The sequence below is a fragment of the Pinus tabuliformis genome, chromosome X (genome assembly GCF_031772625.1).
Source record: "Pinus tabuliformis cultivar Carrire ecotype Pingquan chromosome X, CPIR1, whole genome shotgun sequence".
NCBI lineage: Eukaryota > Viridiplantae > Streptophyta > Pinopsida > Pinales > Pinaceae > Pinus > Pinus tabuliformis.
The window spans coordinates 1,531,896,283-1,532,040,461 of record NC_142308.1 but is presented as its reverse complement, the minus strand read 5'-3'; the positions used below and the strand labels follow the sequence as shown (position 1 = coordinate 1,532,040,461).

Genomic DNA, 144,179 nt, shown 5'->3' with positions numbered 1-144,179 from the left:
TTCTTCCAATAGAATATAGTCATTTTTGTACCTCATAAATTCGACCTTGTGTAACCATAACCATAACCAGTAACCATACAAACTTCTTTGCAATGAAACTTCTTAAACTCTACCACATCACTGATCTTTGTGTATTCTTTTTCAAATGATTGAGTGTGTTTTTGAGTGATGGATGAGCCCTTATATTTATAGTATGTAAGTGGTCCTAGGTTTTGGTTTAAGCCGACCACAGGCCATGAAATTTTTGGCTTACACGTTGGAATTTTACCCATTGCAAATCGAATAGTGTCGACCATGTGACCCTTCTTAATGTTCCATAGGACCAAGAATTGGACTTACATTAGCAACTTTTTATTTTGGCCCTATATGACCATGTGACCACCCCATGTAACTTGGGGGTCACTGTTCATCCACATGATGATGTCAGCATGTTGTCTTCATGCCACATGGTAGTCCGTGAGGGGTCCCCGTGTCACCTTTGTTCGAACTTTCTTCGCAAAATCTCCCTACCACATGGTAGCTTCTATTGGTGCCACGTCATTGCAATGACATCATCTACTGATGTGTCATGTTGATGACTATGCAAGAGTGTCATTTGTCATTCATCTAACAAGTCCACGTCACCATCATGTGAACTGCTGCCATGTGTCGCCATTTGGTTGGGTCGATAAATTTGGTTGGACATCGCATACTTTAACATCATTTGTCCATTGAAATGTTGTGGGTTTCATTGATTAGCCTAAGAGTTGCATACCACTTAATGACACTAAACAGTGCACAAGTTTGTGCACCAAGGCCGTAGATTTCTCTGTTAATGGTGGATCTTCCCTCAACATTCACACTTGTTAATACATTTGATATTTTGGGTTTTCCCTAAAGTTTTGGTCCCTCAGTTAATATTGACACTTCAATTGGCCATAACTTCTCATGTGGGAGGAGTTTTTATGGGCAGGAAGTATTGTTGGAAAGGTATTGACGAGTTATACGCAACCATGTAGTTTATATGATCATTATGATATCATAACTACATCAAAAATTCAATTAGCTTCAATCTCTTTTAACTTTTCTTGATGAGAACCTGTAAGAGGTCCAACTATCATATTGCTTCATAAAGAGTCTTGTTGCTTCCTTGGTCATCATGGGTGGTACTCCTGTTGTCTCATACATCCCCTTTGACATCAATGACAACACAATATGCAATAATGCATCTATATTATCTTGTAAATGTTGTGAAACAAAACCCTGTTATCATACCCACAAAAGATGCATCTAAGTTTTCAATACATATTATGGGAGCAGGGTTGTTGTATGCACATGTTTATAATTTTCTATTGAATAATGTAATTTTTAAGCCCACCAAAACATTATATGCTAGTATTTAAGCTTGTCAAAAAAGTAGTGTTGGACAAGGGGATGATAAAGAATATAAGGAGACCATTGGATGTGATGTTGAAGGAGATGTTTTGATAAGATAAAAAGAGATTTAAGAACCGGTAATTTAAAGGAAAATTTAAGAATTTTACAAAACTATTTTGGGTAAATATAATATAATATTTTAAACCAAAGAGTGTAGTGACATGTGGCGAATTATGCTAGTTTTGAAATAATAAAGCAATAAATGTGTTTTGGCAATGTAGTTGGATTTGCTAAAATAATAAATGGATTTGCTTCTTTTTTAATGTTATGAGTGGCATAGAGAATAAAAAGTAGAAGGGATAATTGACGAAAAAATCCCAAAGAAAGTATGTCTTATGTGACACAACATTCTTGCATGTTGTCTTCTGTTGGTTTTCTGGAATAGTGCCAATGTCCTATATGGTTGATGACACCATCATGAAGGGCTACAAGGGACAAAAATCTATGAGAAAAACTATACACAAAGGTAAATTATTTGAAGTAGCAAACAACTTTATTGGCATTATTGAAAAAAAGAAACAAATAGAAAATAACAAAGTTAACAAAAACACTAAAAATATATTAAGTGATTTATGGAATTATGTAAAATGATTGATGTTTTTATTTATGGATTTTTAAGAAAAGAAAACACATTGAAAAAACAAGTGGTTGGAATGGAAGGCTTGTGAATACTTTAATAAATAGTATTGTGTGGGACAATGCTTTTGAGGATTTGTCCTTGGAAGCTTTTAAATTGGAAGGGATGCAAATAAAACACAGTCAACAATGAATAGAAGTGGAATAAGGAAGCCTAGTTTTACTTGAAAGGGTTCATGCTTTTGAAGCATAAGAGCTCATTCGCAACTAAATTAGTATCAAAATGTAGAAATATTGGAGTCATGTTTTCGAGTAAATTTGTGATGTAAGACTAAGCTATTGACATAATGGTTTTCAAGTGTCTCTAAGTCAACATAGAGCTTGTTGAGTTGAGACATCGCTAATTGCCACAAGGGATGGGTAGTGTGATCCAACATATTTGAAAATGAAAGTGTTTGAATCGTGTGTCCACTTTCTACCTACAAACTAATCTAATTAGTTGGTTCACGAGAGTATGCTTAGATGCTTAAATATAACTAATAGTTTGGACTGGAATTTGAAACTAATTTCTATTTGGCACTTTATTAATATAGATGAAGTAACTTTGAAATTCTAAATTCGAGAAATAGCTACGAGTGTTAGTACTATACAACTGTCAGACAAAAAATAGTGGAAAAGATCAATGGTAGTTTTGTGAAATAGAAATAATCAAGAATCTCTAGATGTGATCATCCATGTGAAGCAAAGGTGACTGGTTAGTCAACTACTAATCACATAGTATTCTATGTAATTATTGCAATGGCTACGAACATTTGAATTTCAAATTCATTAGTTGTTGGGATCTCGGTGAGATATGGATGTGCAAATTATAATGTAAATGCAAAGAGTCTCGAGTCAAAACAAAGGCAAGATGACAACAATGACAACAATTATTTTTTAATCAACTAGTGGTTCTAAATATAATATGAAATTTAGTACAAAATGAGAAATGTAGAAACTCACTCAAATAATGAACATTTTATAGCAACTATCATTGCATTACATGTGAATAGGATGGTTTGTAAATCATGGTTGGGAAATAACCTCTAAGCTAAAGAGTGGTTCTTTAAAATGTTAAAAGACTTGCAAGCCAAAACAAACGCAACAAAGAAACAACTAGTTTTACAAACCCATGTATTTATTTAACATTTGAATCTAAAAACCAAGAAAATATATATTTTTTAACAAAATTGAGTACTTTTTGTATTAAATCTGCACCTAATCATGGCAAATACCTACGAGAATTACATGGCTATTTTGCTTAGCAACATTTGGTATAATAAAATATGTCGAATTCCCCTTTCCCAGATTGAATAAAAAACCCAAACCCAAACAATACTCTTATTTGTCAGTAACAGTAGAGACGACAAAATTGAAACAAAAGACACATAAATGTAAAACCAAGCATTAAAACATCAATTTATCTACAGAGTTAGCAGACCTATTGAGGTTAATACCATGGGAAGGCCCTATGGGTTGGTTGTCCGAGTGAGTGCCCTGGAACTTGAGGGCCATGATTAAGCTGCGTAGTGCATCCACTTCATCCTCCAAGCTGGAAATTCCTTGCTTGAGAGCCACTATCAACTTGGAAGAATTGCATGCAGAGACATGTTATTGACACACCTTAACTTTCAAATTGTAAATGTTAGAATTGATAATATCATGTGCTTTTTTTGCAGTGGTCGTACTGAGTGGAGGCTGAGGAGTCCGATTTCGATGTGCTTGTGTTATCACCCAAAAAATTATCACCTAGCCATTTCCTACTAGGTTGATCGAAATACACCATGTAGGATGGGGTTTTCCATATTAAAACCCACTTTCACACCAGGAAATAATTTAGTGAACCATTTTCCTAAATTATTTCTCATTAAAATCTAAAAAAACCATGAGAATAATTAAATAAATCATTATTTATTTATTATTCTTGTATTTCTCTCTTAATAATTATTTAATAATTGTTTCTAATTCAAATTTGACTTAATCACCATAAAGTAATTAGTAAATCATTTTTTATTTGTTGATTACTTTAACCATTTTTTAAACAAAGGAATTTGACCATTTTGAATATCTTTTCCCTCTCAAAAAATATGATAAAATATTCAGAATAGTTAGATTTTGATTTAACCTAAATATTTTATTATTTTCTAAATCTCAATCTATCTCAATATTTGTTATAAATAGGAGGGTTTTCTTCTCATTCTTCACCATGACCATTATCATCATCCTCATTATCGTCCTATGACATTTGAGCTCTCACTTTGAGTTCAAGCCTCTAGTACCATTTTTTGCCCACTGCATACTTTGAGAGAAAGAGCTGAAGCACATGGCATTCAAAGGATCCATCCCATGGAGGGGGATTTGCAAACTCAAGTCTACAAATGCTCCTCATTAGGTGTAAAATTTCCATTTGCTTAATAAAATAATTTTTTCTTTCATATTTCCATTGGTTTGTTACACTCTTATTCTGTTATTATGTCCGTCTTTTGATTTGCATATTATTTTATTGCGGGTCTTAACATTTATTTTATAGTTCTGGAGAATACATTAAGAACCATTTTTGTTTTTAGGGTTGTTTGTCACCAACAACTTAAGTGAAGCATTTTTGGTACACTTGCTAAGAATTTTCACACTAACAGCTTGGGTCCTTTGGGAATTCAACGTTCTAAGAGTACAAAAGGAGGAAGGAAGACACAATGGAAATTAGGTGAAAGAGGGCAGAGATCTAGAGAAAATCGAGTGAGTGCTCAGAATTCAAAAGGTTCCAACACAACATCCAGATGGCACGAAATATATTGATAGGGCAATGCAGAGGTTCAACACCATATGGGAGGGAGCATGCATATGCATGGGAGACAAATATATTAAAGGAACCAAAACATGGAACAAAGTAAATTCCAATGTAAATCTTAGATCTAACAATGTAGAGAATATTATCAATTGCATCTATCACCTCAAACCCTGAAGGAGCAATGCGCAAAATCACCCAACTACAATGATGTTGCACCCACAAGTGGTCCTCTCGGTAGAAGGATGCCCACATTGTTATCTGAAGCTCCTCACAAAGCTTCCTGTTACACCAACACCTGGATGCCACAATTAGAACAAAGACAACCCACTTCAAAATCCCTTGTAAATTTTGATTGTTAATCCTACACCGCTCACCATGCATGAATGTCGTAGTGCACTCACATCCATATTTATTATTTTCACGCCATGAAAGCCACACACAAGCTTTCATATCAAAATTAACTTTTTCGATACCTTGAAGTGAAAGAAACATCATTTATTGAATAGGGGGCAGAATAAGAGCAAGCCATGAGATCGAGACTGATCCACACAAGAGCAATTAAATCGGGCACACTTGCATGAGGCAAGTTTTCATCCCATACCACGTCTAACTGACAATAGATGTGCCCATCAATCATGAGAGGGCTAATGAGGAGATTAGAGTGATCAATCAAAAATACAATGTCGACATTTATAGTCAAGGGTAGATTCAGGGTGAGGAGGGGGCACAAGTGCATTATGAGGGGGGAGAAAGTGGGGGGAGCACTAGGAAGGGAAACATTTAATCTTTATGGGATCGAAACATACCTTCGAATTCCATTTATATTTGACTAAACTTCATCTAGAAGGCAAGACTTGTTGGTCTACTTCTGAGTTTAGGTTTCTGAGGATGTGATAAAAGGTAGAGTTGAAGAAGAATTGAAAAATGCTTTTAATATGGTGATACAAAAGGCTTAATATATTATCTTTTGGTGGAGTACATGTTCTTAGATATCGAATTACAATAAAGGAGTCGCCAAGAATGACAATGTATTTTATGGCATACTTACGAGCTAGAGTTACTCTTAGGAAGAGCCCATACATTTCGGCCTGGTTGTTGGATTTTCGCTCAAGACCCCATGAAAATTTATCCTCTATGATTCCTTCAGGATTTAGTAATATCCCTCCCTCTCCTACCACCCCTAAAACCAATAAAATATTCAATAATAATAAATTCTTCTTTTTTTAAGAAGGAGAAGAAGAAAAGAAATGATAAAAATGGATAGTTGGATAGGTCATAGAAAAATATGAGTAATCAGAGGAAGGGGCTATAGTGGACAAGAATCTGTGAGATATAGATATTATAGTTGTGAAGGATGAATGGATCAAATAACATTAATTTCCAAGAGTTGTAAATGATAGTGTATGTATGATTAACATGTGCTAAATGCAAACTAGAAATTAGCATAGAATCCTATTGATATTATTGAATACAAAGAGAAAAGGTTGTTTTGTTTTCAAATCTAATCGTTTCACCGATGCTTATTTTGTTATCAAATGTTTTTAATGTATATGTTATTGATTGCACAAGTGTTGACATTTTTTTATTATAATCATCAACAACTTTCTTCCTATGGAAAAAGGTATGGAGATTTTGGATCATTTGGTGGGTCCTTGTCGCAATTATTTTCTTTTGTAAATCAAACAAAGATTATATTACTTGAGCAAAATAGAGCACACATCATATTTTATGCATGTTGGTCTACCATTAGGAAAACCAAACTAGTAACATAATAATATAGATTTTTTCCATTTATAATGTTTGAGGTGGATAACAAAACTAGGGACATAATATAGCCTAAAACAGTTTAACAATTTGTAAGGCCAATTTGGACTAACAAGATCTACAATTGTAGTTAAGCTGGTATTGTCATATTTAAGAAAAAAACAAATAGGAGACATCTAGTTTGATATAGAATCTACCTAAATGGTGTTAGGTATATCACCCTCCTCCTTGAAGGTGGAGAACGCAAGGTCTACCAACTTCCTAGCAATGATCGAGACTTTGTCCATCGAATTCCTAGTATGTCATTGAATTTCATCAATGCATAGGATAATTTATTGTTGTGTTTCTAGCCATTTTACTAACACTTTCTCCATGATTGTTTTTATTTGCTAATAGATATCCATTTTCTACATATACCTTGTTTATATGTTTTTGGTATTTCCAATATCTTATACCCAACTCCCTACCTCTTCTTCGACTTCATTGTCAATCATAAACCATTGTTTAATTATGGGCTCTCACTTATTTCCTTCTATTTCCTTGCATATGACAGGAGCGGTGTATTGAACATAAATAATAATGCATCTTTATGTTGCATGTTAGGCTCTAAAACATGAGGGGGGTATTGAATTCACCTTCTTTTTCAATTACTAGTACAACTAGGATGAACCATTGTAACTAACAAACCAACAAGAGGTAAGTGAAATGAAAATGGAGAGAGTCTAAAGCTTGGAACATTTAGGTAATGGTAAAATATGTGTCCCTAAGAGGAGATAGGGTGACAAGAATATAACGAAAAGGATAAGGGCATAATTCTCATTCAAAGAAAATCTAAGAAGGGACTCCAAGTATAAAATATTGGCAAGTAAAAGAGAGAGGCGTTGACCAAGATGAAAACAAAGGAAACAATAAACCAAACATAGAAACAATATAGAGAGAATTGAATGCAGTCATGGAGAATAACTTTTAGCTTATAGAAAGCCTAGAATGAAGACCAAAGCAAAATATAAACAAATGAAGGAATCTTGAAAGGTTGAGAGCAAACAGAGGGAACTGCCTGATTTTACATAGTAGAGTTAAACTACTTATGAAACTGAAACCATGACCTTTGATCTTGCCTCTTTGACCCCGAACCTAAATTGACCACTTGGAGGACTAAATTTGATGCCATGACGAAGGCCATAGAGCCCATGTCATGAATTTTAGCTCAACTTCTTTGTTTCCTAGAATATCAATATAGAGAGACCCTTCCTAGATATGCCTCTCACCCAAGAAGTTAAGATACAAAAGAATAAAATGACACTCTAGATTACTGAGAAACTACCAGTCTTCAATAAGCATCTTGTTAATAGACACGTGACATCAATCATCCAAAAGTGTGAGGTGTGTCTTACCAAATTATTCTGGACAATTTTGTGTCATTGCTCCGGAGTTTCCAATTTATGCCATGAAAATAATTTGAACAAAGCACCTTCTCAACAAAATGATGTTTTCTAATGGAGGTGATTGCCATATCAAACCATATAATTTCGAACATTATGATGTGATGAATTTCTCAATGCATATTAAAGGGAATTGAATACATCTTACAAGTGGTTAATTGCTAACCTCCATCACATTTACCCATCACATCCTGTTAAATATCAATTATTTCTCATGATTATCACCCAATGCAGGGGGTTGATCCTCTATTGCAATACATTGACATAGCAATTTGAGTCGCCCATTCATATTTTCAAGGGGTGATTGGTATATTTGTTGCTTTCATTTGCTAGTTTGTGGAAAGTTTGTTTCCAATCCTTCTCACATGTTCAGTTGTTGAAGTAGGAAGGTCTTTCATAAGTGTCTAAATTCAATCTAGGCCCTTTTCCAACCTTCAACATATCATAAATTTTGATGGAGATGAGCCACTTTGCAATTTTTTTTATCATCCCTATTTTTAATTAAGAAACTTCTTCAATAATAAGATTGTTGAAGTGAATTTTATGGCCATTTATAGGCAAAATTCTAAAGCAAATAGTTGTGCATCATTATTGTCATCAATTCCTAAGAAGCTTGCACAAATTACGAGCATTGATCCATTGCAATCCTAAAACACCCCACCAAAACTAGTTGGACTAGGGTGTTCTTTAGATGCCCCATCAAAATCAAGTTTAATGAATTACCTAGGAGGACGTTTCCAATGGTTTGGGATTGGAGCATTAGGGGAGGTAGAGAGTGGAAATCTGAGTAGAAGCTACAAGAGAAATACCAAGGGCTTGAAGAAGTGAGGCCTCTTGAGCATTGCAAGTCTAGTCCTCGATAGACCTGTTCTACACGAGCATTGATTCTTTTATACTTTTCTAAATTATTTTTCAAACATAATATTCTGAGGTTGAAAGGTGTTACCTATAAAAAAATCTTACGAGGTTCAAAGGTGTTGCCTATAGCAATTTTTAGACAATTTATATCATCTTTTGTTTGAGAGCAAGTTCTAATTCTATTGAGAATAGATATGAAAACTTTGTTCAAATGTATTGTGGCTTATTTTAGCTCAAACCATTTTATATTGTTTTTTACAGAAGTTGTATGGCATATTTTAATGGTGGAAAGATGGTTGTTAAAAGATCCATTAGTCTTGCATAGGTTGTGCTCGAAAAAAATTCCCCCACATAAAATGACGGGCAATGTTTCCAAAACGAAATCTTAGGTTGTGCAAGATTTCTCTAAGACTTTTGTCCATGGGATATAACATTTTAGAACATATCAATGATGTCTCATCAATAAAAAAGAAACAAAGTTTTTCATATTCTTTGGTCAAGAAATCTAATGTGCTCAAGCTCAATGGTAGCATGTTTGTTACTTTCGAGAGTAGAGGGTTGTTGTCAAGTTGTTTGTTATAAGAGAGTAGTAATCTTGATAAACTGATTTTGTTGTAAATGTTTTGCTTGTTCCTACACCTCCATCAAGGAACAAATGAATTCATGAGTCTTGGTTATATATTTTTTTTCTCATTATTACTTCTTTTATTATTGATTGTTGCTCATTGTTGAGCTTTTTTACAATGTTGTAATAGTCTTATAAATTCAATATGAATGGTTGTTTAATTACATTAGGATACCAATACACTGAGTCGAACTTGGTTTGGGCATCATTTTGTGTATTAGGTCATTAAGTATGTCATATTTTTCATAGTTTGAGATGTCTAGACCTTGATACAAAGAGGTTTCATTATCAAAAAGTTGTTATGATCCATATGCAATGAGCGTAGATGATATGTCAATGTTGCCCAATTTACTTTTTTCATTCAATGAGATGTATTGGCACTTTTTATGGCCAGTATGCTTCTAACTAACTTTGAAAATTTTACTTTAGAACTTTTCCAGTTTCTTTACATGGGATATATGACAACGTTTTTTTCTTTAGAGATTTCTTTTAGTGCTTTGTGCTCATTGTATTGAATGGAACATATAATGCATGGCTGCTTTATTTTCTCTAGATTTGGTTTTGAGCACGAGTACCACAGCATGAGTACTAGGCAACAAACTCTACCAAGTATGCATCTTCAAATTCAAGTTGCCTTGCAATGTGCTTGTCAACATTGGACTTGTAGATGATGTATTCAAAATTTCTTGCCTCGTGTCTTAGCAATGTGGGTTTCTTTAGAACAAATGTTTTTTATTAAATGGGGTTGTGTAAATGAAGATCATCTGTCTAGAGCTAGAATGCAATAGTAGTGAGAGGAACATATGGATAGCTTATTGGCTAAAAATTTGTTGCATGTTGACAAGTACATCGTCAAGCTTGTGATTGGTTTCCATTTTGCTTTCACTGATACAAATATATGCATTTATGATTTTCCTAAATGCATTGGTCATGCTATAATCCATCTTTATGATGTATGAGATATGATACGGTGTAGCAAAATAAGCATTTAAGATGAACTGCACATATGTATTAACATGCCACAATAGTGGAATATTTTTTAGAAAATACATTTATCCTTATGTCTAATATGTGTCCCTTTGATAATATAATAGAGCATAAAAGACTAGAATGCAATGTTAATATGCATTCCTCTTTGGTTAATCTAAGGCCAAATAAGAATGTCTTCAATACATGTTTTCGACATAGCTCTTTTGATGTGGAACACAAAAAAATCTTTTGCTTTTTGTTTGTCTTTTGTCATCATGTTCCAATGGATGCAATATTATAACTTTATCAATTAGAGGAAATGGGAAATCCAAAAGGAGAATTGCTCCCTTGAAATTCCCTCCATAAAATTACTTTGAACTCAAACTACTATGATTTTTTCCAATATTATTATACACAATTACATAATAATATCAGTGTGAACTTATCAAAGATAATCCTTCTTAGGATTGTTACCTATCCACATACATGGGTAACCCTACGAGAATTATTTTCTTCTATGATGTAGCTTTCCAGTTAAAAACCCTGCCATGGTCCACAAATAGGACACCTCAAATGCTTCTCACACTTTCTTTGGTTAGTACATTCATTTATCTAACATATTCATCTAATAAAGGTAGGTTCATTTATTACAAGGCACATTAACCATTTTTGCATACAAGTGCTTTCATTTGATGTTTTTGGCATTCTAGTATGGATCATAGGTTGAAATTTGATTATGGACCATGATGTTTGGGTGATATACTTGTTCCCTTACTTCACCTTGGTGGTTATCATTTGTTCCTACTCCAACATAACCTTCCTTAGGGTCATTCTTTCACCAATTATGAGGGGCACAAATAGTAGGTTATAATTGTGGTAACATTCTATGTTGCTCATACTCAACAATTATAACTATTTCCTTATTTCGTTATCACATCTTTTGATTGGTTATTGCCAGTCACTCGTACTAGTTCCTTGTATACCTTCTCTTATGCGAAGAAGGGGTTGAGAATACCTAAGGTTGATGTAGTTGTAAAAAAATAAAAAGCATAAGCCAAATGTCAAAATGCAAAAGAAGGGAAAGGAATGTAAAGCAATAAAAAAACAAATAAAGCTTGAACTCTCCCCCGTCTATTGGCATTGTTGTCGTTGATGGCAAAGAAACAACAAAAGCAGCAAGGTATATTGCAGGAGCAGCAAAGGAGCAACAACAAGAGATATGGCATTGCAGGTGTTGTTTGATGGCTTAGCAAAGGAGTAGCAACATTGGGCAAAAGAGTAGCAAAGGCAAAGGAGCAACAAAGAAGCAGTATGTTTGATACTTGTGGTGCTAGACGCTCTTGGTTCGTGTGAGATGCATTATGCAGCAGAGATCAATGTTGAAGAGGTTGATAATGTGAGGAAAGTTGAATCGGTATTGTTGATGACATGTTTGTGTTGATGGAGTTATTGTTATGCCTTGGAGAACAAATTGTTAAAGCTTGCTTTCATATGTTTGTTATGTTGCAAAGGGTGTTTATATATGTTGAGTGGTGTTAATTAGTGAGGCAGATTGTGCGCATATGGAATATTGGCTAATGGTAAGCATGTATTCATATGATGATTGAAATGTTGTGATGAAAGAAAATCGTTGTGATGTAAGGCAAAGGAAAGACTCCATGACAACAAAGGAAAGACTCCATGATAAACAATGCAAGACTCAATAATACTGAGGCAATGACATGAAGAAGTGGTGATACAACATGTTGCAGAATAGATATATGGCTTTGGAGAGTGATGCATTGCTTTCATATGTTGCATGCATATAGGTTGCATTGGAGAGTGAATGTTTTACATGTGTTATGATGTTATAATGTGTTGCTTGCATATGTTGGCATTATGTTGATGTTGATGTATTTAATAATTATAGATGGATAAAAATAATATTTGAGCACTTATTTGTGTTCTTATATTCAAAATATGAAGAGTTTGGAAACAAATGAGTGGAAGGAAAAGAGTCAAGCATGTTCACTTCATATTCTTGTGTGGAATACAAACTATCTTTATAAAAGATGTGATTTTGAAAGGCATAAAGGTGTTAGAGTGTTAGAGAATGTGAGAGATGATTGAGATGTTATGCATTAGTTACCTAGTACATATAGAGCAGATGTGATGCAAATTTAAGGAGAAGAAGAATCAGAATCAGAGATGGAGATATGTTGAATTGTAGACCAGGTAAACCAACATATTGTTTTCATTTTGTATGAAGGGATTGTGGTCTCTTTTCAAGTTGTGGCTTGATAACTGTGAGGTTGGAGCTTGTTGAGGTAGGAACCTCATGTGGGTTATAGCCTATATAAAACGTATGGGAGTTGGAGCTTCCTTGCATGTTGTAGCTTGTAGAAAATTGAGGTAGTAGCCTATTGTAGGTTGGAGCCTACAGAAAATCAGATGTAATAAGGGAGTAGGATCTTTCCTTTGCATCACAACAATAAAAAAAATCGTGGTTTTCTCCCTTGATGGGTTTCCACTTATATTTGGTGTCCATATGTGCTTGCTTTTATGTGTTGATGTTATGTTATGTTTTACTTTTTACCTGATGTTCATTATGTGTTAAGTTGCTCATCTAGAAGTTCAGTTGATAAGTTTAAAGAAAAACATATTAATTTCCATGAATGTAACTGAACTTATTCACCCCCCCCCCTTTTAGTTTAGTTAATTTTTCATCAACTCGTATTAGAGAAGGTTCCTTCTGTGTAAGCTTAATTTCTTGAAGGTAGATCTGGTTGAATATGGATCATCAAAATGTACTTTTGCTTAGTACTAAAAATTTTAATGAATGGAGAGATAAGGTAAAATCATAATTGATAGCTTATGGACCTGGTGTATGGAATATTGTATGTGATGGATACGGTAAAGATGATTCCCCTTCTATTAAAGAACAATAGTGGAATGCTAAGGCAAAATGTGCAATGTATAGCAATCTTCATAATAAGGATCTTGAGACAGTTATAGACCTTAAATATGCAAAGTAAATTTGGGATAGGTTGCAGCTCATGCATGGAGGAAATACTAGTGGGAGTAGTACAAAAAAAGTGAAGAGAAAGAGGAAGAAGAAAAATCCCTTTCAAAATGAAAGTGTTAAGTTGAATGATACTTTTGCATGTGTGAATGAACCTGAAAAATTAGTCAAGCTTGACTTAGACTTGGATGAAATAGAAAGACCGGGGAATGAAAATAAAGATCTGAAGAAACTTGTGCAGATATGTGATGAGAGAGAGCATGAGTACAAGGAATAAATTGTTAATGTGAAGACACAAATTGAAGAGGCAAGGAGAATAGAAAGGATGATGACTAGAAAGCTAAAGGAGAAAGAGGTACAATGTGAAAGATTAGAGTCTGAGATCTGTTCAACTAGAAAAGATTTAGATGAAAATGAAAGGTTGTGTAAGCAGTTAGAAGAGGAGGTTGTCTCCACATAGAACTAAAAAAATGCAACTATAAAGGAAGACCTACAAAAGAAGAATCCAACTACAACATGATGTGTAAAGAAGCAAACAAAAGCAAGAAACAACATCAAGAGTGAAAGAATGATATGAAGAAATGGTTATTTGGAAAAATTTCACTTGCTACTTGAGATAAATTGAGAAAAATTGGAAGATCTCAAAAGGATATTATTTTCTCCTTTGACAGATATCAACTGTTTTTCTTGCTATGAACCTGGACATGTTGAAGGAGAATGTAAGACAAAGAAAATAAAATTTAATCAGCCAAAGTTGCAACAAATAAGAAGGCTCCCTCAAGCTAGTGAACAAAGAATGCATTCATTCACCGGGGACGCAAATCATTTTTATGGTTATTGTTATCTATGCAATGAATTTGGACATAGAGCTATCGAATGCAAAATGTATGTAAAAAAAAGTAGAAATGACTCAAGGAAGCACACGTCATTTGTTTCATTTATTGGCCATATAAAATGCTATATTTGTAGCAATCTTGGCCATATGGCCAAAGACTGCAAGCTGTTATATACCCTAAAGATTTCTAGACAGAAAATGAAAGTAACTCCAAGCAGACCAGATAATGAGACAAAAGGAAATGCAAACAACAACAAAACGCAGCTAACTAAGGTATGGAAGAGGAAGAAAAAGGAGTAGTCTGAGATTTCAATAGCAAAATGAAGTCATCATAACCTCAGGGGGAGTTGCTTAAGAAAGCAAAAGAAGAATTCAATCAATGTTAGAGGAGAAAAACATATGAGGGGAAGAGCAACCCCAAAATATCTTGAAAATGATCAAATTTTGAGGAAGCAAACTCTTGAAATGAAAAATACAATATATGTCAGGAATGACATTGTTAATGAAGAAAACAAGGATGTATATGAAAATTAAAATGCCTTAATTGAGACTGTCAAAATATCCACTAACAATTGTGATGGAATGAATATTCCATCCAATTTATTTTCTTCTAAAGAACGTATATCAAAGATGTTAGAAAGTAGATTACATGAGCATGGGAGTGCAATGGAAAATGAGTAGATGAGGTGCTTTGTGACACAAAGAAAGCTGGAAATAAGAAGGCTAAGCAAAAAGAAAAGCAAAAGAGGAAGTTTACAAAAAAAAGGGAAAAATAAGCTTGTGTTAAAAGGTTGAAGTTGGCACCAGTCACCAATTCTAAGCATGTGGTTTTATGCAAGTTTTACATGAAATGATACACAATGTTCTTTCTCACCTAATGCAAATATTGCAATTAAATCTGAGATATGCAGACATTATGTCAACTGATGTTTTTTTTGTAAGTTTAGTAGGACCTTTCATTCATTCATAAAAAACAAGTTACAACCATAATAGACATTTCGTGGCCTCAACCTTCCCATCGGGAAACCAGGTCTGTTGGCCATCGGAACGCATTATACGCCATCCAAAATATGAAGTTCTTAAGTTTGTCAAACTTAGCCTTATAGGCCTGAATGTCTAAAACCCAGTTCACTCTTAACCTATTAACATCAATACTACTTAACGACATATACAACATCAAAATTTAACAACAACAACAAAAGAAAGCATCTAAAACTAGTCCTCCGAGGACTCCACTGGAGCCAGGTCCTTTGCACTGGATCCCAGAATCTTTGACTGAGGTGGGCACCTGATGTGCCATTCAATACGACCCAACTGAACATTTTGCTGCTGAATTTAAAATTGGACAAGTTGGAATTCCTTATGGATTTCCTGAAGTCTTGGATCTATTTTAATAAACCTTGTTGATTTCATACTTTCCATGGCCACTTTGTTCTTCATCATCCAGTAAAGATGGACTATTTTTCAATACTGTGTAAGCCTGTCGCGAGTGTTGTCAGGGTTCGAAACCAACAGCCTCCATTCCTCCTCCTGTATTTCCTTATTATTGCACTAGTTGAGGTCTGCCTCCCAACCAACAATCATCTGTCTCACCTTGGCATGGGTGCTAGTAACATAAGCATGGGCCGCAACATTGATATGCTAAGCCTACGATTTTCGACTAGTCCATATAGGCGAATGCAAGGAGGAGGCTCCTCTTCCCTCCAGAGGTGCCACTTTATGTCAACGTCTGCTCCTCCCTGTCTCCTTTTCTTTTTTCACTGAAGTTGGCTGAGCCATATTCACCAAACCCCACTAAACAATAGACCAATCGTTGAGCCACACCGCCAGACCATAAGCTCGCGACTTACAGACTGGGCAGCTTCTCAATCTACTAACACATGGTTCTTTAACACATAACAAAAATATGGAGCATATCAAATTAGATTCATATCGGATAAAAACACAGCATAATCAGGCGTCCCCCTACCATTGGTCTTCTTCTCCCACTGCTAGCATTTCTTGCTCTAGCACCACGTTAAAACGAGACCACCCATGATGGGTCGGTTTCCTTCTAAGGAAGGAAATACCAGCCTGCTCCTCAGGCCAAAACCCATATCAAAATTCAGAGTGACAGTGAACCAAAAACGACATCCTACAGGTCATAAATGTAAACCAATTCAACCAAATATAGAACCAGACATGCCAACCATGATGGATACCCTTCCCGTAAAAATAGGAAGTCCCTCCTACGCCATACATTCCCATGAGAAGCAGTAAAATGCCATACAGAACTGAAACCGGTTTAGAAACAACATAATCAACCATATTTCCTTCTAACAAACGAACCACATCAAGTCTCACAGTCATCCATTCATAAGAGATAACACAAATCCTACGAGCAACAGTCATATTTTTAGTGTATCTCTGGCAATGGTTAAAGGGAAGAGACCTAACATACCCTAGCATCGTCGCCATGAAGCCTGCACCAAGACCCTTCCGCAACCAGAGCCTTTCATCCACACTTGCCACAGGAGAGGAGCTCGACCACTGAACCACAACTTCTGGAACCTCAACACTCCACAACCAAATTGCATGTAACAAACTAACGATAACCTTCACCGCCTAGCAGATTAATGCTCGGCATGCCTTGTCGCCCAGCTTGCTCGTCCCGCGCCTCCTCGCTTCATCTCATCTCTGTCACACATGCTGTGCACTTGCCACGACCACCCTCACAAATTAATGTCCATCATATCACTCATGCCGTGAGCCCCAAGTGGGAGAATCTTCTTGCACGCACCCTGATCATAGGATTATGTCAACCAATGTTGTTTGAAAATGTATATGAAATAAAAACATAAAATGAAATCTATGCAGTGAAATGCTCAAATGTGACCAACATAGGCCACTAAGAGAGTAAAGAATCATCCTACACATAATCAAACGAAAGATTGTACACCACATTAATTACATTGAAGGCATGTTGGCCACATGAAAAGAGCCATAGTGAAATGAAGAAAACAATGCAACATCAAAGCAATATCTCTATTACAGAGACATTTCATTTGTAGAAGAAGAGAGTATTATGTACCCAAAGGAGATTATCTATATCTTTGACAGAGGACACTACATGTAATAGAAAATGAAAAAAAAATATGAGAGACAAGGAAAAAGGGTATCACCGATGCAAACTTTTGAGAAATGAAAATAAGACCAAAACCTAAAATCAATAACATTGTGTGAATCAATTGCAAGAGAAAAGTTCTTGAAAATATTACAAAAGAAAATTCAGAGATAAAGCACAACTCTCCAATAACAAATTTGAATCTACACAAACAGAGATCAATAGACTTTAAATGGCCTTGATAGAGGTCTATTGGTGCAAGCTGATAACACTAAGACAAAATCCTCATAACAAAACATCGACATGCATCTGATCACAATAGAGAAATTAAAAAATTATATGGGCTGAAGAGAAGGAAAGGACCAAGAGAATATGCATATATCTACAAGAAGAATTCCCTATAATGGAACGCAGAGAACGGGTATCAGGTATGAGGTGACAGTGACAGACAAGACAGAGGCATAGGTAGAAAGTAACACAAAGAATGGAGCTATAATTATTTACTATGCAAAATTGATAGGAGTAGAGATGGTAGGATACGGAAAGGCAAATAACAGTGGCACATATAATGAAGTGTCAATACATTCATTAATGAGTGTTATATCTTAGTTATGCGTTGTAAATTGTTGGCATTATATTATTGAAACATTATTCGACACTAATATCGTTGGCCTTTCTCTGAAGCAACAAGACAAATTTTATTGACATATGACAACCATACTTTTTTGAATGAGAATGATATTTGCAATATATTGAAAACTACATACTCCAACATTGGATGTGTTTCAGAGGAAATGATTACTTTAAAAATTGAGAACACTGACATTCTTACTAAATCTGCCCATTACAAATATTAAATTAAATTGTACAAGTGATGGCTTTGTCCAACATTACTTGCCAAACATTATAATATGAAGCCAACATTGTAACATTTACCAAGTGTTATAGTATGAAGCATTGCAATATTTTCCATGCGATTATATGAAGCCATAAACATTATTTTTGATTCATTAAACATATATGAAGCCAACGTATATATCAAGCCATTAGTTATGGAGACAATGATATTCATAAATTAATGCTAAGGCATTACATTACAAAGTCAATGCCAACAACTTTACATTACAAAACAAATATAATAGTTTTTAGGGTTTTATGCCCTAATTTGGAGGCCACGTTAATAGTTTTTAGGGTTTTATGCCCAAAACTCAACGTTAATATCTTTGCAGGCCACGTTAATACACCGTTAATATCCTTGGAGGCAGCGTTAATATCTACCAGAAGTGTTGAATAAACATCTATTGCAACATATTTGCGGCACTCTCATGTTCATTTATTCAATGAAGCAACTTTCATTTTTTCCACGAGCAACATTCTTGTGAGGCATCGTTATTTTTTTTAATGAATGAAGCACCGTCACATGATGAATGAGTGATCTAGCGTTATTTTTTTTTAATGAATGAACATTATTCACACTATTCACATTTATTAATGAGGCAACATTCTAAACACTTTAAACAACGTTATAAAGTTATTCTAGAGCTTGAGTGTTATTTTATACCTGCATTGAGTTATTTTGGAGCTGCATTTTTTTTTTCACGAGTTATTCTATAGCTGCATTGAGATATTTTGGAGCTGCATATTTTTTTCACATAGGAAAATCTGGGCAGATCAACCTTGAAGGGAATCAAATCCCGCCTACGAGACTATCAGGGCCTAACCCCAAGGGCGTCGAGGAGAATTGACCCTGTAACCTCCTGATCGGCAATGCACTTAACAACAGGGACTCGACCGGTTGAGCTAACCCTTGGGGCTGTTCTAGAGTTGCATTATTAATGGGTTGTGTTGAGTTATTTTGGAGCTTGAATTTTTCTGGAGTTCCATTGTTAATATTTTTTTAATGCGCAGACTTGGAGCAACTGATAATTGGAGCATTGCCAACATTATTAATGCAATAGAATGTTATGGAACACTATAAGATTGCACAAATAATACAAGGAATGTGCATTGAAGACATAATGAGGCATTTTCCAGATATAACGTACATGTGTCGGTAAAAGTAGCATTAATATTTAATTGCTAGGAAACTTTTAATCATTGGGCAACATTTAAAGAGTGCATTTGTATATTGCCAAATGTTCTTTGCAGCTTTTGAGAGCGTTAATGCATCTTATATATGATTTTGAGCAACATGCATTGTTTATTATTTGGAGCAATGCTAATATTCACATTCATTACCAGCATTAACATTCTTATTCCCAATGTTTTATCAATGCCAACATTATTTTCAATGCAATACCATGTGTTATTTCCAACAATTGGGAATCTAAAAGAGGCAACATTATTTTCAATGCATTGCATCTCTTACAAATGTTGCGTAACAAGATAATTCAAATGGTGCATATTGATTTTTTTAACGAGATCAATTGTGTTATATTGGTTCTAAAAAGGGAGGCATAAGCCTTAATACATGGAGTTTTTTTCCTAGAGATCTGATCTGATCTCTAGGAGTGTTGTTTTCCTTCTTTTACATACAACCGATGGTTGCTTGATTTTCCTACCTCATTGGTCTTATAGACCCTTACAAATTGATTCAGGAGAAACAAAAATTTACATTTCATAGTTGATGATTAAAGTCCAGAGATTTAGATTAGAACTTGTTGGAGGGAAATGTCTTGATATTGAATTTGTTGCTTGTTGAAGCTTCTTGTTGAGTAATCGTCCTGTTTTCCTTCTGCTGTGAAATACTTTTTTGTTCATTTGAAATTGCTCCCTGTTTGATCTTTTCCCCTCCAACAATTCAAGTTGATCTCTGAAGAATTTTGTTTCCAGATTGAAGCGAACAAGACATGAGTAGAGACAACAACAGAGCGTAGACAACACTTGAGCAAAGACAACACCAAGCCTATGTTTATGTGGCAATGAGAAAAAGGGAAAACAAAGGAAGGCACAGAGAAATAAATGAAAAGGCATAGAGAGATCGTCTTTAGAAAGGAAGGCTTGGTAGTATATAATTAAATCAAAGAAATATTCCTTAGATAGGGAAAATAGGGGGGAGGGGGTAGGGGAGGGGGGCGGGTTGGTGGGCAGGAAGAAGCGCTAAGGGACGCACAAGGGATCGAAAGGAGGGGCACAACTTGTCAAAGAGAAAGGCGTTGCCAAAGAAAGAAGGTTGGGGGAGCGCCGCAATAGTCCAATTATATTGAATGCTAACGAAATTTAATGAAACAGATAGAAGGAAAGGGGAGGTCAAGGGGAGAGGCATAAAGCTTTGGAAGAAAATGATTTGGAAAAAGGAGAGTGTTGAGATTCAGGGGATGTGTCTGACTGAGAAATTTCTATTGATTCTTGATTCTCCTTGTTGTCTGAGACAAGCATTATTTTCCATCTCATCAGCTCGACCATTGTTCTCCCTTAAAACATGATAATAAGAGATATCACCCAGATTCCTTGTATGATTTTGAATTCTGGAGATAATTTGTCTGAGGCCCACATTGGAGGGGATTGTCTTTTTAATCATTTGTTGAATAAAGATTGTAGAATCTCCAATTATTATTGGATTTGTGATTTTGGATTCCCTTAGAATTTGAACTCCTAGTAGAAGGCCATAAGCCTCAGCTCTGTTGTTTGATGCTTGGCCCAAACCCCACTCGAAGGAAGAAATTTCAATTCTGTTGCAGTCAATGATGATACCCCTGACACCTGCACGACCAGGATTGGATTTTGAGGCCCCATCAAAGAACAAACATGTCCTCGATTGGGAGTAAATCCAGTCTTTGAATTCTTGATTTTTAAAGCAGATCTTCCATTTGACATGATTGGTATTTGTTTTTTGTATAGGGGGATATAGAGGAATTTTGTCCATTGTGAAGCCCAACCACTGTTTCTCTTCAATTTGCAGAGAATTTAGATCCAATTTGTTGTTACCTTTTGAAAGGATAGATTCAGTCATCAAACTCCAGGTTTTAGCCATGATCTTCCTGTTGTCAGGCTTTTTATTTTGAAATATGAGTTTGTTCCTTCCAACCATAATTGCCAGCATAAAAATGTTGGAAGGTTTGTCCAGAAGCGCTTCAGCAAGCCTTTTTTTTTAAAGTATGAGGATAATGGGATTTCCAGTTGATGATAAATTCTGAAATGTTGGGGCTGGGATTTATGTGAGTGAGAAGAGGACTGGTCATCTTACTCCAGCAATTTCTTGAGAAAGAGCAAAATAGGAAGATATGATTGATTGTTTCTTCAACCTGAGAGCAAAAAGGGAAAATAGAGGGTCCTTGAATGCCTCTTCTTCTGAGGTTGTTTGCGATGATGATCTTACCTTTCAACATTGTCCACATGAATATTTTAATTTTTGGAAGAGATTCAACTTTCCAAACCAATCTCCAGAGGGGCCAGGTGGGATATTGTTGATTATCTTCTTGCATCTTGGCGTATCCAGTTTTGACTGTATATTCTCTTCCTGATGGATTCCATTTGAAGCCATCTTTCTGTTCAAAACTGATAGGAGCTGATCCTTTAAGTAAACTCAACAGAAGATCTTTTTGATGAAGAAGATTAAGGGGGACAACAAGGATCTTCCAACCTTCCCAAGATTTGTCTTGTCGATTCCATGAAGAGATTTGATCCAAAGTTGTGATGCCCGAGTTTTGAAGCCACCGAGTAATGTTTTTGATTTCTGGGAAGGAAGAGAGAGATGGATTGCCCATTATACTGTCTTTCCATATATTAATATCCTGACCTCCTCCAGGGACTCTAGATGTATTATCTCTAATTAAGGAGAGATATTTTTGCAGAGTTTCCAAATATGAGAGCAAGGTCTATTGGGGATTTGAACAATGAGGAGATGGTGACGAGAAGCATTAATGTATTTGTATTCCAGAACCTGCTTCCACCAAGAGGCTTCGCTAGAGAGAAGCCTCCAAATGATTTTGGCTCCTAAAGCAAGATTCATAAGGTCGAGATGCCTTATTGTTATTCCTCCCTTTTCATAGGCTGATGTGAATTGTTTCCAGTTTATGAGACTAGACCTTTTTTGTCTCATTTTTCCCTCCCTACCAAAGGAAATTATTATCTCAATTTGCTTTTGAACCCCTGCTAGAGCTTGGAGAATAGCAAATTGATATAATGGGAGAGCAGAAAGAACATACTTGATCAAGATGGATCTCCCAGCTAAGTTAAGCCATTGCATGCCCCATTGCTTTATTTTTCTCTTCATTTTGTCTAATGCATCTTCCCAAATCTCAGCTTTCAATGAACCATTTGAGATTGGCATTCCCAAATATTTAAAGTGTTTCCAATTCAGCTTGAGAGGAATACCAAAAATCTGTGAGATACTCTGAAGGACCCCAATGGGGGCATTCCAGCTGTAGATACAACTCTTGAGCTTGTTGATGGAGCCTCTTGACAACTCCATAAATTGATCCATTTTTTTTTTTAAATCTTCTAGCTACAATGCAGGATGCTCCTCCCATGAGAAGTGTATCATCAACAAAATGTGAATGGTTCATATTTTTTGTTCTCTGTTGAACTGAATCCCTGTTATAAGACCCTTTTGTCAGCAATTTTCCAAATTTATATTGAAAGACTTTGCCATAAGAATGAATAGAAAAGGAGAGATTGGGCAGCCTTGCCTGAGCCCTTTGGTGCTTTGAAAAAAATTCCCAAGTCTCCCATTGATTAGAGGCACGATCCAAGGTCTATGGATGCAATCTTTTATAAGATCGATGAATTCTTTTTCAAATCCAAATTTGTGGAGGACAACTAGAAGGAAAGAGTGTCTGACCCTGTCAAAGGCATTGGCCATGTCTAATTTCAGAATAAATCCTTGCTCTTTTCTGGTTTGGCTTGAATGGATGCCTCTTGGACAAGGAGGATGTTGTCAACAATTTGTCTATTGGGAACAAATCCACCCTGATTTTCGGAAATCAACTGGGGAAGAAGGAGTTTGAGGCAGTTGGCCATTATTTTGGTGATTATTTTGTAAGATGAGTTGCATAGTGATATGGGCCTAAAACAGTCAAAGGAGGTAGGTCTTGAGTCTTTGGGAATAAGAGCAAGATAAGTTGAATTGGTATTTCCTCCCACATTTTTTTTCCTTTGAACCCAATGAATCATTTTTAGAAGGTATTTCTTAATGAGATCCCAAAAAGATCGATAGAAAGAGATGGAGAAGCCATCCGACCCAGGTGCTTTGTCTGGATGGAGGCTCCAAATTGCTCAAATTAGTTCCTCTTCCTCAACTGATTTTGTAAGGGTTGTGTTTGCACTTTTAGTCACTAGTTTTGGAATGTGCCTTAGAAAGCTCTCGTAACTGTTGGGTTCTTCCTCCGCTGATAGGAGTCTTTTGAAGTGTTGAAAGGCCTCTTCCTTGATTTCTTCTTGATCTTTAACTTTTGTATTTCCATCCACTTTTATTGTGTCAATATGGTTCCTTGTTCTTCTTGCTTTTGTCTGATTGTGGAAGAAGATCATATTATTATCACCTTCCTTAATCCACAGGCTTCTTGACTTTATCCTCCATATTTCCTCTTCTCTCCAATTGGATTGGTAAATTTCCCAATAGAGCTCATTTTCCTTGGTTTGCATTTCTCTTGTTTCTTCTCCATTGTCCATGATTTTTTGAATTTTCTCCAGCTCAGATTGCAATTCCTTTTTCTTTTGCATGGGCTCTGTATAGTGATTTCTAGCCCAGGTTTTGAGAGCTGATCTTGTTAATTTCAACTTGGATTCCCAAACATACAAGGGAGATCCACTGATGCAAGTTTTCCAGGCAGATTCCACTGATTTCCTGGATTCTTCAAAAGCGAACCAAAGGGGATTATATCAGAAAGGGAGAGGCCCCATGATCGAGGGAGAGCCAAAAGAAAGGGAGATGGGATTGTGATCAGATGCAACGGATGAGAGAATTTTTTAGGAGACAGGGACAAATTCTGGGATGAGGCTGAGATTGACAAGAAATCTATCCAACCGTTCCTTGATATTTCCGGGCCCAATTTTGTGATTGCTCCAAGTGAAGATTTTGTTTTTAGGTACAACATCCATCAAGTTTTGGTTCTCAATTATCTTTTCAAGCCTTTCTCTGCTTGGATCGACCGAGAAGGAACCCCCTTATTTTTCCTTTGCATTTAGGATCACATTGAGATCCCCTGCAACTATTATATTTTGATTCTCTTCTGTTGCGAGGTGTTCTTCCAGAGATTGCCAACAAGCCTCCTTATCTCTATAGTGAGTGGGAGCATAGATGTTGTAGATTACTATAATCTTCTCAGTGGTTTTGTTTCTCATTTATGTTATGATCCAATGTTGTTCCTTTTTTGAGTTGCAAAAATCCCAATGGATTTGATTCCACATAGTGCTTATTCCACCTGACGAACCTCTGGAGCTTATTGTTATTCCTTCAAAGTTTTTAATTTTTTGAATGATTAAATTCATTTCTTCTTCATGTAGTTTGGTCTCCTGAAGTAGTAAAAAGTCAGGGTATTCAATCTTCATTATGTCCTTCATTGCATTGATTTTGGAAAAGTGACCGAGCCCTCTACTATTCCAAGAGACCAACTTCATTATTTGTTCTATGATGGGTAGGATGGTCCCTTACCTCTCATTGCATGTTCTTGGTTGTCTTTCATTCTTGTTCCTCTATCTATATATGTTTCCATAGGTTGTTGTGTTCCCAATGCTTTTTCCTTTTAGGTGGCTTCATCCTCAATCTCCTTGTTTGTTTTTCATCCTGGTTTTTTGGGGTTCTTGAGGAGTGTTGGAGTTTCTTTTACTTTGTTTCCGGTAAGGATTCTATGAATGGAAGGAGCAAGGGGACTCAGAGGGGGGTAAGGGGAAGAAAGATAGGGGAGAGGGGTGGAATGGAGAGGGGGTTCGAGGGGAGGAAGAAGGGGAGGGGAGGGGGATGAAGGAGAGGGAATCTCCCCATCCTCAAGAGAGTCTAAAGTAGAGAAAGGGTTGGAGGAGGAGGGGAAAGGAGGATCAGAGGAAAGAGAGAAGGGAGGGGGGAGAAGAGGGAACTTCGAGAGGAGAAGGGCCAGGTATAGAATATGATATATTATTTGATGATTTGTTTCTTGGTTTTTTTCGTTTGGCTATTTCCCATTGTGGTTCCTGAGCTTCTGTAGATTCTTCAACCACTTTTTTCGGGCATCTATTTGCAAAATGACTATATTCATGACATACCTTGCATTTGAAGGGGAGTTGTTTGTAGTCTAGCTATTGAATGTGTGTCCAGTTGTTGAATTTTAACTTCACTTCTTTCGGTAATCCCTTGCCCAAGTCGACTTCAACGCAAATTCTTGCACAAGCATGTAGGTTTTCCCTTGGCTCACTTATGTCTATGTATTTCCTGAAGGTGTTGCCTATAGCCTTTATTGATTTGTCTCCCCAGCAATGAAGAGGAAGATGGGGAAGGTGAACCCAAATTGGAACCACATTAGGTACATCGAGCTCAAGATCGAAGTCAAAGGTCCATTTGTTTAGGTATAGACCCCATGTATCCATAAAGTATGGTATGTTTCTAAAAATCATGTCTCGACCTTCTTTAGATTCAAAGTAAAACGTGAAGAATCCCCTACCACACAAAAAAATGGAGATTTTCCCTTGGGTCTTATCCACCCAGTTCCCGTCAACCCATTTTTGGACTGCCTTTGGGGATGGCCATAGGCTAGTGAACTGACCAACCAGTTTGCGCTTAACCAAGGAGAGAGCAGCTTTGCGAGGAAGGGTAGGAGGTAACTCTATTTCAGGGATTTCATCGAGTTTCTTCACAAACTTTGAAATAGAAGGGTGGAAACGAGGAGGCCCCAACAAAGATATGAGGGAGGAGAAAGTAGAAGCCAAAGGATCAACTGACGCTGAGGGAATAACGCCAGGAGGATCTGAGAGAGGGAGGTAGACCCCCTTTGGAGAAAATTCTCAGCGAAGGCGCAAGAGAAAAAATTCAAAAAACAAGAGCTTCGTGATCTACATTTTCAAATGGTGCGTAGTACAAGCTTTCACAAGAGGAATTGCACAAGAGAAACACTTACAAGAGAAATTATAAGAGGAATTATTTATGCAACGTTTATAAGAGGAAATATACAAAAGAAACGTTCATAAGAGCAGTGTTTACAAGAGAAATTGCATAAGAACAACAATGAATATTGTGAATATATTCAAGTCGGTGATGATACATGATTTATGAGGCATTCATATTTATGCAACTTTGTTACATTATGGAGAAAAGCTTGTTTAATTGAATTGCCTTTTGCTTTGGAGCAACTTTTGCATTATGAATTGAGATATTGATTAATGCTACTTTTATAAATTAGGGTTTTGTGCTCTAACATGGTATATACACAAATTTTCCAAGGTTCTTCCAATGCATTCTTCAAACTGAGTTTGTGCCAACATGTTGGTGATTAATACAACATTCTTGGAAGTGTGATCAATGTTTGGAGCAACTTTAAACATTTTGGAGGAGTGTTCGTTTTAAGGAAACATTTAAATATTTAATGGCAGCATTCATTTGATACATTGGAGAGAGTTTGCAATACATATATTATGGAGAGGATTGAAATAATGATTTGACACTTATTGCAAATGGTTTAATGTATTTGTAGCAAAATTGATATTTGAACTAACATATTGTTCTCCATGCGTTGATTTGCAACATATTGTTCGCAATGCGTTGATTTGCAGCATATTGTTCGCAATGCGTTGATTTGCAACATATTGTTCGCAATGCGTTGATTTGCAGCATATTGTTCACAATGCGTTGATTTGCAACATATTGTCTGCAATGCATTTATATGAAAGCATTAAAAACAATGCATTCATGGAGAGCATTTATTATGGAACAACTTTAACTATGGAGTAACATTCATTCATGGAGATTCTTATCATCGAGACTAAGTTATCTATTGTGCATTATATATTATGGAGAGCATTTTTACAACTATTCGAGATCTTTTAAGCCTTGATATATATCTTTGATACATTGAATTTAGGGTTTTCTGCCCTAATTTATCAACTGTGTATATAATGTCAAGCCTAGAAAATTTGTCTCAACTTTTATTGGAAAGTCTAAAGAAGGGTTATATCAAGGAGTAATGCTTTGTAATATAGTCACAAAAGTTCATCTATTATGTCTACAAGAAGAAGAAATGTTATCAACAATCAAAACATATGCAATATGTGCTACTAGTTGTTCTTAGTCATAATGAAGACTACCAGTGAAGAAAACCTAAATCCTGATGTAGGCACTCAAGGAGAAACTCAATTGTTGATTGGATTTAAACCCCCTTGCCATTGATGTCAAAGGGGGAGGTAAGCAAAGGAGAGGAGAAGTGTTTTCTCAAGACAAAATAAGTAGGAGCAATTTTTTGCCATTAATTCCAAAAGGGGAGATTGTTGCCATTGCTGCCATTGATATCAAAGAAACAACTGAAGCAACAAGGTATGCAGGAGCATCAAAGGAGCAACAACAAGAGATATGACATTGTAGGTGTTGTTTGGTGGCTTGGAAAAGGAGCAACAACAAAGGAGTAGCAACATTGGGCAAATGAGTAGCAAAGGCAAAGGAGCATCAAAGAAGCAGTATGTTTGATACTTGTGGTGCTTGACGCTCATGGTTCTTGTGAGATGCATTATGCAGCAGAGATCAATTTTGAAGAGGTTGATAATTTATGGAAAGTTGAATAGGTATTGTTGATGGCATGCTTGTGTTGATGGAGTTATTATTATGCCTTGGAGAACAAATTGTTAAAGCTTGCTTTCATACGTTTTTTTTATGTTGCAAAGGGTGTTGATGAAAGGTTTCTTGTGCTTATATATGTTGAGTGGTTCCAACTAGTGAGGCAGATTGTGTGCATATGGAATAATGGCTAATGGTAAGCACGTATGCATATGATGATTAAGATGTTGTGATGCAAGAAAAATGTTGTGATGTAAGGCAAAGGCAAGACTCCATGACAACAAAGGCAAGACTCAAGGCTACTGAGCCAATGACATGAAGAAGTGGTAGTGCAACATGTTGCGGAATAGATATATGGCTTTGGAGAGTGATGCATTGCTTTCATATGTTGCATGCATATAGGTTGGATTGGAGATTGAATGTTTTACATGTGTTATGATGATATAATGTGTTGCTTACATATGTTGGCATGATGTTGATGTTGATTATAGATGGATAAAAACAATATTTGAGTACTTATTTGTGTTCTTATATTCAAAATATGAAGAGTTAAGAAACATATGAGTGGAAGGCAAGGAGTCAATTCTATTCACTTCATATTCTTATGTTGAATACAAACAACCAACAAACTATCTTTATAAAAGATGTGATTTTGGAAGGCATAAAAGTGTTAGAGTGTTAGAGAATGTGAGATTTGATTGAGTGTTTTTTTTTCCCTTAAGGAAAAATCATAATTTTCTTTAATATAAGAAAATTACATGTTGTAGATGCTGAAAAGCATATGTTGTAAGTTGGGGTGACTCGCCCTTCAAAAAATACAGAGTATCAAAAAAACCCCCAGGGGGAGTGCTGAAAGTGTTATCTGTCAATATTTACATCATAATGGTAACTGTATATATACTGTATTGGAATAAAAAATACAAAAAAAAAGGCCCATCGGGCCCCTATGCTCTGATGTCCATGTATGGTCTGTGGTAGTACTAGTAGTGATCCCAGTCCCTCTACTCATGTATCATCCATGAACCCCTAGGCCGGACCGCAGCCTCCTTGGAAAGATGGTAGGAAATTTGATTATGTTCCCTATAGATATGATGGCAAACAATGGAATCAAATTGTGCCTTTAATCGAAGTGCCTCATCCAAAATATGCCTCAGAGAATATGCATGACAGTTAGATATATTGTTGAACCAATTGATAATGATCTTGGAGTCCCCAAAAATTTGCAAATGTCTACACTGTTTTTCTAATGCAAATTGAAGAAGATGTCTGAGGGTGATTAGTTCAATAAAGTTATTTGTCCCATTACCCAACCCCATCTGAATTTTGTAGAAGTGTGTGTCAAAAAGATGTAGTACACCCCCCCCCCACATCCCTCCTCTTGTGCAGAACCATCAAAGTATGCCCAGGGTATGTTTTTATCTATAGATTCAGGGATAACAGTGCGGTGAGAAGTGGGAGTATCATCATTAGGAATAAGGTTATAGATAGACAGTACCCGAGCAGATATGAGGTTCTAGTTGGGGGATAGGTTATTGAAAATAATCTTGTTCCTAGCTAACCAAATGGACCAACAGATAAGGATGGGGATATTTTGGGCCTTGAGTGGCCTGACCATCGACCACCAAATGTTCCAGGCCTCCTGAATAGTGTTGCCTTGCTATTGAAAATAAATGGGGATAGTCATAAGGATCATACCCCACAACTCCAAAGTGACAGGGCAATGCAAACAAATATGCTCAATTGTTTTTGTGCTTTTTCGACATAAACAACACCATGTGGGACCATATAATGAGCGCTTCAGAAGATTATCCCCAATGGGGACTTTGTTCCGGAGCACCGTCCACATGAAAAGGCGAGAGCGAGGAGGTGCTTTCAACTTCCAGAGTAGGCACCACCACCTCTCAAGGACTGGTGGTCGATGAGCCGAGAAGATGATAGGGTATCCGTCCTTGGGAGTATACTTGCCATGTTTTGCCAGAGCCCATATCATTTCATCTTCTCTTGTAGTGATCCTAACATGAGATTCTGTGAGAGCATTAATGTAGATCTCCCAATCTTGATGCCAAATATCTGGGATGTCCAATTGATCAGCTGTTTTCCAGGCTTATGTAAATAGATTGGTGTTCTCTAGATTTATTATCTGAACAAGACGAGTGATGCTCGATTCAGATAGATTTTGATTGAATGTTATGCATTAGTTACTGGCACATATAGAGCAGATGTTATGCAGATTTAAGGAGAAGAAGAATCAAAATCAGAGATGGAGATATGTTGAATTGTAGACTAGGTAAATTAGCATATTGTTTTCATTTTATATGAAGGGATTGTGGTCTCCCTTCAAGTTGTAGTTCGATAACTATCAGATTGGATTGTGTTAAGGTAGGAGCCTCTCGTGGGTTGTATCCCATAGAAAATGTATGGGAGTTGGAGCTTCCTTGCATGTTGTAGCTTGCAAAAAATTGAGGTAGTAGCTATTGTAGCTCCCAGAGACAACCTTGGATTGCTTACAAGACCAGTGCCTAGGCACATCTAGATTCATGTGTCTCATATGATTTTCTAGAAATGGAGGCATCACACACACACACACACACACATATATAATGGGTTGGTTCATTCAACTAAAGGAGTAAGACATGAATTTCTGGTACTTCTTCACATGTACAAATATTAGAAATATGCATAAAATAGTGGAGGCTGAGTAGTTCAAGGACTTACAGTTTAATAAGATTTTGTAGAGAAGATGAGAGAGGATAAGGAGAAAGAGCAACTCATCACATAGAGCATAAGGCTTCAAGAATTCTACACTTAACATATAGAGCTTGAGGCATTAAGAATTTATATACTTATTTGAGTTACAAGCAGATATAATGGATAAAGGAGGGACTGAATGCTATGATTCATGTAGCGCAGATTTAAAGATATAATTTCAATAATCCATACAGGCACATGAATTAACAATGTCGATACAAATGAATCTGTGATAAAGTTACAGACACTTGCATTAACATATCGATACAAATGAATTTGTGAGGAAGCTTGAAATATTTCTAGCAGCTATGATTACATGAATTCAGAGAAGAAACATGAACATAAAATGGGTTTTAACAGAGGGATAACATACTATAATACTTGAAGGGGGAATCACCACCATTTCCTTGATATTCTAAAAAATTTGTATTACAAAGCCATACAATATGAAAATAACATGTAGTGTTTTCTTTAGAATTTATGAACCTTTGTTAAGTGTTGCTTCCCCCTATTTATCTAGAGAGGGGAGCATGGACATTCATTACAAAAAAAATATCTTTGGCCGAGTCTCAGCTGTCAGGTTGACTAGTTGTCTTGGCCAAGAATGGTTGTGTGGCCCAAAAACATTACATAATTAATTGCCTCATTGAAGAGAGGCACATTACAGGACAACAAACAAGTCAAAATAGAATGAACATGATAAGAAGATATCTCTGCGTCCGTCCCTGTGATCGTCGCTGCTTCAGGTTGGATTGTGCTCGCGATTTGACCTCCTATGTTACTCAGTTGACTCCCATCGCTTCAGCCTTTACTGCTTGAACTATTCATCTTTTAAAGTTGGGAGTGGGCGCCATCAGTTTCATGCAGCAATACTGAAACAGGAGACCCTTGGGCGGTACTTCGTCTTCCCTCTGTATGGGACACCATGCCTGATAATTAAATCCTCCCAAGCTACTAAGTCCCTTTTCACTCCTGTCAGCGTCGACCTTGATTTTGTGTCACAATGGGCCTTTCTAGATCAGCCCATGTCGGGTTTGAATGCACCACCTGTTTTCTTAAAAGCCACAATTGTTGACCCGTCACGCCTTTAAAGCTCTGCAAAACACTATCGATGCCTTGATATGCCTGATAATGCACTCACGGTGTAATACAGAGGACTTTCCTGTGCTGGCCCTTCTCACTAAAACCTCATGAAACAAGCGAGTTCTGATCCCCCATTGGCCCCTTATGATTCAACCCCTTTTACTTAATGTGACCATGAGCTATGACCAGGTGGTTAGTCCTCGGGTGCTAGGGCCATTGAACTACCTGTCGCGGGGGCTTTTTCCTTTGTTATATGAAATCCCACATACTGGCGATTTCTGAAGTTTTCCCTTTATATTTCCTCTAGACTCCTGCGATAATCGATCTGCGGGGTCGGGCCCACCAAAAGCATCACATATTGTAATCGGGAGAAGAAGCCTCTTTACCTTCTTACATAGCACTCACTGATTTCTCTGAATGCGAAATCCTTATAAGATAGAACACATATATTATCACATCCGGGAGGATCCCCTGCATATCGCCATCACAAGCTGGAAGGGACTTTAGCGGAGGAGGGCCTTGAATTGTGCGATCACCAATCTGCGGGATTGCTGATTTCTTTAGTGCCATGTGGCACCTCCTAAGTGGTGACACGTGTCACCCGAAAATGCCCCCATAGGACCCTTGAAAAGGCCGAATCAACGTGCCACATGTCCTTCGTGCTACCACGTCATGTTGACGTCAATGACCATGTCATTTATAAGGACCAATGGTAGTCCGCCACGTGGCCCCCTAGAGGAAAGAGAGACAAAGGCTCACACATCCCTGTTTTGCGTCGATTTCCTTTGTTAAATATTTTCAACCTTCCCCGACGATTTAACACTATATGCCCAGTTTTCGGCGATTCTCACGATATCAACATTCGGAGATGATTCTGGCCCTTCACTTGTGTGCACCCCTTTGCGCCTACGATATTGGTGTTTAGCATCATGAACTGCCGATAAATTGTAAGCCTGTGCCCGGGACCCCGCCGATATGCCCAATTTGCCAATATGCGGGACTGCGATGATGCGAGATTGCGATATGGCCAATATGCAGGATGCAGGACTTGACCATCACCGATCTGTGAGAAGTCTAATATGCGTGACCAACCATATTCTGCCACGTGCGCCCCCCCCCGAGAGGAGAGAGAAAGGGGTTGCCTTCCCTTATTTTTTTTCTTGCTTTTCTTTGTTAATCCTTTTCTTGGCGCTTTACACTATTATTGCAAAATCGCGATATTACAAGATTTTGGAGTGGTACCCCTACTGATCTGCCGATATGCTGATTGCGATGGACTCCCGGACTTGCTGATATGCCCCATTTGCGATATTGGCTGATCACAACTTCAAGTGTCTTCCTCTTTGTGTCTGCTTAGGTAGGACTCGATCTACGATTTATGATAAGCACCGAACCTTCAATATCCTTCTCTCCTTCCCTTTAAAAGGCAACAAACCCTCTAAACTTTAACATGCCATATCTTTTGATCCAGAAGCCCATTTTTGGAGTTCCTTTTATCGTTGGAAAGTTCGTTCTGGGCACTATGCAATGGAGAGGTTCCGATTCGGCTTTAAGTGCTCCTATGGCCTAGAGGATGGCTTAAAAATTCACTGCTCTTTAGCAACTTTGATCAACTGAAAACTCATAATGTAGTGAGTGACAACATTGCCTCCAATTTGGGACAATGCCTTGATGGCAAGGTGATGAGAACCTGTAGACCAATAGATTTCCTTCCATTGGGCATGGAGTCATTTTTAAACAAACTATAATTCTGTGCAAATGGACTTTTCAAGATAAACTGAAAATTACATATAACAATTACAATACACACACCGGTATTTACAATGGGTGTGAGACATGTACCTCTAGTTTTGGAAATAAAGTTTGAGGAACTGACCATTTACTAGTAGTTCCAGAGATTCACCATTCATAGTTTCAAGCATGTATGTGTTATTTCCTCTCTCTTCCACGATCTTGAGAGGGCCGAACCATAGCGGGTCAAATTTTCCATGTTTGCTTTTGTCTTCCCATCGGACGTCCCAGTGGAGAAATAAATCCCCTGATTGAAGTAGTCGACCCTTAGCCTTCTTGTCAAATAGGGGTTTCATATTTTGTTGGAAATTTGACAATTTCCCCCCCCCACCAATTCTCTATTCTCATGAAGCTCGACCAACTGATTTATCCTTCGCATTAAGGCACTTGACTCTTCCTCTGCTTCTTGTAATAACCTTGCCACCGGCATTGCTAATTGGATCGGGAAGACTGCATCCTTACCATACAGTAGCTCAAAAGGTGATTTCCCCATGGATCATTTAGGTGTTACTCAGTTAGCCCATAGGGAAAAATTCAGTTGGGAGTCCCAGTTTCTTTGATGTTCGGATATGGTCTTTTTATAGACCCTTATGACAGTTTTGTTGGAGGACTCAGCCAAGCCATTACCTTGAGGATAATAGGTAGTGGAGTCCCTGATGATGATATTGAACTTATGGTAGAAGCTAGTGAGCTTTGCAGATTTGAAGACCTGAGCATTACCAGTGATAATTTTGAAGGGACAACCAAAACGAGACAATATGTTCTCCTCCATAAATTTGATTACACTGCGTCTATAGCACTTATGGCTAGGATGGCCTCCACCCACTCAGTGAAATAATATGTGGCCGTCAATATCCATTTGTGTTGGCCACTGGATGGTGGGTTTATTTCTCCTATGAAATCTAATCCCCACTATCTGAAAAGTTCTTCCACATGTACTGGAATCACGGGGAGAGGAGAAAGCTTTTACCTCTCAACAAACACTTGGCACTTTTGGCATGACTTGACCTGGGAATTAACATTCCCAAATAGTGTAGGCTAGTAGAATCCCGCCTTGAGGATTTTATGTGTTGTGGTCTTCCAGCTGTAGTGACTCCTCCGTGAAAATCCTCAATCACCTTCTGGGTTTCACCCTCCACCAAACATAATAGCAATACCCCCACCGGGTCCTTCCAGTAAATTAGGCCATTGGATATGATATATTTATGTGCTTGCAATCTCAGAGCTCAATATTTGGATTTATCTAACCCCAAAGGGAACCTCAAGAATAAGAGATAATGAATGGTGTTCTTATACCAGGGAGATCCCTCATATTTGGCCTATATTTTCTGCTCGAATGTTTTGATCCTGCTTTGATGATCCTTTGGTTTGCCTTCCTCTGTGATCAAGTTTATCCTTAAAACTTGGCAATTAGATTCGGATAAAACCTTGCCCAACTCCTGGCCTTTTATGAGTTTGGTAGGCTTTATTTCTAGCTCATATTCTTGTATCTTAGCTATCCACCTACCACTTCTTCCTTCATTGTCTCCTTGCACCAAGATTCCCTTGACTGCTGTCATTGGGACAAACACTGTGATTTCTGATTACATCACATATATCTGAAATGCCTTCAAAGCCTTGACTAGTTCATAGGATTGTTTCTCCAATATGTTATATTTCAGCTCAGTATCCCTTAGGACTTGGTTGAAGAAGGCAATGGGTTGTTCATAACCCTCTTTATTTTTTGTAGCGGCACTGCAACAATAGTATGTGGGGAGGCGAAAGAAAAGATGTAGAAAGGAAATGAATAGTCGGGGTTGACTAGTACCGGGGCTTCAACCAAAGCTTCTTTGATTCTAATGAAAGAGTCTCTAGGGGCAGGGATCCAACTGACTTCATTTTCCTTCTTGAGCATCTCCGTAATACCCTTGACTATTTCTGCATAGTTGGGTATGAACTCCTTAAGAAATTTATTCTCCCCAAGAAGGCTTGGACTTGTTTCTTATTCCTGGGCAGAGGAATATGGTTGATGGCCTCAACTCACTTAGGATCGATCTTCACACCCTCATCACTACTATGTGCCCTAGTAGCTTCCCTTCACTCAGGGCGAATTGAGATTTTTTAGGATTCATAGAAAGACCATACCTCTTGCATTTCTCAAAGGTGAGCTTTAAGTGGAGGATGTGCTCTTCATCAATATTAGAAAAGACTGTGATATCATCTAAATAAACCACCACGAATTTGTCTTGCTCTCCTACGAAAGTTATGTCCATGGCTCTCTGAAATCTGGCCCCTGCATTAACAAGGCCGAAGGGCATGTGAGCGTACATGAATGTTCCCCACGGGGTGGTGAAAGCAGTTTACTTTTGATCCTCGGGGTGGACTGCCACCTGGTTGTAACCAGAAAACCCATACATCATGGACATTCTGGCTGAGCCAACGACCTTCTGCAATATATAATCCATCTTGGGCAATGGGTAGTTTTCTTTCAGCGACACACTGTTTAGATTTCAGAAATCAACACATAACCTTATTTCTTTGCTCTTTTTCAGACAAGGGCTACGTTGGCCACCCATTGGGAGTACCTTAAAGGCACTATGATCTTTGCCTGTAGCAACTTTCTCACCTCTTTTTCAGTGGAGGGGAGTAAGAGGGGATTTATCTGCCTGAGTTTCTATTTGTATGGCTTTATTCCACTCTTCAAAGGAATCTTATGTTGAATGATTTTAGTATCAAATGCTTTCAAATCCTCATGAGACCAAGCAAATACATCCTTATAAATTTTGAATAGATTTAAATACCTTTGTCTGTATTGCAAGGGGATTCCTTTTGATAGCTTGATCATCTAGGGTTCCTCCTTTGATCCAATGTTGTAGCCTTTTACTTGATCATCTATCTCTGGGGCCACTGGTTTGGAGACTATGTCGTCCTTATTAAAAAGCCTTTCCAGTGGGGCCAGTCTGCGAGGGATGGTATTCCCTTTCAGTTGCAAAATTTTGCGCCCAACCACTATGTCTTTCCACGCAGTGGCTTCTTGATTTGTTTCTTCTTCTTCTTGATTGATGGTGGAGTGGGTGAACTCCCCAATGACTTCTATGAATATTTTTACATGCTCGCCATCCTCGAATACGTGTTAGTGCTTGAAATTATTAGGTATCGAGGGTCTATATCTGACTTCTACCTCATATCTAAGGAGTGGATTTTGAGGGGGCCAGAAACTTCTTGCTGCTACAACAAGGGAGTCAACCATTATGTTTCCTTCCCTAGGCAGAAATTGGATACTAAAGGCTAGGAAGAAATTATCAATTAGATCCCACACTTCATTTTGGTATGTCCTCAGTCTTGGGTGTTTGGCCTGGCATTGATTTCTGATCTGCCTTACGACCAACTCAGAGTCTCCATAGACTGTTAGGCATTGAATGTTCATATTCTTTGTCGTTTGTAGCCTAAGGATCAATGCTTCGTACTCCACCACATTATTGGTCGCCTCAAATTTCAGTGTGAATGAGAGGGGTATCATGCTGCCCTCCAGAGATACCAACAATATTCCAGCTCCATTTCCCTCTTTTGAGTTTGCTTCATCGAAGTACAATTTCCATACTTTATTTTCATTTGCGCGCTGGTGCTCTAACTGCCTTGCTAGGTGTGCTGATGTTTCCTCTAAGAAGGTCTCATCTTCTTCTAGGAATATGCAGGAGATGTCACTTTCCTTCCCATGCACTGGGGATTTTTTTGAGTCTTTAGCCGGGGTCGTGGTTTTTACAAACCTGGATTCTCTGTATAGCCTCCTTTACTTGCCTCCAAAAGTGGGAATAGTGGCATAAGTCAGATATAACTTGATAGAACCACCCACCTTGGAACCCCAAGATCTAGATAAGATCATGCCGAACCGAGGAGGAATATCAGCCACCACTATGTCCATTACCACACTCTTCATAGGGATCTGAGCCAGGTTTACCATCAGATCCTTTATCATCCCTAAGCACTTGAATCTTTTAGAGTCAAAGGAGTACAAGTCCTTGTATGGTCTGGTGATTTCCAAGCCCAACTGTTCCATCATTGTTAATGGCATGAGGTTGTGTAAGGATCCAGAATCCAACATGAAATTATGTAGTAAGAGGTCGTGGATTACTAGGGTCACATACAAGGGTGCAGTAGAAGGATCCAACTCTTCCACATGTGGCCCAAAAACAGCCATTGGCCACTCCTCTTGGAGGTTTAAACTATCATGGGTTGTTGTTGAAGTAGATGGATGCATGAATTGAGAGACTTGAGCTTTATAAGTAGGCTTCTTTAGAAGCTCAATCAGAGGAACACAAATTTTTACCTTTTCAAGCTCCTTCTAGAGTTTGAATGTGGGTTGGGCTTTTTCTATACCTCCTAGCTCTGTTCCTTCTCCCTCTCCACTGGCAGTTTTTAGTAGAATAGGTGCCTTCTTTTCTATGTGTCCCTTAGCACTATTTCTTTCCTTATTTGTAGAGACTTTTATCTTGGAAGGGTCAGGATTTAGCTTACCTTTCCCTCTGTCTGGTACTGGAGTAATAACATGGGGAGCGGTTCCCTCTTGCTGGTATAGTTCTCTTGACCTCTTCTTAGAATATCTTAGATCATACTTATGTTGTCGTTGTGCTTGCATGAAATCTGCAAACTATTTGCAATAATAATCTATATCTTCCTCATCTACTGATGCTTCTCTATCATGTATGGCCTCTTGGTGAACCATATTCTCATGTTCTTCTTCGGACAAAGCAAAAAACAAATTTCCTTGTATCTCTTGTGTATCCGACGATTTCTCATCGGGAGCCTCTTCTAAATATAGAGGATGAGGGATTTGGTCGAGTCATTCCTATCTCTCCCTTGGAAGTATTTGCAATGGAAGCCTTCTATACTACAAGTTGTAACCTTGGTTGTTGACTTGAGCATTCTATTTGGAGAGGCTCTTGTTCTCAATTTCAAGCTTTCCAACCTTCTATGATAAACTCTTGATGAGTTTTTCTAGTTCATCCAACTTCAGGTTTGGTGATTCTCTATCTCGACCAGAGGAGGATGCCTCTTCTTTCCCTCTTTTATTTTCAGTAGGTTCTTGCTTTCCTCTTAACTTTCCTGTTGAGGTGAAATTTGCTTCCACCTCAATTGCATCGATTTGGAGTTGATATAAAGTGAGAGAACTCCTCTCCCCTAGAGTAAAGCCAAAGTCATATTTAAAAGATCCCAAAAAAACTACTCAAGCAGCAGCTGGAGGAGGCTTTATCTCAACTGGAAGATTATTGTATTGTTTATTGAATCTTTTGATCAATTATGAGATATCCTCTTTTGGCTTCTTCTTAATAGCTTTAAACTCTGTGAGGAGGTACTCATGATTTCTCTTTTCACCCCATTTCTGTGTGAAAGAGTTCTCAAGTTCCTCCCAGGTAGTGATGGAGGCATTGGGTAGGGCTTTAAACCATTTCCTGGATTCTCCATCAAGGGTTTGTATAAAGAGTCTCAGGACCAATCCGATTGTTCTACATTCAGATTCTCAGCAAAGGCACTGAAGGCTTCAATGTGTCTCTGTGTCGTGTTATCATCTTCCCCATTGAACCTAGGCAGAAGCTTTAGGTAGTCCTGGGGCATTTCACTTAGGGGTTGAGGTAAATTAAGAGGGGCATATTTATTTAGCAAAAAACTTGGAAGAGCCATTCAGATTAATGGAGGGGGATTGAGACTTGCCTGAGGAACATGGCCCAAAAGCCCAGTGGTAGGAGTATCTAGATTGAATGCAAGGTATGTAAGGGTCTTAGGAGTAAGTCCTGAGTATTGAGTAGCAGAGGGTTGAGAGTTGGATGAGGAGGCTTCAAAGACTAATGAGACAGTAGTGCAAGTAGTAGGAGTTTTTTGCTTCCAAACTTTCCCGAAAATTATTTTCTCTAGGTCAGATACAAATGGGGCTTTCTACTGAGAGGTATCTGAGTGAGTGTGAGGCTTCTTAAAAGCCAAGATGATGAAATGTTGATGGGGTGTGTGGAGTCACCAAGGTGATGTGGATGCAATTAGAACTTCTTTGCTCACCTACACAAAGAGTGCTCAATTTGTCGTATCCCAAGGGAAAAATCCTTCAATACGTTCCTCGACAATGGCTCCAGTAGATGTTGTAGCTCCAAGAGACAACCTTGGATTTCTTACAAGACCAATGCCTGGGCACATTTAGATTATGTGTGTCTCATATGATTTTCTAGAAATTGATATATATATATATATATATATATATATATATATATACACACACACACACATATATATAATGGTTCATTCACCTAAAGGAGTAAGACATGAATTTCTGGTACTTCTTCACATGTACAAATCTCAGAAATATGCATAAAACAGTGGAGGTCGAGTAGTTCAAGGACTTACAGTTTAATAAGCTTTTGTAGAGCAAATGAGAGAGGATAAGGAGAAAGAACAACTCATCACATAGAGCATAAAGCTTCAAGAATTCTACACTTAGCACATAAAGCTTGAGGCATTAAGAATTTCTATACTTATTTGAGTTACAAGCAGATATAATAGATAAAGGAGGGACCAAAAGCTATGATTAATGTAATGCAGATTTTTAAAGATATAATTTCAATAACCCATACAGGCACATGCATTAAAAATGTCGATACAAATGAATCTGTGATATAGTTACAGGCACTTGCGTTAACATATCGATACAAATGAATATGTGAGGAAGCTTGAAATATTTCTAGCAGCTATGATTGCATGAATTCAGAGAAGAAATATGAACATAAAATGGGTTTTAACAGAGGGATAACATATTGTAATACTTGAAGGGGGAATCACCACCATTTCCTTGATATTCTGAAAAATCTGTATTACAAAGCCATACATTATGGAAATAACATGTAGTGTTTTATTTAGAATTTCTAAACCTTTGTTAAGTGTTGCTTCCCCCTATTTATCTGGAGATGGGAGCATGGACATTCATTACAACAAAAATATCTTTGGCCGAGTCTCAATTATCAGGTTAACTAGTTGTCTCAGCCAGGAATGGCTTTGTGGCCCAAAAACATTACAGAATTAATTGCCTCATTGAAGGGAGGCACATTACAGGACAACAAACAAGTCAAAATCGAATGAACATGATAAGAAGATATCTCTACGCCCATCCTTGTGATTGCCACTGCTTTAGGTTGGATTGTGCTCGCGATCTGGCCTCCTATGTTACTCAGTTGACTCTCGTTGCTTCAGCCTTTACTGCTTGAACTATTCATCTTTTAAAGTTGGGAGTGTGCACCATCAGTTTCATGCATAAGTACTGAAACAAGAGACCCTAGGGCAGTACTTCAACTTCCCTTTGTATGGGACACCATGCCTGATAATTAAATACTCACGAGCTACTAAGTCCCTTTTCACTCCTATTAGCGCCGACCTTGATTCCGTGTCACAATGGGCCTTTCTAGATCATCCCATGCCGGGTTTGAATGCACCACCTGTTTTCTTAAAGCCACAATTGTCGACCCATCACACTTTTAATAGCTCTGCAAAACTTTATCGACACCTTGATATGCCTGATAATGCACTCACGGTGTAATACGAAGGACTTTCCTATGCTGGTCCTTCTCACTAAAACCTCTCGAAACAGGCGAGTTTTGATCCCCCTTGGCCCATTATGATTCAACCCCTTTTACTTCATGTGACCAGGAGTTATGACCAGGTGCTTAGTCCTCAGGCGCTAGGGCCATTGAACTACCTGTCGGGGGGGCTTTTTCCTTTGTTATATGAAATGCCGTATACTGATGATTTCCGATGTTTGCCCTTTATATTTCCTTTAGAATCTTGCGATTGTTGATCTGCGGGGTCAGGCCCACCGAAAGCATCGCATATAGCAATCAGGAGAAGAAGCCTCTTTACCTTCTTTCATAGTGCTAACCGAGTTCTTCAGACGTGAAATCCTTATAAGATAGAACACATGAAATATCGCATACGGGAGGATCCCCTGCATATCGCAATCGCAAGCCGAAAGGGGCTTCGGTGGAGGAGGGCCTTGAATTGTGCGATCTTTGATTTGCAGGATTGCTGATGTCATCAGTGCCACGTGGCACCTTCTGAGTGGTGACACGTGTCACCCGAAAATGCCCCCATAGGACCCCTGAAAAGACTGAATCAGCGTGCCACATCTCCTCTATACTGCCACGTCACGCTGATGTCAGTGGCCATGTCATTGATAAGGACCAATGGTAGTCTGCCATGTGGCCCCTTGGAGGAGAGAGAGAAAAAGGCTTGCCCGTCCCTGTTTTGTATCGATTTCCTTTGTTAAATATTTTCAACCTTCCCCGACGATTTAACACTATATGCCCAATTTTTGGTGATTCCCGTGATATCAACGTTCGATGATGATTCTAGCCCTTCGCTTGTGTGCACCCCTTTGCGCATGCGATAGCCGATCTGCGATTCGACGTTCAGCATCATGAACCGCCGATAAAACGTAAGCCTGTGACTGGGACCCCGCTAATATGCCCGATTTGCCAATATGCAGGACTACGATGATGCGAGATTGCGATATGGCCGATATGTGGGATGCGGGACTTGGCCATCGCCGATCTGGGAGAAATCTGATATGCGCGACCAACCATATTCTACCACATGCCCCCCCCCCCCCCCTGGAGGAGAGAGAAAGGGGATGCCTACCCTTGGTTTTTTTCTTGCTTTCCTTTGTTAATCCTTTTCTTGGCCCTTTCGGCGCTTCACACTAGCATCGCAAAATTGCGATATTGCAATGTTTTGGAGTGGTATCCCCGCTGATCCACCGATATGCCGATTGTGATGAACTCCCGGACCCGCTGATATGCCGATTGTGATGAACTCCCAGACTTGCCAATATGCCTGATTTGCGATATCGGCGATCAACTGATCTCAACTTCAAGTATCTTCCTCTTTGTGTCTGCCTCGATTGACCCCGATCTGTGATTTGTGATGAGCACTGAACCTTTGATATCCTTCTCTCCTTCCCTTTAAAAGGCAACAAACCTTTTGAACTTTAATAGGCCATATCTTTTGATCCAAAAATCCATTTTCGGACTTCCTTATATCGTTGGAAAACTCGTTCAAGGAACTATGCAATAGAGAGGTTCTAATTTGGATTTATGTGTTCCTGTGGTGTGGAAGATGGCTTCAAAATTCACTGCTCTTTGGCAAATTTGATCAATTGAATACTCATAATGCAGTGAGTGACAACAACAACCTCCTGTAGGTTGGAGCCTACAAAAAACTAGATGTAATAAGGGAGTAGGAGCTTTCCTTTGCATCACAACAATAACAAAATCATGGTTTTCTCCCTTTATGGGTTTCCACTTATATTTGGTGTCCATATGCACTTTCTTTTATGTGCTAATGTGATGTTATGGTTTACTTATTACCTGATGTTCACATATTAAATATGATGTTCACTGTGTGTTAAGTTGCTCATCTAAAATTCAGTTGATAAGTTTAAAGAAAAACATATTAATGTCCATGAATGTACTAAACTGATTCACCCCCCTTCTCAGTTTAGTCAAGTTTTCATCATTGTCTTATATAGCCAGTCGTTCTTTAGAGTATGCATGGATATCATGGCTGTCAAAGCAAAAGGAACTTTAAAAGAACATCCCAACCTCAATGAAACGATAAGTTGCCTGACATTAAAGGGGGACCATATTTTCCTTATTGCACGATAATTAATGAAGTTTTTTAAATGAGCGAAATCAAATAAAGAAAAAGGCAATAAGGGGGCTTGGGAAAACAAATGTAAGGGAAGGTAAATCAACTAACTAAGTGCCCTCTCTACAGAGGTGCTCATGGATGATGGTTTTATATAACCTAGTATAAGACTGTGACTCCTTTGATGAACCAAACCGTGGACCATAACACCTATGACTTGCACCTATAATTCCAAAGGGTTGACCTAGGAATCATTCCTCCCCTCGGGGTTAGAAGAACCTAATGACAACTTGTATATAACCATAAGCTAGTGAGACATCTAAAGCTGATACTTGTGTGAGGTACTTTGATGACAATGTGATCCAGGAGGATCCCAAAAGGCTTGCAAATTGAAGTCCTCAAATATTAGCAAAACCAATGTCAATTTGAAGATGTTGTTAAGACGATTCTAATGGCGCAAATGACACCTTAATCCAAGTTCGTATGCAAAAGTTATGATCGATCAAAGTTCTAGTCAAACTTGGAAATTTGACAAATTTTAGTGGTGCTACATATAAATTTGGACCATCGCTAAAGTTGGCAGTGCGACCAAAATTTGGTGGTTAAGGGCTAAACTTGACAATGACCTAGATAAATTTAGCGACAATACTTAACAGAGGTTAAAGTTGGCATAACCGCCAAGTTCAGTGATGGTGACACCAACTTCAGCGATAGTTAGATTGTTGAAACAAACATTGTAAAATATATGTGTTGAATAGTTTTTTTAAACCGAAAAAAGGTCAGGTCGTGGGGTTTGACCCCTCTAACCAACCACCAAAGACTTATCATGAAGATGCCAACTAAGTGCCCATGGGGATGGGCTTTGTATAGTCCGCCAACCAAATTATATTTAAACCCCTCAACTATGTGGAGCCGAGCAACCAAGGCCGAGGAAGAGGGAGTGGAACAACGCCATAGAGGTGTGGGTGGAACATGGAGTGGAGGAATCACGTAGGTGAAGGAACCATGCATGTAGAACCTGTGCCAGACACAAATCCAAAGGGAATATTTTGTAGAGTATTTTGCGGTATATTCCAAGGAATTTTCCTGGAGAATATTCTTGGTATATTCTCTCTACTATGGAATCTTGGAGATTCTCAGGGGTTCCAAAGTTCACAGTGTTGGAACGTGGTCGAGTTTATACTCATTTTAGTTAGAATTTATGAAGGATTTCACTGGTGCATTCAAAATTGGGATTTGAGCAGCCCATTTTCAAGTCACTCCTATAAGTGAGGTATAACCATTTATTTTTCCATGTACTTGCTTTTCTTTTTGCCGAGACAATGAAGAGGTCTCTCCACTTTGAAGCTGGGCCCAAAGACATAGCTCACACATTGTTATTGAACTCCGTTATCAAATATTGGTGCAATGCCTTTATGGTCTCATTTATTTGTTTTTGCTTCTTAAAGTGTTGCATTTATGGTATTGCATGCTCTTTTATGCAATTCTGTTTAACGTCACCGAAGAAAAGATCCTGGATCACCTTAACGTTAAATATGCTCCACATTGATGCTCTTATGGTTCTTGTACCCATGATGTTATTCTCACTTGATTCCTTGACTATGTGTTAGATGATGTTCTAGGTGCAAATAAGATCCCTTGAGGGATGACCTGAGAATGCTCCAACAATTCACAGAGGATGCTTCACCACTTTCATTGATGACACACATGACTGTATGGAGGTGTTGGAGCACTTTTGAGGAGCGTTAACCTTTTTGATGATTTGACATAGTTGATGACACCCTTCCTTAGCCTCAGGACCTTGTGTTTGAATTTATAGGGTTGGAAGTTGCTTGGAGAGTTGTTGTACCCACTATATTATAAGGCACCCTCAAGCTAGCATTGTACCTTCTTGATGGACATCACTGCTCTCTCGGTGATGATTGATCATGACGATAACTTGGGACCCATTTGGAGGGGATTTTACACCTTCTACCATAGTGACATCATGCCTTACCATGCTACATCACCTTTATGCTACCTTGGATGATGACATGGGCTTTCTTGAGGATGACGTTGGGTTTGAGAGGATCCTTTTTAGTGATGGGACACCACTTTGGATGGAGAGGTATGACTTATGGGATGGAGTGTTACTTTGTCTTGGTCTCATGAAGACAATAGAGTTAGCATATACTATTCCCTCATGTGATGTGATGGTCAATATTGTAATAAAGGTAATCATAACCAACTTGAAATTACCTAAGGGAGGTATTGAGAGCATGCATCCAATGTCAGAGTGTGTAATGAAGGTTGAATAATAAGGTTGTCTCTTAGTTCCAAAATGTGATATGTTTAGAAAGCCATCTGAAGACTTAAATTGGCTAACATGTTGACCCAAGTAACTCGAATATATTATTTGAAGATGTCTTCTATGATGATCCTATTCAACTACTTGTTCAACATGAGTTAACCATGGATATTAAGAAAGTCTTTGGATACAAGAAGGTTGTTGATCAAGATACCGACCGTCTAAAGTAGACAGGTAGTATTTACAACTAGTAGTGAGCTCGACTTGAAATACTAGTAGTGGCTATGGTATCTAAGGAGTAGTAAGCAATATAAGGGCAATAATGCTTACTAACTTAAAGGTTTACAAAGTGCCAAAGTTGGTGAAAATGGAAACTGGTCGAAAGAGGGTCACAACCCTAGGGGAAGGGGGGTCAAAGTATGCCTAAATAAGGACCCAAGAAATTGACCTCATGCATTTGACGAATCAACAAGGCATGAGAACTTAAACTCCCTTTATCCTAACCTAGTTTGACTCTAGTAAGGTATGTCCCCAAACCTTTGAACACATAGAGAATTGTGGTTTTGATAAGGCTATTACAAATCAATTTATCAAATCCATGCAAATGATGCCAAATCCAGATCTTTCACTATCTGATGAACTATTGTCATGAATCCCCAAGAAAAATGGAAGAAATACCTCTCCATGAAGTATAAGAATCCTAAAGTATTTACCTAAAAAACCCTAATTTAGAGATCATTCCAAGTGACAAGATCACAACTTGCGATGTCGCACATTGCATAATAAACAAGTAGTGATATCATCGCAACTGACCTTCATTAAAGATGCGACGATCTTCTTACACGAGTAAAAATAAAAAAGGGTAAAGAAGCTTTTATTCTAGAAGCCTCGTGAATGGTATCTACTCCAAAGTGGTGGAGATTGGGCTCGCATTCCTCCTATCTTGGATCTCGTTCCTCCCATTGTGGATCTCATTCCCTCCATTGTGGATCTCACCCCTTCCTTAATGGATCTCAACTTCCATTCTTTCCCTATAAGTACAAATGCACTCAAAGAGAAAGGGGTTGCCATTTTTGACTCTTAAACTATACTTCAGTGATGTCCAAGTATATATTGGAGACTTTTTGATTGCAAGGTTTGTATTGAGGATCATTGGAAAGATGCTTTCAACATCAAGGCCTGGTTATAATTCTCCTTTTCTTCAATTTAATACAAATATACTTCTTTCTCACATTCATTGTCCATTGTTATAATGTTTGGTACAAGATTCCTTGATCACTTGTATGGGTTATATTAAATTATTTGTATATCATATGCTTTGATTATCTATTTGTTGGTATCTTTGCAGGTCTTGATTTGAAGCATCAAAGACGAGATTGAAAGCTGCATCCAACAATAGTAAGGATCATCATCAAGCATTTCGATAAAAACGGTATGGATTATTCATTCCATTGCTTGCATCTATGATTTAATATTGATGAACCTAGAGAAGTTTTATGTGTTTATTTGTTTGTTTCTAGACTTGGTTCCTGAGTTTAGGGAGATCTCTTTGGTCAGCAAAATAATATTTGTCTATCAAACAAGGCAATCCATGAGGTCTATCTTGGATGGAATATCCATAAAATGGTCATGAAACACTACTGTTTAAGAAAAGTGAGAGAGCCATAACCCTTGTTGATTTAGGGTCAGAGAGCTTTCCTTTCACCAAACGTGAGCCTTAAACTTTGTATGAATGAAATGATCAAGAATAAAAGATAAGGTGAAGGAAGGTAAGGTGGTTCCTAAAGGACTTAATTCTAAACTCGAGTAAAATGAGGGTAACCCATGTTTAGTTAAAGGTTAGATTGGCAAGTGACTTTAAACACTTAAGTGATAGAATCTGGGGTACTTTAGAGAAAAACTCCCTTGCACTAAATGCAAGGAAAAAAAGAAGATATAATACATAAAACACAACGATATGAAATGACTCATAGAAAATAAGGTGAAACTCCAAAATGCTCTCTCTATATATTTATGTATGTATATAAATTTATGTATGTATAAGTTAGAGGAGATCTATCCTCTAGCATTGTTACGATTATCAATATGACTCTCTTAAAAGGATGTCACAAATTCAAATGGCCACCCATATATATATGTAAGACAATCCATGCATTATATATATATTATGCATGAGTTTCCAAGGATGTCACGGATTCAAATGGCCACCCACACACACACACACACACACACACATATATATATGTAAGACAATCCATGCATTATATATATATTATGCATGAGTTTCCATGGATTGACCTTGAGCTCAATATAATCACATTTAAAAGTCCAAGGATTGAGGATATAAAATGTGTTACTCAAAATGCGAAATGAAGTGGGTTATAAAGATTAAGTTATTATATACATTTTTCTGAAAGTTAAGGAATTTTTTTTTCCAATGTGTGATATTGAAATACAATAATTTTAAATCACTAAGCATTAATATTAGTCTAAATTCATTTCAACTATGACTTTATCAAGTATTCAGAGGGATCTGTGAAATCAAATCTCTCTAGCTACACCTAAAAAAGATTTACATATTAACAAATATAATCCCTAAGGGTAGCTCAATTGGTCGAGTTCCCATTGCTAAGTACCTCGCCAATTGAGAACGAGTCAAATCTCCTCGATGCCCTACTAGTTTGGCCAACGAGTATATCCCTTCAAGTTGATTCACCTATATTTTCCCGTGAATGTAGCGACTACCCAATGTTCATGAACTAAGCCCTAAGGGATAACTCAATTGGTCGAGTTCCCGTTGTTAAGTATCTCGCCATTCGGGAGGTCACAGGTCAAATCTCCTCGACGCCCTTAGGATTAGGCCCTACTAGTTTTGCCGACAGGTATATCCCTTCAGGTTGATTTGAGTAGATTTTCCTATGAATGTAGAAGCCACCCAATGTCTATAAACCGCATTTAAAAATATAATCTTTTTAAATACTCAATAAATACAAAAATAAAAATAAACATAAATTAATATACATACACATATCTATTTATTCATCTATCTATTAGATTATTATATAATATTTTAAATCATCATATTAAATATAAACATTACTCTTGTAACAACATCTATATCTTATTATTAGTCCCTGCCTGGGACTAATAGCGATCGATCCATCGTTGACCATATATTAACCGGTCTTTTCACCAAAAAAATTTTATCCACTATCAAAGTTTAACCAAAGTTTATCTCTTCAAATATTGGTGTAAGAAATTTATAACCAAAGTTGTGAATTGGAGGTCTTATTGCACGCTTCACGTGCCTCGATGCAAATGAACTATGAACTTTAAAATCTTTCCCTATCTTAATTATTTGATCTATTTGATATTTTCAGTTTACATAACTGTTTACTTTAAAATCTTTCGTATCTCAATTATTTGATCTGGCTGTATGACTAAGGACACCGTAAAAATGCAATTGCATAAAATAATTTTTATATTATTATATTAATTGAAAATAAATATTATTGGGCGTTAGATAAAATTTACAAGTGTATGAGTTACGAATGTAAGGTGAAATAACGAAGTTATATTAATAATAATAAAATTTGAATAAGAGGCTATGTTAACCACAACTGGCTGTTGGCATGTTAGCCATTTGTCATCTATGAAGCTTCCCACAACTGCTAAAACAAAAATTTGTGGCTCCTCTCTTCGCTTTTGGGGTTGGGTCTTCCCACAACAATTCTTCGCTCCTCTCTTCGCTTTTGGATGGGGATGAACAGAATTGGGTCTAGTACTCGATCTTCAAGTGCACTTTTTTCTTTGTGATGCAGATAACCCCAATTAATTAGTCATAGTAGCTTCCAGAAGACAATTTCTGTAATTTCCGCTGGTTTTGAACATCAAATAACCTTGTTCTTCGGTGTGGTTTGTACGCTCTTTCCAGTGCAGATGCAGATAGAGTAACAGTTTTAGCAGCACTACCAGCAATTGCATTTACTCGAGGAGAAGTGAGGATGTAGATAGAGTAACAGTTTTAGCAGCACTACCAATAGTTTCATTTTCTCGAGGGGAAGCACTGAGAAGTAAAGTAGCAGAGGTCAAAGCATTCCATAACCCATTTACCAAGTTGAACCAGTATCCAAGGTTGAATAGAACAAACTCATAATAGAACACTCTCCAGAAAGGGCGGAATAAGAGTTGGTTTGTCTGTTCTTGAACTTCCAATATTTTCTTTTGAATTTTCATGAATATTGATGCATTATAAATTAATACTGAAGTCTGTTTATGTTTGATTTAAAATTTACTTATGTTTTCTCTTGAATTTTTAGTGTTTAATTTTCAAAGTTCTGTCTAAGTTTAGTCTAAAATTTATTCATATTTGCTTTACTGTCTAAAATTGATTGATATTTGCTTTACTGTCTATGTTTGGTCTAAAATTCATTCACGTTTTCTTTTGAATTTTTGAATTTTGGAATTTTCAAGAATAAGGGAGGATTCTTTGCTTTACTGTCTATGTTTGGTCTAAAATTTATTCACGTTTTCTTTTGAATTTTGGAATTTTCAAGAATATGGGAGGATTCTTTGCTTTACTGTCTATGTTTGGTCTAAAATTTATTCACGTTTTCTTTTGAATTTTGGAATTTTCAAGAATATGGGAGGATTCAAATTTCCAAGAATATTGGAGTATTAAATTATGTCTATGTTTCTCTAAAATTAACTCATGTTTGGCTTCAGAATTTTATTAAATAATTTGTTGAAATACAAACATTTTTCATTCAATTCAAATTTACTTATGTTTGGCTTCAGAATTTTATTAAATAATTTGTTGAAATACAAACATTTTTCATTTAATTCTTTGCTTAATTATAAGATTCTTCTTATAATTCCAGGATTAGGCTTAAAACAATTGATATACATGTAAACTCAAAAGCCACAACTTCAAAATCTTTAATAAAAAGTATTATACAAAACTCGACTCAAGCATATTCACAACGCTGCATGCACTGTGATTTAAATGAAAAGAATTTTAGCTTCAATATCCTTAATAAAACGTGTTAGCCAAAACTCAACTCAATCAATCATATTCACAAGGTTGAATTCACTCTGATTTAAATGAAAATAAATTTAATTTGGCCCCATAAAACAACAATTGTAACTCAAAAATTAACACTCTTGAAAAACCAGTTTCAATTTACAATCGCAACTCAAAAAATAACACTCTTGAAAAACCTGTTTCAGTTTACGCCTAGCCTCTCCTTCAAGTCTAAAACTTCCTTCATATGATCCATGTACTTCAGGTGTCTTCTGCACCTTTGTTTCTTCCTTTTTATACATTTCCTTTTTTCTAACCTTTGTTGCTTTTATGTACATTTTTTTTCCATTTCCTTTTTTTCAAACTTCTATTTATACCTGCCATTTCCTTTTGTCCAACCTGTAACAAATGCCTTTTTTTCCATTTCCTTTTTTCGTACTTCTATTTATACCTGCCCGATTACTATATCTAAAAGGGCATCAACCTTTTTTTCCATTTCCTTTTTTCGTACTTCTATTTATACCTGCCCGATTACTATATCTAAAGGGGCATCAATAGAGCAGTTGGTTGATTAGGCAGTTGCTATGGCTGATGATGCAGTAGCTATGGCACAAAAATGATTTGGTTATTTATGTTTTTCTTTTATGAGTGGTTTGCATTGGTGTCCACCTGTTTCAATGGTGGTTTGCATGGAGGCCCATGTGTCAATCCATACTTTTTCCGTTAAATAACAAGATATCCGTGGTGTGATATGTTGGGTTATAATCCAAGATAGTGGCTCCATTTAATAGACCATTCCAATAAGTTCCAGAATTCAAAAATCAATGCTGACTTGGAACATTTTTATAAAATTCATTTATATACATTGATTTTATATTAAAATAACCCTCTCATAATATTCAAAGTATCTTAGTAAATACTGAAAACAAGTGATGTTATTATATCAATTCATCCTCATGCCGTGAACGCATTGTTCATGAATGGTAGAAATATACTAATAAGTAGAGGACCAATGTCCTTGGGATTCCCTATTGGTTAATGTAATCACACAGTGCATTGGGATTACTTATAAAAATATATATTTTTCAATATAAAATATTATTTTTATGATTTCGTAAATTTTTAAATATTTTTATTATTGTTATTTTTGTTTTTGTTTTATTAGGGAAATTGGAGAGTATTGGATTCTAATTACAGTTGGTTAATTATTAAAGTAATTTAAATCAAAAATATATATATATATATATATATATATATATATATATATAATATAACTTTATAACTCCATTTATTTAGTAAAAATGAAATGCATATTTATACATTTTTTTGTGTGTTACATATAATATAATCAAATATATTAAAAGTCATTGAAAGATTAAGTATATATAATTTTTTAGTGTAAAATCTTTTATATTTTATGATGTTATCGGTTTTATTGAAGTTTGAACATAATAAATTGTAATATCTTGTTTCCTAAAAAATGGATGATGTAAAGAATTAATATTTAATATCAAAAACTTGTACAAATAAAAATGTAAAAAGATTTAAGAATTTCTAACTTAAAAATATTGTAAAAGATTTAAGAATTCCCAAGTTAAAAATATCCAGATCAATTACATAATTGCAAAATCAATAAAAACACTACTCTTTTCTTCAAAACACTGCACTGCATTATGAATAATGAAAAATGTCTTATAGTTTAGGTGGTGAACATCTTTGCTAGTTTTTAAATATGAATTAATTCTTAAAAAATATTTATTTTTAAGAATTTCTAACTTAAAAATATTGTAAAAGATCTAAGAATTCCCAAGTTAAAAATATCCAGATCAATTACATAATTGCAAAATCAATAAAAACACTACTCTTTTCTTCAAAACACGGCACTGCATTATGAATAATGAAAAATGTCTTATAGTGAACATCTTGCTAGTTTTTAAATCTGAATTAAGTCTTAAAAAATATTTATTTTTATGTGTAGTAGCATGTATCTATTTTAACTATTATATTATTTAATGTTAATAAAGATAAAATAAAATTATATATCCATTTTAACCATTATATTATTTAATCTCAATAAAGATAAAAGAAAATTAAACAAAATATTTTGTTCACATAAATATATATAAACTTTTATTAAAAAAAAACAAAAACAAAAACAAAACCATTATTTTTCATTGCCTAAAAAGTAGGAAACTTTTCCCTAGCATTCCAATAAAACCATGGAAGAGATCTCCCAATGCACTAAGCTTGATATATAAAGCTTTTATTATATAATTTTATATGTTTTTATTATATAATTTTATTATATTTTAAATATATATTTATACGTTTGGGAAAAATATTAAAAATGCACATATGTGTGACTAAGACATATGCACTGAAGGATAACACATCAAAATTTTCTCACCATAAAATCCAATTATATACATTGAGCTTGGGTTAAAATAACCTTTTCATAATATTCAAAATATGTCAATAAATATTGAAATCTGTTTCAGCTAATTAGTAGGTCTAACTAAAACAAAATCCATAGGTTTCGAATAAAACCCAATTACATATCAAATTCCGCACATCACCATCAATTTGACAGCTCTAGGTGAACTATTTCAGTTCCATTTCAAATCCCATTTCAAATCGGACAGTATACAATCCATTTGTGTTGTCCTTGCAGACCCGGCAGGGACTACCGCCACGACAGTGACTCCTTGTTAAAATATAATATAACTCAAAACACAAAATACTAATAACAAACATGAATTTAAGTTAACCTTTAAAAAAAAACACATTCAAATATAGAAGTTGCCTTGTTATTATTATTTTAATGTATGAGACTTTTGAATGATGCTTTTCTTGCCTTCAAAGTTTTTTCCATATAAATTTTAATAAAGTTTTAAGAAATATATTTTTATTAATATAAAATATTATTTATTTTAAATTGGTTTTATTTTGTTAAAAATATTTTAAAATCAATTATTCTAAAATTAATATTATTTGACTTTTTTTTTTTTTTTTTTTTCAAAAGGTGGAAACAAAATAAACCTTTATTATTATTTGATATTTGACTTTTTTTCCTTTATAAATATTTATTATTAATATTAATCTAATAATAATAGAAAATGGTTGAGTGTGAAGATTAATTAATAGCTAGATATAGAATTGCATTCCCCATTAAATATGGAATGAGATTTGAAAAATAAGGTTGTTAAGATATTTGTAATTTTTTCCTACAGTTTTACCATGAATGTAAAAACAAAAGTAAATTTAAATACTTATTACGAAAAATGTATATACGCAAATATATTATACGTATCGAATACACCGTGATTTCGACGTCCAACGTCACCCATCCTTTCCAGGCTTGTTGTCGCTATCTTCGATAATCCCCATTATTCGATAACAATGTTCACTGCCCCGATATCCTTTGCCAACGACCGGTCCTGAGATTGTACTCTGCGCATGCCATACCTCCATTTAACCAGCAAATCAGCGGAAGCCATGAAAGCCAGTCTGTGATGAGAGCCTTTTAATCCGCCTGTAATTCCAGGTAAGCGGTGTTAATTTTCAATCTCCGAGCAAATGTCGTGGTTTGCGCGATCCCTTGCTTCGTCTATCAGGGCCACAGACGAAGAGCACGATGACGAAGAAGACAGAGAAGAAGAGGAAGATGAAGAAGAGGAGAGCAGAAGGCATGGGAGAGGCATGAAGGAGGATCTTTCAGAGCTCACAAAGAGCTTCACGAAACAGCTATGGGGCGTGGCCTCGTTTCTCGCCCCGCCCCCGGCCACGAGCAGTGACGACGCAGACCCTAGTTTACGAGATTCGCCCACCTCGGTTTCGAATCCCGACCCGTATCTTTCATTTGAAGGGAATTCGCAGCAGGTGGAGTCACTCAATCGGATAGAGAATTCGTCCTCCGGATCTCCCACGGAGAACGCGCAGGGCTTGACGGGAATACGCAGCGATTTGGCGGAAATTCGTGGGAGTGTGAAGACGGGACTCTCTAGGTTTTCGTCCAACAAGGCCGTGCATGGAATCTCTAAGCTGGCTTCGACTTTCTTAACGTTTAAAGAAGAATCTGAAGGGAAAGCATTTCGGGAAGCGGAGTCAGGTGATTTCGAGGAGGAGGAGGAGCATTCAGGTGCATTCGAGGAAGAGGGGGAGTCAGGTGCATTCGAGGAAGAAGAAAGTTTCAAGTCCGCCGTTGGAATTACGGACGAGGTTTTGACATTTGCGAGGAATATTTCAATGCATCCGGAAACCTGGCTGGATTTTCCTCTGTTTGATGATGAAGACGATACAGACGGTAAGTCGTCTTAGTTTGCTTCCCGCGTGAATGATTTGAGTGTTCATGTTCGGTTTTTGGCCTGTTATGAAAATAAGAAGGGAAATTTGCCGGAGTTCAATGCACAAGCAGTTTGTTTGAAATTTTCGAAATTTGCAGATATCCTCTAATCGTTTTCTACAATTTGATAATTTTAAGGGGCAAAACCATTTTTGTCTGGTTAATGCTCAATGTTATTGGCGACCTGCCTCAATTGTTTCAATTTGAGAATTGCAGTGCCTGATATATGTTGTTAGGTCAATCTTGAAAATTACAGGGTAACAGATATCTATAATTCGTGGGAAGACGCCGCCATTTGACTAATTCAAAAGTTCTCGTTGAACGGCTGTAGTCAGTCCAAAGGAGCACATGGATTACCATAAACTGACATCTCTTAGTTAATAGTTGTCCTAACTATTTTTTTTTTCTCAGTCGATTTATTGAAATCTCAAACGCTTAAAGAAACTTGCCACACGGGGCTGCGTGTGCGCAGAGAGGACCTCTTTAGGCTTAGGTGTAGCTGTTCTGCCAAAATCCCCCGGGACTTGAACCTACTCTCTCATCATTTTGAAACTCATTCCATGATGACTTCGGCTGTGAACCAATGCACCAATGAACCGATGACAGATTTCTACTTTTTGCTTTTATCTGGCCAAAGTACACTCTCTGGGTTTATATTATTTTTTCACTAATATATCTAATGTGTTTCTTAACTTATCTTCAGCTTATAGTTTTTTTCCAGAGGAAAGAGGAAATATCTGGGCAGATCGACTTGAATGGATCACATCTCACTGGCATTATAGCAGAGCCTAACCCCGAGGGTGTTGAGGAGAATTTACCTCATGAACTCTCATTGACAAGGTGCTTTAGCTACTGAAACTCGACCAATTGAATTAACTCTCAGGGCTTTCTTTTTCTTATTTTATTAATCCCAAGAAAAAAAAACATTTTTTTTTCAATTAACCCAGGGAAAACCTCGCAGGAAATCCAGGGGATGCTTTCTCACATTCATGGATAGCATTTTTAGTAAACCACTCATGATAGACTAGCGCACCTCAACAAAGGGACTCGGACTATGCACTTGATGACATGGAACCATTAGCAACCACCAGTTGAGTGAATCCCTTGGGGTATTTTCAACAATTAGTTAAAAACACTTCTCAGATCAAATTGTAGTTCACTTTGGTTAATGTCATTTATTTCATCCAACGAAGCTATGTAGTGAGTGGTGTGGTGAACCTAATGGAAGGTTGGTTTTTTCAAAGTTCAATTAACATTGAACATGCTTGTGAAATTATTGAAAGCATCTATTCTGTTGCAATTTCAAGGCATACTTTTGGAAACTTGAAATAATGATAGTCTAGTGTCATTTGTATCTGATTGAGCCTTTTGTTGTTTACCATGCATTCTTTATGAAGCTTCCTTTGCTACCTTGGGGCAAATTGAGATCTTGACAACAATCATGTTTACGTAAAAATGGGATTGGCTTGATGGCAACTATGTTTACATAAAAATTTAGTGTTTCCAGCCCCTCCCCGCCTCAAAACCTCTACAAGGGTGTCAATGAAGTTCTTCCAGCTTCATTGCCACTTTCATCCCGTTCCAAACCTTCCTCATCTTCATACAATGGGTCATGGGCCACTACGATAAAGACAAATATCATGTTTTTCCCTCTCATGCCTATTCTCCACTAACACTGTGAAAATAAAAAATGGAACCATAAACCACAAGAAAATCATTTTCCTCGAGTCTTAGATGGACAACTTACAATAAAATGAGGGAGGAGGAATGGGAAAGAGCAGGAAAAGAGGAAAAATCCGCAAACAAACAACTCAAAGATATACAAAAAGCTAAATAATGGGCTTTGGGCTTACCTCTTTAGCTCTCTAACTATTTGTTGCCGTGGATGGCAACCTTCGTTCTCTCATCCAAGCTCTCACAAATTTACCTTTCTCAAAAACCTGCAAGAAGACCAAGCAACCAACTTTAAGCTCAAGAACACAAAGATGTAAGGGGGAAGTGATTTTTTGTCTCCCTTGACTTTGCCCTAAACCCTTAACCTCCCTCAGGTCACATCCTTGAGAGAAAAAAAAAAGACTTTTCCTCTTCTTCATGGGAGCATCTAGGCCAGCTAGTGAGTGCATGGGGAGCATCTTAGGAGTTTCTAGGGCATTCCTTGGGAGTGTCTTAGGGAGCACCACTCTCTCCACAATGGCCCAGAGTGGCCCCTGGGTGGACGCTTTCAGTAACGTTGACTCAAACAAACAAATTAAAAATAATAGCCAACTTATGATATGAGTGGATATTAAGTAAAAATCAATTGACAAAAAAGAAATAAGATATAATATGAACTCACTCTAGGGACATAGAAAAGTACTGTTCTTGCTGTAATTGTTGATTATCCATCCATCCATATTCTATTCAATTCTTATTGGCGTCGATCTTTAATTGTAATAGGTCAATTACAAAGTTTATTGTTCTTTGATTCCATGCATTGTTTCAACTTTCCCAATTTGTTATATTTGTTGGACTTCGATAATATATTGTAATTTGTCGCATAATGTTTTGTTGACAACACAATCCATGAACGTTGCCGATTTTGCAATTTGCTTCTTTTGGAGGTGGTGTTCCAGCCTTTCTTGTAGATTTTCTTGGTAAACTAGATGTCATTAAGGTACCAGTTTTTAATTGATTGCCTTCATTTCTCACACTCTTATCATCAATCTTCTTTTTTGCCTCTAGCTTTTGTGCCTGATCTTCAGTTGTATTTACTTGAGAGAGAACACCTTACATATTTTTGTCGATTTTGTCCAATCTGGATTTTGCCCTTTCTAGTTGGATCTTAGTGTCTTCAAGTAACCTTTTGATGATCTTCAATATCAATCTGATGCTGAATGGTGATACTATTGATTAATTTATTCCGCCCTTCTTCAATTCTGGCTTGCATTTTTTATTTGATCTCTTTATTATTTAGCGCTTCTTCAACCTTAGTACACATTTTTAATTTCCTCAAGTCTTTTGTCGTCTCTTCATTTATGATCTTTGATTCTTATTGGTTTTGACAATGTTTCATTTCTTCTTTAATTGTTAATCTCTTTTAGTAGCGTTTGACCATGGCTTCATAGTCGTAAACTGGAAATTTCCTTGTTCTTTTTCACAATTTCTTTATCCTTTTCTTCTTTATCCTTTCGTGATTTTGCTATTATTAAATCTCTCTTCTGATGTGCTTCTTTTCCTTCAATTCATCTATTATTTTCTGAATCCTTTCTTCCATTTCTATATCTTCAGCCATCTATTTGAAAAGACTTTTTCAAACTCTTCCCGTTTTTTATAACATAATGTGGTGTATATATGAAGTCTCTTCTTACGAGCATCATCTACAAGACAAAGAATGGTAGAATCAACGTTTTTCCAATTTCCTTTGCAATTTTTAACCATCCACAAAACATTGCATTACCATCAGACGATTTGAAAACGTAGTGTTTTGTTGTAATCCCCTAACTTTCAACTCCAATAACTGTAAAGTGGTTTTCCAAAACTGTACCAAACCTATTAAGAAGATATTCTATATACTTTCCTTTTTCAAAATCTATTTGAATCACCTCAATTGGACCTTCCAATCAAAACTTTTAACAATTTAAAGTTGACATATGTTTAAGCCTTCTTTGGGGACCGCTCTGTGAGCTGACTGTGTTCCTGTTATATATCAGAGATTACTGGTTCAAATCTTTTGAAAATTTGACCTGTAACAGCCTGAAATGTCTTCTCTAGAATGCTGCTCAATTTTTTCTACTGAATTGTCAACATCATGAGGTAGGACAATGGTTCACCCTGAAGAGTTTTATTGCTAAGTTATGAGTTCAAGTATAGTTATTAATCTTTTGTAGAATGTCTCTTTTATAAGAATACAGACAAGGAATGAGATATAAAATGGAGGACAAATATTGATGGCTTTGATAACATTTAGAATAACTGTTCTTGTTATTGAGTGATAATAAGTTTGTCAACTTCAGTTCGGAGTCCATCGACATATAATAGTAAAGGATTGATGATAATATATAAGATGATATGTTACAATCTTACAATGACTGAAGGATGTGTGTCTTTACGGTATTGCCACTTTTCACTTATTCATTTTCTTGTTTTATTTGGAATTTTAATGACTTATTATCCAATGTTATTTGATTTGAAACTCAAGGCCAAGCTTTCCACAGTCAAAGGAACACATCCTTTTGTATCTCAAAAATGAGAAGAGAATTGTAATATGATATTTCGTGCATATTTTCTTGTTAGATTGGCATTGAAGTCACAAATTTCGCAAAGATGGAGATGCATTTCGAGACATTGGATTTTGAGTGACAAGTGGAACATGAAAGGTTAAATATTGGATTGATAGCAGATGTTTTTGTTGAGTTCGCTTGCTATTTTGCATGAGGAATTATCATGGATATGGGTATAATATTTTTGGCAGGGATCAAGTTTTTGGGCAAGGGGGCTATCCAAGAAAGATAAGGATTTGGCATGAATAATATTGCTTTGCATGTTCAGTGAAGGATAATTATGGAGGCCAATTCTTATCAGATTCATGACGTAAATATTTTTGGCAGGGATCAGATTTTTGGGCAAGGGGGCTATCCAAGGAAGATAATGATTTGGCATGGATAATATTGCTTTGCATGTTCAGTGAAGGATAATTATGGAGGCCAATTCTCATCAGCTTCATGATATTATCAGAATGAAGATAATTGTAGAGGATATGACAGATTTAGTATTATGAAGACATTATTGGCAATGGTAGAACATGCCAAAAATAAATGCAAGGATTCTTATAAGAGAAGTGATGGTGGGACTAAGAAGGGTGGGGAGGTGTGGTTGATGTACGAAATGTGAACTGAGACCTTTTTATTTGGACGAGTGTTTATAAGAGCATTAATTGTGACAAATTAAGTTATTGCAAGCCTATCATCTCTGAGCAGAGGGCATTTCCTTATTTTGCAGGTGGCAGGTTCTTCATATTTAGTTTGGAATCTGGATTAAAATGAGGAGTTTGACCCCATATTTGATGCAGGCCTGACCTATGACGGCAAAGGACTGAAACTATATGCAGGGCACAGCTGGGATTCAACAGGTTGACCCCATAGATAAGCAGGCCACAATTAGGTCTCGCCGGGCCGATGACCCAACCTATGACAGCACAGGACTGAAACCATATGCAGGCCACAGCTGGGATTCAACAGGTTGACCCCATAGATAAGCAGGCCACAATTAGGTGTCACCAGGCCGATCTACAAGCATGTAGGCCAGGGTTTATTTTTTTCCCTAGAAAAAGAAGCGTTATATTTGATGTTTCAACTTTCAAGTGTGAAATCAAAGTATAAAATTTTCCGCCCTGGTGGCCCAGATACGGATATCCTATGCTGTCTTCATAACTGTCTTAGCAAGTGATATTGCAGTCTTCCAAGGCCTCACCAAAGTGGCAGCCTTCTGAATTTTATCAAAAAATATTGAGAAGCTACACAAAACACCATAATATACAGCTTCCCAACCAGCCATGTCATCCTTTCCTGGCTTGCTTCTACCTCATCTTGGACTATACTAGTTGAGCACCCAGTTTTTGCAGAGACAGAGTTTCCTTAGATAGAAGAACTGCTTTTGTTTTGTATTCTGTAAATATGAGTGGAAGATAAATTCGTCAAAACTTTTAAGTTCCTTTTACCTCTAAAACTCTGTTCATGATTGGGCTTATTGGTGGGTTTTCAATTTGACATTTTTCATTGGCCCAATGCATCAACAGCTTTAAGTCTCCAAACACCTGTAAATGTACAATTCCTTTCTCTACAGCTGTTTTGAAAAGAATCCAGAGAGCAAAAAGCTCAGCTCAATTGTTTGTACCTTGACCAGCAGCATATTTTAAAGAAAAAAAAGGGAGGACTAAAGAAAAAGGATTGCTCCAGTTCGACATATACCTGGAGTTCCTTCACATGCCCTGTCAAACGTAGGTAGGGTTGATAACTTGATATATGTAGGTTGACCTAAATTTTTGGGTAGGGTGGAAATTAGTGTACATGCGGCTTGCAACATACTAAGACGTTTGATGCTGGATGCATTCCAATAAATGCAGGCTGATTTGCTTAAATGCAGATTGGTTTTAATATTTGTAGGGGATGCCATATTTTGGAGTCTGGTATACAGATATTGTAGGCAAATTTCAACATTCTACTCATAGGTTACATATTTCTGCAGGCCTAACCCATTTTTGTCAGCTAAATTTATTTTTGCATAACATCTTGAATGTTGTGGTGGAACATCAAAGATTTCACGTGGAACTTGTATTTGTGCAGCTCAGAGTGTGAGGGAAATCTTGTATGATAACTTAGGCATGGTAGCTGAGGAATGTTTATGGGGCCAAGTAATGTTGCACAGGTAGCTGAAATGATTTTCTGTTTCTAGCTAGACAGCAAGGGAGTTAAAGTTCTTATAATTAGGAGGGTCCTATGGCTAGTTCCAACTTTTTAAGTCATTTCCAAGCAGACTGGTGCTAGGTGGATTAGGGGGTACTGATTGTTTGGAGGATCGAGTAACCACAATATACTAGGACATGGTGTTGTCGCTACTGTACGGAGTCATTTGGAACCAGCACCTAACAGATGAGCACTGACTGAGAATTTTTGCATTGCTTAATGGATGTCTAAAGTAAATATTAGTACTTGGTCAGAGAATGAGGAAGATGTTACAATTGTTGCATTGTTTAGTAGATGACCACCAAGGAAAGATTGTTGCCTTGCTTGGCATATGAGCACCATAGAAGGGTTGTTTTGTTGCTCAGTGGATGCGCACGGACAGGATTGTTGCCTCCATCAATGGATGAATACAGAGTCAGGATTATTCCCTGGCACACGGATACATACACACATAGTATTTATGCAAGAGTAAGTGTTGATAATTGTTAGTGGATTTGTTCCTCTTGTCACTTTAAATATAGCTTTGAGTTGTAGTTCATGGAGGTCTGTCAATGGTTGGAAGTTAGCATCTCGTAGTCTAGTTGTGCCCTTGCCATGAAGTGACTCACTGCCAATTTCAATCATTAAGTAATTGCATTATTCATCAATAAAGGAAAGTGCATGTTTATTTGGTTGTATGCACTGTTACTATGTGCCCAAAGGAAATCCCAAAGGAAAAAGTTGTGTTCAAGATTCATGTTGGCCAAGTCTTGTGTTTGAATAAATAAATTTTTGAAGGGTGATTTTGTTTTGTATGGAAAGGAGTTGTGGACAGTACCACTGGGCTGGGCATTCTCCAACAGGCATGATTCTTGTCTTATACCTGTCCTCTTAATTAACTACTGTCTTCAATCACCAATCTTGTGTAAGCATATACAAGGTGTATTACATGAATATTTATTACTTAGGATGCTGTAATCTCATAATTTATTGGTCTTTCAATCTAGTTGTTTCTTTTAGACTAATATATAACAGAAAAATGTCTTAGCACTTGTTCTATAATGGCCATTGAGTCTGTAAGATTTACTATTTTTCTTTTGCTGGAGAATTTATTTTAATTTATAAATAATCACCGAGAGGGGTGGTGCTCAAGTTTCAAGCCAAAAAACCAGGGTTTCTCTGTAAACTGCCACCTCTACCAGGACTGAAAACATACTGCTTATAGAGCAAGATGGGGGCTCTGAAACTGACTGTTCACACCTACTCAGGACTGATACATTACATTTTGATAGCTTTGGCAAAGTTTATTATTTAATTCGCTTTATTTTTTAAACTTTGTGTATTTATCATTCCATTAGAATTCAGCTTCAAATGCATCTTAATTTCCAAACATTTATATACATTATCTCTGTTAGAACATTTTCTAGTGCAATGAAAATTACATCAGTGAAATTTGTTTTGAGTTTATAAGAATGTCTTGGTATAGGTGAATCCCCAAAATGTGAATTCACTGAACTATGCTATATCCTCCGTGTTTCTCTGTAGCATTACAAAATTAATATAGATGACAAAAGTCAGTTTCAAAAGTTAGCATATATATTCTTGAATCAAAATGTAGAAAAACATCTATGATTCTGAATGAGCAGGTTTTCACAATTGAAAATCATGTTGTAAACAAAATTCTTCTGGAAGACTTTGTCAACAACATGATTTTCAACTGTGAAAATCTGCTCATTCAGAGTCATATAGATTTTTCTTCTATATTTTGATTGTGCAAGAATATATATGCTGACTTTTGAAACTCTAAAGGCATGGCATCTCTACTATATGCATTTTCTTTGAAATTATATACAGCATTAGTCATAGGCTATAGTCAATACTTTGTGGGAGAAAATAATAAGGTTTGAAATAATGCCAGATGCAGTCTAGTTATTGGTACAGAGTCACAGTGCAGAAGAGGAAATAGGGGAGCAGGAGCATGTGAACAAAAATGTTTTGACTGTTGGGTGATGATCTATTTCCATCAGTACTTGAGATTTAAGCTGTGAGGAGCAGTGTTGATAGCATCACTGATTTTTCGACGATGTGCCAAAAAATGATGATTTTTTTTGGCCAGCTGAATTTTTCAGCCTGAAAAGTTTGTGAATTTTCTGTAAAGTAAACATTGCATGATTAACTAAAAATTTACAATTTTTTTTCCGATTTTTTGCGTGTTTTACTAAGCAATTGTTGAATATGTGTTGGTCAAATTGTCATTGATGTCAAAGGAAGGGTTGTCAAAGAAAGTGGTGTCATTGATTAGAGCTGTGATCTGATCACTGCAGTGGATTTTGGCCAAGGGGCATTTCTCAGAATTATCAATCAAATTTGTTTTTTTCATTTCACTAGTAATTATTTTGTGCTGGGACAAAAGTGCCTTGCTAGCTTTTTTCTTTATCCTCTACTTTGGATCAATGAGGCCCTCTACTTTTCAGTCTCTTGCATTAAATTCTTGGAAGGAGCCTGGGTACCGTTAGTTATACGTTGATATTCATGTTTGTAATGTAAAGAATGTGCAGGAATTGCCGTTTTGGGGCATTGTTTTGATATCTTTTAGGAGAAGAGAGAATTGAAGGGTGATAGGTTTTTTAGATACAATTAAACCTATAGACATTGGACTTAAGGAATTTGTGTCAATACCGGTTTTCATGATACAGGACAGTTGTTGTAGGAGTGACCTGACAGGGAAAGTTCCAAATAAACTCTACTTGGTAATGGAAGACCTTGCAGATGAGTCTGGGATTGGAATTCTTTGACTTACCACAAAGCAGACATTTCAACTTCATGGCATGCTTAAGAAGGATCCGAAGACAGTTATGAGTACCATCATCAGAAATATGGGATCCACACTTGGAGCATGTGGTGACTTGAATGGAAACGTTCTAGCTCCTGCAGCATCATATTTGACTAGAAAAGATTATTATTTTGCTCAGGAAACTGCAGAAAAAGTTGCGCCGCAGAAAAAGTTGCTGCTCTTCTTTCCCCTCAGTCAGGTTCTTATTATGATTTATGGGTAGATGGAGAGAAAATAGTGTCAGCAGATACACCAGATGCTGTAGAGGTCCGCAGTGATAACTCCCATGGAACAAATTTTGAAGATTCACCAGAGCCAATTTATGGGACTCAATTCCTGCATAGTAAATTCAAGGTCGCTGTTACTGTACCCACAGATAACTCTGTTGACATCCTTACCAATAATGTGGGGTTTGTGGTTGTTTTGGATGAAATTGGTAAGCCTCAAGGCTTTAATATTTATGTAGGAGGAGGTATCGGAAGAACTCTGTGTTGAGACCACATTCCCACGGTTGGGAGAGCCTCTTGGTTATGTGCCCAAGGAAGATATTCTCTATGCTGTGAAAGCTATTATTGCCACACAACAAGATAATGGAAGGCGAGATGATAGAAAATACAGTCATATGAAATACTTGATACATGAGTGGGGAATTGAGAAGTTTCGGTCTGTTGTTGAGCAGTACTATGAAAAAAAAAATTGAGCCTTTCAAGGAGCTCCCACAATGGGAGTTCAAGAGCTACTTGGGTTGGCATGCCCAGGGAGATGGCAATTTGGTTTTAGGGAGCCCATGTAGATGATGGCCGCATAAAAGGTGCTACAAAAAAAGCACTGCAAAAATTAATTGAGAAGTACGGCTTAAGTGTTCACCTTACCCCAAACCAGAACCTCATCTTGTGTGATATTTGCTATTATTGGAAGAGACATGTCATTAGTGCTCTTTTTCAAGCTGGCTTACTGCCAGTCAAGCCACTTGCAACACCACAGACTAAGCACAGCAAGGTTGAGATTATTAAGGAACAAAGTTGTTGAGAAATCTAGGGCATTAGGATTGTAAGATTTCTCTTCTAATGGTAACTGCTTGTGAATGCTTTTTACTTTTTTTAGGTTAGGTTCTTCTCTTTTGTTTAGATTATTATAGTGTTCTTCTTCATCAAATAGCCACCAAAGCATAAACAATATTGAGACAAGAGACACAGAATGTAGGCGATCAGCCAGGGCCAAAACCTCTCCAACCTGAGGAAAACCCAAAATGAATTCTTCTTCTTATAGAGACTCCAATTGACAAATACCAAAACCAAGTCCCTTGACACAACAACCTCTCCAAGACCAAGTCACAAGCCCCTTCTTCACTGCTTCTTCTACTTGCCCAAGTCAACACAAGTCAAACTGCCTTATTGCACTGCTAGTCTGAAATTTTGGTCCCTTTCCACTGATCTGCAATCCGTACCTCTGCAATTCCGCACGTGTAAGGTGATGGAGAGAGTTTAGGATGCTTTCCTCCTTTGCTTTACTTGAAGACTTCTCTTGCTGATCTCGGCTAGCAAGGGAGGTGGATTGGAGACCTTCCTGCCACACGTGCGAGGAGATTAACCCAAAAACAGTGCCAAAGATCTTTGTTCTTATTCTCCTCCTTCTCGCTGGTTATGAGGCTGCTCTTCTTGTGATTTCGTGCTCCTTTTCTTGTCTTGGATGCTTGACTGAGTTCTTTCCTAGGTGAGGCCGAGCTTGCCTATATATAGTGGTCTGTCCATCAAGAATAAGCCGACTTTTCCTTGTGACAAGGCCGGCATGCCTTTCTAGATTTATCCATATGTCAACTTCAAGGGGAGCTTGTGACAAGGTCTTTGGAGGGTTAACAATTTTTTCTCTTACAATGAATTACATGCCCAAATGGGTCTTCAATCTTTGACATTGACTTAATAGACTTTATGACATGATGATCAACCCTAAAAGCTCTCAATGGAAGTTTTAATTGTAAAAATAAAATTCCTTGATCTTGAAACCCATGATTCAAGCATTACAAAAATAATTATATTTTCTTCTTTACGTCAATTACATAAAATCATAATTACACATGTCATTATGAAGACTGAACCTAGTTACATTTTTCAAGAAAAGTAACTATTTACGGTGTTCTTTGAATGAGGTGTTTTTTTTTTGTTTCTTTATTTCTTTTTTTATTGTTTTGGTTTGTGGCCGAAGAAAAAATCGTAACTTTCTATTAAAGGATAAAAAGTTACATGTAGCAAGATGCCTTTCAAGGATTTATTCATAGTCATTATAAAACAGAGTCTTCGGGCTTCATGAAGAGTAAGAGCCCATTCATCAACAAATAATAGTCCAAAATTTGTACATATAGACACTGGCTAAGACACAGGGACACGAGACACGAAGGACACAAGGATTCGACTGTTGGACACAGACATGTTGACCCTCCGGAACTGGACACATTATATATATATATTAAAAATTAGATATTTCTTACACAAATTCTCATTCATGATACAAATTCATTGATTCAAACATAGATCTTCATCTAGATGTAAGTTTTACAAAGTAACATTATGCATACAAATACAATTGTGACATAATACATATTCATCAATGATCCAATAGGAGAAAAACAAGATACTGTAGTTTTCTCATTAAGTCATCAAAATCAAAATGTGTTACATAGGTAGTAGCAATGCCAATGGCAAATAAAAATAGCAAATACAAAACTACTACAAGCCTCAAGGTAGTAGGTAGCTCATGAATCATCAATCCTCATCATCAAAGTCAACATCACTGTATTCATCATCATGGTCACCACTGCTTTCCTCCGTTGCATCCTCCTCCTTTGTATCCAATGTCATCTCTGCATCTGCTGGTGTGGAGGATGACCCCTCTACAATGTCACCATCATCAAAAGCGACAAGCTTTAGCGCTGGTTCATTAAGATCTAAGTTGGCCAATGCCAACTCAACAATGCTGTCCAAACTCATATCATCAGGAAAGACATCCCACATCTTTGTCTTTCCCTTCAACTACTCATCCCTTTCCCTGTAAATAAGACGAAGGTTGGTGTGCACATACACCATTGTCTTTGCCCTGGACTTCTCAAGCCTGCTCTTCTTGACACTATACAAATTCCCATGTGTTCCAATTCCTTTCGCAACAAGAGGATGAAGTCACTTGAGAGAGGAGCCTCATGGCTAATTGCTAGGAGGGCTTGTTGCCCCATGAGTTTCCCACCAAGAATAGGGCTTCTTAGCCCCCTGTCTCTAATCACATCATATCCTCAAATGCCAGTGGAAAAAACTTTGCAGAGGTATCCTCCACCTCATCAAGGGATGCTCTATCCTGAAAAATCCACCTCAATGCATCTTTCCTCCCCTGTGAAATTTCACCATCCATGTGAGGAGGGAGTCTGCGGGAAGGTCCATCATTCAACCACTCATGGCTGTAGTATTTTGGGTTCAATGAGTGAGCCAAACAATGTAAAGGTGTGCAATTCCTATCCCTTATGCTGACAAGAATATCTTGTATGGTGGTGAAGAATGCCTTTGATGATGTCTCATAATTGGGGCACTCTCTCTGTAAAATAATGCTTCTGACAGACTCAATCATGGAATCCCATCCCTCATAAACCTCTCCCAGGATGGGTTGTTCTATATCTACAAATTGAAGCAAATAAATTATAGGGTCCATGACCTAAATAAGTAGATCTACTCTCTCCCACCAAGCATCATCTAACATTGTGTCCTTCACTCTTTTTGAGGCTGCTTGATCTGTCTTTCTCCAAAAAGACCATAACTTTGAAATAACCACGGCTCCAAGAGCAGTCTTCACCTCCCTCAACCTCTTCAAGATGATGAATGAAGAGGCAAACCGTGTATCCACAATCTTCAACAATGATAGATTGGTGTACTCCTTGTAGATAGTGAGGGCATTTGTATGATTTTGTACAAAGTTGTGGATATGCCGTGCATCCCCAATAATGCTTCCAATCCAAAGCACATCATAAGTAATAGATTTAAGTGCTAAATTCAAAGAATGGATAATGCAAGGTGTCCAAAATACTTGTGGATATTTAGCTTCCACAATCAAGCCAACATCCTTGCAAATAAGTGCATTATCTGTAATGATTTGCACATAAGAATCAACACCTACATCTTAAATAACTTTAATAAAATACTCACCCATATATTGCGCATCCTTGTATTGTCCAAGTGCATCCACTGATTTCAAGAAAACTGGACCATTCAAGGAAGACATCATGATGTTGATGAGTGGGTGCCACGCTGTTTCTATCCATACATCAGAAACAATGCTAACCCCATATGCTGGCCATGTTGATTTAATAGGCTCAAGCATTTTGTCCACCTCTTTCTTTGCCTTCGTCAACAATGTGGTTTTAAGCTTCTCTGGCCTAGGAGGCATACCTTGATGGAGCCCTTTGAGTTAGAGCTCGACACATCTCAATTTATAAAGGTGAGCGTGCAACATTAAAGGATATGAAGTTTTGATAGAAAGAAAATGCAATGGTGAGATCAAGCTCTTCCTGTTTCTCTTGCTGAAAAATCTTACCCATTGGACCAAGTGCCATTGCCTTTGTTTTTGCTGCGTGTCCCCCACCAGAACTCTCGAATGGAAATTTGTTGCTGCTTTTCCTCAAGAATGGAAGGGGATCATCATTGTTTTTTTTAGATGTTGCAACCACCTTTGCCATACCAACGTTGGCCTCTTTTTCCATTTCTTTCCTCTTAGCTAAAGACACTTTTGTACATGATGCAATTCCATAACTTGGTAAAGCCAACAATTGAGCTTTCACACGGTAATATGTGCTCATGAATTGATTGTTGCAATAGTTGCATTTCCAAGCAACATTGCCTCCTCTTTTCATCTTGTTGCCTGGCCCTTGCTCTCTTGTGACATATTTCCACTAGGGATATTTGTTATCTTGAGGTTGCTGTCTTCCCTCAACATTTGAAGTTGCTGTTGCAGCCCCTCTTCCAATAGAGGGAACACTTGTTGAATCTGATGAAATTGGAAGAGGAGGGGCATCTCCAATGGGGACATTCTTCCTCTTCCTTTGACCCTTCCCTGCGGCTCTTGATTGAGCCATGAAAGCTATAAAAAAAATAAAGAAAAAACGCACAGATTTGTAAAAAAAATGCACATGCAAACTGTTGTAATAAAAATGCAAAAAAAAATAGAGACAAAATGCACTTACCTGTTGCTTGAGTAGCCTCCAAAATGATCCCACGCCCTTTGCTCTTCGCGCCACCCACAACAAGAGAAAATGAGTATTGTGATGTTAGAATGGCCCAAATCGGCCTTTTATGGCCGTGCGAAGGTCAAAAAGTGGGACACATTCCGATGGGACGCACCCGGACATGATCCACAGGACATGTGTCCCACTGAATCATGTCCGATTTGCCCGAATCGGGACACGTGATGGTTAAGGAATGAATCTGGTTTCATATAAACAGTAACATAGATCTCAACACGACAATCCTTGGAATGAGGTGTTATGGTAAACACCAAATATCAATAAGGTTGCAACACAGTTGATTGAGTTTTGTGGAAACTACCAGCAAGACAACAAAGATGAGTGTTTTAAAAGAAGCAAGTCTTATCAATTCATGCTTCGAACGAAGAGTTTTGTTGGCAAGTGTTCAGTATCTTGGTATATTTAAAAAATCATCCAATCTGTTCTATCATAAATATTTGGAATAAATCTCTTTGTAATATTGTACAAGGGAGAGGAGAATACATGCTATAGTCAAAATACAATACCATGGGTGCCAAACCATTGTAAAGGTTGGAAAGGAGAACAAAAGAAATTAATAAATACATGGTCAAACAAATTTGAGTAGTGAGACATTGAGTGTGAGTGTTGTAAGGAGAGATTGAATGAAGAGTGTTGTTTGAAATTTGGAGAGTAGAAGGACAACAAAGCGCTGTAGCAGAATAGAGAGCTATTGCAACAAAGATCTGTAAGATGTTGAAACCAATTAAGATTGAAGATTTGAAGAACAATGAAGGTGATTGAAGAGGAGTTGATCTTATCAGTGACAAATTAACTACAAATTAGAAATTTGAAAGAGGGATTGGAGTCTCTTGCAGGTTGGTGCCTGCAAAAATTTGAAAGGGGATTGGAGTCTCCTGCAAGTTGGTGCTTGCAATGATTGTAACAATATGTTGGTGCCTACATTTATTAATAAAAACAAACCAATTTTGTGATTTTATCCTAAATGGGTGTCCATGTAAAATTCTGAGTACTGTGTTCTGTGTTAAAGCTTAATATTGTATGGTACTTTCTTGTGTAGTTGGTTTAATTCATTGAGAATGAATGTGTTAAAATAAGACAATGATTGAAGAATACTGATTCAACCCCCTCAGTATTCAACAAAAATTGTGGGCATGAGTCATAATGCCTTCTTTTTTTATCATTTCACCTAGCAAGTTGGAGGTGAAGCTATTTGGAGCAATGTTGCACGAAGCGGGGATGTTTTTTGGAAGCGGATCCGCGGAAGCGACATTTCCCAAAAATCTAGGAAGCGAAGCGTCTACTATATACATATATTTTATTTTGCATTTATATTAAAAAACATCCAAAATACCAAATTAGTTGTAGAAGATATGGAAACATACATATTTGTACATAAATCAAGATAGATATGGCATCCATTGTACATTAATGATTAATTATTTGAGCATCAACCATCTAGAATCTAGATTCTTCTCTTGTCTAGTGTTTGCCTCTACCTCGATTGTATAGGGATATCAGTCAACATTGCCCAATTTTGATCAAACTACCTAATCTAAGCCTTAAAATATGCTAGAGAAAGCTTAACATGCTTGATCAATGATTTTGACTTGATTGAAAGGTAATTTTTTGTTAAGGGCATGACAAAGGAGTTCAACAATTAACACCACCAACACTAGGGTACATATAGGGCTTGGTGCTCTTGATTAAATGCCAATCACATACCCTCATATATGATATAATCTAATGAAATGCCACAATCCCATTGACCTTGAATTCTTGAAAACTATTAAGTCTGATGAATTTTTGTTGAAATTGGCAACTAGGGCCAAATTCCACCTTGGCAAGCTCATATGATGAAGATGATTATTGCATTGGATTCCTCTTTTCGAGAGGTCCAAATTTGATATAAAGATCATCTCATTTAGACAAGCAGAAGTGGAATTTTGAATTTATTCTCTCTCATGCACAAATTGTTAAGGTCGACCTTAGCGTAATGTAGGCTCAAGAAGCCCAATAGGTGTGTCCTTTCACCCTCAACGAATTGTATAAATAGGTGTGACCTCTCGTTTCATTTGGGCATCACTCACTCATCATTTCTTCTCTCTCCTAATCTGATTGGTTCGTACAGCTTGGTGATCTCTCTCTCTCTCTCACATGTGTGGATGAAGGATGAAGGATGAATTTCTAGGTTAGATTGCAGGTCGAAATTTCAGATTTTCAGGACAATGTTGACAATTGTTGACCAAGGCTTCTTTGACCAAGTTTGACTCTGTTTTTTGGGGCAGAATTTCGATCTCCTTAGGCCGCATTTATGGGCACATAAATTGAGGTGTTTGGGACTGTTTGACTAGTGTTGACTTCAGGTTGACTTTTGTTTTGACCACAAAAAATCACAATAGATATTCTCTCCTTTGACCAGGTTGACTGAGTTGTTTTGCGTTGTGTTTGACCTCCTTTTCATGCCGAATTTGGCCAAGGAAGACCGAGTTGCTTTGGTGAAGTTTTTCTGTTGTTTTGACCAATGTTGACTTTTTGGTTAGGGCTGAAATTGATTGCAGAATTTTACATGGCTGAATTGACTGTGTATTGGGTAAGTGAATTTGATTATTGTACTCTCTCTCTTTGCTGAACTATTGAATAATAATAAGAAGATTTGATCATAGGGTTTTCCCCACATTGGGGTTTTTCCTTGGCATCCGTCAAATTTGGTGTCCTCTTGTCTTGGCTTGTCTTCTGCATATGTTTTTATGTTCTATCTGCATTTACTATCAATGTCATTAATGGTTAATGTGATTGCTACTAGAAATAATTTGAAATTGTCATTGGGCTACTAAAGGAACATTGAAGTAAATTGTGCTAAGCATAGAACATACCATTGTTATCTAAAATTAACATGGTATCAGAGCTCAAGTGAAGACAAAGCCCAAGCAAGAGTGAGGAAAAGAAATCACTAAGGGAAGCTGTTGGACAAGAACTTGGATCTAGCCTCAATGAGGACTACATCTTACTTCAAGTCCAAGGACAAGCTTAAGGACAAATCTGACTATCATGCATGGAAGATGTCTTTGGATTTGACTTTGGAAGAAAATGATGCTATGGACTATGTCAAAGGAAGAGTGGTGGAGTCTCCTTCAAGTGCACTTGCTGTTGCAAAAACAAAATACAAGAAAGGTGAGGTTAAAGCTAAGAAAATTATTGTTGATTTTATTCACAAGCCTTTGGTTGCCTATATTTCTGATTTGGAAACATCTAAGGAGATGTATGACAAGCTGGTTGGGATGTTCAAAGTAAATAATGCAAATCAAGTTCTCTTTCTCAAGAACAAGTTGAAAGACATCAAGATGGATAGAGGAGAATCCATTCAATCCTACTTCATGAGGATTACCAAAATCAAGAATGATCTCCTATCTATTGGAGAAGTTATTAGTGACAAAGAGCTCACTCTTTTTGCATTTGGAGGCCTTACAAGAGAATAGGATGTGTTTAAACATTACCATCCTCAACAATGACAGGATTCCAGGATTTGATGAATTATTGGCTAGATGCACTCAAGAAGAAATAAGGATGATGGAAAGAGACAAGCCCTCAAATGGAAACAATCCTATTGCCTTCTCCGCTCATGCTAAAAGGAAGAACAATGTTGGTCCGAGAAGCCAAGGTCAAGGGTTCAAGTCTGGATTCAAAGAAGGAAGAAAAGGAAGATGTTTCAATTGCAACAAGTTTGGCCACTTTGGTAGAGAATGTCCTCACAAGAAGGATACTCTAAGAGATGATGACAACAATAACAACAACTACAATGGCAATGGCAACTACAATTAAAGGAACAACAAAAGAAAGAGGAATGCTCCCGCTGTTGGATATGGAAATGGTCGTCCTCTTAAGAAGTTGAGAAACTCCAGGTATGAAGTTAATGTTGTAGAAAAGCAAAAAGAATTTTATCTTATTTTTGCCCTTATCACCACCTCTCCTCCGAATACATTAGATCATTGGTTGATTGATAGTGGTGCCTCAAGGCACTTCACTTGGTACGAGGAAGCCCTCTCAAACTTGAATGGAAGGAAGACAAATATGGAGATTATACTTGGGGATAATGGCACTTATCCCGTGAAAGGAATTGGGATTGTTACTCTTCACTTAAATCAAGGTCAAACCCTTCATCTACAAGAAGTGTTGTATGTACCTGATTTGAAAAAGAACCTGGTCTCTATTTCTGTGATGGAAGATAAAGGTTTCAAGGTGACATTCGTTGATGAGAAGGTTAGTGTTTGGCAAAGGAACCCGAAACATGCATTCACTCTTGGATTTAGGGTTGAAGATCTTTAACAGGTCGGAGGAAGTCTGTTGGGAGCAATGGCTTGCGATACTTTTCTACAATCCGAATTATGGCACTGAAGATTTGCTCACCTTCATTACAAAGCCTTACCTGATGTAAGGAAGATGGTCATAGATATGTTGCCTATAACATCTTTGGGGGGATATTTGTACTATGCAATTTTTGAGGATGACTTCTCTCACAAAACATGGATCTATTTCTTAAAGAAGAAGGACGAAGTGTTCAAATTGTTTTGCTCTTTCAAAGCCTTGGTCGAGAATCAAATAGGGAAGAAGATCAAAATATTGAGGACCGATAATGGAACCGAATATGAGTCAAATGAATTCAATGACTATTGTAGAGAAGCTGCCATTAAGAGGGAGACCACTATTGTATATACTCCTGAGCAAAATGGTGTTGTCGAAAGGAAGAATCAAACTATCATAGAAGCCACTTGTGCCATGCTTCATGACCAAGGCCTACCAAAGTTCTTATGGGGAGAAACTGCCAACACTGCTGTGTATGTTCAAAATAGATGCCCGCATCAAACATTGGACTTCAAGACACCCAAAGAAGTTTTCACCGGTAAGAAACATGATGTTTCTCATTTTAAAATCTTTGGATGTCCCATATATTTTCATGTGCCAAAAGAGAAAAGAAACAAGCTAGATGCATCTGGGAAGAAAGGAACGTTTGTGGGCTACAGTGAAACTTCAAAGGCATATAGAATCTATGTGCCTGGTCAAAGAGAAGTGGAAATAAGTCATGATGTCACTTTCGATGAAGATTCTGCCCTTAGGAAAGTCTGAGATCTTCCTATCCCTAGGAAGGACAATGATGATGATGTAGGAAAGCAGGATGAATCTCTGACAGATGATCCGATGCCCGATGTTGAAGGTCTGATGGATCCCATTGATCCACCTCCTAGTGAGCCCTCTACTTCAAGAAAAAGACCTTTGTGGCTCAAAGATACTCTTGAAGATGCTGAGAGACATGTTGCACCAAGGGGAACATTTTGTGAAAGCAAGAAGACAAACAGGTACCAAGCGTACTTAATTGCCATGAGTACCATTGTACAATTTGAGTCATGTACATTCGAAGAAGCCGTGAAACACCAAGTCTGGAAGGATGTAATGAACGAGGAATATGAGTTGATCATGAAGAATGATGTCTGGGAAGTGGTCCCTAGACCCAAGGACAAGTCAGTGGTCACTTCAAAATGGCTTTATAAAATCAAACGTGGAGTTGATGGGAGTGTTGAAAAGTTCAAGGCTAGGTTCGTGTCTCGAGGCTTCTCTCAAGAGAAAGGAGTGGACTATGATGAGATATTTGCATCGGTGGCTCGATATACCACCATCCATTCGATCATAGCCCTTGCTACCTCGCAATGATGGAGCCTACACCAAATGGATGTCAAAACTGCTTTCTTGCATGGATCACTTAAGGAGGAAGTCTATGTAGAACAACCCGAGGGGTACAAAGTTCAAGATCGTAAGACACATGTATGCAGGTTGAAGAAATCTCTCTATGGGTTGAAGCAAGCTCCCAGGGCTTGGTATGAGAGGATAGATAGCTATCTTATGAAGCTGGGATTTACAAGGAGTGAAGTTGACCCAAACCTATACTTCAAGGTTGAAAAGGACAAGCCTCTCATTTTAGTCCTTTATGTGGATGATTTCTTTCTGACAGGTGATGACCCTCTCATTTATCAATGCAAGAGGGAGTTGGCTTCCGAATTCAAGATGAAGGACCTAGGACTGATGCAGTCTAAGTCACAGGACACGTCCTCCAAGGTCCCGTGTCTCGTATTTAACGTGCCGGACACGAAAACGGCCCTAAAACACGTCGAAAACGTTTTTCATCGTGTCCTGTAAAACGTATTCTGGTGTTTTCGTCGTGTCCTTCATCTGGAAAACGAGTATTCGGTTGATCGAAAACATTATCCTAATGTTTTTCCTCCCGTTGAATATGTACCCCACGAAATGTGTAGTTTAAAGCCCATCTGGAACAACTTCCTCGAGTATAAGCCCAACATCTGAATTAGCTGCTACGCCTTCAGATTTTGTTCAATTACCAGTTGCAACATCTTCAGTTTCTATTCAACCACAGGCTGAAACGCCTTTAGTCTCTATTCAACAAATGCCTGCAATATTTGAATCAGCAACTACGCAATCAATTTCTGTTCAACAACCAGCACCAATGCAATCAGTTTTTGTCCAATCACTTGATGCAACACATTCAATTTTGTCCACCCACCTGTTGCAACTGTGATACCCTCCTCGGACCAAACAGGTAGACATTTCTCTTTTATTTATTATACAGGTGGAAGGTTAATAATTGATAAGCGTGCTATAGTCGACAGTGAATTTCATGCATATCGTGATATACTTGTGTGAATACCATAGTTTATTTGAATTTGGTAGCCTTTAGGGCTATATTATAGAAATTGAGTGTGGAGAGAGGATCATAGTTTGCATATGGCATTGAATGATCCATGAAAGTCGAGAAAAAGTTTTGATATATAGCTAGGTCAATCACTATTATATTTATAAACAAGTGCATGGATCCATTAATATGACTATTGATCTTTAATTCTTTCTTATATTTGTGATTTATTTTAATTTTACATTTGGCATAGGTATTTCTATAACCAACCAACTAGTATTTATGTGAATGCACGTGATCATATTTCTTACTCTCTCAGACTATTGTTCTCACCACTAATCAGACACTACATTTAATTTGCCACATCACTCTTGCATTTCTTTGATCCTTTACACAGTTCCTCCACATCACAGTGTAATAATATGGAAATATGTTGTGGTTGTGCCCTCTTTCAAACTGAAATTCCATGATACTATTAAATGTCATGCTAGTTAAACTCCAAATCCCTTCCTATACTAGTATTAATTCATTGACTAACCAATCCATTTAACTTGCAAGAGGAATCATTTCCAATGTATAATTATTTACTACCCCAAAGTGTGAGAGATACTTAGGATTTAAGGCAGATTTATACCAATTTCTTATCATTATTCTCCACATACTCATGCAAAGACACTTCTGAAAAGAGGATAGCTCTTGTATAAGCCCAACATCATCTGGAACAACTTCCTCGACTTAAGCCCACGAAATGTGAACTTTGAAGTAATTATATTTTAATTTGATTAGATAAGCTGCAGCCTGCAATTTAATATGGATAAAAAACTATATTTCGGTATATATATATATATATATATATATATATATTTTATTTATTTATTAAATATATATAAAACGTGTCCCTCATGTCCTGTTTCCAGGTCGCTGCGTTTCGTATTGAATACTCGTATTTACGTGTCCTTCGTGTCTCGTGTCTTCGTGTCATGTGACTTAGGATGCAATATTTCCTAGGGTTGGAGGTTTGGCAAAAGCCAGGCGAGATTTTCCTTTTTTAAGGAAAATACATTGTGAAGCTACTTGAGAGATGTGTGATGGTGGATTGTAAGTCCATGTCTACTCTGATGTAACTTAACTTCAAGAAGCTATGTGGAAGTGTTGTTGGGCGCGGATTAGTGAACCGTTTCGAGTATCGTCAACTTGTGGAGGACCTGATGTTCCTGGTAAACTCCCGTCTTGACATACGCTTCATTGTGAACACGTTGAGTCAATTTATGGTCCAGTCTCATCACATTCATTGGATTGCTGCCAAGAATCTCTTGAGATATCTCCGAGGCACAATCCACTATGGACTGATATACACTGCGTGAAATTTGAGACTTCATGGATATACAAATGTTGATTGGATTGGCAATGTGGCGGATCGTAAGAGAATGTCTGGGTGCTGCTTCTCTTTGGGGTCTGCTTCAATATCTTGGATGAACAAGAAGCAAAAATTAGTTGCTTTAAGCACCGTCGAGGCTGAATACATTGCTGTGAGTATGGCCTGTTGTGAAGCTATTTGGTTGAGAAATCTCTTTAGCGAGCTATTTGAGCACGTGTTGGATACCATCGTGATCTTCTATGACAACCAGAGTGGGATTCGCCTTTCAGAGAATTCTGTGTTCCACGACTGCTCCAAGCACATTGATATCAGGGACCACTTTATTCAGGATAGGTACAATGGGGAGCAATAAGGCTCCAACACATCAGGACAGATGAGTAGGTCGCCGACATTCTCACGAAGCCTTTAGGGAAGGTCAAATTCTTAACCTTCCGAGATAGACTTGGAGTCGTGGAAAGACCTAACTATGAGGGTCCGTTATGAGTTGGACACTGAGCTCTGGGAGCTCCTGGGGGCTTGGGGTACTTGTTGGAACTATGAGTGACTATAGGGTGAGTGGTTCACCTTCCCCTAGTGGTGTGCTATATACAGGGTGAGTGGTTCACCTTCCTCTACGATTGACATATGCATAGGATGAGTGGTTCACCTTCTCCTATGGCATATGAGCAGGATGAGTGGTTCACCTTCTCTTGTCGATGCCCCAACATACATCCTACCCATGGAGACCGAGACTCATGGGAAGTACCTCTTATTTGGCCAATGAGTTGGGAAAAGTGGTTAGGGAGCATAGCACTACCGATGGGCGCATCGTGTACTACAGTACTCCCTATGACTAGGATGCGTGTTGTTCAACAACTTGATCTGGAATCAAGGACTTGACTTTTGTTAGTGGAGAGTGGTAAGGTCTTGTGACTCACTCTCGATCACTTCTTCATTATTACTTCATGGTTCTGCAGAGCAAAGCAAAGCAATGATGACAGAGTTGGTACACGATGACAGGATGGCATGATGACGACGATGGATTGGCATGTGGAATTTTCCCTAGCTGAGGAGTGTTGAAATTGGCAACTAGGGCCAAATTCCACTTTGGGACAACTCAAATGATGAAGATGATTATTGCATTGGATTCCTCTTTTGAGAGGTCCAAATTTGATATAAAAATCATCTCATTCAGACAAGTAGAAGTGGAATTTTGAATTTATTCTCTCTCATGCACAAATTGTTAAGGTCGGCCTCAACTTAATGTAGGCTCAAGAAGCCCAATAGATGTGTCCTTTCACCCTCAACGAATTGTATAAATAGGAGTGACCTCCCTCCTCACTTGGACATCACTCATCATTTCTTCTCTCTCCTAATATGATTGGTTCGTACAACTTGGTGATCATCTCTGTGTCTCTCACATTTGTGGATGAAGGACGCATTTTTGGGTCAGATTGCAGGTCGAAATTTCAAAGTTTCAGGACAACGTTGACCAAGGCTTCATTGACCAAGTTTGACTGCATTTTCTAGGGAAAAATTTTGATCTCCTTAGGCCACATTTTTGGGCACATAAATCGAGGTGTTTGGGACTGTTTGACTAGCATTGACTTCTGTTTTGATTGTAGAAAATCACAAGAGATTTTCTCTCTCCTTTGACTGGGTTTGACCAAGCTGTTTTGGGTTGCGTTTGACTTCCTCTTCAGAATGAGTTTGACCAAGGAAGATCGAGTTGCTTTGGTGAAGTTTTGTTGCTGTTTTGATCAGCGTTGATGTTCTGGTTTGGGCTGAAATTGATTGCGGAATTTTACAGGGTTGATTTCACTGTTTATTGGGTAAGTGAATTTGATTATTGTACTCTCTCTCTCTCTCTTTGCTAAACTATTGAATAATAATAAGATTTGATCAAAGGGTTTTTCCCCACATTGGGGATTTTCCCTGGTATCCACCAAATTTGGTGTCCTTTTGTCTTTGCTTGTCTTTTGCATATGTTTGTATGTTCTATCTTCATTTACTATCAATGTGATTAATGGGTAATGTGATTGCTACTGGAAATAATTTGAAATTGTCATTGGGCTACTAAAGGAACATTGAAGTAAATTTTTCTAAGCATAGAACATGCCATTGTTATCTAGAGTTAACAATTTTGAAAAGGATATGAAATTCTATTTTCTCCATATGAAGTCTGATGACGTTGGAACCACTATCAAACATCCCGAGTCATTTCATAGTAATGTTAAAAATTTAAGTAAAAAGATGAAAATGAAAGATAAAGGAGAATGCCACTTTTAATTTCTGTGGCTCTAGATTTCCGAACCGCGGATTCGACGATAGATCCCCCACAGATCCGTATGGGACGCGGTCCCTAATTTGGATCCTTCGAGGGGGGTGGGCGTTTTATGCAACATTGAGTTGGAGTGTTTTTGAGGGTTAATGCGTATTGTTAGAAGGGATTCCAAGTGCTGAACAAGTGGATTTTCCCAGGCCCTACTAATGCTATGTAATTAATGGTAATGCTAAAGAAGTAAAAGTGACATTCTCATTTATTTTCCATTTACTTAAATTTTTGACATTACCACTAATTGTTTCAGGATGTTTGATTGGTTCAAACCTCATTAGATTTCGTATGGAGAAAGTAGAATTTTAGATCCCACTCAAAATCCAATGGACTTAACATTTTTTAGGATCTCAAGATTTGGATGATTGGAACATTTCCATTCGATTTTGTCATGTATGTGGGTATGGAAAACACGTTTAATCAAGAGTACCAATCCCTCTATATACCTCAATGCTAGTGTTAGTGTTGAACTCCTCTGTCATGACCCTAGTAAAAATGTATCCATCACTCAAACAAAATCTCGATTTGACATGTTAAACCTTTTCTATCTTATTTTAATGGTTAGAGGGTGATATTGATGATGAGGCTTCAAGATTCAATATTGACTTTGATGTATCATTTTTTATTTGACACCCTCATCATCATCATATATATTAGTGCTTTCTGCATATTTATGTGCCAATGTGTTTATATGATGTTGTTGTTGCTTTATATGTTTAAAATTTTGAAAAAAGTAAATATATTTTGTATTTTTTTAATGATTGCTGCAGTTTTCCTATTTTTGGCTTTTTATTTTTCCCGTTTTCTCCAAGAAGATGTTTTCTTGACCCTTGCTCAATTTTTGTCGATGCCGATGTTATCAACATTGGTGAGGAGTGCATCTTCATTGGATTGTTGAAAAAGAACCACCTCTATTTGGCTACAATTTTTTTTAAAGGAATGACTATTCATTGCATTAAAGAAACTTGGTTTGAAGCCCAAAACCTTTTACATAATGTTCCCAAAATTCTGTTGCCTCTATCCCCAAACTCCACTTTAGTCTTTCAAAATTAACCCAGAGCTACACAAAACATATTGAAATTGGTTCTTCCCATTAACTCTCTAAAAAATTCCTAGAAAAACTACATATTTACATAACATAACCAAATACTAAAAGAGAATGTAACTACATTTCGTGTGGATTGTTGGCGACCTAGACTTCTGCTTCTGCAACGTGATGAATTGGAGTAAATCTTGTTCATTAGGGCCTTTGCCTTCTTCCTCGTCCAATTGATCTTCCTGGTCAATTTGCTCTCGTTTATCTTCATTCACATGCATGTGTTCATCATCCCCCAGCCTTTCTTCATTTCAAGTCATGTTTTTCACTCAAAATTCAAGCATCTCATTCACAAGTTGTAGTTGGTCCATCTTAACCTCCAACAAGCTTAGACGCTGTTTAAGTGCTTTAGTATGAGCCCTGGATTTTGCCATAAGCATCTCAGTATGCCAAGAGATCAGGGACATTACAAACTCCAGAGAGTCGATCAAGAGCAAGATCCCTAACTCCTCTTCTGCAACTCCTAAATTTTGCTCCATGAATTGGATATTGTGTTGGATAGATATGAGAATTTGACAGATTGCCTCCCTTGAAGCAATTCCTCTACCTCCATACGCACCTCGATGGTCCTTATATATGTTCGATCCTTCTTCCTTCACCACATTCCTATTCCTAGCATCATTAATGCCGGGCCATACCAACATCACCAAGTGTGCAAACTTCATTAAGGAAAGATTGCAATCATAGCAAGTTTCAGAGCAAAGATTTCCAACGAACTGAGAATTGGGCGTGATGAATGAAACTTCCCACATTCGACCTACTTTGGGAGTTAAATCAAGCGTTATCCATCTGTCCTGAGTCGATCTCACCTTGACGAACACTACTCAAGTGTCCTCTACAACATAGTTATCCACGACGACAACACGCCTCCATAAAGACATAATTAATGAGCGATCGATATAGTGCGTTGCCAAAGGGAATCAACTTAGTAACTAATGCGAACTTCTCCCCAGAAACAATTTAATGCTTATTTGATAAATATAAAGGGATATATTTGATAATGGATTAAACATTATCGATTTTTAAAACTCCTTGTTCCAACTGCACACCCTGATTAGCTAAGGCTTTGAATTCCTTATTGAGGTTTCTCTTAATGCGAAAAAATTCGATCCTGTGATATTTGTCCAACGATACTTTGATTCGATGCAAGGTAGAGAGAAGGAGTTGCTCATTATTTCCCTGGAGTTTAACAACCGGCTAGATCACTATCATGGAGTCTCCAAAAACTGTTATTTGACGAACATCTTTAGAAAGAGCCAATTCCAAACCCTGCCATAACGCAAGAAATTCCACCTGGTTATTTGTTGAGATTCCTAGCCCCCAAGCGAATTGAATCACTCTTTCTTCATCGGGGCGAATGACAACCCCTCCCGCTCCAACCTCCCCAGGGTTGCCTTTTGAGGCGCCATCAAAGAACAATGCAGGTTGTCCCAAATTTATTTTCCATTTTCTGAACTCCTTTGAATCCTTTATATTTGAAGCTGCCAACATGAAGAGAATACTGTTCTAATCTCAACCATTCCGTTTTTGAAGGGGAGAGCTCCTCCAATTCTTTTTTTTCATAAACTTTCGCTGAAATTGACTTAAAGAGCAAAGATAACGCTTTAGAAGAAGCGGCCAAAGCACTTGGGAACTCTTCTTTGAATATCGCATGGTTGCGAGATATCCAAATAAACTAGCAAAGGAATTTGGGGACAACCATCCAACTTCTTGAAACAATTGATTTGGACTTTCTCTGCGATGGGAATTTTGAATGCCAAGAAATAAACATTGCCTCCCAAGAGTTTGGAATGCATTCCAAACCAAAGACAGGAGCTAAAGCCAGATGCCAAACCTCCAAAGCAAAGGAGCAATTCCAAAATAGAAGGGGGGTATCTTCTTTCGCATTTTGGCATAATACACAGTAGGACAAACCATGGATGTTGCACTTCTTTAAATTTTCTGCAATTAATACCTTTCCATGTACCATTTCCCAACAAAAGAGGTTGATTTTCGGAATTCCATCATAGTTCTAGATTTTCCCCCAAATAAGATTCACATTACCCTGGGGTAGATTTTGAACAATAAGATTGTAACCTGCTTTGACTGTATAATTGCTTGATTTGCTGCCATGCCATATCCTTTGGTCTAGTCTTGTAGTAACTACAAGAGCGTAACCTTTTAACGCTTTAATCATTAGATCCCAAGATTGCTGGAGCTTAGTGGGGATGTTGTCGTTATGCCAACTGATCCATCAATCCTGGTTATCCCATAGAGATATATCCGCAAGCTTTCATATCCCCTTATCCTCCATCCATCTTGCTAATTCTTTTACATCATCGTCTTTTATGAGATCTGCCAGAGGGAGACAATCTTTCCAGAGATGATTTCTTGCGCCATACCTGGTTTGCCATCCCGGATGATCAGATATAAGAGAGGCCACTTCTCGACAAAGTTTCCAGATTTTGATCATTGTTCTCGCCACACTTCTTGTTCGGGCCTCAAAATTCTGTTCTTGTGGAAATACTCTCTCAAAAAGCGTGCTTCCACCATTCTTTGGATTTTGAGAGGAGCCTCTAGACAATTTTAGCTCCCAAAGCAATATTCATTAACGCTAGACCTTTGATTCCAAGACCTCCAAGAGCTTTAGGTAATCGAACCATTTTCCAATTGATAAGATGGAAATGGTGATCATTGTTCTTACCACCTTGCCAGAGGAATTTCCTCATTAGCCTGCTAAGTTGATGAAGAATGGCTTTCGGAGCTAATAGGCCAGATCCCAAATAAACCGGGAGAGAGGTCAAGACAGACTTAATTAATACCACTTTACCTGCCATTGTTAACCATTGTACCCCCCAAGGTTGAATGCGTTTCTTCATTTTTTGGATGACTTCTTCCCAATCTTCAACATTGGTTGCCCCTAAGGAAATAGGAATACCAAGATATTTGAAGGCTTTCCATTCTGAGCTTGCAGGGAAATGGCAATGTCATCTCATCACAATTCCAGCCATTGGTTTGACATTTCCTTTTATTGACCAATCCACCAGATAGAAGAAAGAAATTATCCAAAATTTTCTTAAATCGACTTGCAATTAACTTGGAAGCCCCTCCCAACAAAAGAGTATCATCGACAAATTGCGAGTGATTTACTTCCTTGACATTGCGAGCTATACTTAATCCCATTAGCCTTCCATCTTGCTTAGCTTGTTTGATATTTCGACTTAAACTTTTAGCCATGATAATATACAGAAGAGGAGACAGAGGGCACCCCTGTCGAAGACCTCTCGATGCTTCTTTGAAAAGTGAGTGGGTTGACCATTCACCAGAGGAGCTATCTAGGGGGTGCTAATACATGCCTTAATCTAACTGATAAATCCTTTGGAGAAGCCTAATTTTTCTAGCATTAAGAAGAGAAAAGAGTGCCTTACACGATCAAGAGGTGTTTGCCATATCTAATTTTATCACCATTCCTCTTTCCCCTACTTCCTTGCTAGAGTGGATTACTTCTTGGATGAGAATTATATTATCAAGAATTTGACGATGCTGCATGAATCCGCCTTGATTCTTAGAGATGAAATCGGGGAGCAGTGTCTTTAGTTGAAATGCTATGATTTTTGTAAGGATTTTATAAGCAACATTGCAAAGAGAAATTGGATGAATTTTGGAAAAATTGATAGGATTTGTATCTTTGGGGATGAGGGCTAAAAAGGAAGAATTTGTAGCGCCTCCCAATCGTTCTTTCGATCTGGAATAATTTATCATCCGAAGAAGGTCCTTCTTGATCAGGAACTGAAACTCTCTGAAGAAGCTGATGGTGAATCTGTTTGTGCTAGGGGCCTTGTCGGGATCTAAGCTCCAAATAGCTTCGAACACTTCGTCTTCACCATAGTATTCAAAACCAGAACTCGTGACTAGACCTATCCACCTATCAAACTGGGTTTCAAATCTTAATCGGTCAAACCGAGATTGGTGAGATCTCAATGAACCAATTTTTAAAAAAATACATGAAATAATTAATTTTTAATGAAAAAACAATTTTTAAGATTTAAAACCATGATTCCAAACCAATAGAGACAAAATATGCAAAGTTTGCTCATCTATATACGACATAGAGGTGAATATATCAAAATGGCATTGTGTGCAATACATATCAACAACAAAATACATAATCAATGAGTCTCTAAATGGCTTCTAGAGTTCAAAAACAATGCTAAAAGGTGTGGGGCCACTGGCCTAATACAAGTATACAGATCAGTGATCAACATGATCACTCCTATTCATGATCAAACTCGTCACCACTACTAGACACGAGATCATCAATATGAGCTACATAAATAATCTGTTTGAAGACTCCTTTGCAACATCAAAACTACAACAAAACTAGACATCAAAACTACAAATCATTGATCAACATGATCACTCATGAAACTCATCATTGATTCAACACTACTAGAAATGGGATCATCAACAAGTGATACATAAAAATCATCTAGATCAACCTTATAATATGATAGAAATTGAAAAAGTTAACATACCTAACGAATGATTTTGGTTTGAGTGAAGGGTTCATCTCCTCAACCTTATAATGTGGTAGACAAAACTTAGCATGCCTAACCAATTATTTTCCTTTGAGTGAAGGGTACATTTTTGTTAAGGCCATGGTAGAAGAGTTCAACAATCAATACCCACCAACATCAAAGTTCAACAATCAATGCCACTAACATCAAAGTACTTAAAGGGCTTCATGCTCTTGATCAAATGCCAATCTCATAAAGCCATGGTAGAGGAGTTCAACAATCAAAACCACCAACATCAACAAAGTTCAACAATCAATGCCACCAACATCAAAGTACTTAAAGGGCTTCATGCTCTTGATCAAATGCCAATCTGATACCCTCACCCATGACAGAATGAAATGGAAACATTGCAAACCCCCAAACCATGAAACCTTGATAACTTTTAAGTCTACTGAATTTTGAGTGAAATCTAAAATTTTAGTTTCCCCAAATGAAATCCAATGAGGTCGAGACCACTCTGAAACCTCCTAAGTCATTTCATGGTAATGTTAAAATTAAGTAAAAGGATGAAAATGAAAGATAAAGGTTGAGATGTGTGAGGCAAATGAGAGGGGAGTCATGCTTTTCTTGGAGGGAAACAACTCCAAGTTTCCCTCAAAACTGCATTATGTGGAGTCCATGGTAGGTTTGGCAATAAATTGGCCTTTTTATGATGAAACTGGCTAGTTTATGGGAAAACCAACCAATTTTTTTTGGTCAGACCAAAAAACCGTGGTGTCTGCTCATATAACCCAGTTTTTCAATTGTTTCGGTGGCTTGTGCTAATGAATCAACTGGTTTGAACGGTTTACAGTTTGAATCGACCGATTTTGAATACTATGGTCTTCACTTATTTCTCTGACCAAAGCTCTGTTAGAAGAGTCGATTACTACTGTAGGATCACATTGAATGAAAGACTACGCTAGGTTCAAGTCAGCCTCAATGCTTCCACCTCGATCTCCTCAAATGAGGAGATTCTCAACTTGCTTTCTGGAATAATCTCCTTTACTCTGTTTCTGAGCTCCCTTGCTTTGGATTGATTATGGAAAAAGGAAGTATTTTGATCACCAGCTCGAAGCCATAAGCTTTGAGATTTGAGATGCCAAGTCTCATCCTCTTGGTGACTAACTGCATATATTTGCTTGCTTAGATCCCACTCTTTCTCGAGGTGCCAAGACTCTATTGGATTATCTTCCATCATGTTTTGATGTTGAATTAAATGCAATATTAGATCTTTACACTTTTGTCCAAGAGGCACGTACTTAGTCTTGAGCTAGAGTCTCAACATGTGCTTCATGACTTTTAATTTGGATTCCCAAATGAAGAATGAAGATCCAGCCACTGGGGGATAACCAAGCATTCTTAATCAAATCAATTACTCCTCCTTTAGACAATCGGGTAGATTATATCTAAAGGGGACAAGACCCAAGTCTTCTATTTGTTTAATAGATAGAGACCGGTCGGTGATCCGACTCACCTTGTGCCAAAATTGATGAGGAGCAATCCAAGCTGTTCAGAATCCAACTACTATGTAAAAGGAACTTGTCAATAGTCAAGATGAGCTGCAATAAATCTTTCCCTAGTTTTTTTTATTTGTCCATGTAAATTTCCCAATTTTTGGAGGGATATTAATAAGACCCTCCATTCTTTCGCAAAAAGGATCTCTGACCAGGGATCCACCTTGTTTCTCCTTTGACTGAAGAATTGTGTTAAAATCACCACCCAAAATGCAATTTGAAAATCCGTCATTAATCTTGATAGAATTAAGCGAATTCCAGAAATAAATTTTTTTCCCATACAACATAGGTCCATAAACATTGATGATAGGAATTCGTTCTTTAGAATCTTTCCTTTCAATGATGGTTGTGATCCAAAATTGTGATTTTATGTTGTCAATTAGCTGAGAATGCTGTTTTGACCAAAATGTGTCGATTCCTCCAGATGCACCTCGTGCATCTTGAACAACTCCACCGCTACCCTTCCAAAACAATTGCGTCACCTTATATACCTCTTTCTCTTCCATCTTTGTTTCCTGCAACAAGAGGATCCAAGGTTTTTCTTGTTTGACTAAATCCCGAATCGCCTGTCTTTTAGTAGCAAGACCCAAACCTCTTATATTACAAGAAAGAATGATCATCAAGAAAAGGGATTTGAGAGGAGCCTCCTATTTTTTTTTTCGGAATTTCTGAGCCTTTAGGACCTTTTGATTTAAGAAAGTCTGGAAGCACCTGTTGATTTCCGTCTTTTTATTATTTTCTGCTTCCCTTTCTCGAACTACCTTCCGCAGGAGGACCTTGTTATTTTTTATTATTTTCTGTCTCATGGGTACTACCTTTGTCAGCCCAAACTAGGGTTTGTGCCATATTTCTGGTTATGAATCTTGCAGGGAGAGCATTAGACTCAACATGTCCAGATTTGGAAGAGGAAGATTCGATTCTTGGCTGAGAAGATTGGGGAGTAGCTGGGATTAACTCTGTTAAAGGAGTTGACTGTTCTAAATTTTCTTCTTCTTCCTCATTAATTTCCCCTTCCTCCCGCACTTCCTCATTTGTTTCAGCGTTTTGGGTACCTTGACTTTGCGGGATGGCATCTTGATTATTATTCTGGTGATTCTGCAGGGCATTGAAAGAGTTGGAAGATGAAGCTCCATTAGTGTTTTGCACTTGCTGTTGATGGGTCCCATTAGGTCCACCTTTGTTGTTCCCTTGCCTTTGAACTTGCCAATTTTCTTCAGGGTTTGACAGTGAGTCCAACCCCCTAGGGTTAAGTTGATCTCAAAAGGAAACCCTTTTTCCATATCTACTTCGACACAGATTTTAGCACACGCAAACTGCGACCCCTTTGGTTCGGCTCGATCTAGATACTTCCCAACCCCGTTCCCTATTGCTTCGAGGCAATCATCACTCCAAAGAGAAAGAGGGAGATGGGAGTTTTACCCAAACCAAGATTGTAGTTGGGATATCTTCATCAGAATTGAAGTCCTGAGACCACTGATTCAAATACATAACCCTAGAACCAAAGAAATATGGGTTGTTCTGAAAAATTACATCCCTATCCTCCTTAATTTGAAAAAGAAAAGCTAACAATCCATTACCACAGGTGTAGAATTGAATATCTCCTTTCATCTTCGACCTCCATGATTGATCAATCGAGGATTCCATTGAGCGAGGGGAAGACCACATTCTGGTAAACTTTCCGACAAGGGCTCTCTGTGAGAAAGCTAGGTTGTTTTGATCACACCATTGAGGAGTGCGATTGAGGGAATTGCATCGACCCTCTTCACAAATTTTGATTGCGCGCTCTTGGGTTTTGGTTGGTTCGTTATGACTGCAATCAGAGATTCAAAAGCCACTACTTCATCTTTAGCTGCAAAGGGAGGAGGGGGAGGGCCCCCCTAGTGGGACGCCATTGCTTAACGAATCAAGATCTAGTGTTATTTCTAAAGGCACACGTGACTGCAGAGCTCGGATAAGACATGTTCCACTTCCCTGGCTACAAAAAATTATTAGGAATGCATGAATATGCCTTTTTAAGTTGCTTTTCTTTTTTTTTGAATCATATGCCTTTTGGTTTTAAACCATGGTTGAAAAAAATGTTGAGTTCTCTGAGCACTCCTGAGTCAAGCTCTATTTGGCCTTATTGTGACGCTGGGTTCTTAAGGTCTCGATTGAGACTTTGTTGAAAAGTCAACCTCACTTGCAGTCTGTCAAATCTGTGAGTACTCGCATGCTAGATCCTAATGCGTGAGTAAATCATGGGTAATTTGGAACTTGATGAGTCCAACTTGCAGGCAGATGGAGAAACTCGTGGGCATCAAATATAATGCCAAAAAGGAAAAGAAAAGCCACATTTTGAAGGATTTTTGCTGCAAAGTTTTTAACAATTTGTTGCCAAATGTAAGGCAATTTTTACACTCTAGCCTCATTAAGTCGTTTTCCAAGCTGATCTTTTCAACATTGTTTAAATGCTTCAGAAATTAATTTGTGGCTCTTTTAGAAATTTGTAAAATATTTGAAGTGCTATTATCTGAAGATCATTGACTAGAAGAGATGTATCATTGAAGTAGAGGATCTCAATATTCAGAGTAACTTGCATTCAATAGTCCATCCACATAGGTTTTTTGTGATTCAATAGTCCTTGGATCACATCTCCAAGGATATTTTTATGTTGCTGTACACGACAAGACATTATAACTCCCAAGTAACCATACATTTTTATATAATGATTGTATGACTCTCTATATAATAATGACCGTTTTAACCTCTATATGTACTTGTTTTCACTCATTATTCATTTTGGCCCATCACGACTCTGACCTACTATTTAGTATTTACTTATACACGAGACCCCTAATATACTCTAATTAGGTTCATAATCATCATAACATATCCTCGTTGTTGCTGTTCCTGATGTTGAGAGGAAAGTCATGTGCTAAAAAAGTTAAATGGTTGTTGTCATTTCTTTGCCATGTTTATTGACTGAAACTCTTTCAAACAAGCCCGCCTCATCCAAATAGAAAGTAATTTATCTTTGAAGTTAGCTCCTTATACAATGGAAGCTTTTAAACATCCAATAGGGAGAGTATTTATGCTACTTGTTCAATCAGCCAAACCAAGCAAGCTTTAGTGGTACCTTGCTAGCCACATGTGATGCCAAGTAGTTTGCCATAGCACGCTCTTTGATCAAAACTACAAGTTTCAAAGCTTGATCACATAGGCATGAATAAAATCCTTCTTATTGTGGAAATTTTGAATATTCGACTTTTTAGGTAAATAAGGATTAGTCTCGAGAGGAGTTTCAACTTTTAACCTTAAAGAAATTATCATTCATGCTAGAAGCTTTCCAATCCTTGGAATTTAGTAAAGAAACAACAAATTTTCCAACAAAATGCTATTAGATTTGTCCATCAAGTAAATTTATTAATGTCCAACTGATGGCCACAAAAGTAGGTCAATGGGACTGAAGAAGAGTACAGTTAGTATGACTACAATGTGGGAGTGCAAGCATATCTCCTAAAAAAAATGCTAAAAATAACATTTAGAGAGAAAGAAACTAGTGGTAATGTTCTTGTGACACGTATATAAGGGACCATGGTATAATAAAAATACTCAATAGTCTGCGGCACGATACAAAATAATAATAGTCTGCTAAAAATCAATGAGTGAGTGAGATGGTAAAGTTTGGCAATGGAGCTAGAGATGTCAGGGTCTCCTGAGTCCAATGATCGATGGCAAGGGAGGTGAATTGGGTACAAGTTTGCTGTCAAAGTCCGCTTGGGCCAGCAGTGGATATGATCATATGATCCTAGGGGGGTGTATAAGTGAGGGATACTTCTAGCATTCGTGGTTGAAAATAAGAAAATTTGAATAGGTCTTTGGTCGCTCCTATGGGATTGGGAGGTAGTCAAACATGTTAGGGGAACCAGCTCTAGACAACTCCATCCTACAACACCAAAGAGTGCTCTAGGTAGAAGGACATCTTCGAGCCCAAGCTCGTTGGAGGTGAGGTCCAAGTGACCTTGAATATATAATTTGTAGGTATCCTCTCTAATGGATTGTTTCGGTACTTATTGAGTCGACAAGAGATGACTCGATGCATTGAGGGAGAAATTGAATGGGGGAAGGTGGTATGGGGAGATAGCCAACAACTGGAGAAGTAGGGAAGCCTCTGAGAACCAATCTTGAGCTCATCTTAACGAGGGGGGTTTTGAGGCAAGAGCCTCTGATGAGCAAAGATAAAGATAGGGATACCCCTCTCTCCCAATGTTCGAGTCTTTGAAAGACTATACATTATGAAGAAAAGGAACCAAACGAAAAATGATCTCAAGGCAAAATGGGTAGACACCACACTCTCCCTGAATAATGGGCTGTGGAATTGTTTGCTTACAACAGATGATGCTTTTGAGAAGCAGGTTTATGGCTCTCTTTGGGCTAGATCAATCTGTTTGCATCAAGCTCGGTCCCAAGACTCTAGAGGCATAAAGAACGATGGGTGTAATAAGTGCCTCCATGAAGTGAAGTTTGGACAAGATGTCTTGAAATTGACTATGAAAACATTGTCTGTCAATGAGGGCTAAGGAACCATATCATTTACTGAGTCGAGGTTGGAATGCATGATGCATACCAAAACGAGGTCTTGTGAACCGTACCTCCAAGTAGGTGTAAGTGGTGGTGATCTCAATCTCAATGCCACGATAGGAGAAATGTAAATCTGTAAGAGATTTCTTTGATGCATTAAAGACCAAAACCTTAGTTTTACCCAGGTTGAGCGTCAACTGTCAAAGATCACAAAAGCTAGACAATGCTTCCATCCGTCTCTGTAATCCCTCAGGAGAAGAAGCCAACAAGTCAACAAGAACAAGTCATTAGATAAAAGGAATTTGCCTGTAGCTCTTACAAGTTTCAAGCCCATTACTCAACACTTTCATTGTATTAGTTCATCAAAAGTGTGCTTTAGTGGAATATTGAGCCTTGTTGTTGTTCAAGACCTTATTTATTTTTAGTGTGAGTTGTTTATCTTTGATTATTAGTTCACAACATGAAAGTAGTGAGACATATCAAAACTATTATCCTTATTTTGATTATTAAGTTTGGTATAACAAATTATTGTTGTATTTGTTTTCGCACTAGTTGAATAGAGAGGGATTTCATATATATCTCAAGATAAATTGGAAGCTTGGTTCTTGATAAGAAGCCAATGAGAGCAAGTCATTGGATAAAAGGAATTTGGTTGTAGCTTTTACAAGTTTTAGGCGCATCACTCATCACTTTCATTGAATTAGTTCATCAGGAGTGTGCTTTAGTGGATGATTGAGCCTTGTTCCTATTCAAAGACCTCACTTGTTCTAATTATGAGCTATTTATCTTTGATTATTAATTCACAACACCACAATAGTGAGACATATCAAAACTATTTTCATTTTGATTATTAAGATTGGTATAGCAAATTACTGTTGTATTTGTTTTCACATTGGTTGAATAGAGAGGGATTTCATATATATCTCAGGATAAATTGGATGCTTGGTTCTTGATATTCACATGGCCTTTCTACTAGAACTTTCATATTTTTTGTCTTCTCAGCCTTCCTCCTCTCATGTTCCATTCTTGTGTACTTGCTTGAATCTTGCCTGTTGCCTCAAAATCTTGTAGGTCTTGTGAAATTCCTCACAAGGAAAAGGGTAGACTAAGACCCAACATTGAGGTGGATGCCACTGTCACCTTAACGCTCCACCTCCCACTCTTTAGTTTAATTTCACCACACGGGAGGCTTTCCAGTATAGGTCACCTAGAGGATATTCTAGGTCAAAGGCTTAAAGGTGATACTTCAATAGGTTTACAGAAGGTACTCAGGCTAAAGAACAAGGCTCAATTCTATGTGATAAGGATTAGCTTACCTATGAAGAGGGGCTCAGGGTTTTCATGTATGATTGAACAATAGCACAACCATGCATACAAGAGGAGAGAAAAGGTTTTCTTTAATGGTATGATTAACAACATGAGAGACAAACCTTCAAATGACCCTAAGTTGAAGGCCTAATGCAAAATTAGGGTTTCTCAAGCCTTAGTATTGCATAGGGTTGATGATGTCAGCCCTAGGGAAGCACTTTCAAGCATGCAAATAACGAGATTTTGATGTTTTAAGGCTCAACAAGGTAGAATGACCTCCAATTTGTTCACTGCTTATGCCCTAGTTGAATTCGACCCCAAACCCTAACCCTAGCAGCTTGCGTTGAAGGGCCAAAATTTTAGGAGAAAGAGAAAATGGTAAAATTTTATGATTTTTGACCATCAATATGGATGTCGGTGTGTTCTATCTACTTTGATGATGGAGTCTTAGGGAATTTAACCATGGAAATATCAAATCCTTGAAGTGAATAAGGGGGAAAACCCTAAGTTTTCACTTGCTAACCCTAACTATCACTTCATGAGGGGATAGATTTGCTAGAGAAAAGCTCTCTAGGAGGCTCTCTAGAGAAGTCCAAGGATACAAATTAAAGCACACAAAATTTACCAAGTATTTCATATAAACGTAAGCATTTAGACTTGGAACATAGAAACCTATCAATATTCAACACATGCAATAATCATGGAAGATATTCAATAAAAGTGCTCACAAGATATCCAAGAACAAGCTTTCTTTATTTGAAAATGACGTCTCCACAACAAGCGCTAGTTTCCAATAGCAAAATATCCACACAAGATCACATCTCCATAAAGTAGCGAAGTACAATAACTAGGCCAAAATCTATAAGAGACGCCAAGTTCTCCCCAAGTGATGATGAACATATGAAGGATGTGCCTCCCTATTTATATGAGGTTTATCACTCTTAATCTCTAACTAAAAGCCCTTGCACAAGTTTGATTTGAGTGGACAAAAAGTAAATTTGGGTTACAAGCCAACCCACTAGATTTACAACCTAATATGCTAATATAAGCCCACACGTGTGAATCGTAGGCCCAAAAATATTACGACGTCATACTCTTTTAGGCGCCATGTTAAAAATAATAAGGGTACTAGGGAGGTGTTTCCTAGTGCATTAGCCTTTTTGCCTAGGAAGACACTTTAATTACCTTTTTGGCATGTGACTTTATGGGTTATATTAAAGTCATGGTGAAAAGTCACTTTATGTGGTACATGTGCTAGGTACTTTATAACAGATACACCAAACACTGTTGCGCAAACTCACACTTCTTGATATTGGCTAGCAGCTGGTGCTTCTTTAATGTCTCTAGCACCTGCATCAAATGTCAGATGTGCTTCTTCCTGGTAGCACTATATACCAATATATCATCCAAATAGACAATAACAAATGAATCTATAAAAGGGCATAATACATCATTAATTTCATAAATGTGGCTAGTGCATTACATAGGCCAAATGACATGACTAACCACTCATACAAACCTTGTGTGGTTTTGAAGGCAGTTTTCTAGGTATCTTCTTCTTTGACTCGAACCTGGTGATATATAGACTTTAAGTTCAAGTTGGTGAAGTATTTTGCTTATTGCAACTGATCCAACAAATCATCTATCTTGGGCAGGGGGTACCTGTTCTTGAGCGTGATTTTGTTCAACGCCCTTTAATCTATACACATCCGCCAAGTCTCATCCTTCTTTGACACAATGATGATGGGTGATCACATGGTGATGGACTCAGTCAAATGACACCATGTTCCAACAATTGTTGCAACTGTTTCTTCACCTCGCTTCTATAAAAGATTCCCTGTACAACCCAATGTTTGGTAATGGGGAGTTCGACAATGGCTGGATCTCGTGTTCCACTTCCCTCTTAAGCAGTGACCCTTTAGGCTCTTGAAACACATCCGTGTATGCATGTAGCAACTCTTTCAGTTGCTGTTTTTGTTTTCTAGTACACCCCTCCAGGGATGCCTTACCTCTTACTGACTCTTCTACAGATTTTCTCTTAAAAACAATAAAACATGCTGGAACTGATCAATTTATCGCCTTGGTTGGCACTTACCAATGAAATTTTCGACTTTCCTTTGTGCGCATTGATGATGAATGATTTTCCATCCTTGACGAGGCGATACTGGTTGGCTCTTCACATGAATATTGCATCTTGCACGTACATGTAGCGACACCCAAACACGACTCCACGTACATAAAGGGTAACCACATCTAGTTCTACTTCATTAATAAAATCAACACTAATAGCAAATTTAATTTTGCACTGTTTTCTTACCTTCAATCTACATCCTTATTTACCCATCCCAGTGGATATGGATATGGATATGGATGATCACGATCTTCCAACCCCAACTTCTTGACCAACTTTGCTGCAATGAGATTCGCCTGTGATCTTGAGTCAAATAGAGCATCAATCTTTGTCTTCTTGACCTGTATCTTTTTATGGAAGAGTTTGGTCATTTCTTTCTCTTATTGTTGCTGAAGGCTACTAAGGTTCACCTCCTTCTGCTTTGACGTACAAACAATCTTCTCATCCACGTCCGAGCTGCTTTCAACTTAGTTGCTCGAATCAAAGGCCATGAGATTCTTCTTATTATCTTTTTTTGGGTTTAGCTTTGGATGCAACTTCCAACACTTCTCCTCTGTATGACTGTCGCAGTGGTTGCTGGAATTTTTGCATTGATGTGTTGTGATTGATGTCTTTTTAGTTTCCCCCCTTTTTGCTTCTTCTTCCCCTCCTTAGAAGCGTCTTGTTGCTCCTTCTGCTTTGATCCGCTTCATTGTGCTCTCTTTAAGTCTTTGTTCTTTAGCTATTGTGCCTGTACACAAGCCTCGTCCACTGATTTGGACTTGAACAGTATCACTTGCTCCCGCAGATGGTAATGTAGACCCCCCAAATATTTGAGTAGTAGATCTGGGTTCTTTGGGGAGATACCCAACATTATGGCCATCTTTCTGAACTCTATGGTGTACTCATGCCCACTTTGCCCCGACTTTTGCCTGAAGTAGTGCCACTGGATCCATTGGTCCTCTAAGTACCCAATAGGGTAAAACTGTGACCTAAGTCATATGGTTTGGGTTTGAGTTTAGGTTCTATAATGATTAGGTTTGGTTCAAGTTCAAATTTTTTGATGAGGTTCGGATGAGGTTTTCCATTAGGTTCGTCCATATACATTTTCTATATATATACATATATTGAATGTAAAATGAAACATAGGATAAAATAGTAAGAAATGAACATCAATAAACATAAAAAATGCTATCACGAACATAAAAATTGCAAGGATAGATTACGAGCTTGAGTTGTGACCTGAGGTTATGAGTCTTGATCTATGGAATTGGTTAATGGCTATGAGGTTCGATGCGGTTCGCCAAAATTCGAACCTCAAGGTTGAAGTTCAACGAACCTTGTGACATAGACTGTGACTTAATGAGGGTTTTGAAGTCCTCCCACTTAGTCACTGGAGGATCTCCCTCCAACCTCAAGGTCTCTGTGTGGCTTTCCCACCAAGTTAGGGCATGGCCCTCTAATTTCAGTCGCGCAAATGAAATCTTCTGTTCTTCCTCAATTTGATGGACACTAAAATACACTTCCAATTGCTGCAACTAGTGATTTAGCTTTAGAGCGTCGATCTCGCCATGGTATGGCTTGATATTGACCTTTGCTTCCATTTTAAACACTGGCTGTGATTGATTCACGACGCTCGAATTGGGTTGATCTTTTCCGGGTTCTTTCTTTGGCTGGTTCTCCGTTTCTCCCCTATCTCCTGACCCCCCCTTCTAATTTATCCTTTGCATTTGAACCCCCATCTTATCGAAATATCCCAAGCTTATTGCTCAAGGCCGCCATGAGGAGATTTACATTACGATTTATATTAATGACTTGTTGTTCCAGTTGCGAAAACCTCTCTTTTGCAGGATCACAAGGGTTATTCATAGATTCATCGACCAATATGATCCGTAGATTGTCATGGATATTCCACTGGACAATTTGTCACAACATATCTAATAAACTTATATTCAAAATCTCTACACTATTATAATTTTATTAGATTTATGGATTTGTAGATTTACTGTTAATAGTGCATGCATGCAAATTAAAATTATGCAGAAAATAGAGAATGACAAAATAAAAGTTCACACACATTTGACACAAGGTATGCTCTGGGAAACCCTTTTGGGAGAAAAACCCAAATGGAAATATGGTTGCAAGTACAAAGAAGTATGGCTTGTGGCCCGTGGGCGGCTACAGTGCACAAATCCTCTCTGTGTGTGCTCTACCTCCTACCCCCCCTGGCTATTTTTGCTTAACTATGGAACAATTGCACCTGCAAGAATGGAATCCCTTTTACTCCTAGTGGCTACAATGCACAAATCCTTTGTGTGCGTGCTCTACCTCCTACCCCCCTTGGCCATTTTTGCTTAACTATGGAACAAATGCACTTGAAAGAATGGAATCCCTTTTCCTCCTAGTGGCTCAGTTTTAACACAGCTTGATAGCTTACTAGTCACTAGGTTTGACTACCTCAACTCCTAACCAAAGTTACAATATAGACCCTTCTAGAGTCATCTAAATCATAATCACATGGCTAGCCCCTTTTCCATGAATAATGGGGGTTGACATGGCATCCTCTTGAATTATGGTGGTGAAAATAGGAAGTTCAACTTCTGAGTGGCATAGCTTTCACATACAAACTCCAATTGGTGCGATTCTTGCGCCGTTGGAAAGGTCTTTGTGTGTAGAATAACATGAAAAGGTGCGACAACAATGCGACAAAGTTTTACCCCCAAAAACGTTGTTTGATGACTCAAGCCACTCGCAGAAGGTTTAGACACTGTTTTGCCACATTGGGTCTTGTTGGTAAAAATGGTCTCGTGAGTTGATTCCTCCACTTTTTCCACTCTGAATGCATCGAGATGGATGAAAAACAATATAATGATCCAATATGGATCAAACGTCACCCTCTCAAGGGCTAGATGGATGATGTGGCACTAACCCTCTCCAACATTGGGGCTCCAAGAGAGCACATGTCATTCCTTGTGATCCCGAGGATGACCATCATCATTTGGACTCCAAAACAAGCATTGCCCATCAAGCAGTGTCAAGGCCAACCTGGTGGCATCTTGTGTTTGCTTGGTACAATATCAAGTAAATCCAACACCAAGCAAGAGGAGCTTAGTGTTGCAACATCTAGAGGTACTTCGGGGTGTCAATCATCATACAAAATCATCAAAGTGCGCAACGCTCTGCTCTGGAGGGGCAACACTGCATCTGCAAGGTCATCACTGCTCTCTGGAAGGTGCAAAATAGCTTGGACATACTATGTACTAGAATGATGTAATGTGACCTCAAAGGCCTCTGCTGCTGTGTGAAGAACCACTTGGCAAAACCATCTCAAGATCAAGTGAATGCCACCAATCATTAGGGACAATGAGCATAGATGCTTATGAGATAGTCAACCCTATTAGGTGTTTCTAGCCCCTATGGGGAGGTGACATGTCCTAGGTCAAGCCTTTAATCCATAGGTGCTAGTTATAATAGGGGCAATGGAGGGAAAGGACTTTAGGGCAAGGTGCCATGGCCATGGGACCAACTAATGGAGGCCCATCATCTTGAGTGTATAGATGTAAGGGGGGAGAAATCATGGAGGCATGAGTTACCCCTTTCCATAGCCTGCTTTTTCTACCCCTCTAGTGCACCTTTTACTTCTTTTTGATAATGCTTTGAATGAGAACATAGCTTAGGATGCCAAGCTTGCTTTTAATCATTTAGTATTTATTTACCACTTAATGATGAGTCAGTTTATCGCTCATCAGGGATGAGATATGCAAGAGTTCCTTTATTATGCGATGAAGCATCAAGTGCTCAAGGAATTGGGTGATGGCTAATGAGGGTGGTAGAGCTCATGTTAGGCTTTTTCCCACATGTTAGTTAATGTTCTGACCATCTTTTGCATTTTAACTTTCTTTTTATTTCATTGTGGCCATTTTATGCTTTAATGTTCTTTTAGCTGCGTCAACCTCCAAGGCAAAGTTTCTAGCCTAGATTCAAGGATGAGGATAAGAGGGTGCTAATCCCAATGGACCAATGACCACAACCCTAAAGAATGGAGATGAAATCAGGGGAATGATGGAAAGTGGTATGGAATATCATGAACACACTACAATCCAAGTCTCCCAAGTAGTGCCCCTCCTATCACCCTAAGGCCTCAGAGGAGTTCCCACTGGACTAGGGTCAAGAACTACCCTCCCTGGTAAAGTGAGTGAATAGGTTTACAGTCAAGATTGGTCAATCATCCAGATCACCCCTTAATCCATATTAGGATGTCCAAAACATAAAATAAAAGCACATGATTGCAAGATGGTCAAAGTACCTGCTGAATGATAAACTATCTTCCTTCAAGAGGAATGCCGGATGGTGAGAAGTGTCTGACTGGTGCAATTGGCGGAGGATCATGGCATAATGTGATGTACTAGCAATGTAGGACTGGACTGCTGGCTGGATGGTTTGGTGGGTAAGAAGACCAATTTTCTTCAAATGTTTGTGGTTGGAGAGTATATATGTAGTAGCCAAGGCAAAAACTCTACATCTGTGGCATTCAAGATTCATTTCTGTTTGTATCATACTCTTAAACAAAATGCATTTTCTTTTGCACAAGAAGTGTTTTTCAGTATTTTAGAATATAAATATGTTAAAATTGTAGGTGAGAGCTACATAAGAATACTTCTGTTATTGCAGGTACAAATATTGTAGCATCTATGGTGCTCTTGAGTTCTCTTTGTTTCATTTTAACTAACCCATTGAAACTTTTCTTGTGTATCTTTCAGATTTCAATCTCTCTGATATTCAGAAAGAGCATGCATTGGCTATTGAACGTCTAGCCCCCAGGTTGGCTGCCCTGAGGATTGAACTTTGCCCTGGTTTCATGAGTGAAGGTCGTTTCTGGAAGATATACTTTGTCCTTCTACATTCCCGACTCAATAAGCAAGATGCCCTGTTATTATCTACGCCTCAGGCAAGTATCTTGGTATTTGTTTCCCTTCTTTGGAGCTGACAATTTGTGTTTGTTTTCATGTCAGATTGTTGGATATGCGATATGGGTGCTGCTTAGTTAGCTATACTTTTATATTTGCTAAGAGAACTTATGAAGGCATATTTGCGCTTAGTTTTAGGGCAGTTATGCTTAAGTATTTGTGTATCTTCTGAAATCTCCTTTTTTTTTTTGACATTGCTGCACTACAGTTATCCATTTGTTATTGAAATATAGGAGTGAACTTTTGTTGTACACTATTGTTATTTTTTTAGCTGCCTGCTCCACTAATTACATTTCGCACTATATATTTTACCATAAAGTGAACTGGTAATGCAGTTCTCATATTCGGAGAGTAAGCTATTTCTGTTTGATATGCCATTCCAATTTTGTTGAATGTCATCAGTAATTTCTGGCATGTCATCAGTTGGCCCCCAGTTTTGGCATGCCTTTCTTTAAAGATTGGTTTCTGTTCATCCTCCATCAATATCTCTTCCATTATGTAATATGGACCAAATATGCTCTCTTTTTACTCGGTCACGTTGATGATAATAACCATGAACTTTTGTAAACACTCTTGTGTAATTAATTGATTTTTAACTTTTAAGTGAGGCGATTCAAAATTTTGGATATCCTTGGTTATTTACAGCTCAGCTATTAAAAGTTCATGTTCAGTTTTCTGCAGATAGTAGAGGCCAGAGTATTGCTTATGCAAGAGTTGCAGAATAGGACCAAAGTTCAAACTGGAAAGAGTAGAAGTGATATGGCTTACTCTGAGGAAAAGAGAACTCCATTTCCACCGGAGGAGAAGTTTTCAAACCAGTCAATTCTTTCCACCAAGAATGTGAAGACAGGGTCTTTCAAGATTGTATCACTTCAATCTGCAACCTCTGTAGCTGCTAAGGATTTCCAGAGAGATGACCAGCTGTCTGCAACATCCAGTCAAAAGCAAATCTTCAATGATCAATGTTGTGCACCTAGGGAGGATTCATTGTTTCAAAATAAGAATGTGTTGTCTGGAACTGTGAAGCTTTCAGATTTGAAATATCAAGAGGAAGAAGAGGTAGATGACTGGCTAGAGGAAGAGCCTGTTGGAGAAGATGTGCCAGCGTGCACTACAGCAAGATTGGGAGACGAGGAGGATGTTTCATTTAGTGATCTTGAAGATGAGGATGATAACATGCAGACTACTACCACGGGAGTAAAAGAAAGCTTTGATTCATCATCAAAAGGTTCAAAAGGATGGGTTCAACTTAACAAGGATTCCAACTCTGTAGAAGAATGTTCTATGAGTTATAGTTCAAATGGGGAGGACACCATTCGGAGACCAATGAACACCAAATCAGATGGCCATATATTGCGAAGTGGAGAGGAATCCACTGAGCAGCATATTAAGAAGTCAGACAATGGAGAGTCAAGTGACTGGCTGACAGTCGATGAAGACGATGTTGTCAGTGCAGATTCTTCGTAGCTGCATTCCTCATCACAGGAATTGTTGAATTGCATCCTGGGTCAGTGTGTATTCTGATGGTTGTTAATAAATAGCAGCAGGGTCAATATGTATTCTGATAGTTGTTGTCAATGAATTGCAGCTGGAAACTACAGAGTATCCGAACATAATTTGTTTATATCCTATGTTTATATCCACATGCAGGAAAGATGCAGCATTATCTCCATTCATCTTGTGCTTTCTTAGATATTTTATGATACACTAGCAGTGCCTTCGTATGTAACAGTTCTGAGAGAGTGAATGATTGGTTTCATGTTTTCTCACTGTTAATAAAAAAATATGCAAAATTCTTGAATGAAGGAATATTGACACATTGCAGTTGAGCTTATGTAAACTTGCAAAGTTTATAGTTGTGACGAATCTATATATCTGGATGCCTGATTTTTTGACAATTGAGGGTTACTGCTTAGTTTTTAGTTTAACCCCTCTGATGAAAAAGCTGCCTATTGCTTAGATTTAGATTTTACTGGAACTTTTGCTGTCTATATAACAAGTGGAAGTTATTATTGTTAACTTGTTCTCCAACATGATAGGCCATTTTTATATAAAGGTATAATAACTAGATGCGTGGAGGGTTTCATTGTCGAACAGATCATCAAGCTTTTGATTGTTTAGAGGTACTGGTAAATGATATAGATGCTTAATCTGTCTCAAAATTACACCAATGTCGAAAGAAAGCAAAGTTCAGCAACTCCCAACTAGTATCGCATTCCATCATAGTTTTGATACCAATGGGACCTTGGTTTACTGGTAATGTGGAAACAGTCTTAATACATCTACCAAGGTACATTCTTACTTTGGTCTGCCCCATTCAAATGATCGTAGTCTCAAGGGGATGAGGCTGGGTGCTAATCTCTGGCAATTTTAGAACAGTACCCCTGACATTGAGAACCTAAGCAAAAGGGAGCTCGCTGTATGTGGTGCAGCCTTTTGGCGTGTCCGTTTAATACCGCGAACATTTAAAAACCTAGCTTTGAAATTCTGGCCTGTTTAAATGTGATTTTGCATTTAACCATTGTACGGTTGGCAGTATTTTGGAATAGCACGCAAAGTGTTTCACTGGCAAATGCTAGTATTTTTAGTAAACATCTATTATATCTCTTCTCAAACATGGCAGACTTGACACTGTTGGATTCAAAACTAGTTGTATCTTTGGGAAAGACTTTATATTATATCCTTATAGTTCAAACCCACGGTATGCATTTCATTGATCAATCTTAACAGAGGCTTCTTTTCCTAAAACGCTGAAATTAGACAATGGAAAAAACAAGGAAAAAGCAGGAGCGCAATAGCATGATCGGATTGAAGTTTTATAAATAATGCCCTTTATCTAGTATTAATATTTATGTTGTGTTGTGCTTTAATTAATTAAGTGACAATCACTTTTTTAATTGTTTAATTTCATCATACGTTAATTGTATTTTATGTACAGTTGAATTTACCCAAAGGGGACAAATTTAGCTTGATTACGGCCACTTTCTTACAAGTATGATCGTCCAAAACAGTAACTTGTCAATTAAAGCGACGTAGATTGACCACCAAGAAAGAAAATTTGTTCGGGAGTCATATCATAACATTATAACTGTGAATTTGTTTGTAATGGTGAGCTTTTTGTTTTAGAATTTCAGCCCCATGTTTGCTTTACTAAGGTAGATTAAGAATAAGTTGATCAGATCTATATATCATGTAGTGTTTCTTATGGCGATTCTTGCTTGAAGCAGCAATTTGTAGCTAGATAAATGTTTTATTTAAATCTAGTTCATATGTTGATATAAACTATTTATAGAGATAAACAGCTACGTAATTGGTTTCAAGGATTCTCATTGTACTGGAACATTGTTCATTTGGAGGTTGCCCTTTGAAGAGGCATATGAACATTGTTTTCATTTTAGAATATCAAGACGGTTCAATACTCTTGTTTGGTCTCATTTACTTTTGTAGTTTGAATCATCTTAAACAAGATGACTAGGATGATGTACATGTATTAATCATGGAAAATAACACAAACACCTTTCAATATATTAGTTTGGCTTACATTGAGAAGATCCATCCATTTTATATTACCCTGAAAAGTGAGGATTTCCTAATACGTGATTGCATGGCTTATGGTGGTGCTATAAATAATATCACCTCACTTTAACTCCCCTGCTTAATTGGTTGTATTGTACAAGTTATTAAGAACCCGAAAAAGTGTATTTGGCATTAATTCTCAACCGTTAAGAATCCGAAAAAGTGTATTTGGCATTAATTCTCAACCTATCCAGGTTTGCTAAGAGGTCAAAGATTCTCTGCTAAGTTAATTGCACAAATTCATATGGTCTTTATCCCTAGATGTCCCAATTGCTTCTGGCATGATATTAGGGAGACATTGTTTCTTTGGAATAGGAATTATGTATGTATTAATGGGAGCCACAATATGGTGCTTTATAGAAAGCTATGATGATGATTTCCAGGTAATATAGAGTTACATATACAACTCTGAAATCAACAGCTTGACTTCGCATCATGGATGGGGGCTTATGGTACTATATCCCAAAAAATATTTGAAGGATTCCACGACTTTCAAGGGCCATCATTTTGGAGGTGGTTGGAAATTATATTTTGATGTAGAAATTATTCTTCAATTTCTCGTGGAAGAAGCATTGTTATTCCTATTTAAGTTTTAATCTAAATGCATTAACACCACAACAAAGTTTGTGGCACTGGTCTTGGAAATACACCAAAATTGGGATAGGGTAGATTCTCAACCAATTAACCAACCATGAAGTGGATACTACCTAAAATACTTTATCATAATAGTTATGCACTTGCAGCATAAGAGATGTATGAAGAATTTTTGTTATTCAAAATATGCATATCTATAGGAACCAAAATCAATAATCCAATTCCTTTGCTATGTTTGCATTATTTCATCCCCATCTAAACATGTTCCTAAAATCAATAATCCAATTCATTTGCTATGTTTGCATTATTTCATCCCCATCTAAACATTTTGGGGCATGCATTTTAGGTTGAGATAATATTCAAACCCACCATCTTGATAATTCCTCTAATTAGCAAGTTTTTAGCAATGATAAACATGCTTTGCAAATCAATGAAGGATATGACTTTATGTAGGATCTTCCCAATGTTGGATAAATATTGTTTAAAGAGCTTGGAAGAAGAAATACCTACCAAACAAGATATTGTAGTGAAAAGGAAACACTAACCCAAAGTGATTAATGTCATTGGAATTTGACTCATATAAATATTGAAGTGCATGGTTGAGCCATTATATAAGGGAAATTACATGAGGCTATATGGTGATCAACATAGGAACAAAGGAGAAACCTAAGAGTTTGATTTGGGTAAACATTACAATTAAGAAGAGAAATAACTCTTTATTCAGTTGTTTCAAGAGTATGAAGATATCTTCATGTGGACTCATGATGATTTGAAAACTTACGATGTGACGATTAATCAACATGCCATCCATAGTGACATGTCAAACTAATGAGGGCTTTTGAATCTCAGTTTGGATCCCATGTTGAAAGGGGAGATAAGAAGTCTCTCATTCTTAAGGGTGGAAAACGGGGGGTTGTTAGAAAAAGGGAACAATGAGAATTGGTTGAGTGTTGATTTACGAGACTTGCTCAAAATATTATTGAAATGTAGCAATCCTTTACCTAAATATGGATAAGTTGCTCCAATTAATCACTGGTTCAACAATATTGTCACTACTAGATGCTTTCTTGAGGGACAACCAAGTGATCATTGCATAAGAAGATAGATACAAGACAATATTCACCACATCTTGGGGAAAATTCAAATATATCAAAATCCCTATGGTGTAATGCACCAGCGTGTATTATTGTATGATGTGATTTATGTGATGGGAATCTAGTCATGTGGGTTGAATTATAATGATTTTGAGTTTTAATAACGCATTGTAATTATTCTTGGGGCAGAGCTCAAGGCTACAACTAGTGAATGTATATTAGTCTAAGTGGTGGGTTGTGATTATGATATGGAGGTTTTATTTTCCATGGTATGTTTTTATAAAAAGGAAAATGCATAATAATGTAATTTATATCAAAAGAGTTGTTCGGGGAAGCAAGAAAGAGACAATTGCCACGAAAGGGGAAAATGGAAAGGGGTTGTTTGGGTGATTTGACCTTGTCATTGTGTTTTGCAATTACTACTCTTTATGACCAAAGCTTCCTTGTAAGCTTTCCCATCAATATTTGACTTCAATATATTCAATATATGTAACAAGTGAGTTATTTTATTCTTTGGAAGAGAGTATGTCTCATGTAATAAAAATGTCTCTCATTACCTTTTCCATTATCTTTCTATTATTCATTCATGTGTGGGCATGGGAGGAGACACATCCAAAATTAATTTTACTTTCCCATGTTATGGGGATGTTTTGTCTTGATGTTATAACTTTTATGACTAAAAATGACAAGATAACCTTGTGTACTTGTTTCTATTGAAAATGTGAGAGGGAAGGGGATGGCTTGAGAGAAAACATGGCTATAATATCTCGTTAGAGTAAATTTGGGGTCTAAAATGGGCATCCTAAAGAAAATAATAAAATACTAAAAGCATTTCATGTCACACTAATCCTATTATGTCACATCAAGTTAAAGATGTTTCCTCATGTAAATTAATCTACATTCCCATAGTTGCTAAGTTAATTGGGATAATATAAAGTTATGGATTGAGAATTAAAAATAATAATGATATGTTTATATTCCCATATAGATACAATAAATGATATAACATCATTATATTAGTTAGGTGTTTTATTTACATATATAAATATAATAATTAGTTAGATTGATTGATTTTTTATTTTTATTTTAATGTGGTTTATGAACCTCAGAGATCGGTGACTACTATATCCATGAAATATTTGTACTAGGAAGATCCACCCAAAGGGTTCACTTCTTTTCGGCTCAACCACAGACAGAGTCTGACCTCGACGAGATAATTAAACTTGTGACCTCTCAATAGCAAATGTGCTTTAGTGAGGAGGACTTGACTAATTGAGCTAACCCCTAAGGCTAATATTGAATAGATATTATTATGTATATAATTTATATATATATATATATATATATATAAAGTCATATAATATTATTATATTCTTATATTTAAATTAGTTATATAAGAATAACATATTTTGGAGTGAAAGTTTCCATTATAATGTTTATTCATAGTTTTTGAAATGAATGGTATGCACAACTTCGAAACGTCCAAAACTTTAGAATAATATATCTATGATTGTAATTTTTGGAGTGAAAGTTTACACAATGGATTATAATGTTTATTCATAGCTTTTGAAATGAATGATATACACAACTTTGAAAAATCGAAAACTTTAGAATAATGTATTTATGATTGTAATAGTTATTATATTATATATTATTATTATTATTATATTAATTATGATATATAAAATAAATATTATAATATATGTTAGTTAATTATATAATTTTTAAGAATAATATATATTTATTAATTATATGATTTAAGTTAGTGATATTCCCACTTTGGTTTGACAACTAAGTTATGATAAGCTTTCCTACCCTATAACAAAACAAGTTAGTGATATTCAATATTATTATGTAATATCATATATAATATACTATATAAGTTATGTGTGTGGAGGGTGAAGTTTAACTTTTATATATCTATATATCTATATATATGGAATCCTATAATATAATTGTTGATAAAGTTGTTATTTTTTTGTTACTTAAAATATATTAACAAGTTCAGAATTGTAATTATTCTTATAACACTTAGTTTATACAGATTTAACAACTCAAATATACTATTATATAACATGTATTATATATTGATATTTATAATAAATAAATATAACTTCATTATATTAATTAATGTGAATTTTATGTTTTAAATATTTGAAGTTTTGATAATATAAAATACTTTATGTTTTATATTTCCAAAATATTTATCATATTTTGAGATAATATTATCAAAATATTAATTAAAGTAAGATTTATATAAATTAAATATTTCCAAATAAAAATATATCATAATCTTTACTTTTACAAATTCAATTCAATAATTATCATAAACCAAATTTCTTGCAACTCTATTATTTTTTAAATAAAGTGTCATAACAAGTCCCTTTCTTATGAAGCCCATTTTAAATAACAAATTTACTTTAATGATAAAAGATGAAGTGAACAAGGTTCAAAATTGTATTTATTGTTTTTAGTTCTTTATTTTATTTATTCTAGGTAATTGCTAAAGGGAAACCAACGGTTGGGTTTTCTCTACATGCATTGAAGAGCATTGGAAGGGAATCATTGCATTGGAAATAAAGAAGATTTTTGAGGGATTTTTGAATAGATAAATGGAACATTTTTCTTGTTTTGTATAGGGTAGTGTTAAAGATTGCCCAGGTTGTTTGATTGTTGAAGGAGGGCACGTACAACATTATAGTAAGTAGATGATTTTTTTAATGAGAATAAGGGATTGAGTGAGGTGTATAAGATAGTTAAAATGAATAATATAAAAATGAGAGGTAGTTGAAATAAACTCCAAAGAATATTCATGAAAAAATATATACACACTTAAGCGTCATTATGTTGTATTTATGAGATATTATGTTATAACAAGCATGGTTTGTGTAGTGATTATTTTAAAAATGAGTAGGTCACGATGTTTCCTTACCTTAAAAATGGTCTTTATATTTTTGTGTTGTCGATGTGTTGTAAACTAGTGAAGTGTATGTATTAGTTACCCATATTTTTGTACACCAAACAATCTTATATGGCAATATGCATCATATATAAAGAACATATAACAAAATTAGTGGAAATGTAGCAAAATCACCCTTATATTATATACAATCACAAAAATGAACTCTCATAATGTCGAGTACATGAATATTTATACTGGCTTTACACAGTTACAACAATTACATTGTTTATGTAGGTTTTAACCCTGTACAAAAATTACCTGCACACGAATTCTTAAAACAGAAAAATAAACAATGGCGAGAACATAAAACAAATATACACAAAGATTTTCCCCTGGATCCCAAAATGGGGACTACCAGATTGATTTTTCACTATATTCCTTTCAATGTTACAATACATATATATACATGCCGAAACATTCATAAACCCTAATCCATAACCCTAGATTAGAACATAACCGTAGTTCCCTTGACCGGATCTACAAAATACCATGGGCGGAAAACCATCATGTCCAAAACCATGTGGAAAACCTATGCACAAAACTATGGGAAGGTTTACCCACTATTTGTGGGTCCACATTTTTTTCCCTTCCTAGGGTGTTGCCCTGGACCCCATGCAAGTGGGCTACCACCCCTTACAAATCCCCCGATCAGGGGGGGGGGGGGGGGGCGCTGCCACCCCCCACTGCGCCCAACACAACGTACATCACATGAGTCTAGTATTGGAAAGAATATAACATACAACCAACAGTTTAACCAACTCAATTGGTTGACTCAGCAAGGAGTCGACCAACTTGCATTGTAGACCAAAGCTCAGTAAGATATATCGACTTGAGAGAACTAGTCGACCAAGTTGACTAGCCCATCCAACACGATGTATTTTATTATTATGAAGTCAAGTTTTTATCATTTATTTACCAAGATTTATTACAAGTTGTCTTAAAGCTCTTGCTTAAGCAAAAGCGGAAGGCTTTTTAAATTAAAATGGAACACTGCAATACTTTGATCCATTCCTCTAGTTTTATTATCTAGGAGAGTAAGGTGGAAAGATAGTCATGTGACACATCATTCCTAAAATCCTCCAATTTTCTTTTGGAGAGGGGACATCGGGAAGAAAGAAACATAATTCCTATAATCACATCTATTGATGTTTATATCAATAAGAATGCAATTCTCAAAATTACATTTCCCTTTACCCAATTTCCCCTCGACTTACGTCCAATTCACTTCTCACCTCGCCATTGCCTTATGAATGAGAATCCCCACCCTCACTATTTAACTTAAAAAATGTCTTTATTATATATATAGATATATATATATATATATATATATATATATATATATATTTTTTTTTTAATTTTATTTTTAAACTTGTTTTCTTATATATAGAAACACACTTGTTTAATTCCTTTTAAGAATATGGTGTTTTGCCTTTTCTTCTTTTGAATTTGTTTTAAATGTATTGTGTGTATGTGTTTGTGTTTTTTTTTAACAAGAACGGGTAGTGTATATATTGCCAAAAGTGGAGCAAGCTCCTATTACAATTGACAGTAGCTTATGAAAACTGAGCAATGAGAATGAGCTGGGAGCGTAGTCCCTTCTCCTATGCTTAAATTCAAAAATTCATTGAGTTCTTTGGCTATTCTTGATTACTGTCTTACATAATGTCTCACTGGAAAAGAAAATTTTGTGACCTGTTCCTTGTGTTTTTCCTCTTGTTGTTCCTTTTGCCGCTGTTCATTCTGCTTGTTGTTCCTTCTGCTTGCTGTTCCTTATGCTTTCCATTCCTTCTGCTTTCTATTCCTTCTGCTGTTGTTCCTTCATTTGTTTGCTGTTCTTTCTGCTGTTGTTCCTTCGGCTTGCTGTTCCTTCAGATGGTGTTCATTCTGCTGCTGTTCCTTCTGCTTGTTGTTCCTTCTGCTGCTGTTCCTTCTGCTTGTTGTTCCTTCTGATGCTATTCCTTCTGCTGCTGTTCCTTCTAGTAGCTGTTCCTTTTGCCGCTGTTCCTTCGGATGCTGTTCCTATGACTGGTTAAGGCAGAGGATGAATCGAGCAGGGTCCTCCATTAAGGCTAAGTTTTCCTTGAGACAACAAACAACCTTTATTTGCCAGCGAGTCTGCGTGCTTTTTTAAATCCCGCAGAATATGGTATGAGTCAACTGTATCAAAGTTTTTCATAGTGTTTTGAATTCGCTGCAAGGTTTTGTTTAAAGCAGGGTTACGAAAATAATCTTCGAAGTTTAAGAGATTAATCAGAAGCTCCGAGTCTCCGAATATTTGAATTATTTTATAACCTAGTTCCTTTGCAATCTGGAAAGCTTTTAAGAGACTGTAACTCTCTGCTTGATTGTTCGAACTTATGCCTAGATCCCAACTGAAGCTTCGGTGTCAACAAAGGGGAGTGTGTAACTTATAAAGAGGAGAAACCTTGCGCTGTTGTATAAATTCCGGTTCTTCCCCACCCCCATTTATCTTTGGATGAGCGATGAACAGGGGAGAGGCCAGAGAGGGTTGCACACAACAAGTTTTTTTGTGATTCCAGAGGGTTAGGAACCCCTGGAAAAGTCCATCCTGCCCAATTCCCTTTGCTGTCCCAAGAACATGTGTCTGCAAGCCGAAGGAGGCCTTTGTTCACTAGCCAGATCTTTATATCGTTGCAGGATTATAGGGTTGCCAGTGGGGTATTCCCTTGAATAGTATCCTCCAACAATAATGTTCTCTGTCCATTACCCGGAATTCTGTATAAATGCTGCTGTAAATGGTTGATGCTTCTTCTGACTAAATTCCATATTGCTGTTCTTGTTGGAGTAGAAGATGTTGTGAAGTTTCTCAGGGAGCCTCCCTTTAGGTATTTCTTCCAGAGGATCTTGCTGACAGGATGATTTTTATATGCGTACAGTTGCCATATGATTTTTCCATCGAGAGATAGGTTTGCCAGGCCTGGATTCCGAATCTGTAACCCACCTTGTTGGAGTGGTCTTTTAAGGATATCCCATCTTACCAGATGTAATTTGCTCTGATTGCCCTTGCCGCCGTTCCAAAGAAAATCTTGAAGGAGTTTGGGAATCTGTTCCATGGTAGACTTGGGACCTAGCAGGAGGGAAGACTGGAAGATGGGAAGGGCGGAGAGAATTGCCTTTATCAAAACCATCTTCCCAACCTTTGTTAGCCATTGGCCTCCCCAATATGCTATTTTTGCTTATATCTTGCTAATTACTTCTATCCAAAGGGAGGGAGGGCTTGGTCCCAAGGTTAAGGGAAGGCCTAGGTATTTGATCTTTTCCCATTTGTCATACCCAGGGAATCGCAATGTGCAGGCAATTCGAAGGATAGTTGGATTATCTACATTCCAGCCATAGACAATGCTTTCTCTTTTATTGATCAAGGCTCCTGTGATTAAGCAGAAGTGTTGAAGAATTTCTTTGAAAGCATTTGCTACCTTAATCGAGGCCCCTCCCAAGAGGAGAGAGTCATCCACAAAGAGGATGTGATTTATAGGATCCACTCCTCTTGCTGCCTTGATACTTGGGACAGAGCCTACTTCCATTTCCGTTGTAATTTTTTTTGCTTAGGGATTCTGCCATGAGGATATAAAGAAAGGGTGATAGTGGGCACCCTTGGTGGAGCCCTCTTGAAGCTTGGAAGAAGTCAGAAGGTCTGCCATTGACCAGGGGCACTATCCAAGGTCTGCGTGTGCAGGTTTTTATCAAGTTGACAAACTTAGCACTAAAACCGAAGGAGAGGAGGATTTTATAGAGAAATGAAAGTTTAACCCGGTAAAAAGCATTTGACATATCCAACTTGATGAGCATGCCTTTTTCCTTCTGAGTGTGGCTAGAGTGGAGGGCTTCTTGCACTTGGATCACATTGTCTATGAGGTGCCTTCCTTTGACAAAACCGCCCTGTAGAGGGGAGATCAGGTTCCCTAGCAGAGGCTTGAGTCTATTGGCTAAGAGTTTGGCAAGGATATTGTAGGAGGCATTGCAGAGAGAGATAGGCCGGAACTTATCGAAAGTCTCAGGGTTAACTTCTTTCGGGATTAGGGTGAGGAAGGTGGAGTTGGTGCACCCTCCCACTTTGGCTTTCTTTTGGAAGGCTTTTACCATTCTGAGGAGATCGAGTTTTATTACCTCCTAGCAAGCTCTGTAGAAATGGATGGTGAAGCCATCCGGCCCAGGAGCTTTATCCGGTTGCATTGACCATATGACTTCCACTATCTCTTTTTCAGAAAAAGGCTTCAATAATCGAGCATTTACCTCTGCTAAGACAAGTGAGGGGATGTTTGACAAAAAGTCAGCAGCTAGGTCTTCATCGGAAGAACCATCCTCCTGGAACAGATGCTGAAAATGGGAAGAGGCGGCCTGTTTTATGAGAGGCTGTCCTTTGATGAATTCCCCCTCATTGGTGGATATTTCAAAAATGTGATTTCGAGAGAGATGAGCTCTGCATTGTATGTGAAAGAATGTTGTGTTTCTGTCTCCAGCTTGTAGCCAGAGGCTGCGAGACTTAAGGCGCCAATATTCCTCTTCTTGTCGAAAGGAAAGAAAATAGTTGAACTGGGCGTTCTGTTCGATGAGCAGCTGAGCTTTGATGATTTCAGATCCTTCCATGCCTAACTGAATCTCAGCTAGAGCCTAAACAATCTTTTGTTTATTGTTCATTGGAGTGGAAAGGGTTTTTTTGTTTCCAAAGATTTTAATGCAAACTTAGTGTATTTGAGTTTTTGTTCCCACACAAAGTTGGGGGATCCTTCAACTGGTTGCGACCAAACGTGAGCCACTGTGTCCATAAAGCCCTCTCTCGATACCCAGAGAGGGTTGAATCTAAAGGGAATAGGGCCTAAGTCCTCCTCTTTTTCTATCAACAACGAGATGGGGCTTTGATCATATGTTATTTTGGGCAGTACTTTTGAAGAGATTAAATGCTTCCCCTCCATCAAAGTACTTTGAACTAGAAACCGGTCTAGATGGGTAGTAATGTTGGCATTACCAACTCTATTGTTGGTCCGGGTATAACGACCTTTCTTAGGTTTGAGGTCAAGAAGGTCCCATGCAAGCATCAAAGACTCCACCGAGGCATGGAAGGGATCTTTACCCCATACTCCACCTTTTTGCTTTCTTTGGGTCTTGTGTGATGTTAAAATCCCCTGTCAGTATGATGTTTGGAGGAGAGTATATTTCTAGGAAGTCTAAGAGAGAATTCCAACAATCCTTCTTTTCCAGGAAGTTAACAGGAACATAAAGATTGAAGAGAGCTAAAGAAATCTTACTTGGGAGGTGTAGAAGATCTGTATATATCTAGTGTTGGGTTGCGAAGGAGCTTTTCAGCTGAAACATATCCTCCGACCATAAGGTTGCAAGGCCTCCTGAAGTTCCTCGGGCGCTGACCGCTTTTCCTGAGTTCCTTTTCCACTTGGTACAACTTAAAGATAGAAGAGCATCTTCTTCTATCTTTGTCTCTTAGAGTAGGAGGATATCTGAGGGTTCCATTATTGATAGATCTTTTACTGCTTCAGCTTTCAGAGGGTTCCCCAAACCCTTGCAATTTCAAGAGACAATCTGCATTATTTACTGGAGAGGGGAGGAGTAGGCCCTCCCTTTGTGGGTCGGGTCCTTGTGTTTCTGCCTAGTGACATTTTGATTGTGGACTGACTGCCCTGCATCTTTAAACACTCCGCCTCTTCTTCTCTGATCTCCTTACGATACTTCCTTCCTGCCTTTTTATTGGATTTCTCAAAAGGGTCATCTTCGGAAGAACTAGGGCTGTCTATCATCTTTTTCTTTTTAGTCATTTCTGTATAAGAGGGTGGGGATATGGCGCCTGCTGGAGGCTCCTGCTTTTCCTGCTGGATTGCATCTACACAAGGGATTTTTGTAGTGGCTTCTACAGTTTGTTCCTAAGATCTCGAGTTTATTTTTGCGTCTGGTATCTGTTCCTTATACTGTTGCACCTCTCCCTCTTCAAGTTCTGGTTGGTCTTCTGTAGGGTTTAGTGCAGCAAAAGGATTTGTTGAGATGGTGGAATTTGCTGTGGCTTGGTCTTCAGATGAAATCTTCCCAGTAGAGGGTCCTCTGGTCTCTAGATTCCCTCCTTTCCTTTTCATTCTGTTGGTCTGTTTGGATGTGCCTGCTTTTTAGGCTTGTGTCCATTGTTCGCCCTTCTCTTTTTCAGATTCTTCCTCAGTTTTCATCTTGCAGTTTTGGGCGAAGTGGCCATAGCTGTGATAATGTCGGCACTTGAAGGGGAGTTGTTCATAATCAAGTTCCTGTATGTGAGACTAGCCAGCTATGGTGAGCTTGATCGCCTCAGGCAACCCTATCTGCAGATCGACTTCAACACATATTTTGGTGCACGAATATTATTCTCTCCTTTCAGCCCTATCAATGTATTTACCTAGTTTGTTCCTAATTGTTTCCATAGATTTCGAGTTCCAGCAGTGGAGAGGTAGGTGGGGTAACCTTACCCAAACAGGGACGGCTGAAGGAGTATCCTAGGAGGGATCAAAGTCCAACTTCCATTTATTCATATAGAGCCCTTGGGGGCCCATGAAATATGGACCGTTTTGGAAAATAAGATCTCGATCTTCTGCTGATTCGAAGACAAAAACATAGTAACCTCTGCCTACCAGGTGATTTTAGATTCCTTCAGAGACAAGGGGCCTCCAGTTTCGCTGGACCCATCCATCAATAGCTTTGGGAGAGGGCCAGAGACCCGTAAATTGGCCAATAAGCCCGTGTTCTGTCAGGTTCAGCGCAGTCCGACACGGGTGTTTCGCAGGCAGTTCTACAAAGGGGATGGATTCAGCTTTCTTAACAAACTTCTGCTAGTTCGGGTTTACTTTCCTCTTACCACAGGAGGCTACCAATCATTTGAAGGCATCGATCTCAGCAGGGAGGGGAGGGCGAGGGTCCCCTTCGACGTCCATTTTGGTAGAACTCAAATTTTTCCAGATGAAGAGGCTCACAACGCAGAACTTTCTCCACTCTCTTTTTGGTTGGCCTCAACAGCAGGAGGCTGCTGAGAGAGATATCTGCAGGAGCGACGGTCGTCTAGGGCAGGGGAGGGCTGTAGAGCGCACTCTAGAGCGATAGTAAAATTAATATTAAAAACATTTAAAAAAAACTGGAGCGAAAGGTGAGCGGGCTTGGCCTAGGAAACGAGTAACACCCGCGACTAGTCAATACCCTTGCTCAGGTTTGAGCACAAGACCTAACTGTCTTTACGAGTCCGACTTTACCAACCAGCAGCCTCCGCTGACCTTGTGTGTGTTTTGAAAGAACGGTTTCCATTTTATTTTTTATTATTTTTAAAATTCGAAGTATATATATATGTTATTATTTTTTAATTTTTTTTAGTTTTTAATTAGTTTTATTTATTTATTTAAGATTTTGTTAATGATATTATTGGATTTTTAGATTAGTGTTTAAAAAATATCGCAATTTTAAACTTAAAAAAATAATTCAGGAGGGAGTGAGGAGTTGAGTGTTATTTGTGGGACATCTTTTCAAATAAAGGGGTTTATTTTAGGACCATCGTTGCAATGGCACCAATTTCAAGACTATGATTTCAAAAAATTTGAAATTTATCCTTGAAAAAATGGGGTGCAACTAATATCATTACTTTTTAATTCACGGGTTGATTTTAGAATTTTTGGTTTCTACAATTTTAGTTGTTAAGGCTATGGTGTAAAACAAGTTGTAGTTTTAACCCTTAAAAAATAGGTACCATTGATAGCACCACTTTTCAAATCATAGATTGATGTTAAGGTTTTGGTTAGACATGTTATAAGGTTGTTAAGGCCATAGTTGCAAAAGTTGTTTTAAAAAAATGGTGTTAATGGTAGCACCACTTTTTCATTTGACGGTTGATTTTGGTGTTTATAACCTAAAAATATGGGTTTTTAGGGTGTTAGAGTTCTCATTTTGATTTCACAATTCCCATCAAATCCATAGATATGTTTTGAGGGTAAGAACGTTTAAATTTTTTCAATTTTGAAAATTTATAATGGATAAATGTAGTACTTGTTTTATTTTGACGTTTGTGACAAACATTATGGCAAATGCATTATTGTTTGAGGACATCAATTATTGATGATCCAATTAATACTACTATGTGATGACGATTTTGATGATTAGGGTTGATGCTGATAATGATTATATTTGTGTTTTTTGATATTATTATGTTGTGAGATATTAAGCTGTGAATGAACAAAAATGATGATTATATAAGCTATAATTCATATGTTGCTAATAGTTGCTTCAATTGTGACAAAGATTATGGAGACACATGGACACAAATTTGGTAAAGGATTCTAGTTTGAATGAAGAGTATTATTATTCTTTGAATATTGAATTATTATTGATTGACATGTTTTATAAAATACCGATGAAATGAAATAATGGAGGTAGACATAGGGATCATGCTTCACGAACGACTCACATATGTGTGATGAAGCTATACGAATGATTACAACTTTGTTATGAAGGGGTGGAACAACATATCTAATTCCACCTATTAGCACTACAATTGTGGCTTGGGTTGAGAAGTGGTAGTGACTTTTACCCTAAAGTTATGTGATACCATGATAGTTGGACCATGGACTCGATCATTCACAAAGAACAACTGAAGCACATTATTAAGGTGAAAGTCTTAATCCTTAGCAACTATTATTCTCTCAACAAGAGTAACTCTCCCAGTTAAATGTTGTCTTCATCGTTGCTTTTTCCTTACTGATGCAGGTCAAATAACATCTAACTGTAGGGTCTTCACAAAAACACATAAAACTGAATTGAAACTCACACCAAGCATATGCACATAAAAATACTCAACAAATGATTAATTAATCAAGAAAATATTTATAGGAGAAATCATGGCCTAATGATTGGCCTGTCATTCCTCACACTCACTCACACACTTCTACATACATCATGCCTCATGGCTCACATAAATTTATACAAGTGGATTAGAAGCCAAGGTAGGTTCTAGATCCCTAAACTAACTCCCACAATCTCTCATAATCCATAAAATCTCTCATCTAATCCTTTATTCTTAGATAAGAGCCAACTATCCCTTAAATCTATCAAACCTTCCAAAATACTCTCGAATCTTCTCCTATTTACAAGAATTATAATTTCCCCTAAAATTATAGAAAAATACATTAATTAATTAAATCCTAGCTTTCTAAACTAACTCTTCTAATAAACAATTGACCCAGGTTAGATGCACTTGCATCAGACTTCCTAGGTAAAAGAAAATCATGGTCTCCCGACCATCAATCTTCATAAGATGATAAAAATCCTCCTGGATCCCAAACTTTAGTTTGTCGCTGATTGTGTACTCCATTATGTTGTTGATGTTTTGTGGTTGTCCTTTCTTGTCTTCCAGGCTTCCAAACTTTATGTTGCAATTCTCCCTTCTCCTTGCTAATGGATGCTTGTTCTATTGTCATCAACAAGCTTTTGCTATCTTTTTTCCTTTCCACAATATGTCTCTTTTGGGATACTTTCACCATCAATTTTCTAATCGCTTCAATTGCCATATCCAACTTGTCTTATTGTTGGTAAAAATCACCCATTCTTTGTTGAAAATGACTATTGTCCTCCATGAATTCACTAGGATACCACTCATCTTCTATCATTCTCTGCCTCTTCTCCTGGAAGTCGTCCTTATTGCTGCCACTTTGTTGTTGCATTTTCTTCATTGAAATCTCGTCCTCATCCTCTATGAAATTGTTGTAGTCCATCATCATTTCATTTGCTTCACAACTTTTCTTTGGATTGTCCAACCAATCCTCTAAAAAATCCATTTCTGTAGCAACAAACTCCATATCTATGCCTTTGTAGACTTGCATAGGTTCCTCCAATGGTTCTTGAGCTTCCTTAATTTCCAACTTACTCTCGGTTTCTTACGATTCTACACTACCTACAAACATAAATAAGTATTAGTTTCAAAATCATGAGACTTGGAGGTCTCTCTTATGACTTCCAGCATCCCTTCCTTACGTAGTATACAATCCTTCAAGCTATCCACTGACTCTTCCTCATCTTCTTAAATTTGCTTATTGGTGTCCATATCCATACTTTCATCATCCTCGTCACCAAGCAATGATCCTTGCTCTGGTTCACAAATGTATATATTTGTCTAGAGTTTCTCTGCTTCTAAAACTTTCAGTTTGCGCTTCAGTCTTCTTCCATCAACTGTTTAATTGGCCATTTAATTGTTTGCTTTATTGCCCATCTGTGTCTCTATCTTTGTAACAACTCTATTAGCACGTCAAGTTGTGCCTTTAATTCGACGACCCTTTTCTCTTCATCAACAATGCTAACTGTTATGCTATCGTTGTGACTTTTCTCTTGATCCATCTTCATCTTATTTCGTGAACTTCACCTTGTTCATTGTAACCTGCAATTGGAATACTTTACCAAGTTATATCATCTGAACTTGGCCAATGGTTCACTTCACTTAAACCTTCTTTCTGACCACTCCTTTGTACTTTGTTCCCTTTGCTGCAAAAACTACAGTATCTCTTAAAATTGTCCTTACAACACTTTGACCAGACTTTGGGTGTTGGTCTCCAACGATCATGCACCCATTACATTCTAAATTTCCTTTTGACTTCAGACGTTGACATCAACTCTTCATTAATAAACCTTAGGTGTCGGTACAAACGAAAATGCACCCTTTTTTTATTACAATAACTTTAACTTGACTTTGAATCAAATTTTTACCTAGACTTTCAATTTCAATATAATCTTATGTTTGACACCTCACTTTGACTCTTCAAATTCACTAAACCTTTATGTGATTTTCTCACCATGTCACTCCCCACTAATTCTACGTCATAAAATAAAATCCATTGTAACGTTTTATAATCTTTCATGTGACACTTTACGATTTTCATAGACTTTCACCTCATTTAAAATTCATGAAAGAGTTTACCTTTTCACCATAAAAGTAATGTTCTTATAACGTGATTTTATATAAAGTCTGCATTTATAATTTTACCAAAGTATCACTTGGGTGAACGAAAAACGCCGCATGTCATGATTTCAGGCCTTGGTTTGTTCGATTGAAAGAATGACGTTCTCCATCACAAATCTCTTCTCGACACTTTTATCTGAGAGTATTATATTTCCTTGATAGCACAAAAAATGTCTTCAATAATTGTCGACGACTCTTTGCAACTATCAAATGTGTCAAAGTATCCAATATTCTCCTAATATGTGCCAACATATCAACGAAACATGCAATTATCAAACAAAATAACGTCTGCAAGAATTGAATCAAGATATCAACGAAACATGCAATTATCAAACAAAATAACCTCTGAAGAATTGAATCGGCACTTCCCCATATGAGGCTCTATAACTGGACTCAAAATCCGACTGCAATTCGACACGGCTCCAGTCAACAGAATTTGTTGGTCATGGTTAGAGTTTGTACAGTGAAGGCATCCTTAATCTCTTCGGATTTCTCTTCGATTCCCAGCACAAGTCTTCACATACGCTGGAGACTATGGCAACAACACAAGTCTTGACACACGCTGGAGACGATGGCCATCTTCATCGGACAGAAATTTCTCGCAACCTCCACCTCTTTCTAGATGTTTATATAATTGGTCGCTCCAACAATCCACACAGCGGTAACACAACGAGCTTCTGGAGTGGATCGACAATGAACTCATCCAATTTCTGGGTCAGGTCACAATGGTCTTTTATTTCTGTTGCAATCCTTTTCGCAACTATAGTCTACCATCAAGGTAACCTTGCTGAATTGGAAGAACCCTTCAATCAGTTTTGTGCCTTAGAGAATTCGAAAATGAATGGGTAACATGAGAGCGTTCCCATGAGCATGAAGATCCGCTGACAAGAAGATAAGAGAATAACTAGTTGTTATTGATTTTTTTAAAAGTATACAGAGACAGGTCAAATAACATCTAACCATAGGGTCTTCGCAAAAACACATAAAACTGAACTGGAACTCATGTCAAGCATATGCACATAAAATAATCAACAAATGATTAATTAATCAAAGAAAATATTTATAAGGGAAATCATGGTCTAATGATTCTCTTGTCATTCGTCACACCCACTCACACAGTTCTACATACATCATGCCTCATGGCTCACCTAAATTTATACAAGTGGATTAAAACCCAAGGTAGGTTCTAGATCCATAAACTAACTCCCACAACCTCTCATAATCCATAAAATTTCTCATCTAATCCTTTATTCCTAGATAAGGACCAACTATCCCTTAAATCTCTCAAACCTTCCAAAATACTCTCGAAACTTCTCCTATTTATAAAAATTACCATTTTATCTTAAAACTATAGAAAAATACATTAATTAATTAAATTTTAGCTTTCTAAACTAACTCTTCTAATAAACAATTGATTCAGGTTAGATGACCTGCATCACTTCCCCTCTACCAATTACAATATTTGAAAGGAAAACACTTGTGGCACCGAGTTCATTGTTAAAGGGCACAATTGACTTAAAACCCTTGGTATCATTGGATGAAAAGGTATTTGGACTTGAATTGACTTTAATAAATCCTTAAAAATTTGAGCATATGATTTATATATGTAAAAAGCAAATATTACCCTAATAATCTAAGCTTTAAATGAATAATGGTTAAAAGATTACAGGGGAAAAATAATTATAATATTACACTAGTAAACTTAATCAAAAGAAATCGAAAGAATACTTTATTTGAACTAACGTTTTAAAATAAACATACTTTAAATATTAAGCTGGACACCTCCTTATGATTAAAAAAATGTTTAGAGAATAAAAATGGATGAGTTAGAATTAAGTGATGATATCAAAAAATTAATTTAAAATATCTATTTTAATTAAAATAAAAAGAAACTACATGAATACGTGTAGAAATATAATACGTGATGCTGGATATTAAGAGTTAAAAATTAGAAAAATCTTAATATTGCCTTGAAGAACAAGTGACATTAACTAATATCACCATAAAATGAGGTTTAGTCTTGAGGAAAGAGATATTATGCTCCTTAATGCCGGATGGTTGTCTTAATTCTAGTGAAAATATCTTTTCAGGTTTAAGTTGAGCTTGTTTGAGAGTTTGGCAATATTTTAAGAGTAGAAACCTCATAAGCTTTTGGGGTTTTTCTCTACACTTGTTAGTAAATCTGTTCTCCTTTTACAGTCAGCGACATGAAATGAGAAATGAGAGTACCCATAGATTAGGCTGGATGGTTCATCGTTGAGTCAGCAACATTTGGACAAGTTTGCGAGGATTTTGACCCATCACAATGACTTCATCACACTAGAGTTTCAACAAATAACATTGAGACATGAAATTCAACCTTCGATGCAAGAACTAATGAGTGAAATGAATTTGATAATTGTTTAAACTATGAATTCAATATGTAATTTTTTTTTCTATTATCATTGCATTCATTATGCATTGGTTAAATAAAACTTGTTTTTTTATTTTTTTAAATTTAATCATGTTATAGTCTGATTAACGATGGTGCATACCAACATTCTTTTGGATTTACATAAAGTTCTTATAATTTATATACTCTCTATATATGGATTATTTTATTTTTAAGTTATTAATACTTTCTTTCTAATGCAATTAATTGAAATCAGGTCAAAACATATTCTTCTAAAACTATGATGTAGGGAGTAAATCCTTTGTTATTCCTCCTAGTTTAATCTTTCAAATCTTAGATATTATTTAGTGGAATTAACCGTGGCTAATAATCATGGATTCACAGAATGTTGTGCCCTATTTTTGTACAATTATTAATCTCTTTGTTCTAAAGCCACTATGACACACACACACACACACACACACACACACACACACACACACATATATCTAATATTTGTGTTGAATGCATCGTATAAAATATCATTTATTCTTATATAATGATGGTTAAATACTGAATATCGATTGTAGATTAAAACAATAAGATGTATGGTTAAAACTATGAAAAGTGAAATAAATTTAGAAGCCTAAAAATTGGTTTATATTCAAGACAATTCAACTCTGTAACTTGAGTCTTGGGTGGTTGAAGTTACTTTGCTAAATATTGGAGGGTTTCATCCTATAATGATTTAACTTTAGTGAAGGAAGGTCTCACAATACTTTTTCCCATGGAATAACTCTATTAATATTATAGTTAACAATGCTTGGTATACATTCTCACCATATTTCATGGTTTATAATAGTTTTAAACTAAATGATGATTGAATTTTTGTGAACATATCTCTATGTGGTATGCATGCCAACAATGTTAACAAGAACATTCTATGTTCCCAACCCCAAAATATACGTGCAATAACCTCTAAAATTCAGAGTAATGTTGTGAAGCTTCATTGAGGAAGCGGTGGGTGCATTAATTTGAGAAATTATGATGTACCTTTAATAACTTTACTGTTAGACATCAAAACTCTCTAATGTGAAGTTCCACTGCAAACTATCAAAATTATCTATATCATTAAATCTCATTGCAACGAACTTGTAATCAGTTTAGAGTAATCACTTAAGAAGATTAGTAGCGAGGATATTAAGAGGAAAAACTGCCAAATTGAGGAATGTCTCACTGGTGTATGTCTAGCGAATGGAAAATGAGTCTCTCCCTTCTTGCCACTTTTTAAATGAACTATCAATCAAAATCAATGTTCAGTAATTTCAACCTAAAATTTTAGAAAGAAAGGGAAGAGGGCGACCACTTTGATCAACCTGATTGGATTGAGTCACTCTAGATGTGGTTACTATATGTCTGATCCAAATACTGTTGATTCACTGAATTCTTCTTGGAGAGAGCCCATTGCATATATTTTACTGTTGAGTTGCTTGTAAGAAGTACCATCCATTCACTAGCGAGGAAAGGAGATTGATGAGAGGTATTTTACTTAATATTTTATGATATGATATGCATTGATAGCAAAGATAGTAGTGAAATCCATGAGGGGTAGACTAGTTGGTTTGTGCAGGGTTTAGTCCCCACCAAGTCATAGGTTCAAATCTCATGGGGAGGGGTTAAAGATGAAAGCTCCTTCCCAGAATTAAATTTAGCAAGGGGCATCCAAGCTTGCACAATCTCCATAATTGATCTTCTTCCATCTCATAAACATGCTAGCCCTGAGCTAGGATTCAACCTAATAAAAATGAAAAAAATGTAAAAATGAATGACATGGACAAATTTGGGGCTACATAATTTTGCTAATATTAATGTGCCCATTTGAGGAGATCAAGGGATATTCAACCTAATCACAAAAAAAGAAGAAGAAAAAAGTAAAAGTGAGTGACATGCGAGTTCTAGGTCACATAATTTTGCTAATATTAATGTGCCCATTTGAGGAGATCAAGGGATATCTTGGAAGTGGCAATTCGAGGAGATTTTGGAAATTTCCTACTGGCTTTCTCTCTGGTCCTGTCTTTTCCCCTCCTTGTTTACAATTGAAGATTTAACATTTTGGGTTATAATTAGAAATTCTAATTTGAGAATTAATTATTGTGCAGTAATTATGTATTCATTACTTGTGGATTTGATCAACTGATATATATATATATATATATATATATATATATATATATATAGATATGAAAAAGGAAAAAGTAAAAGTGAGTGACATGCACGAGTTTGAGTTCACATAATTTTTCTAATATTAGTGTGCCTATTTGAGGAGATCAAGGGCAATCTTGGAAGTGGAAAATTGAGGAGATTTTGGAAATTTCCTATTAAATTTCTCCTTGGTCCTGTCTTTTTCCCTCCTTATTCACAATTGAAAACTTAACATTTGGGTTTACAATTAGAAATTCTAATCGTAGAATTAATTACTACTCAATAATTATGTATTCATTACTTGTGGATTTGACCAGCTTTAACTTTGACCAAATAATAATTATATCCTTAAAAATTTATTTTTGGTCTAAGAAATTTGCTCAAAGTTCTCATACTCTAAGGAGTACCTGTAGTTCAACATCTTACTCTTCTTGAAACAAGGTCCTCTCCTATTCTAGTACTTCGCTTCCAAGGATGTTTATGTTTTCCCATGTTGTAGTAAGGGGCACGTTGTGGAATTTAATGAATACTAAGCATCTGTTAGATTGGGAACAAACCTTATTTTATTAGATTGTTGTCATGATTACGTAATCAATGAGGACATAGGAAAAGTAATGTTTGGTTTAGCTTTTATTCTTATTCTTTGATGAATGCAATGTTTTTGAAGGACAAAATATTTATTTAACCATCGTGGTTGGCTATAATACATGTATGAAGTTTGGTGATTTGTACATTACATATAATTATGAAAACATCCCCTCCTTAACAATACTTTGCATGATGATGCAGATACTCTATTAAGTCATTGAGAAAATCAATAACTGAGCTTCCCATGATGCACACGTTTAAAATAAGTTACCACATGGATGAAGTCTGCTAATATGTACATAACAACTAATTATGAAAACGTCCATCCTTAACAATACTAGGCACGATGATGCAAAACTCCAATAAGTCATTAAACAAATTAATAACTGAATTTCCCCTGAGGTATGCGTTTGAAATTTATAGTTACCACAAATAAGTCATTATTTGTCAGTTGAGGTCAAGTATCTTGAGTTAGATACATGGTGCTGATCAAATTCATTTAAGTTGATATGATTATCTAAAAAATCAAGTGAAATTATATTATGTTTAAATTGCATAGGTTAACTCCACCTTATTCAATTGATTTGTTAGCTAGTATTAAATCAACATTAATAAAAATCACTTTTGAATTTTTTTTCACTATAATAAAAATATATCTGTGTAATATTACAAAGCAATGCCATAAACAAATTAGATTTGGAATCCGGGTCTTGCTTTTAGGGCAATGTTGGACTATTCTTGGTTTCTAGATTTTGACCCTTCTATAGCAGTGATTACTAAGCTGCAATATGGGTCTGACTTCCTAATATAGCTGATCACTTATGACATTACTCATTTTTTGAGGGCATTGGAAATTCCCTGGGACATTTCCTTGCAATTGATGCTTTTCGTCGGCAGCTTGGGGTTTACACTTATGGCAGAATTTGCTTTGGAATCAATATCAATAAAGGGTTTCTAGACCAAATCAATCTAAGAATAGGGGATTTTCATTGGACCTAGGTTCTAGACTAGAAGAGTACTACTTTTCATTGTCGCTTATGTCATCAAACAGAACATTTACAAAATTCTTGTCCTCTTCTCAAATTTGAGCAGAAAAAAAACATTCATAATTCCATATCTAAAAGTTGGAAGCCTTGTGACTCGCCTCTTATGGAGAGAGAGGCTTCCTTTGATTCAAACATAGATGATGGAGGATCCAATGATGAAATGCATTCGATGGACAAGGTTCAGACTTCAACTCCTCAAAATTATCCTAAGGATCCTATTGTGAACCATGTTCCCTCGATAAGCATAGAGATAGTAAATAATAATGCTTCTTTTGGCGCATTGAAGCGAGCTCATGAATCAACTTCTTCAAACTTTGATAAGGATTCTCTTTCAACATGTAATGATATTATTTAGATTGCATTAATAAACCCAAATTTGGAAGGTTGGGTCAAGGTTTCAAAAAAGAAAGGAAAGAAAGGTTGCTCCTGGTACTTGCCCCAAATTCAATGATTCTCTTTTGTAATTTCTTTTTCTATTTATCTATGTTTGATTTGCTACTCCCAGTCTCATACATCTCAACTTTGCTCCTGTCAGTACATGGCACACTATAACAGAGAGAGACATGATTTCATATGATGCTTTTCATTTTTGATTGATCAATAGACTCTTCATAACTAACAACAAGAAAGAAAGAAAGAAAGATAAGATCTATAATCTAGAGTCCTAACTAGAATCCATGTGGGATCCACCTCATTCATGTAGCATAATTCACAAAATCATTCTCATAATAAAATAATAGATGTTTATATTTTTCTTCCAAGGTGATTATTAGTCCAGGAAGCATGATCATATTGATTCATATCCAAGTGTTAATGTTGCTTGTTACTTTTACCAAATAAACTGTTGGTGTATCAACCCATGTTTTGTTGAAAATGGTAACAAGAAATGTTAAAAATAACATCTAGAAATCCCAATTTAATTTGTCCTTGAACTAAATTGTGAATTAAATCGAAACTTTATTTTCATAGCAACTTGTAATAGTTAATTAAGTTAAATTGACTTAGGAATTCCGAGTTGGAAGTTTATCTAGAGTCATGTAGAGTGATCCCTAAATTTTAGGGGCCTAGGTTGAGTTCTTTTGAATTGTAATTAGATAACTCAGTCTATCTGAGTTATAGTAAGTTAAACTAGTTCTAACTGTTGGAGGAACTAGTAGAGGTCTAGTAGTGGAGTAGTGCACTAGTGCATCACCGGTACCACACCAGTTAACTAAAGATTCACTCATAAATAACTCATGCATGTCAGTTCAGAGTAATACCTAGTTGAGATTAGAGTTCAGGGACAGTGTACTATCAGTTTTATAATTTTCCGAGTTGTACAGATGGTGCATGCAATCAGTTGAGGACCTATGTTTGGATTGTGTAGTTATGGAGAGGAAATTTCCATATTAAATAAAGGCTAATTCTCTAAGGAATTGCACAAGGAAGTAGGGGTTTAGAAGGCTAGTAAATTGGCTAAGTGTTGGCTAGAGTCAGCCTAGTAAGCAAAGAGTTAGATTGTACTAGTGTAGGAATTGTTTGGGTTGAACATGCATTTTCTTCTCAGATCTTTTAGTTAATGCAATATAGATAGTCAGGGTTTTGAGTAGTTGCTTTCCCCAGAGAAATATTGTGTTATGTGTGATTGATATTCTTCCTTTTCTACTTATTGTTTTCATCGATAAATTTTGGTTTCCGATGAAGAGTAGAGTAGATTCTTGTCTTGTGTTTTAGCATATCAAATAAGCTGTTGAATCTACAATAAAAATATACATGGAATAAGAGCTGAAGACAATATAGAAAAGGAGAATTCAAGCTTGTTATGCATGTGAAAATAGACTTTGCAAGTTCATACTTTAGAGCGGCAATATGTCATTATACGGTTTGCAACTTGAGTATGCCTTGGAGGGAAGCTCAAATTACATAGCTTAGAAGGACATGATGGAGGCAATGTTGTAAGGCAATGACCTCAAGGAATTCATAGATCATGACATTCCTAAGCTTCCAACATCGGATGCTACAGATCTGGCTGAATGGAGAAAGTGTGTGGCAAAAGCAAGAAGAATTACCCTGGAAGGAGCTAGAGATTATATTGTCTCGAGTCTCCATGGTAAGGATACTTCGTACTCAACGTGGAAGGCAGCGATGAACCTGTTTAAAAATAGCAATGACCATAGGAATTTGGCATTGAAGGACAAACTCAGAAAGATCAATATGGAGAAAGGAGACTCAATTACAAAGTACTTGACCAAGTTCACCCATTGTTGGGATGAGCTTGGAAGTGTAAGGATTATTGTTGCCGAAGATGATATGGTGACCCTATCTCTTCTAGGACTTCCCAAGAGTTGTCACAATTATCGGGACTCTGTCAATGGGAGGGAGAATATGCCAGATTGGGAACGACTGTGGTCGGATTTGGTACAAGAAGATATTCGGCAGAACACCAGAGATGGGACCTCTTCCAAATAAGTAGAAAAGGACTTTTCATTGGTGAGTAAAGAAAAGAAAGCCAATGGAAAAAAGTCCCAAGGTGAGGTGGATGGAAAGAAGAAGGACTTGTCAAAATTCAAGTGTTTTCACTATCACGAGTATGGGCACTTTGCAACGAATTTCCCACAGAGGAAAGCAAGCAAGAAGGAACCTGCAGTTGCAGCAACACCAATCGGTGAAGCTTTAGCTTCACAATTAAAATTTTATTTCACTCTCATTGCATGCATGACCAACACTGTAATGGGAAGCATGTGGTATCTCGACAACAATTCCTTGTTCCATATGATGGGGAATAGATATCTCTTCAGTGACTTTAAGGAGAAAGACCTCAAGAAAAACATAGAGTTTGGAGGTGACGTGAGGTATAGCGCTACCAGGATTGGTACAATTACCTTTTAGAGGGAGTCTAGCTCCCCTCTCAGAATCACATATGTGATATATGTTCCAGGACTAAAGAAGAATCTTGTTTCCGTCACGGTATTGGAAGACCGTGCCTATGGTGTGATTTTTAGTAAGGGAAAGGTTTTCCTTAGACACATCGCCATGAGACAGGTAAAACATATCGGTGTGATAGTCAAGCACTTGTATGCACTTGAGGTACAAGATGCATGCAAAGCCTTGAGGAGCAAGGCAAAGGTTAGAGACTAGGTGGTTGAGAGGGAGCATAAATCACCTCTCAACATGCAGCCCTAGAAGCAGTCTCAAAAATATGTGGAGCAGCCACATTTGGAGAAGCAGAGAGGAGACCGAGTGGAGACATCCACTCAAGCAAAGACCTCTAGTAGGGGGAAATTTCAAGCCAAGTGGGCAGAGGGAGCACATGCATCCATAGCTCCAGGTGAGAGGTGGTGCGATGTGAAGTATTAGTCCCAAGGGTGCAAAAATTTGGGTAGGGTCCATTGAGAGGTTTTGTCTCATGGATAATTACCTTGCTACGGGAGCCCACAAACACAGTAGCAGGATGGATCAATGGTGGTTGATGCAGTCAGATGTCAGAGTGACAAAGGAAGAGGATAATAATAGTCAGATATTGGAGAGCACAAAGCAGAGTTGACAGCAGTGTATGGCACAGACACAGAGTCAATAGAAGTGCAAAGTTTTCAGTTGACATAGGTAGAGATAGTAGCAGTCAGACACCTTGGTGACAAATGCATCATATTGATTCAGGTTGGATGCTTTTTTCAGTTTCAGAAGTTGCAGTAGCAACAACAGTAGAGAGAAGTGTTGCATGCAGAACATTCAAAGGTACCAGATCGGGATAGAGTTGAATTCCTTTCTTGAGTGCCGAAAATGGCAACAAGAAATGTTAAAAATAACATCTAGAAATTACAATTTAATTTTTCCTTGAATTAAATTGAAATTCTATTCTCATAGCAACTTGTTGAGCCTCATAATTGCTTATTTTTGACACCCTTTTTCCACATATTTTACTCCTTTTTGGTCATCATAATCACTCAATGGGAAACAAATCACAGAATCTATGGCATGGTAGGCATATAAAAGTCTTGTATTTCATAAGTTAATAATGTTCTTTATTATTAGTCTAATATTTGTTTTAGCTACCGGATTGGGATGATTCTACAATTAATGTCTAATTCTACAGCTAAGTCCATTGTTTCATAGGTTCTAAGGCACCAGCTGGAGCGAGAAATTTATGGGAAGATAGCGATCAATGCACTCCATGATTGCTTCCTATCGTCATGAACTAGATCGACAAAGGAAGATTCCAGTTACGTGGTCAAAGACAAAAGTCAACTCTGTCAGCTACACAGATGAGCGAGGATAGATATATACGCCTAATGATTTTCTTTGCTAATAGAAAATCATTAATGAATTTCATTATGATATATCTCATAGTTAATTTTAGTATTTTATTAAGTGAAGCTAGGCTTGAAGCTTTGAACATTTAATGATACGAGCTTCATAAAAAGACTTTGTAAGCAAATATAAAGACAATGATTTTTGTTATGTGGCAGTGAGAATTAAAAACTCTGTTTTCAATTCAATTATAAATAATCCTTCTTATTTCGATGCATGGTTGATTGTTCAATTGGATCTCATGACCATCTGCTTGTGGAGGGCCCCCTCAAGTAGTAAGGTTCTCTTATGGTTTTAAGTAGAATTTTCTTATATCATTTCGTAAGCTTATTTTCTGGATGCATCCTAGAACATTTTCCTTTGTTGATTTTTGAGTTAAATAGAAGCAATGTGATTGTCTTGTTAACTAATTTTCTTTATTGATTAAAGAGCACATGAATTGAGTTTAATGAGTAATGATAAGAGCAACGAGAGTTTGGATTTAGAGTAAAATTGTAATTCTTAAAAACAAAGGATTTGATTACCGATTTTATTTTAAGCAAGAGTGATTTATGATTTTGAGCAAGTGAGAATATATTTTCAATTCATTTTAGATTTCAATGCAAAAGTGTGTTATTATGATAGGTGATTTTATTCCTTTAGAAAATTGAGTTTCTTTCAAAGCATAATTCAGACATATAACAGAGAGAGAGAGAGAGAGAGTGTGTGTGTGTGTTTTTCTGAATTAAAGTTCATTTACAAGTGTGAGATTGATTTATAATTCTGAGACTTTCGTAAGTTGTGTGGATTTCATAATTAGATATAGTTTTTAGTGCAATTAATTTTCATATGTGTGCGATTGATTTACTTTTATGCAGAATTGTGAAAGTTTCTTTTGAAGTAGAGTGTGATATTTTTCATAAGTAATCTTTGATAAAAGAGTGTGATCATTTTATTTTCTAGGAATAATTGCTTTACTCATGTGCATTCCAATAACTTAAGTTAGAATCTATATTTCGATAACTTAGTTTAATTTAGAGGTGTGAATAACCAAGGACTTCTAACACATACAGTGCACTTATACTTCATCAACCTACTAGCCCTGATCGATAATTTATACAAGTAATTTAAAGTTAATTAAATTACCAAACATTTTGGCGGCATTTCCAGGGAAGTGTAAATAGGATTCTTTCTTTTTTAGTTAAAAAAAATGATATGCATAGGGAAATATATTTTAGAGGTAGATTTGTATGTAGAGGTAAAAGTTTAATTCCAACAACATCACTCACTCCACCACGACCTTGTAGTGCTACACCACCCACTCAAACTCATATTCCATCATTTGCAGGCAAACATAAACTTCCTGAGCTACTTATATCCGAAATCTAACCTATAGGTTCACCAACCTCATCAACTGAAGCAATACTAGAAGAAGAAGATCCTACATCCCCAACACAAGGAGCAGTTTTCCTATCTTCAACTAGATAAAGACTTCTAGGACAAGAGCTAGAGATCCCTAGTGAAGAAGAAGAGGAATGAACTTATTTTAACTTACCATTGATAGAAGAGCAAAAACTAGAACAGCTAGAAGAAGAACTAGAAAAGCCAATTTTGGAGCCCTATATTAGTTCTGAAGAATCTATAATGGATGGAGAAGGGGAAGGGGAGGTACATAATGTTAATGGTGAAGAACCTAGGATTGGAGGAGGAAGAGGAGGAAATAGAGGTGGAGGAAGAGGGAGAGGAGAGGTAGGGGAGATCCAGAACCCTTTGGATTTATTATCCTCGATGAAGATACAACAACTACAATGAAAAATATCTCTCCCTCCATCCATCCAAACTTTCATGGATTAATAAGTGAAGATCCTGAAACATTTCTCTTTGAGTTTGAAGTCTTGTGTATATCTTATGATTACTTGCTTGACCCTTAAAAGTTGATATTGTTTCCAACAACTCTTAAGGTTGCAACATTAAAATGGTTTATGGGCTTAGGAGCACATTCTATAAGAACATGGGAAGAAATGAAAACTACATTCTTAGAGAAATATAAGGATTATTGTATGCCCCACAATCTTAATGACAAAGTCTTTAAAATGAAGTAGGAAGAAGATGAAAACCTTGAAGATTTCGTTGAAATATTTGCTTATAATGTTAAAAGGGCTAAAATGAATGAACTAGATGAAGAAAATTTGAAAGCTCTCTTATTAAAATCCATCAGAGATGAGTGGATTGATCTCCTCAATTTGATGGGTAAGGGAGATATTTCTCAGTTATCATTTGGAGACATTTGTGAGTCGTGCATACGCATTTGAAGAGGTAAGGCAAGAACTGAAAAAAATTCCAAGACATCCTCTCATGTCTAGAATTAATAAATATGTAGCTGCGACTGTAAGTAGGGCTGAATTAGGGAATTTGCTTGGAAACTATAAAAAAAATATTTGGGAAGTCTTAGTGAAAAAATAGATACCCTTCAAGTGAAAAACAAGAAAAATGCTAAAAATGCAGCATTATCAATCTTTTGTCCCAAATGTAGGAAGAAACATGCTCTAAGAGAATGACCTCTTGATTTAAAAAGTGTAGAAACCTGTGTTATATGTGCAAAAATCATGATACAAAGGAATGTCCTTCAATACCAGGTCTTAAAGTAGTTTATCAAGAGAAAATAATACGAAATCAGATAGATCCTCTCTGTTTTATTGCTAAGAGACCATGGAAAAATTCACAACCAAATATGACTCAGGGATTTAACACTCAAGCATTTGCACAACCATCACGAAACATTTGGACTGCACCCATGCCTTGGCAATCTTGGCCTCAACCTTGGGCACAAGGATGGAAAAATCCTTATGACAAATATCCTCAATATTAACAACCTTATCCTGTTTTTGCACCACAATATTTTCCTAACATGTTCAACCAACTCAACCTCAAAATCCAAATCCACAACTTTCATTATATTTCTGCAAAGACCAAATCAATTTCCTGCTCAACCACTTCCAAATCCAAATAATAATAAAAATTCACAACTTGTTTACAGTATGGAAGGAAAATTTACAAACTTACATGATAACTCCACTAGATCTAAATAATGTCCAACTTAGATCTGGTAGAGTATTGGAAAAGAAGTCCCCGAAAATTGCTATTTAGGAATATGAAAAAGAAAATGCCACTGAAAAAGAAGAGCCTCTCATTGAAAAAGAAAAAATTCAAAAACAAGTCACCCCTACACATTATGATGACATTCCAACTCCTATTATGGAACAACCTTCAATATCTGTCTCAAAACCACCTTTTCCTGAAAAATGAAAAATTGATAAAGGGGTAGAAAAATAGATTTTATTGGCTGATTATGATATGTTAGATGAGCTGAAGCATTTTTGTATAAAAATTGCTTTGGTACAAGCCATTAAGGAAATACCATTTTTTTCAAAGACAATTAGGGAGTTGAGTATTAAAAGGCTAGGAAGAAAGAGAAAAGAAATCAAAAGAATTCAGTTAGTTGGAAAAATTGCATATATCATGATGGGAAAAACAACAATTCAGAAATACCTTGATCCAAGAAGTCCCATTGTGAAAACACGTATCAATGGTATTGAAATTCCAAATACATTGATTGATTTAGGAGCGGCTATAAACATCATGAGTAAACAAACTATGAATCAATTGAAACTTCCTAATCTTCAATATACACCTACATTGTTGCAATTAGCAGACACATTTATTATTAAATTTGATGGTGTATTAGAAGACATATTTGTATCCTTATATTCTTGGGAGTATCCTATTGATTTTATGATTCTAACACCCAAGAGTAACTTAGGAGGACATCCATTGATTCTAGGAAGACCATGGTTAGCTACAACTGATGCTTTTATAAGTTATAGATCTGGTGATATGTTTATTTCTGATGGAAGTTCAACAAAAAATCACATTATATCCTCCTGCAAAAACAACAATAGAAGTAGAAAGTGAAGAATGAATAGATGATGATATTGATATATGACCAATCTTTGTTACTTCACAAATAGATGAAGAAGATCATATTTTGAATTTAATGGAAAATAATGAGTCTTCCTCATATTGTGAATCTAATCAAAGTTTTCAAGAACAATGCAATATTGAATATTTATCATCTCGTCAATTATCTTTACATTCTATGGAAAAATTTGGCAATTCTCCAATAGAAATCTTCCCAGAAAAAACCTTGAATATCAATAATAATCTGGAAGAATTTCAAAAGAAAGATTTAATAAATATGTTACAAGAACATTCCTTTGCTTATGCATGGGAATATACTGACATGAAAGGAATTGATCCTAATACTTGTATACATCATATTTACATTGAAGAAAATGCTAAACCAATCTAACAACCTCAGAGAAGAATGAATCCAAATTTGAGAGAAATTGTTAAAGAGGAATTACAAAAATTGTTAAATGTGAATTTCATTTATCCAATATTAGATAGCTAGTGGGTTTCAACATTGGTAGTTATTCCAAAGAGAATGGAAAATGGCGAGTATGCATTGACTATAGGGAATTTAATCAATCTACCTTAAAAGATCATTTTCCACTTCCTTTCATAGATAAACTTTTAGACGCATTGGCAGGAAATAAATATTTCTCATTTCTAGATGGTTTTAGTGGATATAACCAGATCCAGGTAGCTCCATAAAATCAAGATAAAACCACTTTTACGTGTCCATGGGGAACCTATGCCTACCAAGTACTTTATTTTAGGTTGTGTAATGCACCTGCAACGTTCCAAAGGGCAGTTTTAGGAATTTTTTTTGATCTAATTCATGATTGTGTGGAAGTTTACATGGATGATTCACAGTTTATAAAATTTCTTTTGAAGAAGCTCTTAAAAAATTGGAAAAATTTCTCATTAGATGTAAGGAAGCAAATATCTCATTAAGCCATGAAAAATGTTTTATGATGTTTACTGAGGGGATTGATTTAGGACACCATATTTCAGGAAATGGAATTAGAGTGGACACATCTAAAGTAAAAGTTATTTCTAAATTGTCAATTCCAACTTGTCAACGAGATGTTATAAGTTTTCTTGGTTTTATTGGCTATTATAGAAGATTCATAGGAAACTTTACAAAAATTGCATCTCCACTTTTCAAATTGCTCACAAAATACTGTGAATTCAATTGGAGTTCTGATTTCCAAAAATCTTTTGAAACATTGAAAGAAAATATTTATGAAACACCCATTCTAAGAGGGCCAAATTGGAAATTACCTTTTCACATTTCAACAAATGCTTCAGATACAACATTAGGAGCTATACTAGGACAAAAATATTTAACTCCTTATGCCATTTACTATACCAGTAAAAATTTGACTCTTACAAAGTTAAACTATACTATAAAAGAAAAAGAGTTTTTAGCTGTTGTCAACAAATTCAGACATTACATCACTGGCTATGAAACTTTTGTACATACAAATCATTCTGCAATTAGGTACTTAATGAATAAACCAATTACTAATGACAAATTTACAAGATGATTATTGTTGTTACAAGAATTCAATATTACTATTCTGGATCGATCTGGAAAACAAAATACACTTGCTAACTTTCTATCTAGGATTCAAAATGATAATAATGATATACCTATAGAAGATAAAAATTCCTGATGAATATCTTTTTGCAGTATCTATTAAATCTCCTTGGTTTGGAGATATTACTAACTATTTGGCTACAGGGAAGTTACCATTATATTTGTCTCCTCCAGAGAAAATAAAGGTAATTCAAATTAGTGTGTGATCTTACTCATTGATAAATGGAGATTGTACAAAACATGGTTAGATCTTATTATTCAAAGATGTGTCAGAGAAGATGAAGTGCCAGAAATATGAAAGGCTTCTCATGATGAGCCATGTGGAGGACACTTCGCTGACAAAAGAACTTCTTAGAAAGCCCTTGTTTATGATGTTATTGGTCTTCCCTTTTCAAGGATACCAAAGAATATGTTAAGAGATGTGATAGTTGTCAAAGAATATGGAACCCCGTTCCTTCAGATGAAATGCCTTTGTAATCTCAGGTACTCATTGAACCTTTTGAGAAATGGGCTCTAGATTTTGTTGGTCCAATTAATCCACCATCTAAACAAAAAAGGTACATTCTTGTTTGCAATGATTATGTTACACAATGGGTAGAAGTTAAAGCACTTTCTTTTGCTACTGAAAATGCTGTAGTTTCGTTTCTTTTCGAGGATATTTTTACTTGTTTTGGTGTCCCAACGGAAATTGTGACAGATCAAGGAACTTAATTTACATCCAATTTGGTACAAAAGATAATGGAGGAATATAAAATCAAACATTGAAAGTCCACTCCATATCATCCACAGGCAAATGGGCATGTGGAATCCACCAATAAAGTAATTGAAGCAATTATTACCAACACTATGCATCTACATAGAACAGATGGGGCAGAAAAGCTTCTAGAACCTTTATGGGCATACCGTACCACTTGGAGAAACACTACAAGACATACTCCATATGAATTGGTTTATGGGAATCAAGTCTTATTTCCTATTGAGTTCCGGGTAAAGACCTTCAATACAACTGTTAAATTAGGTCTTGATCTATCTGAAGCACAAAAACAAAGACTGGAGAAGCAGAATGAACTAGATGAGATAAGATAGGATGTTATTCAAAGAACCAAAATAGTTCAACAAAAAATATCCAGGTGGCATGAATAGTACATAAAGGAAAATAAATTTTAGCCAGGATATTGGGAATTACTTTTTGACTCAAAGTTTAAAGAATTTCAAGGAAAATTTCAAACTCATTGGCTTGGGCCTTATGAGATTGAAACTGTATTTGATAATGGTGTGGTCAGGAACAAAACCATTGATGAAGAAAGAGTGACCTTCCTTGTAAATGGTCATTGATTGAGAATTTACCACAAGTCATTGACAAAGGAAGAATTTGTTAAAAACCTATAAGATAATATTGATTTGAAGATGATTAGGAAGGGTTTTGCTTTCTCTCCAACTTGATTTGTAAAGATTTTTGTTTTCTTATATATATATATATATATATATATAGATATATATATGAAAACCAACTCTGTCGGCATGTTTATACAGAAAATCTAAGGTGAAAACCAAGTAATTTTGGCACCCTAAATTTTCTTTTTCAATTTTATTCTAATTCCCATTCTTTTTGTCCAAAATAAGTAGCTACATAATCGCTGAGAATCTGCAACTTTGATGAAATTCTACAACTAATATTGACAGGAATCACCGATGGGAATGATTGAAGATTTTAGCAAAAGGAAATGATCGAGTCCACAGTGGAAGCACCTAAGGAAAACTTCACAAGAACAATCAAGTATTATAATCACAAGTTTGAGGGTATGAAAATATTGGATTTAGTAATAAAGGTAAAAACATAACATTATGAAATAATATAGACATTGTACCACCATTCGAAATAATGATTACTGTTCTAACTTCGGATTGAGTTATAAATATCATGTCATATCAATGAAGTTAGCCCAAAAATCCCATTTTCCATTCATCATCACGCAAACACTTCATTTTCGAAACCCTGCTTCATTGATAATTTCGCTCGCTCGTATCCATTATACTCTATTTCTCAAGAGCTATTTCACTCATTTCCCTGACCTGTTTCACTCATCTCCATTTTCCATTTCACTCTCCTATCCATACTCATATTTCTGAACCTAATACCATTCCAAACCCTATCAAAGAAGCAATTGTGAAGCGAGACTTTGCCAACATGGGAGTCATTGTTAGAGTAGAGCCGAACAGAAAGAAATTTATGGAAGGCTACCCATAGATCAAGCAAATGCTATAGCAAGTGCAGTGGCTATATTTTATAGAAAAATTTGATGGTTGTGACAGAGAGGTAACCAAATAATTTGCTTGGGCCTTTGATGGAACTGAAGAAGAAATTGGTGACATCAAAATTGTTGTGACACAGTCCTTCATGGCCAAGGTGATTGAACTACCTATAATTGGTGAAAGGTGGTTCAAAAACATGGGTATTGAAGGGAATGAATGGAAGGCGTTTATAAAGAATCCAGGTATGGATACTATTGTTTTTAAAAAGGGTATTCCGAACACAGATCTAAAGAGTAAATGGAGGCATTTACTGTTAGTGATTCAAAAGTTCATTACTTGTGAGGGTATATTTGGTAGCATGTTTTTCTACCGTGTTCGTTTAATGATTCACTTTATTGAAGGAAATGAAATCAATTTACCTTATTTTCTACTTAATAGCTTGAGGAAGATGTCTAACAATACACAAAGAAAAATCCAGTCCATTGAAAACACTCTATATCATCATGGTCTTGTAAATATGCTTATTGAAGCCCATCTTTAGAGTCCAGGAGATAATTGGGAGAATTTTCTATTTAGAAATCATTTTAAATAAGTTGAGCAAGAAGAACTAACTAGCAATAAGATAAGGATAAGTAGAAGAAAATTGTCTGAAAACCCCACTGATAACCCACCTCAACCAGAGCAACATTCAGAAGATGAAATTCCTCTTGCAAATGTTTTAGAAAATCTAAAGAAGAAAATTGTTAAAAGAAAGAAAGTCAGTGAAGAAGAAGAAAATGCATCCAAGGAGAAGACATAGGAAACAAAGAAGGCCACTACAGAATAGAAGAAAACTCAAAAGCAAACTCTTCGCTCATCTACCACAAGGAGAAGCGCAAGACTTAACAAAATGGTAAAGGAGTCGTCTAAAAAATTTACAGAGTTTGTTAATTTGGAAAAGGAGGAGGAACCAAAGGTTCCATCACCATCTTTATCACTAATGTCATCACCAATTGATAATCCAGTGAGAAGAACACCAGAGGTTGACCCAGTGCAGTAGGAGATATATGACTATATTGAGTCTCTAGAGAAAAAGGCTACATAAAAGGCATCTTCTTCTTCAATTCAAGAAAAAGAAATTCAGTCTCACAATCCATAAGAACATGTAATTGTGAATAATTTGAAGCAAGAAATTTTTGAATTAGAGACACTGAACAAACATCTAAAACAAGAACATGAGACATTAAAGGTGCAAAATGAAATTAAAAGAACCAAAAATGATAACATTCCGTTGCATCTGAGATTATGGTATGAAAAGAACAAAAAGTTAAAGGATAAGAAAAATTCTCTCAAGAGGAAGGTTATAAGTTTGAAATACAAAATTTTGATGAAGAAGCCTAGGATGGAAGTTGCTAAGAAGAAGGTAAAGAAAACGAAATTGGATGTTCTAGCTCAAGATTCTGAAGGAGTGCAGTGATAGAGAAAGACTATCAATTTTGAATTTTTGCATGAGGACATGCAATGACCTCCATGTGGGGGAATGTTGGGCCTCATAATTGCTTCTTTTGACACGCTTTTTCCACCTATTTTACTCCTTTTTGATCATCATAATCACTCAATGGGAAAAAAATCACAGAATCTATGGCATGATAGGTATATAAAAGTCTTGTATTTCATAAGTTAATAATGTTCTTTATTATTAGTCTAATATTTGTTTTAGCTACTGGATTGGGATGATTTTGCGACTAATGTTTAATTCTGCAGCTAAGTCCATTGTTTCATAGGTTCTAAGGTTTAAGCTGGAGCGAGAAATATATGGGAAGATAGCGATCAATGCACTCCACGATTCCTTCCTACCTTCATGAATCAGATCGACAAAGGAAGCTTCCAGTTACGTGGTCTAAGACAAAAGTCAACTCTGTCAACTACACATGTGAGCAAGGAACGATATATATGCCTAACGATTTGCTTTGTTATAGAAAATTGTTAGCGAATTTCATTATAATATATTTCATAGTTAATTTTAGTATTTTGTTAAGCGAAGCTAGGCATGAAGCTCTGAACATTTAATGGTACGGGCTTTATAAAAAGGCTTTGTAAGGATACATAAAGATAATGATTTTTTTTATGAGATAGTGAGAATTAAAAACTCTGTTTTCAATTCAGTTATAAATAATCCTTCTTATTTCGATGCATGGTTGATTGTTCAATTGGATATCGTGACCATCTTCTTATGGAGGGTCCCCTCAAGTAGTAAGGTTATCTTATGGTTTTAAGTAGAATTTTCCTATATAATTTTGTAAGCTTATTTTCTGGATGCATCCTGTAGAACATTTTCCTTTGTTTATTTTTGAGTTAAATAGCAACAATATGATTATCTTGTTAACTAATTTTCTTTATTGATTCAGGAGCACATGAATTGAGTTTAATGAGTAACGATAACAACAATGAGAGTTTGGATTTAGATTAAAATTGTAATTATTAAAAGCCGAGGATTTGATTACAAGTTTTATTTCAAGCAAGAGTGATTTATGATTTTGAGCAAGTGAGAATATATTTTCAATTCACTTTGGATTTTCATGCAAGAGTGTGTTATTATGATAGATGATTTGATTCCTTTAGAAAATTGAGTTTCTTTCAAAGCATAATTCAAACATATAGTAGAGAGAGTGCGTGTGTGTGTTTTTATAAGTTAAATTTCATTGTACAAGTGTGAGATAGATATATAATTATGAGATTTTCATAAGTTGTGTGGATTTCATAATTAGATATAGTTTTTAGTGCAATTAATTTTCATGTGTGGGATTGATTTACTTTTATGTAGAATTGTGAAAGTTTCTTTTGAAGCAGAGTGTGAGATTTTTCATAAGTAATCTTTGATGAAAGAGTGTGGTCATTTTATTTTCTAGGAATAATTGCTCTACTCATGTGCATTCCAATAAAGTAATTTAGAATCTATATTTCGATAACTCAGTTTAATTTAGAGGTGTGAATACCCAAGGACTTCTAACACATACAATGCACTTACACTTCATCAGCTTACTAGCCCTGATTGATAATTTATGCAAGTAATTTAAAGTTAATTAAAAAACCAAACACAACGTGTAATAGTTAATTAAGTTAAATTGAATTAATTGAATTAGGAAATTCGAGTTGGAAGTCTATATAGAGTCATGTAGAGCGATCCCTAAATTTTAGGGGCCGAGGTTGAGTTGTTTTGAATTGTAATTAGATAAATCAATCTAACTGAGTTATAGTCGGTTAAACTAGTTCTAATTGTTGGAGGAACTAGTAGAGGTCTAGTAGTGGAGTAGTGCACCAGTGCATCACGAGTACCACACGAGTTAACTGAAGGTTCAATCATAAATAACTCATGCATGTCAGTTCAGAGGAAGACCTAGTTGAGATTAGTGTTCAGAGACAATGTACTATCAGTTGTATAATTTTCCAAGTTGCACAGATGGTGCATGCAATCAGTTGAGGACGTATGTTTGGATTGCACAGTTATGGAGAGGGAATTTCCACATTAAATAGAGGAAAATTATCTTAAGAATTGTGCAAGGAAGTAGGGGCTTGCAAGACTGGTAAATTAGCTAAGTGTTGGCAAGAGTCAGCCTAGGAAGTAGATAGTTAGATTGTACTATTGCAGGAATTGTTCGAGGATGAACAAACATTGTATTTTCTTCTCAGATCTTCTAGTTAATGTAATATTGATAGTCGGGGTTTTGAGCAGTTATTTTCCTAGAGAAATATTGTATTATGTGCAATTCATATTCTTCTTTTTCTTCTACTTATTGTTTTCATAGATCAAGTTTGGTTTCTGCTTAAGATTAGAGTAGATTCTTATCTTGTGTTTTAGTATATCACATAAGTTGTTGAATCTACAATAAAAATCTACATATTCATTGCAAATTATTTTTCTAAATAATCTTACTATAATAATTAAAAGAGAAAATGTTGCTAAATGTAGGTGATATATTATTGTATTAACAAACAATACCTTATTCAAAATCTCAAGGATAAAATATACCCCTTAGCTTTTGCAATAATTAGTATCTTCTGATCTACATAGGTTCCTTTCATATATTATAAGAATTGGGCTTGGTTGTGATATCAAGTGAAATCTTTTACTATAATCATTTTGTAAAATGAAATGTGGCTAGTTCAACTTGTGGGTTATACTTACCTATGTTACTTACACACCCTTTTATGGTTGCAATTAAAAGTTCATAAAATATAATATGCTTAGAAGTACTATTTGTTGACACTTGCACCTATACGATTCTTTAAAATTTGCAAATCATTTCAATTCCTCTCCATTTTCAATGCAAAAAAGGATAATTAAAGTAGGTATGGTTCCTTAGAAATAAATTAGTTTAACTTTTGAATCATCATCATGAGTTCTCCTGACATCACATTTATATGTCATTGATTGTGTTGTAATTTCATATTTTATGTATATTAGTGGCATGACAATTAATGGAGGAACAAAAGTAGTGTACTCATCTATTTGTATTTGTATTGGGTTATGTTGGTACTGCATTATCATTTTGGTTTGAATATATGACTATAGAATCAAAAAGGGATTATTGATATGATATTTAGTTATGGTATCAAAGATTTTGGTTATATTAAATTATGAATGATGAAAATTTGACTAAATTGAGGGGGTGAATTAGTGTAGGACATTCTTGACTTTAAATTTATTTTCTTCAAACTCATTAACTGAACTTTTAAATGAGTAACTTAACACATTATGAATAACAAATTTTAAATGTGAACAACACAAAATATGTGAACCAAAACATCACATATGAACACCAAAACTAAGTGGAAACCCATAAAGGGAGATACCATGCATTGCTGTTGTTCCTTTTCCATCACCCTTTGCATCACAAATTCTTCATGACTTTGCCTTAGCCTTGCATCTTGTCTTGGGTTGCATCATTTCTTTGCCTTGCCTTGCCTTGCCTTTGCCTTGCATCACAACATCTCACTCATCATATGCATACATGCTTACCATTAACCACTACTCCATATGCACACACTCTTCTTCACTAATAAGCACTAATCAATCTGCTTCACTAATTAGCACTAATCAATTCTCCTTCACATCAAGGCATAACAATACCTTATCACACACATATGGTGATCACACTTCATGCTGCTCCTTCATCATAACAAATTAACACAACAACAATATAACCACTTCTATCAAGTAATCATAACAACATGTAATCATCATCATAAACAAATAAAAATTAACCAACACAATGTATTAATCAACATCATATATGCAAGCATCAACATGTTCTCTTGCTGCTACTCCTTTGCTGTTCCTTGATGTTGCTCCTTTTTTGCTCCATTCAGTCAATCTTAGGCTCAACAACACAATGCTATGTACACACAATGTATAAATCAACAGGCCATATCTTTGTTTCGTTGCTGCTGCTCCTTTTACATCAATGAAACCAATGCCAACAATCTCCCCCTTTGGAATTGATGGCAACATTGTGATCCTCTTCTTCTTTTGTCTTGAGAACCAATTTTAACCACCTCTGCTTACTTCTTGCTTTAACATCAATGGCAAGAGGTTTTAAGAGTGAAAAAAAACTCTCTGATTGTGGAAACTGCTCAATTTTTGTTCTTCATATGTGCTCTCCCCTTTTTTTTCATAAAATATTCAGAAGTACAACAAAATCAATCTTCATGATGGATACCCTCAACCATTTCCACAAAATCTTTAGCTTTCATTGGGTTGTTACGATGAATTCTAATGAACTTTAATTGGAGCATTGTGATGCACATTTTTTTATTAGATTTTCATTACAGCTGCTGAGCAATAGTTGTAATCAACGTCCATAATCACTTGTTTCAATCCCTCTGCTTCCATCATTTCTTTCGCATTGTTGACGATTTTTAAATTAGGGCATAAAACCTTGAATAATATATATGATCAACAATTATGTTGCTCTCATGAGATTTCTGCTGCGAATATTAAGTGAAAGAGCACCTCTGCTGAACATCATCATGCTTCAAACTTTTCTACTTGTATAGAAATACCCCAGTTATAAATCATCACAATCTTCTAGCAGTAGTGTAAGCTTTTCAATTATGTTCACATTTTCTAGGATTTGCATTTATTGCATGTAATCTTCTACAACAAAAGAAATCAGACATTGAATTTGGGACAACATCAATAATATCTCCCATTCACTGATCTTCGGATTTGATGCATGTAATTAGATAAGTGTTTCCACTGATTTTAGGATTTGGTGCATGTAATTAGATAAGCGTTGAGGCAAAGGCTTGCCAGATAGGAACCTTTGAAACAAAATTAATGCTCTTTCAAGCTGAGCATAGGGAACCATGTGCGCTTCACCTCTCACTGTCGCATAAACAAGATGTTTATATGCTTCAGTCCATCCACCTACCTGTCCATCAACATATTTCAATAGCATATTCATTGAAGTCACTGCCATATAACATATTTGAAGTCACTGCCATATATATTTGACCATGCAATAAGCCAATGGGAAGTCGCTGCCATTTATAACAATGATATATTTGACCATACAATGAGCCAAGGGGAAGCCACTGCCATATGACAATAATATATTGGACCATGCAATAAGCCAAAAGGAAGCCACTACCATATAACAATGATATATTAAGTTGGCAAACAAATTTG

The 144,179-nt window shown here is 36.7% G+C and overlaps 1 protein-coding gene, 1 long non-coding RNA gene and 1 pseudogene across 2 annotated transcripts; all 3 read left to right on the top strand.

The window, feature by feature from the left end:
* The first annotated feature begins 54,077 nt into the window (after window positions 1-54,077).
* Window positions 54,078-101,853, top strand: LOC149145875 (uncharacterized). Its single transcript, XM_089446957.1, has 3 exons — window positions 54,078-54,983; window positions 99,807-99,994; window positions 100,695-101,853. The coding sequence occupies exons 1-3, from the start codon at window positions 54,257-54,259 to the stop codon at window positions 101,478-101,480; spliced, it is 1,701 nt and encodes a 566-aa protein (XP_089303083.1). The 5' UTR covers window positions 54,078-54,256; the 3' UTR covers window positions 101,481-101,853.
* LOC149145877 (uncharacterized) lies at window positions 54,995-59,363 on the top strand. Its single transcript, XR_016264130.1, has 2 exons — window positions 54,995-55,862; window positions 55,984-59,363. It is a non-coding gene; the product is annotated as an uncharacterized LOC149145877 (long non-coding RNA).
* Window positions 64,129-65,303, top strand: LOC149145876 (sulfite reductase [ferredoxin], chloroplastic pseudogene; annotated as a pseudogene).
* Window positions 101,854-144,179: the final 42,326 nt, after the last annotated feature.

Bases quoted from the DNA above. Each gene is read 5' to 3' on its own strand.
- LOC149145875 (XM_089446957.1), top strand. From the start codon at position 54,257: ATGTCGTGGTTTGCGCGATCCCTTGCTTCGTCTATCAGGGCCACAGAC. The intron at 54,984-99,806 runs GTAAGTCGTCTT...TGTATCTTTCAG, and splicing joins TGATGAAGACGATACAGACG to ATTTCAATCTCTCTGATATT. The intron at 99,995-100,694 runs GCAAGTATCTTG...AGTTTTCTGCAG, and splicing joins TGTTATTATCTACGCCTCAG to ATAGTAGAGGCCAGAGTATT.